The 144,179-nt window shown below is 43.1% G+C and overlaps 1 protein-coding gene across 1 annotated transcript; it reads right to left on the bottom strand.

Annotated features, from left to right (window-relative positions):
- Nucleotides 1–50,958: 50,958 nt before the first annotated feature.
- On the bottom strand, nucleotides 50,959–126,735 carry LOC141167399 (extracellular calcium-sensing receptor-like). Its single transcript, XM_073654806.1, has 8 exons — nucleotides 126,666–126,735; nucleotides 126,368–126,502; nucleotides 95,725–95,899; nucleotides 57,362–57,650; nucleotides 56,296–57,120; nucleotides 54,122–54,349; nucleotides 53,914–54,037; nucleotides 50,959–51,872 (listed from the first exon to the last, which is right to left on the bottom strand). Exons 1-8 carry the CDS (start codon nucleotides 126,733–126,735, stop codon nucleotides 50,959–50,961), a joined length of 2,760 nt encoding a protein of 919 aa, XP_073510907.1.
- Nucleotides 126,736–144,179: the final 17,444 nt, after the last annotated feature.

Genomic DNA, 144,179 nt, shown 5'->3' with positions numbered 1-144,179 from the left:
AAAATGGCGCGTTCATAGAAGCGCCATCTTCTGGCGCTGTACCCAACTCATCCAGGGCCCTGGTGCGGTGGCTCACTGGGTAATAAAGGGGTTAGGGCCAGCTTGGTATTATCATCTGGCCCTAAGCCCAAAATTCATGGGGTCACGCCAGTATTAGACATGACCGCCATGAATTTCTAGTAAAGTATTTAAAAAAAACACAACACCCAGAATAAAGTCGTTTAATTGAAATAAACGCACAATTCTTTATTGTTCTAAATTAAACCATACTTACCATCACGCCCATTCCAGCTGAAGCCAACGATCTCCTGCAATAAAAGAAAAATAATAAACCAACCTCATCCTTACCTTTCCATGGTTCCCACGACAGCTTCAGCTCTGCTACATCGAGATGACTGGCTGGACCGCAGCAGAACGCTGCCATCCAGCCTGTCATCCCGCGGACACTGAGAAGCGCAGGCATGCTTGCGCTCCTCACTGTCTCGCTGTGACGGCATCCAGATGAGCCGAGGTCATGTCCAATGAACTCGGCTCACCTCATGCACGTCACTGACAGCGTGGGAAAATTCTCACGCTGAAGTGCTGAGTGCAGGAGAATTCTCCCACGCTGTCAGTGACGTGCATGAGGTGAGCCGAGTTCATTGGACATGACCTCGGCTCATCTGGATGCCGTCACAGCGAGACAGTGAGGAGCGCAAGCATGCCTGCGCTTCTCAGTGTCCGCGGGATGACAGGCTGGATGGCAGCGTTCTGCTGCGGTCCAGCCAGTCATCTCGATGTAGCAGAGCTGGAGCTGTCCTGGGAACCATGGAAAGGTAAGGATGATGTTGCTTTATTATTTTTCTTTTATTACAGGAGATCGTTGGCTTCAGCTGGAATGGGCGTGACGGTAAGTATGGTTTAATTTAGAACAATAAAGAATTGTGTGTTTATTTCAATTCAAGGACTTTATTCTGGGTGTTTGTGTTTTTTTTAACTTTGACTATGGGGTTAGTAATGGAGGTGTCTTATAGACGCCTCTCCATTACTAACCTGGGCTTGATGTCAGCTGGCATTATAAGCTGACATCAACCCCAACCCTATTACCCCACTGCCACCGCTACAGGGCAGTGGGAAGAGCGAGGCTAAGTGCCAGAATTGGCGCATCCTATGGATGCGCCATTTCTGGGGCGGCTGACGGCTGGTGTTTCTAGCCTGGGAGGGGGCCAATATTCATGGCACCCTTCCTGAGCTATTAATATCAGCCCCCAGCTGTCTGCCTAGCCTTTGCTAGCTATTAAAATAGGGGGGACCCCACGTCATTTTTTTGGGGGGGTCCCCCATTTTAATAGCTAGTAAAGGCTAAGTATTCAGCTGGGGGCTGATATTAGTAGCCTGGGAAGCTCCGTGGGTATTACCCCCTTCCGAGGCTTCAAACATCTGCCCCAGCCGTCTGCTTAACCTCCGCTAGAGCCTAAAATTACGGGGGATCCCACGCCAATTTTTATTTTAATAAATCCTTTATTTTAACACTAAATGACAAATACAGTAACCAACACTGTCACTGTACTTATTATAAATGTGACTGATATGTTTCTATCTATCTAATCTATGTGTGATGCTCTATCTTTCTGTTCTAAATTGTCGGGTACCGCTGCTGAATTGCCGGCCGGCTTTTTTAAAGAGACAGTGCATGAAAACACTATTATTTTTTTAAATAAATCCTTTACACTAAATGACAAGTACAGAAAGCAACACTGTCACTGTACTTATTATATATGTGACTGACATGTTTCTATCTATCTAATCTATGTGTGAAGCTCTATTCTTTCTGTTCTAAATTGTCGGGTACAGATGCTGAATTGCCGGCCGGCTTTTTTAAAGAGACGGTGCACGAAAACACTAATATTTTTTTTAATAAATCCTTTACACTAAATGACAAGTGCAGTAACCAACACTGTCACTGTGCTTCTTATATGTGTGACTGACATGTTTCTATCTATCTAATCTATGTGTGATGCTCTATTCCTTCTTGTCTAAATTGTCGGGTACCGGTGTATGCCGCTGCTGAATTTGCCGGCCGGCTTTTTTAAAGAGAGTGTCTTCTGAGCAGTTTGTCAGCTTTTGGACACCTTTGCAGGTGTTTTCTATGTGTTTCTATGTGTTTTTGTTTGCCTGCCATTGGTTTTAACGGTGTTCGACGGTGTTCTAAGGTGTTCGACGAACAGTTCGACGAACAGTTCCTCGAACATCCCGGTGTTCGACGAACCGAACCGAACCCGAACACTACGGGCGTGGCTCAACACTACTCGGTGCCTCCCACCTCAATCCACCTAATATTGGGGTTATGGCGAATTGATGAGAGCAGGTGCTCCGTCACTAGGATGTATAAGAGAGGGGACAGAGGACATCCCGGCCTTGTCCCATTGGTGATTGTGAAAGGTGATGAAAATGTTCTGATGCACCCCCTGGGCCTTGGGACACCCGGAGCCGGACCCTTTTTGGTGGATGCTGGTGGTTGTAGTCTTCGTGGCGGCGACCCGGTTCCGTGGCTCAGGGTGGTCAAATCAGTGGCGGAACTATTTATGTGGTTTTGATGTTTAAATGTTCGACTACGCCACCCGTGGATTGCGGTCAGAGTGAACCGCCGCTACAGGGCAGACCTCTGAGGCTGGTGTTGTGGGTGCAGCAGAGCGTAGCATAACTCCCCACGGGAGGAGTATAGCCTCAGGGCAGTGTATGCAGAGGATGGGGGTGATGGTGCAGGGCAGCAGCAGTAACGACACGGAGTCAGTGATGCAGTCCAGGGCCTTTACTCACAGTTCTTATTATCCAGACCACGTCTGCAGGTAACGGCTGCCCACGTCGTACTGTGCTCACCAGGTGAGGGGCTCAGACAACTCCCAGATAACTTTAGAGCGCTTCACAGGACCCCCTTTGTGTGTCCTTTGTCTGGCCTTTCTTACCAACCCTTCTGTCCGGCTGCCTCGGGCCTCCTCTTGGTAAACTTGGTGCCAGTTTCCCTGACCCTATGTGCTGCCCTCCTAGCGGGTGTAGCGAGGGGCTGCGCCACATAAAATGTCACAGCCTCCGGTTTCTAGCTGAGGGTCGTTTCCTGCCTCCACTAGTTTCGGGGACCGGTCTCCCCCTTTGGCCTGACCCCTCCATGCAGGTGGATTCGGGCGTGCGGTGGCGACTTGCCCGTCCGCACCCCTGGGATCCCTTCGTTCCTCGTTCCTGGAGCTTTCTCTGCTCCTCTTCCTTCCTTCTCCCTCTTCCAGGCCTGGGCCTCTGTTACTAGCCCGCCTCCGGAGCAGAGCTCATGCAGAGCCCCTGCTCCCTGCCACTTCTGCTCAGACTTCTCTGCACTGAACTAAGATGGTGCCCACCTTTTATACTCCCTTCTCAATGCACCCAGGAACTGCTTCCTCCCTGCTCCTGCACTACAGGGTTCCCCTTCCTCAGTGTTCCCTCCCCCCACTCCAGCCAGGGACAGGGACTGTCGTGCCCATCTCAGGGGCATATTGGTCGCCCTGCCCCACGGCAATGTGGTGTAATGCATGCAGGTGTCGGGTCCTGATCCACACTCCATCCTTACCTGAGAGTGAGATATCACACCTCTGGGTGAGGTGCAATACCTCTGTAGCAACCGAGCCCTCAGGGTGCTACAGTTCCATTTATCTTCAGCCTAGGTGATGTATCGCGATACAGGGCCGTGATTTTGGCTATAAAAGGGTCCCCTAGACCCCCTACCCCAAGCTTTTTAAGAGAATCATATATGGCGTGCCAGGAGACTCTATGGAATGCTTTCTCAGCATCCAACGAGAGTATCTAATTACAAATTTTTAACTGCATCTAGCCCGGGAAATACTTTGTGCCTAGTAGCAGTGTCTGCTAGTCAGCGGATTATCCCGGCTGTTAAGCCAGCTACACCACCTGTAGTTTGGACACTTAATTTTTTCAAAGGAAATGCTTCGGGACCACGGGATACTCAGTGAAGAGCATCAGGAGGCACCCCAAGGCATAGGGGCTGGAACTGGCAGTAGGATGCCTTGCGGTGGACAGCCGAGATCGATCCTTATAAAAGCTTTTTAACTGCAGCAGCTTTAGTGGACGCTACTGGAGCTGGAATTACGTGGCTGCTGGCATGAGACTTGCCCTCCAATAGATCCTTGTAAATGGATTTAAAGTGTATTCATTCAAATTAGAGAGACAATTTAAATTAAAAAGCTTAGAGCTGCCTCCACCACAGGGGGGCTCGCTCGACCCACCAGCGAACAGGCACCAGTATTGGGAGAGGGGGGCTGGCCGTCAGGGTTCACCGCGGCTCTGGCACAAACCCGGCGACACGGAGGTGGCACGGGCAGGAGCGGACTGAACGTGTCGGCTTCTCACTTTTTGGATTTTAGAAGGGCATGACATGCCTATATCTGTGTCTCCCCCTCCTTTTACTCCTCCACCTCTTTTCTTTTCTCATGACTATATGTACTTGTCACTTTTCCATGTGTTAGTTGTGTCTTCTGAGCAGTTTGTCAGCTTTTGGACACCTTTGAAGGTGTTTTCTATGTGTTTCTATGTGTTTTTGTTTGCCTGCCATTGGTTTTATTGGTGTTCGAAGGTGTTCGACGAACAGTTCGACGAACAGTTCGGCGAACACATGGGTGTTCGACGAACCGAACCGAACTCGAACACTACGGGGGTGGCTCAACACTAGTGCCCAATCCCATAAGGTCAGGTTGGATAAGGACCTGATACATCCTGTCATATTGGTTTGCGATTTCCCATTGTTGGGACTTGTGGGGGAAAGGAACCGGACTGAGTCGCGTGTACAAAATCCAGGTCCCGAGGGAAATATTCCCGTCGACATCTGAAGGGGATGATTTCCCATTGCGTGTCCTTGCCAGCAACGAGTATGAGACTGTGACCGAGGAGACCGACCTCCCTGAGTTAGAGGTGACAGGCGAGAACTTTGGGTCTGCTCAAGTTCGGGACTTGACCTTGAAGGGGGCATGGGACAATGTTACTGTCTATAATGGGGTTGCTCAAAATCCGGGGGCAAACACCAGATACCCACACTTCGCAGTTTAGGGGGAGTTATTGTATCGGGTGACCAAATCAAGGGGTGATGAGATAGTGGAGCAGCTATTAGTTCCAGGGCCATACCGACAGAGGGTATTAGATATGGCCCATTCACATGTTCTGGGGGGACACCTGGGGGTCGAGAAGACTCAGGAGAGGATATTGAGAAGGTTTTATTGGCCAGGGTGTTACAGGGAGATCCTGAACTATTGTAGGTCCTGCCCCACCTGACAGATAACCGCCCTCTCTTCCCACTTCCGTAGTCCTTTAATCCCCCTACCTGTGATAGAAATCCCCTTTGAGAGGATTGTCATGGACCTAGTGGGGCCCTTAGTCAAATTGGCCCGGGGCCACCAATACATCCTGGTGGTCATGGACTATGCAACCCGGTACCCGGAAGCGGTACCACTGAGGAACAAATCGAGTAGGAGCATAGCCCGGATTGCCGAAGAAGATACTAACAAACCAAGGAACCCTGTTCATGAGCAAGATAATGAAGGAGATGTGTAAAGTCCTTCAGATTACCCAGCTGCGAACCTCCGTTTACCATCTGCAGACTGACGGCTTGGTGGAGCGCTTTAATGAAACCTTAAAAGCAATGTCCAAAAAGGTCGTAGAAAAGGATGGTCGCGACTGGGACTACCTGCTACCATTACTGCTTTTTTCAGTAAGAGAGGTCCCACAAGCCTCTACGGGTTTCTCCCTGTTTGAGCTACTGTATGGACGACATCCGTGAGGGCTCCTGGATATTGCCAAGGAAACCAGGGAAGCCAAGGTTACACCCCACCAGAGCATCATAGAACATGTCACCCTGATGCAGGAGAGAATGGCAAAAGTGATACCTATCATGAAGGTGCATCTCCTCCAGGCACAAGAGGCCCAGGCAAGGGTCTATAACCGGTCAACGAGGTTGAGACAGTTCCAGCCTGGGGATCGCATTCTGGTGCTTATTCCCACCATCGAGAGCAAGTTCCTGGCCAAGTGGCAAGGCCCATATGAGGTGGTGGAGAAACTCAGCGAAGTGATCTACAAAGTTCACAAGCCTGGCCGAAGAAAGCTGCACCAAGAGTACCATGTGAACTTGCTCAAGCCATGGTGAGATAGGGAAACGTTGAGGGCTTATTGTTTGGGAGCCAGTCCGAAAGCTTAATGAAGATGCCATTGACCCGAGATCTCGATCTGCACATGCACCGCCTCCGCCGCCATTTTATTGAAGACATGAAAACTGTCTGTGGAATCACACTAGTAATAATCTTTTTATTTACATAGCGCCAACATATTACGCAGCGCTTTACAATTCAGACAATTTACAGACATTAATCGGCACTGTCTCCATTGGGGCTCACAATCTAGATTTCCTATCAGTATGTCACACGTTGCCCACCCCAACGATGGTGGCAGCACAGAATTTCAAAATAGAGGCAGGTCACTGACTAATCAATGACCTGTAAAAGAATCACAGGAGGCTGGTAGAGGAGAGGAGCAGAGAAGACCTTACGCCTTATGCCCCGCTGATGCACAGAGATATTATTAGAAGAAAACTTTAGAGGTTAATTAAACAACAACCACTGATCGGATTCCTTCACCGCAGGTATCAATTTAATCAGCATAACAGCACCATTATGGCCATACCTTTACTTTACAGTGCTAAATCCTGATGACAGGTTCTCTTTAAGAATCCTTGCCATGTTGGCTGATATGGAAACGCAATAGAAAAACCAATGAGAGTAGCTATGGCGCACAAACTTTTGGACTTACAGTTCACCAGAGACATGAGTACAATATTTATTTCGCCACAAGGGAATAAACTGTCATAAAATCCCCTATCATTTTTCTTTTAATTGTAAATCCACTTCCTTACAGAGTATTATATAAAATTTATTTTTACCTTCAAAGTGTAGCGAGGTCCCATATGGGTCAGACCAGATGTAGCCAACTGGTAATATAGTTACTGTACAGCAGAACGTGATTCCATCTGAAGCTTTCACTCATCGGATTATGAGAGACTCAGTCCGGTTGTTATCAGGAGGCTTTACTATAGACATCCGGTCTTTATACTCATCTATAATATTCCCAGAACCGTCTGTGATGTGTTTCTTTATACTGAAGCAGTATAGACCATCACAATCCCCCCCATCTTACTATAATCTGTGACTTCTCTTTGCTGTTCTCAGGATAGGTGTATGAACACGGGACGGTGACTGAATCTCCTTCCTTTACAGAGAGAGATTTTGGTTGGTAAGCACAGTAATTGTTTGATCTCCAACAGGTTCCTTTAAAACACCACATGGAGAAATGAGAAAAGAAATTGTATGTCAATTATTCATTCTAAAGTTATATTATTGTTTGTTCCATTAGTTTTTCTTGTGCTCCACGTCGGGCTTTGCAAGTAGCCCGGCATGCTCCCAAGGATTATATTTCCAAGGCCTATATAAGGCCTCTGAAGACACACACCTTTGGGTTGGTACTGCTTTAAGACTTGCTAATAATTATTTTAGTTTTCTGTGTACAGTTCCAGTCTACAGTCATTAGGATGCCTCCTGGCTGGCTGTGGTTTCCAGTCCCTGAGTTACTCGTCTGGTTTTCAGTAACCTTGCTACCGGTCAGTGGTTTTCAGGACTTCACCTGCTTGTCTTCAGTTTCCAGTAACACTGCTACCTGCCAATGGTCTTCAGGACTTCACCTGCTTGTCTGTGTTTTCCAGTAACCTTGCAATCTGTCAGTGGAGGACCTCACCAACCTCTCTACAATTTCCAGTAACCCCTCTACCTATCGTTACCTACTAGCCTGCAGTTTAGAGCATTCCACCTACCTGTGGTTTTCAGTCCCTCAGCTGTCCATGTTTCTAGTGCTCCACCTAGCTGTTGCACTGACACCCGTGGCCCTTGTGCCCACCTAGACCTTGGGCTTAGAGGATCCATCTCACTGTGTGAGACCACTATGTGTAACAATTATATGAGTATACATTTAATTATTTAATCGATTTTACAACTGATCAATTGATATATTGTAGCTGATGACAAACCCAAGTAAAATTGATTCTCCTAGCCCCTCTACAGAACTCATTGCATAGCCAAGATGGGATTTGTCTGTCAGAGATCCAAAGGTGATGCAATAATAGACCTCCAATAAAAATTTGTAACACCTGCACATGGAACTGTCAGATCAGCTACTGGTATACTGGGACTTACAGACACTAAAAAGAGCTTTGCATCTGTTGTTAAACAGGGACCTACAGACATTAATCATTTTTCCCCTGAGCTGCAGTGGACTACAATTCCCAGGGACCCTTGTTTCAGTCAGATGACACAGCCTGGAAGGATAGAAGGAGAGAAAGTGGATTGGAGGAGGAGGGACTTGGGGGAGGGAGCTGGGCAGGAAGTGAAAGTGAAAGTTAAGAGGAGAAGGAGCGTGGCAGCTTGCTGTGAAAGACGGAGTGGTGTGGATCTGCATTCCTCTACGCTGCAGAGTGTGGTGGCCCCCTCTGAGATACCCGCGCTGCTGGAGAGAGAACGGTCCTGTCACCCTCTGAAGCAAGTTATATCAAGGACTCGGAGAGTTCTGCCGGCACTCAAACCGTATAAAGGCCTGAATCCTGCCGCCCCCAGCTGGTGTCCAGAGACCCATCCGACTGTTTGAGACACACAGTGAGTGCCCTTCTGAGACTTGTGGTTCTACCAGCGCTATTTACAGTGAGTACACTACAACCCAGACTATTGACATTAATATTCATCTAAGTGCACCAACGGTTCTAATTTGCGCGCCAACATCCGCGGCAACTGGGCCCCAACGTTTGGACTGAGTTAATACAAAAAGAGAAAACCTGCTGCGTTATATTTGCAAGGTCGGAAAAGAAGTAGATTGTGAAGTGTATATGACTTTTATAGAGCACCGTTACTTGTATTGTATGTTATTCCTTTACACCCACCTTAATTCTGCTGCATAGTAATAAACCTGTTAAACGGTTTTACTCCTGTTCCCTGTGTTTGTACTGAGCTGTGGTAGGGGCTTCCCGAATCAGCCCCTGGCAGAAGATAACAGTCCTTCTGCAGTCCCAGAGAGAGCTCCAATTAAGATTCGGGTGGAGGCACTGCGCCCTAGAGAGGTGAGCACCCCCCATAACACCCAGCGTACAGTGGTAGCCCTAAAGGGGTGTTACAAATTCTTCCTGGAAGCCTGGGTCTCCCAGATATTCACACATACTGTACTACAAAGTAGCACACTTACATAGATCGCTGAAACTTGCAAATTTCTCAAAATAAAATGAAAATTCAAACAAAGAATTCATTCTTCTTGGCAAAAACACCCATAGATACAGTACAGACCAAAAGTTTGGACACACCTTCTCATTTAAAGATTTTTCTGTATTTTCATGACTATGAAAATTGTACATTCACACTGAAGGCATCAAAACTATGAATTAACACATGTGGAATTATATACTTAACAAAAAAGTGTGAAACAACTGAAAATATGTCTTATATTGTAGGTTCTTCAAAGTAGCCACCTTTTGCTTTGATGACTGCTTTGCACACTCTTGGCATTCTCTTGATGAGCTTCAAGAGGTAGTCACCGGAAATGGTCTTCCAACAATCTTGAAGGAGTTCCCAGAGATGCTTAGCACTTGTTGGCACTTTTGCCTTCACTCTGCGGTCCAGCTCACCCCAAACCATCTCGATTGGGTTCATGTCTGGTGACTTTGGAGGCCCGGTCATCTGGCGTAGCACCCCATCACTCTCCTTCTTGGTTAATTAGCCCTTACACAGCCTGGAGGTGTGTTTGGGGTCATTGTCCTGTTGAAAAATAAATGATGGTCCAACTAAACGCAAACCGGATGGAATAGCATGCTGCTGCAAGATGCTGTGGTAGCCATGCTGGTTCAGTATGCCTTCAATTTTGAATAAATCCCCAGCAGTGTCACCAGCAAAGCATCCCCACACCATCACACCTCCTCCTCCATGCTTCACGGTGGGAACCAGGCATGTAGAGTCCATCCGTTCACCTTTTCGGTGTCGCACAAAGACAGTGGTTGGAACCAAAGATCTCAAATTTGGACTCATCAGACCAAAGCACAGATTTCCACTGGTCTAATGTCCATTCCTTGTGTTCTTTAGCCCAAACAAGTCTCTTCTGCTTGTTGCCTGTCCTTAGCAGTGGTTTCCTAGCAGCTATTTTACCATGAAGGCCTGCTGCACAAAGTCTCCTCTTAACAGTTGTTGTAGAGATGTGTTGCTGCTTGAACTCTGTGTGGCATTGACCTGGTCTCTAATCTGAGCTGCTGTTAACATGGGATTTCTGAGGCTGGTGACTCGGATAAACTTATCCTCAGAAGCAGAGGTGACTCTTGGTCTTCCTTTCCTGGGGCGGTCCTCATGTCAGCCAGTTTCTTTGTAGCGCTTGATGGTTTTTGCAACTGCACTTGGGGACAGTTTCAAAGATTGCCCAATTTTTCGCACTGACTGACCTTCATTTCTTAAAGTAATGATGGCCACTCGTTTTTCTTTACTTAGAATTTGTATTATGGCAAGAAAAAAGCAGCTAACAGTCTATTCAGTAGGACTATCAGCTGTGTATCCACCTGACTTCTGCACAACACAACTGACGGTCCCAACCCCATTTATAAGGCAAGAAATCCCACTTATTAAACCTGAAACGGCACACCTGTGAAGTGAAAACCATTTCCAGTGACTACCTCTTGAAGCTCATCAAGAGAATGCCAAGAGTGTGCAAAGCAGTCATCAAAGCAAAAGGTGGCTACTGTGGAGAACCTAGAATATAAGACATATTTTCAGTTGTTTCACACTTTTATGTTAAGTATATAATTCCACATGTGTTAATTCAAAGTTTTGATGCCTACAGTGTGAATGTACAATTTTCATAGACATAAAAATACAGAAAAATCTTTAAATGAGAAGGTGTGTCCAAACTTTTGGTCTGTACTGTATCTCCTGTGACTGTTCCTTCAAAAAATATTGGTCCTAAAACACCAAAACCTGAAATACCACCCCAAACATTGACACCAGGCTCATTTAGTTGTTGCTCTAATGTTAAATGCATGTTCTCATTATACCAGTAAATACAATTATGTATGTTAATATGGTCGGATAATTTGAAAGAAGCTTAATCACTCCACATAATGTTATCTAAAATTACTGGATTTTCTTCAATTTCGTTAAGCATAATCTCACTAAATTGCAGCCGCCTGTTTGAATCATCCTCCAATAGACCATGAATTAGACGTGGACGATAAGCTTTCCACCCAGTAGATTTCAGGATTCGCATGATAGAAGCTCGTGAAAATCCCAATTCCAGAGAGCCTCTTCTGTGGACTTTTTTGGACTCTGAACAAATGTTTCAGCAACACGTTGTTTATTATCTTAAGTTTACTGTCCTTGTCCACACAAACACTACATCCTCCCTCATAAGTCTCTGAATATACACTTGGCATTGCCTGTCTCTTAGCATCTCTGGGAACTCCTTCAAGGCTGTTGGAAGACCATTTCCGGTGACTACCTCTTGAAGCTCATCAAGAGAATGCCAAGAGTGTGCAAAGCAGTCATCAAAGCAAAAGGTGGCTACTTTGAAGAACCAAGAATATAAGACATATTTTCAGTTGTTTCACACTTTTTTTTAAGTATATAATTCCACATGTGTTAATTCATAGTTTTGATGCCTTCAGTGTGAATGTACAATTTTCATAGTCATGAAAATACAGAAAAATCTTTAAATGAGAAGGTGTGTCCAAACTTTTGGTCTGTACTGTACATATTGACAAACTCCTTCCCTCCACCAGACACATACCTTGACTGCATCACCTCCACTACACTAAGCATCAAAAAAAAAATTGAAAAAAATCTTAACCCCTTCAAATACCCCCTCGGTCTTAGCCCCCGTTAGAAACATCCCATACTTTTTAGACCCTAACTATGGAGTCGTATATAATTTATGGTCCTATCATCCAAATAATAACATCTCTCAGCTACTTTCCAACAAAATCCCTAGAGACGCATGGCCAGAAGAAGCCACAAATTGGCCTATTATTTTTTTGCAGCAAACCCATGTTGCTCTCACATTTAAACTTTTAAAAACAATATTTTCGACACCAACAGAATGATCCTGGCTTGACCTACATCTAAGACTATCCTTTCCTACATCTCAGAAATATCTAACTATTTGATTTCCCCTGCGAATCCTTATAAACCAACATTTCTGATCTCCTGGGAAAAATAATTAAACATTAATCTAACCGTCTCGGAAATTAAAATTATCCTCTCTAACTCACATGGATTCTCCAGATATACTCTTCTACAAGAAAATCCCTATAAAATATTATCCCATTGATACAGAATTCCCAAATTCAAACATCACCTAGGATTGGGGGGGGTCAAAAAAAATTCTGGCGATGCGATACCTACAAAGGTACACTCTCTCATATATTTTGGATCTGTCCCAAGAGAAAACCAGTTTGGACTGAAATAAAGTTGTCCATATGCGACTCAGACCTAGTCAAGCATTCCTTGAAACCTGAAGAAGTCTTGCTATTTCCCCCTTCCAAATATTTTAATTCACGAAAACAGAAAAATGCAGTTATGAATCCCCTCACCGCTCGAACTGTGCACTGCAAGGATTCGCTTGTTTATGAGCTAAGATGTATGCGATACATCGCTAATACCAGGCAAAACCTGTCTAGTGGGCGTGGTCTTGCTCCATACACTTGAATTGAGTGAGGCTGCGCCCACTACATGGCTGTGCCACTGGAAGACCGCGTGACAAGATGGGGTGTGACCTCACTCAATAAAAGTGCATTGAGCGAGGCCACAATCACTAGATGGGTTCTGCCAGGGAGGATACATATCGCATACATCCTAACTCATAGTGGTGCGGTGGGGGGATTCATAACTCTACAGTCACACAGAGCAGACAAAGCAAGGATAAAGGGATGGTTGGGGGAGTTTATTGTGAAAGAATATATGTCACGGGTGTGTCAGAAGTGACAGACAGTCGCCCTGCAGTTGGCTGCAGGAGATCTCTACGTTTGACATTGCAGACATCTCCTTAGAGACTGTCTCTAGGACCCAGCGGCTACCTTCCTCTGGCTAATTAACTCCCTGGTCTGGGTGTATAAATACCTGCTGTGTATCAGAGGGAGGTGCTGGCGATATTCATTTACTTCTTGTGAAGGCTTTAGCAAGAGCAGTACTGCTTCCTCTCTCGTGCCAGCAGTACCCTCTTCCTCTGATTCCTGATTTGTTAAGCCAGGTTGTGGGAGCTAAGGTATTCTCCAGGTTAGATTTATACAATCTGGTTAGAATCAGACAGGGGGACGAATAGAAAACAGAGTTCAATACCCTGGAAGGACATTTCAAGAGTCTGGTTATGCCTTTTGGTTTGACCAATGCACCTGCGCTATTCCAGCATTTTATATATTATATTTTCCATCATTTGGTGGGGAGGTTTGTGGTGGTCTATCTGGACGATATTTTGGTTTACTCACCTGATTTTGAGACACATCGGGGGCATGTTAAGCAGGTGCTCCAGATATTAAGGGATAACAAACTTTATACCAAACTGGAAAAATGTGTTTTCATTGTTCAGGAGGTGCAGTTTTTTGGGTACTTGTCATCTTCGAGTTTTCGGATGGATCTGGAAAAGATCCATGCAGTCCTTGATTGGAAACGTCCTGAGAACCTGAAGGCTCTACAACGTTTTCTGGGCTTTACTAATTTTTACCAGAAATTCATCCACAATTACTCTGTAATTGTGAGACCCCTTACTGACATAATTAAGAAGGGGTCTGATTTTCCCAAATGGTTTGATTCCTCCCTCCAGGCCTTTTCTTCCCTAAAGAATCATTTTGTCACTGCATCTATACTCAGTCAACCCAATGTTTCCCAACCCTTTATTGTGGAGGTTGATGCATTGGATGTCGGGGTTGGGGCTGTGTTGTCTCAGGGTCCATCCCCTGGTAAATGGCGTCCATGAGCCTTCATTTCTAAAAATTTGTCTTCGGCTGAGAGAAATTATGATGTGGATAATAGGGAACTTTTGGCGATCAATTTGGCGTTCGAAGAGTGGCGACCTTGGTTGGAGGGGGCTGTCCATCCTATTACTGTTATTACTGACCATAAGAACCTGTCATATCTCCTACCTGTCAGCTAAACATCTCAACCCTAGGCAAACCAGAAGGTCTCTGTTTTTTACTAGGTTCAATTTTGTTGTCACTTTTCGTCCAGGGGTCAAAAATGTCAAGGCTGATGCTTTGTCCCAGAGCTTCCCTGGTGGTGGTGACCATGAGAACCCGCCCCGATATTACAGAAGGGGGTAGTCATTTCGGCACTTTATCCTGAACTGGAGGGTGAGGTGTTGGAGGCACAGGGAGACGCCCCTGCCTCCTGCCCTTCAGGAGAGTTATTTGTACAATCTAATCTATGCCGCAAAGTAATTAAGGAACATCATAACTCTGTGCTTGCTGGGCATCCAGGTGGTAAGGCAACCGTGGACCTCCTCTCTCATCATTTTTTGTGGCTAGGGTTGCATCGGGATTGAATTGAACACATAGCTGCTTGTACTATTTGCTCGCGTTCTAAGATTTTGCATACCCGTCCGTCTGGTACTCTTCTTCCCCTACCTATCCCTAGTAGGCCATGGACACACTTGTCCATAGATTTTATTACTGACCTACCGGTTTCTGCAGGTAAATCGGTGGTTTTGGAGGTTGGAGATAGCTTCAGTACAATGGTTGACTTCGTCGTATTACCTGCACTTTCAAATGCCAAGACACTTGCTCAGTGGTTCATAAATGAGATCATGAAGCAACACGGGGTTCCCTCCAATGTGGTGTCAGAACGGGGGACCCAGTTTGTTTGCAAGTTCTGGAAGACATTCTGTTCTCGACTGGGGGTGCAGCTGTCCTTTGCCTCTGCCTTCCACCCTCAGTCGAATGGACAGACCGAGCGTGTCAATCAGAATTTAGAAACCTAACTCAGGTGTTTCGGCTCTGAAAATCCGGAGGATTGGGCATCCTACGTACTGCTGGCAGCATTTGCCATTAATAATCATCATCAATAATCCACTGGCACGTCACCGTTCTTCATTGCATACAGTTATCACACACAGTTTGGTACCCTTAGTGGGGGAGGAGCTTCAGGAGTTCCTGAGGAGGAACGATTTGCTTCATCGCTCTCCTCGGTATGGCAGGGTGTGCTCAGTAATGTAAAAATCATGGGAGACAGGTATAAACATATGGCTGACAGAATACGCTTGCCAGGTCCGGACCTGAATGTGAATGACTTTTTGTGGTTGTCTACCAGGAACATAAGGTTTATTGGTCCATATAAAATAACTGTCGTCATTAACTCGGCAGCGTTTCATCTGGAACTTCCTCAGGCCCTTAAGGTCCACAATGTGTTCCACAGGTCCTTACTCAAAAAGTATGTGGAACGTCTTCAACCCTCACCTCTACCACCTACCCCAGTAATGGTTGATGGTAATCTGAAGTTCCAGATTTTGAGGATTTTAGATTCTCATCTCCAACGTCGTTATCTACAATACTTGGTGCACTGGAAAGCCTATGGTCCTGAGGAAAGGACGTGGGTTTCAGCATTAGAGGTGAATGCTCCCAGGTTGGTTCGTTCATTCCACACCTCTTATTGTGAGAAACCTGGTCCTGAGTTTCCGGATGCCACTCGAATAGGGGGGTACTGTCACAGGTGTGTCAGAAGTGACAGAAAGTCGCACTGAAGTTGGCTGCAGAAGATTTCTACGTTTGGCATTACAGACATCTTCTTAAAGGCTGTCTCTAGGACCCAGCGGCTACCTTCCTCTGGCTAATTAAGTCCCTGGTCTGAGTATATAAAAACCTGCTGTATATCAGAGAGAGTTGCCGGTGATATTCATTTACTTCTTGTGAAGGCTTTAGCAAGAGCAGTACTGCTTGCTCTCTGGTGCCTGAGGAAGTGTGTACATTTGTCTGGAGTCGTCTAAAGCTAAGCATTTTCCTGTTTTTCGTCCCTTGTTGTCTTTAGTGTTCAGTAGGGATCGACTAGTGCTCATCTTCTCCCTTCCCTAGCCTGAGTCTAATGCCAGGGAAAGACATGGCGAGGTACGCGTGAGGCTTTTGTTGAAGAGCCAATATAGAGTTAATAGGGGAGACAGGGTGACACTAGACCAGACTAGGGGGTCTCCACTTCCCCCTTTCCCTAGAGTCTGGGCTCCCTTTCCCTCTTCTCTTTGTGTTGCAGTGAGTCTTTCCACACCGTGCGTGACAATATAACTTGCCACATAGAGACAGGACCTCAATCCCATCCAGCACCTTTGGGATGAACTATAATGAAGATTGCGAGGTCTTCTCCTCTAACAACATTGTGTCACCTCACAAATGCTCTTTTGGATTATTGGACAAAAATTCCTACAGACACCTGCAAAATTTTGTAGAAAGTCTTCCCAGAAGAGTGGAAGCTGTTGTACCTGCAATGGGGAGGCTAGCTCTATATTAAACATTTTAAACATGGCAACTGCCATAAATCAGGAGAAGCAAAATAAATCAATGTCCTTCCCGTCTGAGAGTTCAAAGGACACGCAGTAAGATGGGACGGGTGAATAACATCTGCTCAAGATATACATCAGCAATGTCCGCTCAGACATTCCTTTTTACAGTCAATCTGACAGGACACTGAGAAGAAGACAACAACTTTATTTAGCTGTCTGAGAGCGAACATCCATCTCAATCAGCCTGACAGTTTTAGTGCAGTGCAGGGAGTACCTCTGTCTTTTTGATGCTCTTCACACAGTTCATCCTAAGATCGGCTGCAATTTAAAATCCTGATATAGTGCACTAGGCAGTAGTGTTGAGCGAGCGTGCTTGTTAAACCATTTCACTGAGCATGCTCGGGTGCTTACCGAGTATCTTCGGCCTGCTCGTATATTATGCTTGAGTCCCTGCATCTGCATTATTTACACTTGTAAGACAGTCTCAACACATGTTAAGATCCCCTTACAAACAAGCAATCCCTGCATGTGTTCAGGCTGTCTTACAGCTGTAAATCATGCAGATGCAGGGACTCAAACATAATATACGAGCATGCCGAAGATAGTTGGTAAGCACCCGCGCATGCTCGGTGAAAGGGTTAAACGAGCACGCTCGCTCATCACTACTAGGCAGAGCATATTTTTTTTGCTAAATAATAGGTATTTAGAAAAATGTTTAATATCTAAGAGTATTTTATTTATTTTATCACCTTTTTTCAGAGAACTAATTCAATGTCTATGGACGTAGAATAGGATGTGGTAAAGGCTTCTGGAGGTGTGATGTGGAGGAGTCCCAATACTTCTGTCCATTTACTGTTTGAACTCTGCACATCCTGAAATGTTATTTTATGGTAGTGTTATATGTCTCAGAATCTGCATGCATCAAAGTTTTATCCACAAATAATCGTATGCTTTTTTCTTAATAAAAAGATAACCTATGTTGCAAAATTGCATGAAAGCATTGAATATGAAGTGCTAGGAAACATATACACAATGTGCCAGATGTCTGCTTCTGGGAAATAAATGAGTATGGGATATACTTCGTATTCTTAATTATATGTATACACCATAACCAAATACACTCACATATTGGCTGTCCAATAGGCGATGTCAATAGATCATTAAAGGCTTATCCAACAGAGAAGAGTGAATCAATTTGATGTGAATGGAATACAATATTGGGAATTTTATGAGCCCAGCAATTTACGATTTGCGATTGGGGGAGAAAGCCAGAAACCATGAAAAAACTGCACAGATAGTGTGTGACATAAGCCATGAGGCAGGGTAGTCAAACGTTCTGGTGTCAGATACTGAGAGAGCATGTAGTAAACAAAAGGGAAAAGATAAAGATGTAGTCAGGTCACAATTAGTGATGAGCGAGAACTAAAATGCTCGGGTACTCTTTATTCGAGTCGAGCAAATTGGAATACTTGGTGGCTCCCCCCGGCTGTCTGCAGAGGGCCCAAAAATTGCCCAAATCAATGGGAACAGTGCTCAAATGACATGGGGACAGCATGGGGAAGACTCCTGGAAGCATTTCTGACTCCCAGATCACTGCTGTCAAAAATGTTGTCAGAGGTATTACGCCACTTTTACGGACTCACAATAAAACATACAAAAACGAAACTAAAATGGATTTTCCTGGGAAATATGTTAAGGAACATCCTTTCCAGGGTAATGACTTGTATATAAGGCAAAATAAATATACAAAAACAAAAATACTCCTCCACACCTTGGGCTATGTTCACACGTAGCGTTTTTGATGAATTTTTGCACTTTTGCTTTGCTTTCAACAAAGACAAATGCATTCACTGGGAAATGTCATTTTAACATTTTACAACCTTTTCTGGCCATGTGCTGTGTGACACATCATCAGACACAAGCATACAGTGCTGAAAAGACATGGGAACAGCATGCGGAAGACCCCTGGAAGCATCTCTGACTCCCAGGTCACTGCCTAAAAGTGTGCCCATCATAAGTGATCCTAGGTGCATGCGAAGATGCCTCCCGCCATGCACCTGTCATTGCAGACTTGCAACAATCACCGTCCACGTCCTTGTCCCAGCACAACGTTCACTTGTCCCTACCCCATTCCTTGGAATGCAAGCGCAAGTATGCAGCCAGATACCCACCCACAGGCCGCAATAGTAAACTGCCAGATTTCTGGGGAGCTGATTGCACTTGAAATGTGGCCTCTTAGGCTCGTGGAGGCAGAAGCTGTCCACAACTTCATGGCCGCGGTGGCCGAGTGTCCATACTCGGTCCCCAGCCACCAATATTTCTCCCAGTGTTGTCTCCGCCTTCCACAAGCACAACACAAGAGGCCACAACATTACCTGTGCCCTACCCAGTGGACTTAAGTGGGAAGGACCCTAACCACAAACACGTGGACAGGTGAATGTTGCCAGGGACGGTACATCTCAGTAGAGTCAAATCCACAGTAAAAAAAAGCAGCCATAAAGTGTTCGGGAACCTTCCTCCACACTTTTCTTAGCCAGGGCTGCTTCTCGGCAGGTTTGGAGGGGCCCACCAGAGAACCGGAGGCTCCTCTGGTGGGCCCTGGCTTCTCCTTCAGGAGCATTCATAGTGCCGAGGTGAGGTCGTTATGATGATAGAGGCCACCATCTGCTTAGTTTTCTGTTACTTGGAATGAAAGCACAAGTATGCAGCCAGCCACCCATCCACCCACCCACAGGCCGCAATACTAAACTGCCAGATTTCTGGATTGCTTGCTTACTTGCACTTGAAATGTTGCCTTTTAGACTCGTGGAGGCGGAAGCTGTCCACAACCTCATGGCGGTGGTGGCCGGGTATCCATTCTCGGTCCCTAGCCGCCACTATTTCTCCCGGTGTCGTCCCCGCCTCCCACAAGCGCGGGTCCCTGAACATTACTGCTGGTACTTTTCTGTGCGAAACTGCTTGCCTCCTACCAGCCTGGAATATTTCCAGTAAACTATGGTGCGACGCCAAGGTATTAGCACTGCCCCCAGTACCAGTAGCGAAGCCATCCCCAATTTCCTTCTCAGGAATTTTATTTAGTAGACTGAGTGGCTGCCCAAATACATTAGTTTCTCACAAAGGAGCTGAAGATAGAGTGGCAGTAGGTGCTGGAAAAGGAAGAAAAAAAAAACTCTTTAAATCTCTTAGTTTGCGAGTGTGAACGAGCTGCGTGTGTCCGGAGCGTAAGTGCGAACGAAAGTTAGTGTGTGACTTGTTTTTCAGTGACTTTGGATTCAGGGAGTTTGGAAGGGAGGACTTAGGACTGAATTGCTGACTGTATTTCATTCTTTCTTTACTTTACTCTTTACTTAATTAATCCACCTGACCTACTTATCTGATTCCCCCGTCCATATTTGATACTTAACTGATCCCCCGCCGATATCTAATTGATACACTTGCACATCCCTAATTGATCCCCGTCCATACACCTATATATAAATAATTGTGTTTTGTACTTGTATATATATACTGACTGTATCCCCATATTTAGAATGACGTCCATTTTGGCCGGAGCCGTGCAGTGTACATCTTGCGCAATGTATGCATTCCGTGAGCAACCGCTTGAGGATCCATACTGCTGCGAGAGATGTGAGCATATCGTGCACTTGGAAGCCCAAATTCTGGATCTAAGTGCTCAGATAGCGGTACTGAGGAGCATCGACAACATGGAACGGAGTTTGCTGCTCACCGAGCAGACACTCAATGGGTCAATACTGGGGGTGGAGCATAGAGGGGAAGTGCAGGCTGAACAGGTAGGGAGCTGGATAACAGTTAGGAGGGATAGAGGGAAGAAGTATAGGAAGGCTGGTTCAGAACCGGCATTATTGGAGCACGACAGATCCTCTGACCGCTGGGGGAGTGTATGCTCCAGTAATGAGGGGGAGGGGGGAAGTGTAGGGCAGGCAAGACAGGTTCTGGTAGTGGGTGACTCTATTATTAGGGGGACAGACAGGGCAATCTGTCACAAAGACCGGGATCGCCGAACGGTGTGCTGCCTCCCTGGCGCTCGAGTCCGGCACATCGCGGATCGGGTTAACAGGTTACTGGGTGGGGCTGGCGAAGACCCAGCGGTCATGGTCCACATCGGCACCAATGACAAAGTGAGTGGTAGATGGAGGGTCCTTAAAAATGATTTCAGGGACCTAGGTAGGAAGCTTAGGGCAAGGACCTCCAAGGTAGTTTTCTCAGAAATACTACCAATCCCGCGAGCCACACAGGACCGCCAACGGGAAGTTAGGGAGGTGAATAAGTGGCTAAAGAGTTGGTGCAAGGCAGAAGGGTTTGGATTCATGGAGAACTGGGCCGACTTCGCGGTCGGCTACAGGCTCTACCGTAGGGACGAGCTGCACCTCAATGGGGAGGGTGCAGTGGTGCTGGGGAAGAAGATGGCTAATAGGTTGGAGGAGTTTTTAAACTAGAGACGGGGGGGGAAACCAAGGAAATAGGTGGGATGTGAGGCAAGCAAGGGGGAAGGGGAGAAGTGAATATAATGAGGGTGGAGAGGGGGGTGGGGATAGTACAGTTAGATCGTTAGAGAAGAATAGGATGCTAAATAACCCCAAAGTTTTATCTTGCATGCTGACCAACGCAAGAAGCCTGACCAATAAGGCGGATGAGCTGCAGGCGCTTATATCGGAGGAGAGGTATGACATCGTAGGTATAACAGAGACTTGGCTAGACGATAGCTACGACTGGGAGGTAAATTTATTAGATTATAGTTTATTTAGAAGGGACCGGAAACAGGGGAAAGGCAGAGGAGTCTGCTTATATGTAAAGTCATGTCTAAAACCCAGACTAAGGGAAGATATAGGAGAGGGAGAAGAGGGGGTCGAGTCCATGTGGGTAGAGATAGAGGAAACTAAAAATAATAATAAAATATTACTGGGGGTCTGCTATAAGCCAACAAATATAACAGAGGAGAATGAGAATCTGCTATTAGGACAAATAGACAAAGTAGCAAAACATAATGAAGTGATTGTAATGGGGGATTTCAACTACCAGGATATTGACTGGGAAACAGAAACCTGTAGATCTCAGAAAGGAAAAAGGTTCTTGACAAATATTAAGGATAATTATCTCTCCCAACTAGTGCAGGAACCAACGAGAGGGAAGGCCGTGTTGGACTTAATATTGACTAATAGGCCTGATAGAATAACTGAGGTACAGATAGGGGGGCACCTAGGTAATAGCGATCATAATATTATCGACTTCAAAATGCCCTTCAGTAGGGTTATCAATAAGGGAACAACAAAAACATTAAACTTTAGGAGGGCGAAGTTTGATCAGCTGAAAGAAAGCCTTCAACTTATTGACTGGAACAAAGTTCTTAATCAAAGGAATACGAATAGTAAATGGGAAACCTTCAAAAGAATTCTGAATACTCAGTGCGAGAGGTATATACCGTATGGGAATAAAAGGGCCAGAAATAAGAGGAAACCAATATGGTTGAATAAGAACGTAAAAGGGGCGTTAAATAGCAAAAAAGAGGCATTCAAGAGATTAAAACAGGAAAACAGTAAGGAGGCACTAATGTGTTACAAGGAAAAAACGAGAACCTGTAAAAAAAAAATAAAAATAGCGAAGGAGGAAACAGAGAGACGTATTGCTAGGGAAAGTAGATCAAATCCCAAACTGTTCTTTACGTATATAAATAGTAAAAGGATTAAATCGGATAATATTGGACCGATAAAAAATGAGGAAGGCAAAATCATAGAGAAAGATGAGGATAAAGCTAATCTATTAAATAATTTTTTTTCGACAACTTTCACAAAGGAAATCGAACTAACAGGAGAAATGAGAAGTGACAAACTTAATCCTCCACTAAGTATGACAAATCTAACCCAAGCTGGGGTACAGAAACGCCTCAGTAACATTAAAATAAACAAATCACCAGGACCTGATGGCATACACCCACGGGTACTAAGGGAACTAAGTAATGTGATAGACAGACCGTTATATCTTATATTTAAGGACTCTGTTGAGACTGGGTCTGTGCCACTGGATTGGCGACAGGCGAATGTAGTGCCAATATTCAAAAAGGGAGCGAAAAGTGACGCCGGAAACTATCGGCCGGTGAGTCTGACGTCCGTTGTGGGCAAAATTTTTGAAAGCTTCATTAAAGAGGCAATTACGGAGCATCTTGATGCTAATAATCTTTTAATCCCGAACCAACATGGATTCATGAGGAATCGCTCCTGCCAAACAAACCTGATTGACTTCTACGAGGAGGTTAGCTCTCGAGTAGATCAGGGGGAACCAGTGGATGTCGTGTATCTCGACTTCTCAAAAGCGTTCGATAGCGTGCCACATAATAGGTTGGTATACAAAATGAGAATGATGGGGCTGGGGGAAAATGTCTGCAAGTGGGTAGCTAACTGGCTAAAGGATAGAAGGCAGAGGGTGGTTATAAATGGAATATACTCAGATTGGGTAAGCGTCACTAGTGGGGTACCACAGGGGTCTGTACTAGGCCCAATGTTATTTAATATCTTTATTAACGACATAGTCAACGGGATAAATAGTAAAATATCAATATTTGCAGATGACACAAAGTTATGTAAAACAATTAATACAAAAGAGGACAGTGCAGACCTACAGAGGGATTTGGATAAGCTGGGTAGGTGGAGCATTAAATGGCAAATGAGGTTTAACGAGGAGAAATGTAAGGTCATACATATGGGAAGGAAAAATGGAAGTCACCAGCACTCACTGAATGGGAAATCATTGGGGAATTCAGAGATGGAGAAGGACTTGGGCATCTTGATTGATAGCAAACTAAATTGGAGTGCCCAAAGTCAGGCCGCTGCTGTAAGGGCGAACAGGGTAATGGGATGTATCAGAAGAGGTATAGCTGCAAAGGATGAGAACATTGTTCTTCCACTGTACAAAGCACTGGTCAGACCACACTTGGAATACTGTGCTCAGTTATGGGCCCCAATATATAGAAAGGATATAAATGAGCTTGAAAAGGTACAAAGGAGGGCAGCAAAATTAATAAAGGGAATGGAGGGACTGCAATACCCAGAGAGGTTGGCAAAACTAGAACTATTCAGCCTGGAAAAGAGAAGGTTGAGGGGGGACATAATAAATGTGTACAAATATGTTAGGGGACAGTATAGAGATCTTGCCCGGGATTTGTTCAAAAGGAGGGATATTACGGTAACAAGAGGGCACTAACTAAGACTGGAAGAGAAAAGGTTTCAGCACCAGCATAGGAAGGGGTTCTTTACGGTAAGAGCAGTGAGAATATGGAATTCACTGAGTGAGGAGACGGTAATGTCGGATTCACTACACCAGTTCAAGGGGGAATGGATGCATTTCTAGATACCAGGCAGATTTCAGCGTATACTTAAAAATAAAATAAAATAGTAGGTTGATACAGGGATTTATTCTGACTGCTGGTTTCAGAGTCGGGAGGGAATTTTTCCTCAGGTGAAGATTGGCCAAATCATTTGGGGTTTTTGCCCTCCTCTGGATCAACTTTAGCAATTACAGAACTAACAGGTCGAACTTGATGGACGCAAGTCTTTATTCGGCTTTACAAACTATGTTACTAATTTTCTCCAGCCTGTTAGATATGAGAGGGTAAACGGCAGCACAGTTGCTCAGTGGTTAGCAATGAAGCTTTGCAGCTCTGAGTTCAAATCCCAGCAAAGACAACATCTGCAAGGACTTTGTATGTTCTCCCCATGTTTGCATGGTTTTCCTCCTCAGTAAAAAAGCAGCCATAGAGTGTCCGGGAACCTTCCCACACACTTTTCTTAGCCAGGGCTGCTTCTCTGCAGTGTTGGACGGGCCCACCTGGCTTCTCCATGAGGATAGTTCATAGTTCATGATAGCGCAAACTTTGCAGCTGCTATAGGGCTCTTGAGAGGGGGAGAAAGGTGGGCCCTCAGAATCAAATCCACTGATGGGCCCAATGTTTTTCAGAATGACACTGCTTCTCAGTGAGAGTTGTATTTCACCACAGCCATATTCTTTAGCTCGGTGAAAGGACTGGCAAAGAGGGAAACCATATCTACTCGGGCTGTCATTTCTCCACCACCAGGTTTCACCCATTTTCACACACGACCATGAATGGCTGTATGTTCATTGGTGAGAGCCACAAATTATGCTGCTGTGTTACAGCTTTCAACAACTCTGCAGCGATGGGCGGTTTGTCACCTAAGCATTAAGCATGCTATCTTCAGCACAGCCTGTTGCCGCTAGGCCAAGGCAGTGCTTCAGCTTCTGACTGATGTGGTCATTTTGTAGATGGAGGCTGAACTGGAGGAGGAGGTGCAGGAGCTGAACAATGTGATTACATTGAGGTTACATTGGCGAGTCTGATTTTTATACTAAAGAAAGATCCTACTGTGTTTTTAATTTTTTTTAAAAAAAATGTATGTTATTTTTTTAAGACAAATGCATACACCGGGAAATGTCATTTTAATATTTTACAACCTTTTCTGGCCATATGGTGTGTGACACATCATCAGACACATCCTGTTTCATTTATGATGGAGGGACTCTGTAAGTCACAAAGCCTATTTCTATAGGGCCATCAGGTGGCAATTACCATTCTTAAAGGGCCAGCAGTCGGCCCTTTCTATTGTTAGAGAGCCGTCAGCTGGCTATGCTTTGTTGTTCCCATTATTAACAAGTGGGTCTCCTATACTGTTATTGCTTATGCAGTGACTGCAAGGGAGGCCAAAAATTTGGACGCAACCCAATACCCCTTTGAAGAGACATAGAGGAGGGTCTCAGTAAAAATAATGTTCCCATTATAAAAGAGTAGGTCTCCTATAGTGGTAATGTCTATGCTGTGACTGCAAGGGCTGCCAAAATTTGGGAAAAACACCACTAACAATTTAAAGTCACATAGAGCTGGGCCACAGTAATGAGTACGACATGTTCCCATTAAAAAGGAGAGAGTCTGCTATTCAATTTTAGGGTATGCAGTGAGTCCAAAGGCTGACAAAATTTAGGAAAAACCCCACTAACAATTTAAAGACACATAGAGCAGGCCACAGTAACGACATGTTCCCATTAGAAAGGAGTGGGTCTGCTATACAATTATAGGGTATGCAGTGAGTCTAATGGCTGCCAAAATTTGGGAAAAACCCCAATAACAATTTAAAGACACATAGAGGTGGGTCTCAGTAATGACATATTCCCAATAGAAAGGAGAGGACCTCCCATGCTGTTTGCCTATGCAGTGACTGCAATAGCTGTCAAAAATTTGGATGCACTACAATGCCCCTTGCAAGAAACGTAGAGGTCGGAGGGCCTCCTGAAAAAAATGTTCCTATTATTAGGAAGTGGGTCTCCAATACTGTTTGCCTATGCAGTGAAGCAATGGTTGCCAAAAATTCAGAGGAACTCCAGTGCTCCTTGCAAGAGACGTAGAGGTCGGACGGCCTCCTAAAAACAATGTTCCCATTATAAGCAAGTGGATCTCCCATACTGTTTGCCTATGCAGTGAAGCAACTGCTGCCAAAAATTTGGAGGAACTCCAATGCCCCTTGCAAGAAACATAGAGGTCACAGGGCCTCCTGCAAAAAATGTTCCCATTATCAGGAAGTGGGTCTCCCAGACTGTTTTCCTATGCAGTGAAGCAACAACTGCCAAACATTTAGAGAAACTCCAATGCCCCTTGCAAGAGACGTAGATATGTTGATATGGTACATGTTACGGAACTGGGTGGTGGAACCTCTGTGCTGTGATGCAAGGAGAGACCAGAGGGGCGTAACTAAGTGCCTACCCTGACCGACCCTGGCCACACAGCGGCTTAGTTGACTCCGTGAACCAAGGAGGGACCGGGAAGGTGAACCAGGTGGCACTCTGGGACCGACCTTGTGTGAGAGCAGACGACTCCCATGGGACTGATGGCTGAAGCTGACAGGCACAGAAGATGAGCACGGCTGGTAGACAGGCAGGTGATGTGGGTAGGCAAGCAGACGGGCAAGGCAGGTAGACAGGCAGGCGGGCACGATTGATAGACAGGCTGGTGGGCACGGCTGATAGACAGGCAGGTGGGCATGGCTGATAGACAGGCTGGTGGGCACGGCAGATAGACAGGCAGGTGGGCACGGCTGATAGACAGGCTGGCAGACACGGCTGATAGACAGGCTGGCGGGCACGGCTGATAGACAGGCTGGAGAGTACTGGAACCTGAGGGTTGAGGAGAGTGTTAGCACACAAACAACAACCTTGTACATGCACCTCCATTTTGGAGGAGGTGCTTTATATAGGAGCAGTCCTCCTGCCAATGGCCGGGGACTCTTTAGGATGGTGCGCGCGGCCCCTTTAAGAGGGAGGGAGCGCACACGCGCACGTACTAAGTGCAGTGCCCGGGGAACTGCGCGTGGTGAGCGCACCCTGGGCAGATGCAGCGGGGGAGCTGGAGAACGCAGGACCGGGACCGCGGCTGTGTGGGATCGACGTCTCTGCCCGGCAGGAGGCAGAGACGCCGACGCTACAGTGCATATGGTGGTGATATGGTGGTGGAGGATGAGGATGCGGAGAAGAAGGAGAACAAGAGCAAATAGACAAAATCAGGAAGCGTATACCCATGTCTGGGTGTGAAGACAGAGGTGCATGGGAATAGACTTAGACCTCCCAAAAAAAAACACTGTATTTGAGTTTATGTTATGCTGCTATCATTCAGTGGTGTTGAAAAGTCTGGCTCAATCCAACCCTTGTTAATTTTTATAAGAGTCAGCCTGTCAGCATTTTCAGTTGACAGGCAGATGCGCCTATCGGTTATAATTCCACCGGCGGCACTAAAAACCCACTCTGACAAAACACTAGTGGCAGGGCAGGCCAGGACCTCCAAGGCATAGAGAGCCAGTTCATGCCACATGTCCAGCTTGGATACCAATAATTATAAGGCACAGAGGAATCACGGAGGACGTTGGTACGGTCAGCAAGGTACTACCTCATCATCTTCAGAAACTTTTCCCTCCTTGGGATATTATCCCACGCCTCAGTGCCTGTGCGATGGGAGGGTCTGAGAAAACTGTTCCAGAACTTTGACAGTGTTCTCCTGCCTCTGTTGGATTGCAATTGTGTCTCTCTTGCCTTTATTCCTTGGTTGTCCAACGAACTGTGACCTCTGCCGCCAGCGTTTTCAGATGGGAATTTTTTAAAGAATTTCGCTACAAGGGCCTTCTCATACGCCACCATTTTATTAGGCCTGTCTTGCACGGGAATAAGAGACAGAAAGTTCTCATTGTAGTGTGGGTCTAGAAGTGTCACCAACCAGTAATGACTGTCACCCAAAATTTGAACAACGTGAGGGCCATAGGAAAGGCAGCGTAACATAAACTCAGCCATGTGTGCCAGACTGCAAAGAGGCAAGACTTCTATGTCCTCACCAAGAAGACAACTGACTATGCTCTCCTCCTCATCGTCCTCCTCTTTCTCTTACTCCCTATGCTCAGGCCATCCACGCTGAACAGACGGTATGACAGTTGTGCAGGTAGTACCGTCTATAGCGCAGGAAACTAGCTCCGGTTCTTCCTCCTCCTCTTCCTCATTGTCACCCAATCCACGTTGGGATGAGATGAGGCTGGGCTGTGTGGAATCACCCTCTATGGTTCCTTGCTCCATATCATTGTGCTCAGCCTGTATTGCGTCCTCTTTAATTGAGAGCAGAGAGCGTTTCAGAAGACAGAGAAGCGGGATGGTGATGCTAATTATGGCATCATCGCTGCTCACAATCTTGGTGGAATCCTCAAAGTTTTGGAGGATGGTACAGCTGTCTGACATCCATGTCCACTCCTGAGGTTTTATGTGTGGAGTCTGACCTGACTACCGACGGCCTTGTTGATGCTGGTAGTCAACAACTGCCCTCTTTTGCTCACAAATCCTTCCCAACATCTGCAATGTAGAGTTCCAATGCGTGGGGACATCGCAGATCAGTCGGTGAGCTGAAAGCTGCAAACACTGCTGAAGCATGGCAGGGCGGCGGAGCTGTAGGTGACTTTCTAAAATGGGCACACAGGTGGCGTATTTTGACAAGCAGAACCAGCAGATTCGTGCAGGCTTTGAGAAACTGCGTCCCAAGGTCTGACTTGGTCCCGGTTTCCACTATATTAACCCAGTGTGCAGTCAGCTAATTGTACCATCCCTGCCCACAAGAACTTGTTCACTTGTCTGTGGTTAGGTGGACTTTCCCAGTAACTGCATTGTTGAGGGCACGCCTAATATTATAGGACACGTGCTCGTGTAATTTGGGGACGGCACACCGGGAGAAATAGTGGTGGCTGGGGTCCGAGTACCAAGGGACGGCCGCAGCCATCTGGTTGCGGAAAGCTTTTGTCTCCATGAGCCTAAAAGGCAACATTTTGATCGCAAGCATTCACAAAATGTTTGAATTTAGTAGTGTGGCCTGTGGGCCATTGGCTGCGTATTTGCGCCTGCATTCCAAGGACTGGGGTAGGGACAACTGAGCACTGCGCTGGGCCAAAGACTTGGACTTGCTTGCTGATGGTGTTACTTGAGAGTGTACAATGACAGGTGCAGGGCGGGAGGCATCTTCGCATGCGCCATGGCATGGGATTGACGTGCACGCACAACAGCGGAAGAAGCAGTGGTGTCACCCGCAGACTCTGTTGCTGGACCCTGGGGTTCGGCCCACTTAGTTGGGTGCTTTGTTGCCATGTGCCTGATCATGCTTGTGGTGGTCAGGCTGCTAGTTTGGCTACCCCTGCTGAAGCTGGCCTGGCAGGTGGTGCAAATGGCATTTTTAGGGTTATCTGCAGAGTCTTTAAAAAATAACCAGACTCGGGAAGACCTAACAGTTGTACTGGCAACTTCCGTCGTGTTGGTGTTACTAGGAACGCTTTCCCGCCTTCTGTCTGTGGCCACCACACTGCTTCTTCCTGCCTGTTGTGGTACTATGACTCCCTCCCCCTGTGTGCTGCTGTCCTCGCTCTGTATGTCCCCCTGTCAGATTGGATCAGTTACTATACCATCCACCACCTCGTCTTCCACTTCCACACCCAGGACCTCCTACTGACTTTCTGGCAATTGTGTCTAATTATCATTATCCACCTCTTGCTACAATAATTGCACTTTACCACCGTTGCCTTTGTGTGACTGTGGCTGCTCCTATATTTGGGCATCGCTACATGCATTGTCCTCTTGACTCACATGAAGCTGGCCGGGCGAGAGGCACGAATCTACAAAAGGAAAAGTGAACAGCTCTTCTGAGTGTCCAAGTGTGAGATCAGTTGTCTCTAGGCACTCGGCATGGTGGGAGGAAGGAGGATCAGGGTGAGGAATATGCGGTCCAGACTCACGGCTACTGAGACTTGACAGTGTGGAAGACAGGGTGGAGGTGGTGGTGGCAAAGTTACTGGAAGCATTTTCTGCTATCCAACCAACAACCTTTTGACACTGCTTTGTGTTCAATAGTGATGTTCTGCGGTCCCTTAATAATTGGGACAGGAAGGTCGAGCGACAAGATGTGGGTGTTTGTTGTGGCACAATTTCAGCTTGCCCACGGCCACATCCTCGGCATCGGCCTCTGGATGCACCAACACCATCATGTCCACTTCCCTGTTCCTTGCCCCGCACCTTGCCCATTTTAAATGGAGGACAATATTTTCCATGTTTACAAGAAATGGCTGATTTTGGAACGCAGTTATATGTGATACGACTGACAGAGAAGCTTCACCGACACACTGAAATGAAATGAAAGTGGAAGAAACTTATGATTTTGGAAGAGTCTTATAGGTGATATGTCAGACAGAACCGTGGTTTTAAATAGCAGGCCTGTAATTTACTAATATTATTCTACACAGACACCTATTGTGAATAGCTTCACCGACACACTGCAACGTAATGGAAAAGGAGGCCAATATTTTCCACGTTCAGTTCAAATTTCTGGATTTTAATTGATGAAATATGGAACAGATCTGGCTTTATTCTGCAGTGAGAACAAGCAAATGGAGCAGAAAAATGGTCTACTGTGGATTGCTTTTTACGCAAATAACCAGGATTAGGATGAAAAAAAAAATTGCCCTAGCCCCTGATATCTGGGGCTATGTCTAGAAATATCTAGAATTATTACAGCAGCATCAGACAGGATGTTCAATGGACCCTCCCGTGCTGTATTATACACTGCAGTCTGCCACATACCCTGCCTGCCTGCCAAGCACTGATAATATGCATCTGGATTAGTCATCAGAGGGACTGTTAGTTCAGATGGATATATATATATAAAGTATATGTTGTGGAATACCTATACTAAAAGGACGTTCAATGGACCCTCTTATGCTGTATCATGCACTGCAGTCTGCCACATACCCAGCCTGCCTAACTCCTGCTATATCCTTCACCATTGAAAATATGCAGCTGGATTAGTCTTCAGAAGGACTGCTAGTTCAGTTGGATATATTATATATATATATATATATATATATATATATATATATATATATATATATATGTTGTGGAATACCTATACTAACTATAAACAAGCAAATCTTCCCCTGACTCAGTAGCAGCACCTCTCCCTACTCTGCCTGGTTCCGGAGTAGACTGTGATGAGCATAGCGGCGCCAGGTCTGATATAGACCTGATGATGCTGTGCGGCCAGCCAATCACTGCAAATGCCACAAAGAACATGGCTACAGCATTGCAGTGCGTGGCAGGCAATCCCTGCATGTTCATTGGCTCTCTAAAGAGAGCCAAACATGCAGGGAGGTGACCCGAGTTCCTGCCCGAGCAACCCGGAAATACTCGCCGAGCGCCGTCAAGCACAGTGATGCTCGGGCGAGTACCGAGCAGTGGCGAGCACATTCGCTCATCACTAGTCACAGTCCAAGGTTAAAATACCAGAAGCAAAGGGGCAAGGCAAACAGATGGTCAGAATGAGCTCCATGGTCAGGCAGCAATAGATCAATTAACTGAACACAGGAATACAAGACAAAGCACCACTGAGCAAATGCTATGACTGGCAAAGATCTGGGACTGACATTTTAGCTACAGTGCTGGCCAAAAGTATTGGCACCCCTGCAACTCTGTCAGATAATACTCAGTTTCTTCCTGAAAATGATTGCAATCACAAATTCTTTGGTATTATTATCTTCATTTAATTTGTCTTCAATGAAAAAAACATAAAAAGAATTGTCCTAAAGCCAAATTGGATATAATTCCACACCAAACCTAAAAAAGGGGGTGGACAAAAGTATTGGCACTGTTTGAAAAATCGTGTGATGCTTCTCTAATTCGTGTAATTAACAGCACCTGTAACTTACCTGTGGCACCTAATAGGTGTTGGCAATAACTAAATCACACTTGCAGCCAGTTAACATGGATTAAAGTTGACTCAACCTCTGTCCTGTGTCCTTGTGTGTACCACATTGAGCATGGAGAAAAGAAAGAAGACCAAAGAACTGTCTGAGGACTTGAGAAACCAAATTGCGAGGAAGCATGAGCAATCTCAAGGCTACAAGTCCATCTCCAAAGACCTGAATGTTCCTGTGTCTTCCGTGCGCAGTGTCATCAAGAAGTTTAAAGCCCATGGCACTGTGGCTAACCTCCCTAGATGTGGACGGAAAAGAAAAATTGACGAGAGATTTCAACGCAAGATTGTGTGGATGGTTGATAAAGAACCTTGACTAACATCCAAACAAGTTAAAGCTGCCCTGCAGTCCGAGGGTACAACAGTGTCAACCCGTACTATCCGTCGGCGTCTGAATGAAAAGGGACTGTATGGTAGGATACCCAGGAAGACCCCACTTCTTACCCCGAGACATAAAAAAGCCAGGCTGGAGTTTGCCAAAACTTAGCTGAGAAAACCTAAAACGTTTTGGAAGAATGTTCTCTGGTTAGATGAGACAAAAGTAGAGCTTTTTGGGAATCAACACGGTCCCTACAGTCAAACATGGCGGAGGTTCCCTGATGTTTTGGGGTTGCTTTGCTGCCTCTGGCACTGGACTGCTTGACCGTGTGCATGGCATTATGAAGTCTGAAGACTACCAACAAATTTTGCAGCATAATGTAGGGCCCAGTGTGAGAAAGCTGGGTCTCCCTCAGAGGTCATGGGTCTTCCAGCAGGACAATGACCCAAAACACACTTCCAAAAGCACTATAAAATGGTTTGAGAGAAAGCACTGGAGACTTCTAAGGTGGCCAGCAATGAGTCCAGACCTGAATCCCATAGAACACCTGTGGAGAGATCTCAAAATGACAGTTTGGAGAAGGCAACCTTCAAATATCAGGGACCTGGAGCAGTTTGCCAAAGAAGAATGGTCTACAATTCCAGCAGAGCATTGTAAGAAACTCATTGATGGTTACCGGAAGCGGTTGTTCCCAGTTATTTTGGCTAAAGGTTGTACAACCAAGTATTAGGCTGAGGGTGCCAATACTTTTGTCTGGCCCCTTTTTTGGAGTTTTGTGTGAAATGATCAATGATTTAATTTTTGCTTCATTCTCTTTTGTGTTTTTTCCTTGCAAGCAAATTAAATGAAGAGAATAAGACCAAAGAATTTGTGATTGCAAGAAACGGAGTATTATCTGACAGAATTGCAGGGGTGCCAATACTTTTGGCCAGCACTGTTATTAGCTGGGTAATCATTTAGAACAGTAAACACTTGAAGAAAGCTCAGCACCTCCCAGTCTCAGATTGGACGGCTGAGCTGTAAATCACTGCTTCCGAGACACACTGAGCGCAGGAATTGTGACAGAGGCAGTAAAGAACAGTTACCAGCCATTTATTTATCCATAACCATTTATGATGATGTCACTTTGTCATTACTAAGGCTGTGTTTGAATTAAAGAGCTGGAAAGTGGATGGATTAATTCTAAGAAGTCCTATGATTATCACACACAATTTTTCTGTGCTATTGGAAGCTTTGCAGTACTTGAAAATCACAGGGAATCGTTTCACCACAAATCAAATTATTTTGAAAAATTAGAATTTTAAAAGTTTCACTCATCTTTAATATGCAATATACTGTATGTATTCTTTTGTTCTGTTTTTAAGGAAAACTTTTAAAAATTCCCATCATATTCATTCCAAGACAAATTAACATGAAATGCAAATCTTATAACAAGGGATAATACAGTAATGTATCTAACATCCACATCTTCCAGTTCTCAGCAGAGATTCTTTTATGGTGAAGATTGGACATTACTGTTGTTCTCAGCTCCTACAACGCCCCCATCCATGTCTATTTCTCAGTGAAATAAAATGTAATGCCCCCTTATCTTACCATGAAAGAGGCAGAACAGCAGGATGAAAAGTCTCATTGTTGATGTGTGAAAGTTGGTGATAAATCATCAGGAAGCTTGTTTTATGTGTATCATTATTTACTTCTTAATTTTTTGAAGCAAGAGGAAGAGACAGAAGAAGAAGTCACATAAAGGCTAATGAAGAAGACTTCTTTAGGGGACTGGAGAGTGTTATGTGCAAAACAACTTGGGTGGAGATCATGATGAGACAAGTTTGTCAGTTAGTTTAATTTTTGTCTGCATTGTCATTATCTGTGGCAAATTCATCAAATTGTCGCAGAGCATGAAATTTGGTGCATCCTTGTATGTAACACTTATGTCTAGTGCTATTTTTCTACTTTTTACACCCCACTCTTAGACTGCGTTCACACAACCATATTTTCTCCATCCAAGAAATATGGTCCAATTATGTTCATCCTACTCTGATAAGAGTTTGATCAGTCTGTTCAGAGCGGGGTCAATCTCGGATGTGGAGTGGAAAATATTTTTTTCCACTCTCTCTATTCTGACAGTCCATAAAAATTGCAAAAAGAACTTCGGCACTCCATACATGAAAATATAAGAAATATTGTATCTAGACTAATGTCACTTTGAAAAATGAAGGTTTTTTTGCGCATAATTTGGCCAATTTATGTGTGCCCATCAACCACGACAAGGTCACCTTCGTATGATGGGAAACTACGCTACGCTACCACTGGATATGCCACTCTTGGGCTGTAAGTGGTAGCGTAGCGTAGTTTCCCATCATACGAAGGTGACCTTGTCATGGTTGATGGGCACACATAAATTGGCCAAATTATGCGCAAAAAACCTTCATTTTTCAAAGTGACATTAGTCTAGATACAATATTTCTTATATTTTCATGTATGGAGTGCCGAAGTTCTTTTTGCAATTGAGATTACTCTTTTCTTCAGAGCACCCGAATAGACCAGTGAGCGACCCCTCTCTTTTTTCTATTAATCATTTTTGGGATCCCGCTCCTGGAGCATTGCAGCGGGTACGTGTTCACACTATTAGAAGTTTGACAGCCTTTTTTCTGACCATGTGTCCCTCCCATTCAGTCACAGGTGGTTTTAACTAGCTCTACCAGCCCATACATTGTAGGTTAAAAGCCCAAGCAGAGACATATTGTCCATACAGGCTTACAGCCCAAGAGTGGCATATCCAGTAGTAGCGTAGCGTAGTTTCCCATCATACGAAGGTGACCTTGTCATGGTTGATGGGCACACATAAATTGGCCAAATTATGCGCAAAAAACCTTCATTTTTCAAAGTGACATTAGTCTAGATACAATATTTCTTATATTTTCATGTATGGAGTGCCGAAGTTCTTTTTGCAATAGTCCATAAAAATTGTCAGCACTTGGATGTCACCCGAGTGTGGTCTGATTTTTTTCACAGACCCTTAGACTTGCATGGCCGAGTGTGATCCGATTTTCAGTGGCAAAAATTGGACGTGTGCATTGCCTCATAGAATAATATTTGTTCAAGTTTGATACGATTTTTTAATAGATAGCACTCAGCCAAAAATACAGTCATATGCACAAGCCCTTACAGTGACTTTTCAACCTTTTGTGTGATCTTTTAAAAAGTCACAATTTGAGATGAGCAAATCAATTTGAGGCGAATTGAATTTTTCCTTAAATTTTACAAAAATTTGGGATTGTTCTGAATCCAACTTTTTGTAATTTGCTTGGTGAAAATTCAGTAAAATTGCCTGTCACCATTTTGCAAATTAGTAGAGGGCCATGAAAGTGGTGAAAAATAATTCTTACCTCTCCACTCACATGTCCCAATTGATGTCCTCTTCCTCCATCTTCACTGTGTTCCAGCACCAAGTTTCTTCTGTACATCATGGTATAATTTGGGTAGATTTGCTCATCACTAGTCGTAATACTTTGATTACAAAGCCAACCACACTCAAATAACACCCACTTTTCAAAAGTGTTGACAGTGGCATAAAATAGCTAAAAGTTTGGTGGTGGGGCAAAAATGTCACTCTTTTGGACTTTATTTCACAAAGCGCAAAAAGAAAAACTGTCTTTTCACAAATAAAAGCCACTTTTAAGCAATAAAAGATGAGCTCACATGATAATCAAATCTACCCAAATTATTAGTTGCTATGGTCAAGAAAGACAATCAATTTTCAAGACAGTTTGGATAAATCTGTCCCATTGGGGTAAATTTGGTAACACTTCCTTAACTTAAAACTAGACCAGGTAGGCAGAAGACTTGCCAAATTTACTACAATGGTGCATGCCATGTGATCGTTTTCTAAGATAAGTAAATCTTGCACATGGTTAGTTGGAGCAAATCGAGACAAAATGTTGGCGCAATTAGCCAGGAGAATCTTCTCTTTTGTTTTCACTGAAAGAAATAGAAATAAAATGGGTCATACGTCAGTCTTGAACCCAAAGACCATTGGAGTATCGTGTGCCAAATTTATTAAGCCACACATCCTATGACATCCCGGCACAGATTTCACTTACAATGCGTCAGTTATTTGGCAAGCCAAATAAGAGGACTTCTTGGTGAAGAGGGTAATTATCATCCCAAATGGAGAAGACAAGTATGGGTACGCATCTACAGTGTCTGTAAGTTATGCTATGTTCGCAGACTATTCTTACTTTTTCTATTTATTAACCAATGGGCACCATTTTAGTTCATGCTGAAATATAGAAATAATATACATAAAAAAAAACAAAATTAGATTTTTGTATGTCCTTTTCTTCACATCCTGGATTTTCATGTATTACACTTTAGTTCTTCACTTGTCCCTTTATGCTAGTTTGCACATCATTTCATTAATTTTTGGGTCTTTTGTAACAGAAGTCATTTTTTTTAAAAATTGGGTAACGTTAAAGAAATGTGGTAGCTGAGATTCACAATGCACTTACAGGAGGAAAGTAATCCAGGTCACCCTCATCAGAGGTCCTTGTAGTTTGGAACACAGGAGACATCTTTGACTGAACGCTGCAATGCCAATGCAGAAAATGGATACTCCGGCTTCATAGCTTGTTTATTTGCGGATAAATACAAAGTCCAAGATAGAAGGCAGATAAATAGCATGGATAGAACATTATGTATAACAGAGCTACGAGAACATTATGCATAACAGAGCTACGACACTTACTGGATTCAAGTGCATTGCACCCCTCCAGTCTTTACTAAGTTACTACCAAATGGTAATCGCTGTACTGATTCAGTAACGGTTTTGTAAATTATGTGGCAACACTAAGTTAGTGCAAAGTGTTAGGTCTTACACTACAATAGGTGCTGCAGAGGTTTGTAGGAGTCTGTTCTGCATGCCAGGATTCCATATGCCAGAAGTTTTTACCAAAAGCTGAGAACTTTCAGGGGGCAATAGGGTCACTTCCAACAATAAAAATCAACATTTGCTGCGCTTTTCTCGGTATTGACACCGAGCTGTCCACTCTTTCGATAAAAAGGGTTCTTCCACACATTAAAGACATTATATGAATTTCCAGAAACTGACTCATTTAAAAAAGGGAAAGCATGTCCGTCCAGTATTGCGGAAGGCTGCTCAGAGATTATTCCATCTTGGACAGCCTGAATGTTGATGAAGAAGATAATGGTTGGTGAAGAATCTGCCTAAATATGACCTAGGAACTTAAATTTTCATCTTTTTTTCCTCTGAGATGTCTCCAAACACCATAGTATAAAAAATGTAGGTTAAAAATTTCTACAAAAATATACTCATAGTGCCCTGGCCTTCATCTGTCCCTAGCCCTATCCCTTCATGAAGCCCTGTTTTAGTTTGATCTTCAGTCTGACGACGTCTTCTCTCATCCTCCAGCACTTCCACCAGTTTTGATAACACCTCACAAATTATAACGTCACAGGGTGATACACGTCATGACGTCATGTGAGGCCCAGTCATAAACTATGATTCACATGATGTTATAAAGTGCAGGCATATGTGGCGGTATGATTAGAGATGAGTGGATCTTTTGGAATTCAAATTCCCCAACGCAGAATTTTCCCCCCAAATTTGATTCCTGGCAAATAAATTTTTGCGAACCTCAATACTGGAAAGCTTATAATTTCTTGGAAAATAAACATGGGGAGAGGAAAGAGAGGGAGGACCCCATTGACCATAAGAGCTTGCATTCTACAGGAGAGAGAGACCCAATGACCCTGGAGATGAAAAAAGAGTCTGCTGCATAAACTGTGCTCCACTGGGGATCGCTAATCTCTGATGCCCTGTTATTGAACACAACTGTTCAAGATATGATAATTCGCTAGATGTCATAGCTGCATTATAGGGAAGCCCACTCGATAACTAAAAATTACATTAGCCCTCTCTCTGATGCTTCAACAGTTTGGAAAATGGTGATAGGTATGTTTTATTTTTTTATGACAACCTCAAACTGAATCTGAAAATGTTTGAATATGAGTGAAAGCTCATCTCTAAAGAAGATTAAAACCCCTTTCCTTCTTTCTCGTTAAGCTTTTGGCCAATGATCTCTCCTCCCTGCCCCCTCTTCCCCTCTTTTATCTTTTTCTCATTCCCTATTACAGTCTAGGGGTAATATTTCTCCTTGCAGAGAGTGACGTGTTCAGCAAGTCAGGTGAGGAGACTTTTAAAACCGCAATGCTCCTCTGGGAAATATGCAAATTGTCTCTTCAGAGAGGAAGAGGACTAGAACTCTAGTGCCACCTACAGGAAGTAGCATTCGCAAATTCTGGTTTAGCTTTTAATTATCCTAAGTCATGTGATAAGGCTCGTTAAAGGGTCACTATTAACTTTTAGGATTTCTACTTCCTGTAGGTGGCACTAGAGTACTCGTCCTCTTCGTCTCTGAAGTGACAATTTGCATATTTCCCAGGGGAGCATTGCGGATTTAAAAGTCTCCTCACTTGACATGCTGAATATGTCACTCTCTGCAAGGAGAAATGTTACCCCTAGATACCGGTCTGACGCCTCTCATCCAGCCAAACCAGAGCTCACACTCTGCACTGACGAGAGGCAGTACCCCGAATCACTGTGTCTGAAAATGTTTGGAAAGGAACTGTGGATTTAGAGCCTATATCAGCTCTGATCAGTTTATCCCTGAGATTGGGGGGGCCCTGTAACAGGGGAGAAAAGGTTCTTGGAATTTCTCAAGATTAGGGTAACTGTTACATAGGAAGGACCAGTGTTTCCGAATGACTTTATGAATGTGGTAAGAATACGGGTGAAAGGTGTGAACAAAGATGATCAAATTCCCCACTGGTAGTAAACATTTCATCAAAAAACCTAGACACATACAAACTATCTTTGTTGCAGAAAGGATTATTTTTTTGCCCATCATACAGGTATAATTTATTTTATTTAGACATGGACCTACAGAGGTTTTATCAGAATTTACGTCTGAGAGCACATTTCGCTAATCCAGTAATGACATCACTCCAATTGACCTCAAGAACCATGGTCTATGATCCCCAAGCACTTAAATGCCCCCCAAAGAAAACAACCCTGTTGAAACCTTCATTTCCATCATAGATAGGGACATACACACAATTGGGAGGGATTTCAACCTAGGCATGCTACATCAAACGGCTAACTTATCCAGACAGGAAAGAAAAGCTATTGAGATCTGGTCTAAGGTACAGATACACTGCAGAGCCAGCTGTCAAAGTGCCTGACCACAATTACAGCCGCCAGTCACAGTATAGTGAGTGGTTGTCACGCAAGGTGTGGGAAAGACTTAGTGCAACACAAAGGGAAGAGGGAAAGGAAGCCCAGACTCTAGGGAAAGGGGGAGTGGAGACCTCCTAGGTTGATCTAGCGTCACCCTGTCTCCCCTAACGTCCCTGTATTGGCTCTTCACCAATCGCCACACACGTACCTCGCCCTGTCTTTCCCTGGTGTATGGCTAGGGAAGGGAGGAGATGAGCACTAGTCGATCTCCACTGAACACTATAGACAACAAGGGTAGACAAACAGCAGGAAATTGCTTAGCTTTAGATGAACTCCAGACAAATGCGCATACGTCCTCAAGCTCCAGAGAGGACAAAGTACTGCTCTTGCTAAAGCTTTCACAAGTAGTAATGAATATTGCCGTCACCTCCCTCTGAAACACAGCAGGTATTTATACACCTAGGCAGGGTGTTAATTAGCCAGAGGGAGGTAGCCGCTGGGTCCTAGAATGAGACAGCTAAGAAGGTATCTGTAATGCCAAACAAAGACATCTTCTGCAACCAACTGCAGGGAGACTGTCTGTCACTTCTGACACACCCATGACAGTAACACCATTATTCTCAGCAGTGATCTGGGAGTCAGAGATTAAACTTCATCCTTACTCCTCCGGAAATGAGGAGCAATGGGTTGGAATTGTAATCTCTCTACTGATGGGAGTTCCTCAATCGTGGGCGTTATCTTTACCGCAGGATTCAGTTTGTCTCCAGTCTGTAGAGGGGTTTTTCAGGGCTCAGGCCCTCATCTATGATGACCCTGACCGAGTCGCCTTGGCTGAGTCTAGGCTACGTTGCCTTCAACAGGGGAATTGTTCAGTGGAGACATACAGTTCTGAATTCCGTAGATGGGCAACAGATTCTAAATTGAATGACTCAGCCCTTAGAAGTCAATTTTGTGAGGGGCTTACTGAAAGGTTTAAAGATGCCTTGGCAGTGTATGAAACCCCTCAGTCCTTGGAGGTTGCCATGTCATTCAACATACGTCTTGATAGACAGGTGAGAACACCTTCTCCAGGGCCTTCTGGTCAAGGTTATGTACCTCTGCTGGGGGAGTGGTCTGGTGGTAAACCAATACTGGGGGAGGAAGAGGAACCCATGCAGTTAGGGGGTGCCTTTACATCATATGTTTCCCCGGAGATTAGCAAGAAAAAGGCATATATTTTTTTTGTGGGAAAAAGGGACATTTTATTGGGACCTGTCCTTTAATTCCTAAACAAAAGGAGACTCGATTAAGTCTTGGTAGTCTGGAGTTGAATAAGCAAGGGGTGCATTTGTTGCAAACTTGCAGTTCCCGGTTTGTCTTGACAGCAGAGGTGGTGCTAGAAAAGAGCAAAATCTAGAAAATTTCTGTGTTTGTTGACAGTGGACCCGGAGTCAGCATGGTTGATGCTGAGTTTGTGAAAACTCAAGGTCTTGCTTGCGGTACTTTAGCTGAACCTATTTCCATCTTTGCCATCGAATTTGTGCCACTTGCACAGAAAGCATTTACTCAGATTGTACATAATGTAAAACTGAGAGTGGGGTCGGTTAATTGTGAAATAATCCCTTGCTATGTCCAGGACAGTCTTCCCACCCCAATTGTTTTGGGTCTTCCCTGGCTTGTAAAACATAATCCGTTGGTGGATTGGCAAGCTGAGGAGATTATTGAATGGGGAGATTACTGCCATGAGAACTGTTTAGATATTTCCCTTGCTACTGTTTCTAAGGAAATATTACCTGCTTTTCTGTCTGGTTTTGAGAGCGTTTCTCTGAGAGGGGGTGTCAGGATTTTCCTCCTCATCGTGCATATGACTGTCCTATTAACCTGACCCTTGAAGCTAAACTACCGAAGTCCAGACTGCATAATCTTTCTGGCCCTGAGAGACAAGCCATGAAGGATTTCATTGCAGAAAGTCTGGAGAAGGGACACAATAGGCCCTCATCTTCGCCTGTGGTGGCAGGGTTCTTCTTTATGAAGAAAAATGATGGTAGTCTACGTCCCTGTTTAGATTTCTTGGAATTAAATCAAATTACCATTCGAGATCCATACCTTCTTCCTCTGGTTCCTGATTTGTTCAGCCAGGTTGTAGAAGCTAAGGTATTCTCCAAGTTAGATTTAAGTGGAGCCTACAATCTGGTAAGAATTAGAGAAGGGGACGAATGGAAAACAACGTTCAATACCCCTGAAGGGCATTTCGAGAGTCTGGCTATGCCTTTCGGTTTAACCAATGTATCTGCGGTATTCCAGCATTTCATAAATATTTTCCATCATTTGGTGGGGAGGTTTGTGGTTGTCTATCTGGACGATATTTTGGTTTACTCACCTGATTTTGAGACTCGTCAGGGGCATGTTAAACAGGTGTCCCAGATATTAAGGGGTAACAAACTTTATGCCAAGCTGGAAAAATGTTTTCGTCATCCAGGAGGTGCAGTTTTTGGGATACTTGTCGTCATCTTTGGATTTTAGGATGGATCCGGAGAAGATCCGTGCAGTCCTTGATTGGGACCGTCCTGAGAACCTGAAGGCTCTACAACATTTTCTGGACTTTACTAATTTTTACTGGAAATTCATCAAAAATTACTCAGTAATTGTGAAACCCTTTACTGACATGACTAAGAAGGGGAGAGAGGGGTCTGATTTTTCCAAATGGTCGGATGCTTCCTTCGAGACTTTTTCTTCCCTAAAGAATTATTTTGCCACTGCACCTATACTCAGTCAACCCAATGTTTCTCAACCCTTTATTGTGGAAGTTGATGCATCGGATGTGGGGGTTGGGGCTGTGTTCTCTCAGGGTCCGTCCCCTGGTAAATGGCGTCCATGCGCCTTCTTTTCTAAAAAATTGTTCTCTGCTGAGATAAATTATGACATGGGTAATAGCAAACTTTTGGCAATCAAATTGGCGTTCGAAGAATGGGTACATTGGTTGGAGGGGGCTGTCCATCCTATTACTGTTGCTACTGACCATAAGAACTTGTCATATCTCTAGTCAGCTAAACATCTCAACCCTAGGCAAGCCTGATGGTCCCTGTTTTTTACTAGGTTCAATTTTGTTGTCACTTTCCATCCGGGGGTCAAAAATATCAAGGCTGATGCTTTGTCCTGGAGCTTCTCTGGTGGCAGTGACCATGAGAACCCTGTCCCGATAGTATAGAAGGGGGTAGTCATTTTGGCATTATATCCTGAACTCGAGGTTGAAGTTTTGGAGGCTCAGGGGGACGCCCCTGCCTCCTGCCCTTCAGGAAGGTTATTTGTACCTATTTTGTATCTAATCTGTGTCGCAAAGTAATTAAGGAACATCATAACTCTGTGCTTACTGGTCAGTCAGGTGGTAAGGCAACCGAGGACCTCCTCTCTCATCGTTTTTTGTGGCCGGGGTTGCATCGGGATGTGATTGAACACGCATCTGCTTGTACTATTTGCGTGTGCTCTAAGGTTTCGCATACCCGTCCGTCTGGTACTCTTCTTCCGCTACCTATCCCTAATAGGCCATGGACACACTTGTCCATGGATTTTATTGCTGACCTACCGGTTTCTGCAGGCAAAACGGTGGTTTTGGTGGTTGAAGATAGGTTCAGTAAAATAGTTCACTTTGTCTCATTACCTGCACTTCCAAATGGCAAGAAACTTGCTCAGGTGTTCATGAATGAGATCGTGAAGCTTCACAGGGTTCCCGGCAATGTGGTGTCAGATCGGGGGACCCAGCTTGTTTCCAAGTTCGGGAAGACATTCTGTTCTCGACTGGGGGTGCAGCTGTCCTTTTCCTCTGTCTTCCACTTGACCGAGCGTGTCAATCAGAATTTGAAGACCTACCTCAGGTGTTTCGTCTCCGAAAATCCGGAAGATTGGCCATCCTACTTACCGCTGGCAGAATTTGCCATTAATATTCATCGTCAAGAATCCACTGGCACATCACCTTTCTTCGGTGCATACGGTTACCACCCACAATTTTATACCTTTAGTGGGGGAGGAGCTTCGGGAGTTCCTGAGGAGGAATGTTTTACTTTGTCGCTCTCCTCAGTGTGGCAAGGGATCCTGAGTAATTTAAAGATCATGGGAGACAAGTATAAATGTATGACTGACAGAAAACACTTGCCTGGTCCAGACCTGAATGTGAATGACTTTGTGTGGTTTTCTACCAGGAATATTAAGTTGAAAGTCACTTCCTGGAAGCTGTGACCTAGGTTTATTGGTCCCTATAAAATAATCGCCGTGATTAACAAAGCAACATTTCATCTTGAGCTTCCTCAGGCCCTTAAGTTCCACAATGTTTTCCACAGGTCCTTACTCAAGAAATATGTGGAACCTCTTGAGCCCTCACCCCTACCGCAGACCACAGTAATGGTTGATGGTAATCTTGAGTTTCAGATTTCGAGGATTGTAGATTCTCGTCTCCAATGTCGTTCCCTACAATATTTGGTGCACTGGAAGGGTTATGGTCCAGAAGAGAGGATGTGGGTTTCAGCATCAGAGGTGAATGCTCCCAGGTTGGTTCGCTCATTCCACATCTCTTATCCTTAGAAACATGGTCCTGAGTGTCTGGAGGCCACTCGTAGAGGGGGGGATACTGTCACGGGTGTGTCAGAAGTGACAGACAGTCTCCCTGCAGTTGGTTGCAGAAGATCTCTTCATTTGGCATTACAGACACCTTCTTAGTTGTCTCACTCTAAGACCCAGCGGCTACCTTCCTCTGGCTAATTGACACCCAGGCTGGTAGTTTAAATACTGGCTGTTGCTAGAGGGAGATGCCGGTGATATTCTCATTACCCTTTGTGAAGGCTTGGAGCAAGTGAAGTTCTTACTTCCTCTCTGGTGCTAAGAAGACGTGTGTGCCATCTTTCTGAATCGACTCAAGCTAAGCTACTTTCCCCTTGTCTGTCTCCCCTTGCTGTCTTTAGTTGTCAGTGGGAATCAACTAGCGCTCATCCCCTCCCCTTCCCAATCCAGGGCCAAGTGCTAGGGAAATACAGGGATAGGTTTCTGTGTGGCGATTGGTGAGGAACCAATATAGGGATGGTAGGGGAGCCAGGGTGATTGCATATCAGCCTAGGAGGTCTCCACTTCCCCCTTTCCCTAGTGTCTGGGCTCTCTTCCCCCCATCCCTTCATGTCGCACTTTGTCTTTCCTATACTGTGCGTGACAGTCACACTTTTACTCCACTTTAAGGACTGACAATAAAACATTCAAAATCGATGAAGAATTGGAGAACATAAAAAATATTAAGAAACATTCTTTCATGTATAATGACATGCATATAAAGCAAAATTTAAAAAGAACATTTTTATTACAAAATTGCAAATTTCAGTGTAATTTGTGAAGGAAGAAAGAACTGCCAAAACTTAGATGGAAGAAGGACTCAGATACACCCTGTATTAGACATAAAGGAGGGCCTCATACACATTCTGTTCAGATTGTCATGTAGTGTTACTTCTAGACTCATAAACGCTATGCATTAAGTGCAAAGCCTGCCAAAAATTAGAAGCAGGGTCATCCATACACCCTTGAAGGCACCAACTGTAGTGCCTCATTCAAATATTGTGAACAAAGTGTAATTGTGGTATTCCTACACTCATAAAAGCTCTGTGCACAGTGCAAAGCCCGACAAAAATTACAAGCATGGCCCATACACTCTAGAAGGCACCAACTGGAGTGCCTCATAAAAAAAGAAGAAAGTGTAGTTGTGTACACAAATTTGCAAAGCCAGACAAAAATTATAAGGGGGGTCATCCATACAACCTTGAAGACATCAACACGAGTACCTAATAAAAAAAACATTAAGAAAGTGTAATTGTGGTACTTCTACACTTAAAGGCTCTGCACACAGTGAAAAAAAATATAAAGAGGGTCATCCATACACACTTGAAGGCAACAACTGGAGTGCTTCATTCAAATATTGAAAATTAAAAACACTTTATCTGCTGCCGTCATCTGGTGGTGTGAAAAAGTCAGAGCTAATCCAGGCATTGTTCATTTTTATTAGAGTGAGCCTGTCAGCATTTTCTGTTGAAATAATTGAAGGTCGCAAAGGAATAAGGGAGTACGCCTTGTTCATTTTTATTAGATTGAGCCTGTCAGCATTTTCTGTTGAAATAATTGAAGGTCGCAAAGGAATAAGGGAGTACGCCAGGTATTGCTTGACTGTCTTTAAAAACTTTTCCCTCCATGTAAATAATACCCTGACACCAGGGCCTGTACAGTCATGGCCAAAAGTATTGAGAATGACACCAAAATGATATTTTCACATGATCCGCTGGCCTCTGGTTTTTATTAGTGTTTGTCTGATGTTTATATCACATACAGAAATATAATTGCAATCATATTATGAGGACCAATAGGTTATATTGACAGTTAGAATGAGTTAATGCAGCAAGTCAATATTTGCAGTGTTGCCCCTTCTTCTTCAAGACCTCTGTAATTCTCCCTGGCATGCTCTCAATCAACTTTTGGACCAAATCCTGACTGATAGCAGTCCATTCTTGCATAATCAATGCTTGCATTTTGCCAGAATTTGTTGCTTTTTGTTTGTCCACCCGTCTCTTGATGATTGACCACAAGTTCTCAATGGGATTAAGATCTGGGGAGTTTCCAGGCCATGGACCCCAAATCTCTATGTTTTGTTCCTTGAGCCATTTAGTTATCACCTTTGCTTTATGGCAAGGTGCTCCATCATGCTGGAAAAGGCATTGTTGGGCGCCAAAATGCTCTTGGACGGTTGGGAGAAGTTGCTCTTGGAGGACATTCTGGTACCATTCTTTATTCATGGCTGTGTTTTTAGGCAAGACTGTGAGTGAGCCGATTCCCTTGGCTGAGAAGCAACCCCACACATGAATGGTTTCAGGATGCTTTACAGTTGGCATGAGACAAGACTGGTGGTAGCGCTCACCTCTTCTTCTCCGAATAAGCTGTTTTCCAGATGTCCCAAACAATCCAAAAGGCGATTCATCAGAGAAAATGACTTTGCCCCAGTCCTCAGCAGTCCACTCCCTGTACCTTTGGTAGAATATCAGTCGGTCCCTGATGTTTTTTATGGAGAGAAGTGGCTTCTTTGCTGCCCTCCTTGAAACCAGCCCTTGCTCAAAGAGTCTCCGCCTCACAGTGCGTGCAGAAGCACTCACACCAGCCTGCTGCCATTCCAGAGCAAGCTCAGCACTGCTGGTAGTCCGATCCCGCAGCTGAAACAGTTTTAAGATACGGTCCTGGCGCTTGCTGGTCTTTCTTGGGCGCCCTGGAGCCTTTTTGACAACAATGGAAGCTCTCTCCTTGAAGTTCTTGATGATGCGATAGATTGTTGACTGAGGTGCAATCTTTGTAGCTGCGATACTCTTCCCTGTTAGGCCATTTTTGTGCAGTGCAATGATGGCTGCACGTGTTTCTTTAGAGATAACCATGGTTAACTGAAGAGAAACAATGATACCAAGAACCAGCCTCCTTTTAAAGTGTCCAGTGATGTCATTCTTACTTAATCATGACTGATTGATCGCCAGCCCTGTCCTCATCAACACCCACACCTGTGTTAATGGATCAATCACTAAAACGATGTTAGCTGCTCCTTTTAAGGCAGGACTGCAATGATGTTGAAATGTGTTTTGGGGGTTAAAGTTCATTTTCTGGGCAAATATTGACTTTGCAAGTACAGTAATTGCTGTTAAGCTGATCACTCTTTGACATTCAGGAGTATATGCAAATTGCCATTACAAAAAATGAAGCAGTAAACTTTGGAACAATTACTATTTGTCTCATTCTCAATACTTTTGGCCATGACTGTACTCTGGGAGAGTGTCATGAAATTGTACAGGCCTTTGACAGTGTACCTGCCTTGCCTCTCCTCCTTGGTTGTGCAAGGAAACTTGCCCTTTTATGCTATAATTGTCTGAAGAGAATTTTATCAACATATTTTCCACAATGGCCTTCTGATATAGCACCATTTTGGTAGACCTCTTTGCCTCAGGAAAGAGAGATGCAAGGTTCTCCTTGTAATGTGGGTCTAGCATAATGAACAACAACAAGCATACCTTGACTAGGAGCTCTGGCAAATCTGGGTAGGTTTTCAGAAACCGCTGAACTACTAACTTGAGCACGTGGGCCAAGCATGGTCCGTGTGTGAGCTTGTCAAGCTTCACAGCCACCACCAAGTAATGCCCATTATCACTCACGACCATGCCTCGTTGGAGATTCAGCAGCGAGAGCCACAGATCTGTCCAGTCTGTTATTTTTTTCAATAACTGGTAAGGGCACGGGTGATGTTTCTGGACACGTGCTGGTAAAAGGCGGGGAAGCCACAATGGAAGAAATAGAGGCGGCTGGAGACCCAGTACAGAGGAACGGCTGCCGCAATGAGTCGGCAAAATACTCCATGTCAAAAAGCCTAAACAGCAACATTTCCATGGCAAGCAGCCTGGAAATGTGCCTATTTAGCATTTGGGCCTGTGGGTGGGTGGCTGGGAACTTTTAATTTCATTCCAAGGCCTGGGGTAGGTACAGCTGAACACTGTGCTGGACAAGCTTTTGGAAGTGCTGATGATGGTGGCTCAAAATATGCAAGGACGGGTACAGTGCAGGAGGCATCTTAACCAGTGTCATGGACATGGGATTGGCAAGCACCTAGCACAGGGTAAGAGGCAGTGGTGTCACCCGCTAGCACTTAAAAAAGTCCCAGACTGGGGAACATCTAACTGTTTGAGAAATTCACGAGTGTCGGTGCTCTGCATAGTTGCCTGCATTCTCCCTCTGGTCACCCCACTGCCTCTTCCTGCCTGTTTCAGTGCTACTGATACCTCCCCCTCACTCTGCATGCCAGCTTCACAGGTTGGATCAGTAACTTCATCATCCACCACCTCGTCTTCCACTGCCACACCTTGGTCCTCCTGACTTGGTGACTTAACGACAATCTGACTTATCGGCAACTGTGTCTCATCATCATCTTCCTCCTTAGACAAAATTTTCCACTCCTCACCAACATCTTCTTGTGACCATGGCTGCTCTAAGTTATCACTAAACAGCATGTCTTCCTGTCCCTCTTGGAACATGCAGGTTATTAGGCCACAATCAAGAAATGATGATGTAAAGAGCTTCTTGGAGTGTCCTAGTATGGGATCACTGGTCTCCTGGAACTTGACATGGTGGGAGGAAGGAGGATCAGGGTAAGGATTAAGTGATCCAGACTCTTGGGTGATGTGTAAGACTGGGTGGTGCTGGCAAGAATGCTGGAAGCATTATCTGCTATCCAACCGACCACCTGTTCGCACTGGTGTGGCTTCAGAAGTGGTGTCCCATGCCCCCCTGCAAAGTGGGACAGCAAGCTATGTGTCGTGAATGGGCGTGTTTCTTGTGCTCCAGCAACAGGTGCAGTTGCACCCGTCCCACTTCTTCGCCGTCTGCGTGCACCATCAGCACCTCCACATTTTCAGCTCTTATCGCACATCTTATGCATTTTGTAATTGCTAGGTCTCTGGAAACCAAGTTTCTTTCAAAAACTGAAACTAAATTTTTTTAATAAAAAAAAAATGTGGTCATCTGTAGCAGGGTAATCTGTTTTTAAAAACTTTAGACCATCGTAATTTCACACAAAGCACGTTAAACTGTATGGATGACAATAGTCAATTTTTGGAACAAAAAAATTTGGTCTACTGTAGCACGCCAAGTGGTTTTTAAATATTTTAAACCACCGTAATTTTAAACAGAGCAAATTAAACTGTATGGATGACAATAATTTTAGAACAAAAAAATGTGGTTACCTTTAGCAGTCCAAGCAGTTTTTAAAAATTTCAAACCACCATAATTTGACACAAAGCATATTAAACTGTATGGATGACAATACAGTCAATCCCCCCCCCCCAAAAAAAATGTGATCAACTGCAGCAGCTATGTATTTAGCAACGGACTTCATAGCTCTAAGCCCTGCCTAGAGGCTGTATTTTGCCCTTAGAAGGACTGTTAGTATGATGGTTCAGCATCAGCATCAGTATCACCACTAAAGGACTCTTATTAATGAAACTGTGCACACACATGCCTGGAGAACTACTTTCTCCACCCAATCACAACTGTCCCTGAGATGTGCAATGGCGTCACTGTGCCGGGTGTGGCTGTGATGGTCCTTTTATAACCCCTGATGAGGTAATGTGGCCAGCCAATCACAATAGCCACTACCAAGATGGCTACAGCATTACAGTGACTGGCAGGCAATCCCCGCATGATTATTGTTTGTGTAACAGGTGCCAAACATGTGAAGCAGGGATTCGAGCATTCAATCCAAGCACCAACCAATGCTCAACTACTGCCGAGCATATCCGAGCACCCAGAAACTCGAGTGATATTCGTGCTTGTTCGCACATCACTATTGGTGGGTTTTGCTTATGTGAATAAGATATATAATCACTTGGCAGTAAGCGATGACTGATGGGCTTCTGGTTACCTTTGTCTTACGATATTATATGTTCTTTATTTCCAATAGTTGTAATACATGGGAAAACAAGAAAATGTGAACACCATACAGTGAATATAATCATAATCTAGCAAATCTTTTCCACTATATACAGAAACTGACAAAAATATAGATGCTAGAATAGTGATGCCTGTTGGCCAAGAGAGGTACGGTATGTCATATAATGTGCCCAAAATGCAACATCAATGCATCAAATCTATTACTTAATTTTTTTTTACGCATTTTTCCCATCAAGTGACTATAAAGTTAACCTTTCAATACACATATAGACAAATATAAAAGAGACTAGATGGTGGCCCGATTCTAACGTATCGGGTATTCTAGAATATGTATGCGGCCGACCGGGCGCAATCAGCAGAGCGGTGTTTAAATTTGGCGCCAAAATAGCTGGCGAATCGTATTAGTGAGGACCGGGGAGTGGCGCTGCCTGTGCGGGTTCTTCCGCTGCGAGCAGCCGGGAGATAACTTGCTGCTCACAGCAGAAGTATCCCGACCGGCGGCGCCGCTCCCCGGTCCTCCCTTCACACTTGCCGTCGGGAGATCAGCGGCTCTAGCCGCTGATCTGCCAACTGTAGCCGCATGGAGGTCAGCGGCGCCGCCCGTCAAGGTACTTCTGCTGTGAGCAAGTGTTAGGTATTTTTTATTTTTATAGTAGTCTGAGACATTTTAAATATATTTTTTATCCCCTGGATAATCTCTTTAAATGTAGTTGCCAAGAATATTTACTGATCAAGCTCTAAATAGAGGTATGTGGCTCCTTTTGGTGGTTAGAATTACATGAATAAATTTATCTTTAGGTTAAAATGTGGTAATTTATTTCACAGCCTCTTCTGTGTTTGAAGATAACTTTTTATTCCAATCAAATTAATTGGACTTTGCATTGTATATATTGCTTCACATAAAGCATTAACCATGTGCCCCTCAATTTTTTTACAGGTGTCCATCCAGAAACTTATTCTACTCTTCTTCTGATATCTTAAAATGCATTAGAAAAAGTACCATGGTCTAATAAGTAAATGAGAAGGTCAGCTCTATGTCTTCTTGGTTGTGCCTTTACCCATTAAGTTCTGTCGGGTGTTCAGCTCCGGTCTTAATAATATAATATAACACTTGGGGATAAATATACAACCTACAATCCCTGCACTGGAGGATACAATTCCAAAAACTTCAACAGCCACCATGAACTTCCCTTGAGTGCTGAGATAGGCTGGGACAAAAGAGATCCAGACACTCAAGAAGATCAACATAGAAAACGTGATCCACTTGGCCTCATTAAAGCTGTCTGGTAATTTTCTGGCCAGGAATGCCATAAGAAAGCTGACACAAGCCAAAAATGCCATATATCCCAGCATGCACCATAGAAGGGTATCCAAACATTCATTGCATTGGAAGATGATGACTCCAGTTTTGACCTTCATATTTCTTTCTGGAAAGGGAGGACATTGGAGAATCCAGTAAATACAGATAAAAAATTGGATGGAGGTGCATAGAGAAATGGCTGAGGCTGGAACTTTAGGTCCCATCCATGTTCGCATGTTGCTTCCTGGTTTGGTAGCTCTAAATGCGATGACCACCATCATGGTCTTGGCCAAGACACATGAAATACTAAGAACAAAGATGACACCAAAGGCTCCTTGACGAAAGCGGCAAGTGAGTTTTTGAGGCTCCCCAATAAAAAGTAGCGAGCATAAGAAACTCAAAGACAGGCTAGTGAGTAGAAGGTAGGTAAGGTCTCGATTGTTGGCTTTGACTATGGCCGTTTCTTTGTATTTGATTAACATGCATAATATGCTGACAGTGATGAGTGAGCAGAAGACAGCGGTTGCAGTCAGAGTAATTCCAAGTGGTTCCCAGTAGGATAAAAACTCAACAACTTTTGGTATGCATTTGGTTTTATTTGTGTTTGGCCACATTTCCTCTTGACAAGAATAACAGTTTCTGGAATCTGGAAAACAAATGAAATCAGGTAAGTAAATAAAAGCAAAACTTATATTGTAATCTGTGAGAACCTGACAAGAAGTGTCCCTTTTCCTGCAGCTCCACCAAAGGAGAAATTAAACTCTCATTCAGTCAATTAGCTATTCGTTTTGAGTTCCTAAGAGTTAGAAATATTTTTGTAGCCAACTTATGCTCTAGCTAAAAAATAGTCTTCCTCTCTATTAAATCAGAATTTTCTATTAGATTTTTAAATGAGAGGAGATAAGAAGCCGGGCTGATCCTCCGCGCTGGTCCAGAGACAAACAAGGATTAATGATGAACCAAAACTTTCTTTATTCCATGGCCTACGCATTTCATGGCTACACTGCCACTTCCTCAGGGCTACCAAGTCAATCACAATCCACCTTTATATAACATATAACTACAAGTGTCACACATGATGTAATTTCCTGTGAAAACGCCCATATCATAGCATCAGACCACGAAGCCAAACAGCTATCTGAAGTCATCAGATGCAGCCCTGTGTAAAACCACTATAGGGAGTACAAATTAATAAATAAAAAAATAAAATAAAAAAAAATAAAAAATAAAAAATAATAATAGTAAAAAAATATATAAAAATAAAAAAAAATCTATAAAAAAAAAAACGAAAAAAAAAATTAAATAAAATAAAAAAAAATATATATAATAAAAAAAAAGGGGGGGGGAAATATTAGCTAAAAAATTGTTGTAATAATTTATATTAGCAGGAATAATACTAGAATCGTTTTCTCTGCAACACACTTCATCTTCTAAAAATATTAAAATGACCAATTAAAATAGTGGTACTCACTTGAATCCAACCCATGAGGCGCACTGCTTCAAAAGGATATAAACCAATTCACAGTATTAGCCCACTAGGCCATATCTCCATCTAGGGAATTTAGGTGTAGCTGCATATAAGACTCATGCAAGAAGTCTTATTATATTAAAGAAGTAAAACTAAAAAAGAAAAATTACTAAATCCGAGTGTGACAGTTAAAAATATTATCAGTACCAACGACTTTACATCTCCAATTCATACCGCCCATTCCATCTGTATAGAACCATCAGGGGACACTAGACATTATGAATCCTAAAATAAATCACTAATCTCATTCAAGCCATGGGGATGAAGAGAATTGAGCTTATAAATCCAATACGTCTCGCGTTTTTTCAGACTCTCCCACCTATTTATAGCATTTTCAGGAATATGATCACTAGGTGTGACTTTCAAGCGTACATTACCATTATGTGTTTGTGTACAATGACGTGACAATCCATGGTTATCATACCCTTTTCTGATATTGTACCTGTGTGAATTTATTCTTTGGTGGAGAGGTTGGGATGTCCTCCCCACATACTGCTTGCCGCACTCACATTGAATCAAGTATATCACATAGCTAGTAGCACACGTCATCCTATGCTTAATGCAGTATTCTTTATTGGGATTATCTGATGAATGAAATTTGTCCACTCCGTTGGTAATAGAAGCGCAACACAGACATCCTCTCCTATTATAACGGAAAGAGCCAAAAAGCTCATTCCTATCTTACCTTATCTTTTGCTATTAGATTTTTAGCAGATGGGTTCTCAAAATTATATAGTAAGTAGTTTGGGTGATAAGTAAAGGTTATGTGCACAATGAGTCTTGAGTTATGAGATTTTGGAGGTGATTTGAAGAGCTTCCACTCAGTTTCTGTTTAAAAAAACCTCCTAGAAAAATTCTGTCTGCACATACCCCAAGTCCTCCTCAAAAGCTCAAAACTCCTCAAAAGCTTACAGGCTATGCTCAGTTTCTGCTCCGAAAACTAATGTTTGGAACCGATGGAGACCAAATATAAGCCTTTTATAAATATATCTGGAAGTTGAACATTTGGTATACACATCTAACGTGGTGGGGTCTTATGGGCACAAATTGTGTATCGTGTAATTCTCCTCAGCCAACCAGCAGCTCTTAAACAGATGATGTGATTTATAGTAGTTTGTGACACAAAGAACCTCAGTCTGACATGATATATTACACCTACCTATCTGATCAGATAATTCTCCATCTGAACATGGAATACAGTCAAAGCAGCATATTGGTTGTCCGATTTGCGCGGCCTTTCGAAATCCAGGAGAGCAGCTTTCAGAGCAAACAGAGCGGGGGATCTATAGGTAGAAATAGTTATTTTACCAGACCAGAATTTGAGTCATATCCTATCTTTTCAGGTCTATGTGTACTAGGTATTGTACCTCTTGTTCTCCAGAGATCCACCTAATGGCAGTGATATTGACGATGAGCTCCTTCTCTTGAGAGTTGCGTATATTGTAGCGCCCAACTGTCACAAAGTTAACTGACCCATCAGGGTTCCTCTGCCAATTGACCACATCATAGTCTGTGGGTGAGTTTCCGCTAGAATCAAAATACATTTCTTCCCCCATCGGATTTCTAAAATGTACATTTTTTAAGGAATAGACAATCTACAATGTAAATGGAGAAAAAATAATAGCGCCCTGTAGTTATTAGTTTATGAAAGCTTTAGTTCACCTGAATACTTCATTTTTCTAGGTGTACACATGATAAAAGTTGTGTAGCTTTGCAAAATCTCACTTAAATTGGGCTCTACAATGTGTTATGTGATAAAGGTTAAAAAGTATCCCCCCATGAGTGACATAAAATTACTCTAAAGCTCACAGCACTCAATATTATAGTAATCTAAGTCCATCAGTTCATAATGTTTTGTGTTATTTGGTCTAAAACTGCCAAAAATAATACAGGTTCTTGAAAAAACATGTCAAACAAAAATTTTCAACCCTCTATTTACGAGATTATAACTTTATGACTATTTTGAGATGTTGGCATTGAATAATTTTTTCAAGCATCATTTTTATTTATTCAGTTTAATTCAAACCAAAAAAAATTGCTGTCAAAAATGAAATGTGAGTTTGAAACTTTACATATAGGATTGAATTGAAATAGGCAACATTATAGCTTTATTGATCCTAGTATATGGATATGCCTAGCTAAAATATGCATTAAACTTGTCAAAACTCTCAATCGAGATCAGACTCCCTCACCAGATAAGCAATGGGTACTCCAGAAGAGCAAATGACCTACCACCAAAGATGAGTGCATTTATTCTATCAGAATTGAAATCTCAACATAATTTTCCAAAAATTGAGATGCTACAAAATGTGATTTCTTTGCAATTCGTTCTGCATAAGTTTAGTAAAATGGCGGCTACCTGACCTCACCTTTCACCTATTCTGCTGCTCCGCGGTGCGTGTCACATTGACTCATAGTGTAGTGACATCAGAGGCTTACTTGGCATAGAGTGCATTAGGTCGAAGAGCATGTGCATGATGGGGGAAAGGAAAAAAGAGTCGTGGAGTATTTGACTATGGGGGTGGCAGGACAGGTGAGTGGTGAGGTGAGTGTTAACTTATTTTTTCACAAACTGTGTTTACTATGCTCTGAAGTCTGTAGAAACACCAAGAAGATCATGTGGAACACTAATGTAGTCCTTTTAAATTCACGTAATTTGCCAAATTTGAATTTTTGATTTAATCTTTACCTGCCACTAGGGTCTTTTTCTTATAAGGTGATTTACAAATACTGTGTCCTATGTGTGCCATGATTCAACAAAGATTATAGTGTAATTAAAAATGGATAGGTACAAATGCTGTAGATATGGAGAATAAGCCTTAGAATTGTGAAATATTCTCCGGGACCTGCTCCCATGACGTCTGCTTCTGTCACCAAGCACTGCCGCATTCATTCTGCGGGCAGAGTTAGTGATGAAGAAGACATCGGAACCAGAAGCTCGAGGTGGCACAGATTCTTTCTACCACTAACATTAGGTTAACTGGGACTTGGGACCTGTAATACTGTTCAGTCTGGCAGTATGGGTCTGTGTGCTGTCCAGCTGAAGTAATCAGCTCCCTGCTTCAGCCAATTGGCAGTCCCTGCACCCTGCTAAAGCTCCCAGCATATTGTTGGAAGATTCCAGATATAGCTTTGTTCTCTTCTGGTCCAGTTCTGTATGCTCAGCTCCTGTATTTGTTTCCTGTTTTGACCCAGGCCTGCACACTGACTACTCTTGCGTCTGCTGATTTTACATCTTCTCTGCCCTCCACCTGATGACGCCGACCAGCCAGTATCACCATCCAGCTGCTGACTCCAAGACACCAGTCCACGAGCCCATGTGTAAGTCCAGATCTCTGTACAGGGAACAAAGGCCAGGACACCCCCTGGAATCTGGTAAACAGACTGGCATCCACTAAGACTGTCCATGGAAGCCATTTTGGAGCTGCAATATGACCACTGACAGAGACACATTGCAAGAATCATCTCCTTTGATGAGCTCAAACTAAATGTCTTTCAATGTGTCTTAAAGCATTTAGTAGAGAAACAATGTAGTATGTACCTGCCAAGGCACTAATGCTTTTTTAATTCCGCATTTTCCATTTTGATCTTGACTAGATGAGCAGAAGATTAGTTCATGTAGAGCATAGGCCACAGCATAGACAGCATTATACACCAAATAGTGAGTCCTAAAGTCGAATTCATTGAACTCATATTCCATGCCCGTAAATCTGGTCAATTTCTCTTCTCCTGTGCACCACACTGTTCCATTCTCTGAACCACTGTTCTTATTTGGCCAACGACAACCGTGGGCGATCTCCCAGAAAATTTCAATGAAGATATCCTGAGGAAGTGAAGATGAAGGCCGAAGGGCAAGTAAATATTCTTTCAACCCTGGAATCCCCATCTCATGCAAACACAATGCAAGAGTCCCCATCATTATTTTACTAAATTTCTTGGAAGTAAGATAGGGTGAAGTTGACCAAGATTCGGTGCCAAGCCAAATGCGCTCAGTGTTGTCTTTCTCTAAAAGAAGAGCCATCAAAGGATGGATGAAAGGATCTCTAGAAAATATTATAACAACCTTAGCTGATGACTGAACAACCAAATCTGCAATGTTGTTCAATTTGTTAAGGGATGTTGTAAAACCGAATGATTCATGATATGCAAGGCACACTCCCAATTTTTGGAGCTCCTCTTTGAGAACTTGAGAACCTACAATTCCATAGTCTTCATTCAGTGACAATAAGCCAACCCAATTCCATCCCATATAGGCAACAAGAGCAGCCAAGGCCCTGGCTTGTTTGTTGTCACTAGCAATGGTTCGGAAAAATGATGGATACAGTAGACGGTTACTCAGAGAAGGGACAGTTGCTGTATAGCTGATCTTTAGAGAAAAAAAGAAAATGAAAAACTGGGTGTTTCTGAAGAAAGAATAATAAAAACAAACAACATACTATAACTATCTTTTATATAGTGGAATTAAAAATTAATGAATTTTTTTTCTTGAGAAGTAAAGTTTTGGCACAAAATTTTCTTCTCCAGAAAAAGAAAGTTGGTAAAATTAATGTTCAATCTCTTGTACAGGCCAAAAACTATGTAGGACCAAGTCCTAAGACTTAATTTACCTGAGGGTACATGTATGTTCCCAACACAGTAGCCATTGCTATAGAGGATTTTGATGTGGCATCTCCAATGACAGAAAGAGGAACCTTCTGGTTGCACTGGTAGTTCAAAACTGGATACTCCTCTCCAGACAGAGTCCAGAAAGTTCCCCAGAGAGCTTCCGAAGTTTCTAAGCATGTGTCAAACATTTGAAAGCCAAGAGAAATATTAGGGAGTAAAGACTCCATGGCATTTATCTCTTTTGTTGCATAAATCATGGTGTGCATCCAGCTGTAAGTAATAGTGCTGTACCTAAGTCATGAAAGTAGAAATGGAAAAAATCAAATTGTCAAAAATAGGCTAGTGTACAGATACATTATTTATAGATGTCAATAGTACTTCTAGTCAAAATGGTCTTCACAAAGGTCATAGATACAAGTGAAAGAATACCATTGGTGGAGTCTGTGATCTGGGACAACCATCGATTTCAAAGAGTGATCAAACTCTGGAAATGTGACTCAATATTCTAAGCACATCCTTAAAGTGTTCTTTGCTTAAACAGTAACAAAAATGATGGGCAGTGACAAAGAAGTATGTTATTTTTATAGACCTCTTTCATTGTGGAAATCATTGGTGGTCTAAAGCTACAAACTTCACTTATAGGATCTTCTTATTTGCATCTATGACATAGTCAAAATGATTTTAAGTAGGTTTCACCACAGAACTTCCCAATGGCCAACAATTGTTTATGAGTTTTTAAGATAATTGAAATATCAGTCCTATCTGGTTCTAAATCTGTCTGAAGGTCTGACACATTCATGAAAAGTTGGACTGCGGTGCTATACCAGACATAGCTATAAATTATTGTGTGGCATCGCAATGAAAGTGGTAAATGCATGGTAAACAATGAAGTTTATGGAGCTCAAATTACTTAATATTTGTCTATCTCAAGGATAGGCCAAGAATACCAAATTTCCAGGATTGTCCTTTAACGCCTTCCTGACATAGGCTATGTCTGTGCTATGTCAGTTGCTGAGCCTGCACCTTACCTGGTAGGTGCCTACTGTGTTATACAGTCAACATCTGCCTGTAACAGCAGCAATCGGAGCTAAACTTTGATCGCTGCTAACCCATGCTGAGGTTGCTATTGCTGCCATGTCAGTACTCCTGAGAAGCTCAGCCACTTCATCGGAAATTGTGATTTTAGTACTGAAGAGCGAGCACTAAAATGCTTGGGTGCTCATTGCTCGGGTCGAGCTAATTTTACTGCTCGGACGCTTGACGAGACCAATGAGCCCAATGTAAGTCTATGGGAAACTCAATCATTTTTCCGGCGGGCCCTCCCTGAGGTCTGCAGGGGGCCTAAAAATTTCTCAAATCGATGGGAACAGTGTTGAAATGACATGGGAACAGCATGGGGAAGACCCCTGGAAGCATCTCTGACTGCCAGGTCACTGCTGTGAACAATGTTGTCAGAGTATTATGGACTCACAATAATACATACAAAAACGAAACCAAAATGGATTTTCCTGGGAAAAACGTTAAGGAACATTCTTTCCAGGGTAATGACTTGCATATAAGGCAAAATAAATAACCTCCCAAAAAATGCTCCTCCACACCTTAGCCCATGTTCACACGTAGTCTTTTTGATGCGTTTTTGCACTTTGGCATTGCTTTCAAAGGTAAAAAAAACCTTCATGGGTAAATGTCATTTTACCATTTTACTACCTTATCTGGCCATGTGGTATGTGAGACATGATCAGACATATCCTGTTTCATTTATGAAAGAGGGACTCTGAAAGTCACAAAGCCAATTTTTATACAGCCATTAGGCGGCCCTTACTATTGTTAAAGGGCCAGCAGTCGTCTCCTCACTATTGTTAGAGGGCCATCAGCTGGCTATGCTTTGTTGTTTCCATTATTAAGGAGCGGGTTCCCTATATTGTTATTGCAAATGCAGTAACTGTAAGGCCTGCCCAAATTTTAGAAAAACCACAATACACCTTTGAAGACACATAGAGGGCTTAATTTTAAAAAATAATTTCCCATTATTAAGAAGCAGGTCTCGTATTCTGTTATATTGTATGCAGTAACTGTAAGGCCTGGCCAAAATTTTTAAAAATCCCAATACACCTTTGAAGACACATAGAGAACCTGATTAAGCAAAAATATTTCCCATTATTTAGGAGTGAGTCTTCTATAGTGGTAATGCCCATGCAGTGACTGTAAGGCCTTCCCAAAATTTAGAAAAAAACAATACACCTTTGAAGATACATAGAGGGCCTGATTTAAAAAAAAATAATTTCCCATTATTAAGGAGCTGGTCTTCTATAGTGATAATGCCCATGAAGTTACTATAAGGCCTGTCCAAAATTTAGAAAAAAAACAATTCACCTTTGAAGAAACATAGAGGGCCTGATTTTTTTAAAAAAATCCCATTATTAAGGAGCGGATCTCCTATACTGTTATAGGGTATGCAGTAACTGTAAGGGCTGCCAAAAATTAGGATGCACTCCAATACCCCTTTGAAGAGACATAGAGGAGGGCCTCAGTAAAAAAAATGTCCCCATTATAAAGGAGTAGGTCTCCTATACTGGTAATGCCCATGCAGTGTTGCAAGGGATGGCAAAAAATTGGACACACTCCAATACCCCTTTGAAGCGACATAGAGGAGGTCCTCATTAAAAAAAATGTTCCCATTATTAAGCAGTGGGACTCCTATACTGGTAATGCCCATGCACTAAGTGCGTGGGCTGAAAAACATTTACCCCTGGGGAATATACATGAACATACTGTATAACATACAGAATGTTAAAGGTAGGCCTCTAAAACAATTTCCTACAGGCATCATAAATCCCCTTACAAAAAATTATGTGGGTGTTGCAGCATGGTCACCCTGGTGATATGGTGGTGGAGGATGAAGAGAAGGAGGAGGACAAGAGAAAACAGAAAAAATAAGGAAACGTATACCCATGTCTGGGTGTGAAGAGATGCATGGGAATAGACCCCCCCCCCCCCAAAAAAAAAGAGACACTGGATTTGACTTTATGTTCCGCTTTTATCATCCGGTGGTGTTGAGAAGTCTGGCCCAATCCAACCCAGACTTAGCATGTCAGCATTTTCAGTTGACGGGTGGATGCACCTACCAGTTATAATGCCCCCAGTGGCACTAAAAACCCACTCTGACAAAACGCTAGCAGCAACGCAGGCCAGAACCTCCAAGGCATTTTGAGACAGTTCTTGCCATGTGTCCAGGTTGAATACCCAATAAGGCACAGAGGAATCACGGAGAATGTTGGTATGGTTGGCAAGGTACTCCTTCAGCATCTTCCAAAACTTTTCCTTCCTTTTCAAAATACCCCACGCATCAGGGCCGGGTGCTGGCAGGGTCTGAGAAAACTGTCCCACACCTCTGTCAGTGTTTCCCTGCCTCTGCTGTGTTGTATTTGTGTCTCGCTCACCTGTACTGCTTGGTTGTCCAAGGAACTGTGACCTCTGCCACCAGCATTTTCAGATGGGAATTTTTTTAATAATTCAGGGCACTCTGGTGCTGCAACATTTTGCTAGACCTCTCAGCCACAGGAAGGAGAGATAGAAAGTTCTACTTGTAGCGTGGTTATAGAAATGTGACTAACCAGTAATTACTGTCAGGAAAAATGCATACAACGCGAGGGTCACGGGAAAGGCAGAGGAACATAAAGTCAGCCATGTGTGCCAGACTGCTCCAGTGAAGTCTTCCCTGTCCTGACCAAGAGGACGACTGTCCATGCTTTCCTCCTCATCCTCCTCCTTCTCGTTCTCCCTTTCCTCAGGCTATCCACGCTGAACAGACGGTATGAATGTGGAGTGGAGAGTACCATCTGTAGCGCAGGAAACCAACTTCTATCCGGGTTGGAATGAGATGTGTCTGGGCTGTGGGGCATCACCATGTACGATTCCTTGCTCCATCTCATCGTGCTGCGCCTGCAATGCCTCCTCTTTCATTATAAGCAGCGAACATTTCAGAAGATAGAGAAGCGGGATGGTGACGCTAATTATGGCGTAATCGCCGCTCACCATCTTGGTGGAGTCCTCAAAGTTTTGGAGGATGACACAGATGTCAGACATCCATGCCCACTCCTCAGTTCTTCTGTGCGGCAGCTGAGCAGAATGCCAATGGGTGTGTTGAAGCTGGTACTCAACAACTGCCTTCTGCTGCTCACAAATCCTTCCCAACATCTGCAAGGTTGAGTTCCAATGCGTGGTGACATCACACACCAGTCAGTGAGCTGGAAGCTGCAAACGCTGCTGAAGCACGGTGAGGGCGGCAGAAGCTGTAGGTGACTTTCTAAAATGGGCACACACGTGGCATACTTTGAAAAGGAGCTCAGGCAGATCCGGGTAGGTTTTGAGAAACCGCTGAACTACTATGTTGAGCACATGGGCCAGGCATGGTAAGTGTGTGAGGTTGCCTAGCTTCAGAGCCGGCACCAGGTTCCTACCATTGTTATACACAACCATGCTTGGCTGTAGGTTCAGTGGTGAAAGCCACAGATCTTCCTGCTTTGTTAAAGCTGTCAACAACTCTTCAGAGGTGTGCGGTTTGTCCCCTAAGCATATAAGCTTCAGCAGTGCCTGTTGCTGCTTGGCCAAGGCAATGCTGCAGTGCTTCCAGCTTTTAGCTGAAGTGGTAAGAGATGGAAGCTGAGGAGGCTGAGAAGGAGGAGGTGCAGGAGCTGTAAAATTTGGGGACAACACTGATTGACCCAAGACCCGCAATCCTCGGTATTGGGAGGACGTGTTCCATGCCAGGGTTCGACTGAGTCCCGACTTCCACTATATTAACCCAGTGTGCCATCAGCGAGATGTACCATCCCTGGCTACAAACATTTGTCCACATGTTCGTGGGTAGGTGGACCTTCCAAATAACAGCGTTGTTGAAGGCACGGCTAATGTTCTGGGACACGTGCTTGTGTAATGCGGGGACGACACACCGGGAGAAATAGTGGCGTCTGAGGACCAAGTACCGAGGGACGACTGCCACCATCAAGTTGCAGAAAGATTCCGTCTCCGATAGCCTAAAAAGCAACAATTCAAGCGCAAGCATTCGAGAAATGTGTGAGTTTAGTAGTGTGGCTTGTGGGGCGTTGGCTGCGTATTTGCGCTTGCGTTTCAAGGGCTGTGGTAGGGACAACTGAACGCTACACTGGGACAAGGATGTAGACATCGTTGCTAATGTGGTAGTTGAGAATGTGCAATGACAGGTGCAAGGCGGGAGGTATCATCATCTGCGCCATGGACAGGGGATTGGCGTGCATGCACAACATTATTTAGCCATCCTAACTCCCCAAAAATTGCAATAACAAATGATTAAATTGTTGTAATTATTAATATACGACAAAATTCTACAAATAAAAATTTCTCACCTCTCAGAAAATTCAATAGAAACTCACTGTTTTTTTTTTTTTAATATCTAAAAATGTAGCACTTAACCACTTCGCGCCAGAGCCTGTTTTTGCCTTCGTGACCTGGCCAATTTTTACAATTCTGACCACTGTCACTTTATGAGGTAATTACTCTGGAACGCTTCAGCGGATCCCCCTGATTCTGAGAATGTTTTTTCGTGACATATTGTACTTCATGATAGTGGTAAAATTTCTTCGATATCACTTGCGTTTATTTGTGAAAAAATCAGAAATTTGGCGAAAATTTTGAAAATTTTGCAATTTTCAAACTTTGAATTTTCATGCCCTTAAATCAGAGAGATATGTCACACAAAATAGTTAATAAGTAACCTTTCCCACATGTCTACTTTACATCAGAACAATTTTGGAACCAAAATTTTTTTTTGTTAGGAAGCTATAAGGGTTAAAAGTTGACCAGCGATTTCTCATTTTTCCAACAAAATTTACAAAAACTTTTTTTTAGGGACTGCATCTTATTTCAAGTGACTTTGAGGGGCCCTTATGACATAAAATACCCAAAAGTGACACCATTCTAAAAACTGCACCCCTCATGGTGCTCAAAACCACATTCAAGAAGTTTATTAACCCTTCAGGTGTTTCACGGGAATTTTTGGAATGTGGAAGAAAGCAATGAACATTTAACTTTTTTTCACAAAAATGTTACTTTTATTTTAACAAGGGTAACAGGAAAAAATGGAATACACAATTTGTATTGCAATTTCTCCTGAGCGCGCTGATACCCCATAAGTTAAGGAAAACCACTGTTTGGGCGCACTGCAGGGTTCGGAAGGGAAGGAGCGCCATTAGACTTTTTGAATGTAAAATTTGTTTGAATAGTTAGCAGACGCCATGTTGCGTTTGGAGAGCTCCTGATGTGCCTAAACAGTGGAAACCCCCCACAAGTGACACCATTTTGGAAACTAGACCCCTTATGGAACTTATCTAGATGTGTGGTGAGCACCTTGATCCCCAAGGTGCTTCACAGAAGTTTATAATATTGAGCAGTAAAAATAAAATTTTCACATTTTTCCCACAAAAACGTTTTTCATCCCTTAATTTTGCATTATCATAAGGGTAATAGGATAAATTGCACCATGAAATTTGTTGTGCAATTTCTCCTGAACACGCTGATACACCATATGTGGAGGCAAACCACTGTTTGGGCACAAGGCAGGGTTCGGAAGGGAAGGAGCGCCATTTGACTTTTTGAATGTAAAATTTGTTTGAATAATTAGCGGACGCCATGTCGCAATTGGGGAGCCCCTAATGTGCCTAAACAGTGGAAAACCCCCACAAGTGACACCATTTTGGAAACTAGACCCCTTAGGGAACTTATCTAGATGTGTGGTGAGCACCTTGCACCCCCAGGTGCTTCACAGAAGTTGATAATAATGAGCCGTAAAAATAACATTTTCACATTTTTCCCACAAAAAATGTTTTTCATTCCATAATTTTGCATTATCATAAGGATAACAGGAGAAATTGCACCATGAAATTTGTTGTGCAATTTCTCCTGAGTACGCCGATACCCCATATGTGGGGGAAAACCACTGCTTTGGTGTACGGCAGGGTTCGGAAGAGAAAGGAGCGCTATGTTGGCTGGGATAGGTTGCAGACACCATGTCACATTTGAAGAGTCGCTGACATGCCGAAACAGCAGAAACCCCCACAAGTGACCCTATTTTGTAAACTACACCTCTCAAGGGAATAATCTAGGGAAGTAGTGAGTATTTTTTAATTTTTCAATTTATACCATTGGGCAATGAAAAAAACATAATTACATTTTTACCACAAAAAAATGTTTTACCCTCATATTTTACATTTTCACACAGGGCAATGGGTAAAAATGGTGCAGAAATGTGTCACACAATTTCTTCTAAAAGTGTCAATACCCCATATGTGGCTGTATCGTACCGCTCAGCCATACGTCGAGATCTGGGAGGGACGGAGCGCTATTTGACAATTGGAGAACAAATTATTGTAGAATAGGCATTTGGATTTGGGAGCACAAAATTTTCTGAATTTCTTTTCGGGGGCAAGGGCCATTTCGCTTTTCCAGAGCCTTTCTGCTACCAGTAACTTGGAATATTTTTAACAGATGACGGACCTGAGTGGGGACTAGCTTTTTTTGAGGACTGAGTTGAAGCTTTTATTGGGAACATTTTACGTAACAATTATTCGGCGCTTGAGGCTGAGCACTTACATCGGGGTTTCCATCTAAATTTCCAAGTGATGTAATTCAGATGAAACCCCTGCGGGATCCATTCACTGTAATGAGGCAGCAGAGTTATTCTGGACTCCGTCTGGCCTCTGTTTAGCGGTGTCCTTTTTTTCAGAAGTGCACAAAACTGTGGCCAACCGCACTTTTATGCACGCCTAAAAAAACTGACACTGTGGGATCACAGGCCAGATGGCATCCACAGTGGCCTATATCTGCCTCATTACAGGGAATCTTCCGTCATGGGTTCCGGCTGAATCACGTATTTCAGAGATTTACACGGAAACTCTGGTGTAAGTGCACAGTGCAGAGCGCAGGATAAATGTGAGCAGAGCCTTACTGTGATCTTTGGGAGACATAATAAACAAATCAGTAGCAGGTGAAAAATTGGTTTTATTTATTTTTTACGCCGTTCCTCGTGCGGTATAAGTGATGAGATTAATTTATTCTTTGGGTCGGTGTGATTACAGAGATACCAGATGTATATCGGGTTTTTATGATTGACAGCTGTCACACACTAAGAGACGCTTTTTTTTGCAAAATCTAGTTTTTGCATCGCCATATTTTGAGAGCTATAATTTTTCCATATTTCGGCCGACAGAGTCATGTAATGGCTTGTTTTTTGCGGGACGAGTTGACATTTTTCTTGGTACCATTTTTGGGTACGTGACATTTTTTGATTGCTTTCTATTCCATTTTTTGGGAGGTAAAATTAACATTGCTAACAATTAACATAGTTTTTTGAGGGTTTTTTTTATGCAGTTCTGCGTGTGGTAAAAGTAATAAGGCAGCATTATTCTTTGGGTCAGTACTAGTGTTGAGCCACCCCCATAGTGTTCGAGTTCGGCTCGGTTCGTCGGACACCCGTATGTTCGCCGAACTGTTCGTCGAACTGTTCGTCGAACACCTTCGAACACCGTTAAAACCAATGGCAGTCAAACAAAAACACGTAGAAACACATAGAAAACACATAGAAAACACTTCAAAGGTGTCCAAAAGCTGACAAACTCCTCAGAAGACCGAACTAACACATGGAAAAGTGACAAGTACATATAGTCATGCGAAAAGAAAAGAGGTGGAGGAGTAAAAGGAGAGGGAGACACAGATAAAGGCATGTCATGCCCTTCTAAAACCAAAAAAGTGCGAAGCCGACACGGCCAGTCCGTACCTGCCCGTGCGACCCCCGTGTCGCCGGGTTTGCGCCAGAGCCGCGGTGGACCCTGACGGCCAGCCCCCCTCTCCCAATACTGGTGCCTGTCCGCTGGTGGGTCGAGCGAGCCCCCCTGCGGTGGAGGCAGGTCTAATCTTTTTAATTTAAATTGTCTCTCTAATTTGAATGAGTACACTTTAAATCCTTTTACAAGGATCTATTGGAGGGCAAGTCTCATGCCAGCAGCCACGGTAATTCAAGCTCCAGTAGCGTCCACTAAAGCTGCTGCAGTTGAAAAGCTTTTATAAAGATCAAGCTTGGCGGTCCACGCAAGGCGTCCTACCGCCAGTCCCAGCCCCTGCGCCTAGGAGTGCCTCCCCGATGCTCTTCACTGAGTGTCCCGGGAGCCCGAACCATTTCCTTTGAAAAAATTAGGTGTCCAAACTACAGCTGGTGTAGCTTGCTTAACAGCTGGGATAATCTGCTGACTAGCAGACACTGCTACTAGGCACAAAGTATTTCCTGGGCTAGATGCAGTTAAAAATTTGTAATTAGATACTCTCGTTGGATGCTGAGAAAGCATTCCATAGAGTCTCCTGGCACACCATATATTATTCTCTTAAAAAGCTTGGGGTAGGGGTCTAGGGGACCCTTTTATAGGCAAAATCACGGCCCTGTATCGCAATACGTCACCTAGGCTGAAGATAAATGAAACATTTTCATCATCTTTCATAATCACCAATGGGACAAGGCAGGGATGTCCTTTGTCCCCTCTCTTATACATCCTAGTGATGGAGCACCTGCTCTCATCAATTTGCCAAAACCCCAATATTAGGTGGATTGAGGTGGGAGGCACCGAGTACAAGTGCTCTGCATTTGCTGATCATGTTCTAGTATATATCACTCAATCACATATATCCATCCCTGCTGTTATGGCTGAAATAGATCACTTTGTTACATGGTCAAATTTTAAAATCAATGCAGCGAAGTCTGAGGCCCTCGATGTCTCCCTCCCCAAATCCATACAGGATTCCATCCAGTCCAACTTTCCCTTTGCCTGGCCCTCACAGGGTATCAAATACTTAGGAATTCGTATTCATAGAGACCTGTCCCGTCTATGTTATCTTAATTTTTGGCCCTTTATTGAACAACTTCATACAGACCACGGTTGGCAAGTTAGAACTGTAAGATTCACTACGTGAACCACTGGTGTTTTGGGGAAAAATCACATGTACACTGTGTTCCAAATTATTATGCAAAAAGTGTTTAGGAGTGATAAGATAAGAATTTTTTTGTTTGTCAGTTAAACTCATTGATGGTGATGTGTGTCAGGGCTCTTTATATCACTGTAAGCAATTGCAGACACCTGTGCTAATTAGTTTGGCAGGTGTGTCCAATGAAAGGCAAGACTACTTAAGAAGGCTGTCCCACATTATTAAGCAGCCTACATTTTCTGCCAAAATGGGAAAGAAAAAGGATGTGTCGGCTGCTGAGAAGCAACAAATTGTGGAGTGTTTAGGTCAAGGCATGACTACAATCAACATTGCCAAGACACTTCATCCTGATCATCGCACAATCAAGAAGTATGTAGCTGATTCTCAGTACACATGTGTGCGTGCTGATAAGGGAAAATTGAGGACTCTTTCCTACAGGCAATTACATCAGGTTAAAAGAGCAGCGGCAAAAAAGCCTTATCATAGCAGCAGACAAGTTTTTGAAGCTGCTGGTGCCTCCAACGTCCCCCGAACAACAAGATGCAGGGTCCTTCAGAAGTTTGCAGCTGTGCGTAAGCCATCCTGTCGACCTCCTCTATCCACTGTACACAAGCAGAAATGGCTCCAGTGGGCCAAACAATACATGAATACTGACTTCAAAACTGTTTTGTTCACCGATGAGTGCCGTGCAACGCTCGATGGTCCAGATGGATGGAGTGGAGGATGGCTGGTTGATGGACACCCCATGCAAACACGGCTACAGCGCCAACAAGGAGGAGGTGGAGTAATGTTTTGGGCTGGAATCATGGGGAGAGAGATTGTCGGCCCCTTTAGGATCCCTGAAGGGGTAAAGATGAACTCCATAATGTATGTGGAGTTTCTCAAACAGCACTTCCTGCCATGGTTCAAGAAGAAGAACCGTGTATTTCGCAGCAAGATCATTTTCATGCATGATAATGCACCGTCTCATGCTGCACATAACACATCTGCATCTCTGGCTGATATGGGCATAAAAGGGGTGACCCCCATGCTCCCCTGACCTCAACCCCATTGAGAACCTCTGGAGCATCATCAAAAGGAGTGTCTATGATGGCGGGAGGCAGTTCACATCTAAGCAACAGCTCTGGGAGGGTATTCTATCCTCATGCAAAACAATTGAAGCAGAAACCATCCAAAACCTGACAAATTCAATGGACGAGAGAGTTCAGAAGCTCCTTTCGAACAAGGGGTCCTATGTGCAAATGTAACATCACCTAGAATAAAGTTTTGAGTTGAAAACTGTTTGATTTCAGTTTCTAATAACCTGCTAATGCTTATAATTTAAAAAATGACCATTTTTTTGTTCTTTATTAAAATGAAAAGGTTGATCGAAGAGTGTGGGAGATCTAAGAGTGTGGCAACCCAGTAGTCAGGATTATTTTGAATTCTGACAATCTGAGGGTCATGTTGCAGGTAGTGCAGCAAGAAGGTACTCATGTGTCTTGCACATCTAGGAGCCCCAAAATTATTTTCCGGACTAGATGCAGCTAAAAATTATTATTAATTTGAAAGCTGGTGGAGCTTAGTATAGATGGCCTAATAGAATCAGTACTGCAAACTGCTACAAGGCCCAAATTATTTTCCAGCCAAGATACAGATAAACATGATTAGTAATTTTAAATCTGGTGGAGTTTAGTATAGATGGCCTAACAGAATCAGTACTGCACACTGCTACAAGGCCCAAATTATTTTCCAGCCAAGATACAGTTAAACATGATTAGTAATTTTAAATCTGGTGGAGTTTAGTATAGATGGCCTAATAGAATCAGTACTGCAAACTGCTACAAGGCCCAAATTATTTTCCTGCCAAGATACAGATAAACATTGTTAGGCGGGCGGTTGCAGACAACTTTATTTTAATGGAACGCAACCGACCCCGGGTCCGCGATGCAGCCTGGAGGACTGCTGCCGAACACTATCCGGGTGGAAAGGCAAGCGACAACTTAAATGTTAAATCCTTCCGTGTTTCTTCACACAGGAACAGGTAAAGCGGTACGCTATATCTCCGTTAACTGCACGAAGGGAGAGCGACTGGCGACGCACCTATCAACTATCTTAGCCCTTCGTGTTAAAGCACACGGAAGGGTAAGACAGTTCGCACAATCTCCAAGAACCACAGGGAGACGTGCGACCGTGGGAGAATCAATAGCCCTGTCTTTGATACAGGCGCTACGCTATGGGGTTTGGCGCTAGTATAACAGTTCACACAATCTCCAAGAACCGCAGGGAGACGTGTTACCGTGGGAGAATCAATAGCCCTGTCTTCGATACAGGCGCTGTGCTATAGGAGTTGGCGCTAGCGTGCGGGTGTGATTCCCGCCGGGTATTCGAGCACTCAGCTGGCGTGCTACTGGACTAAGCAAATCCGCTCTATAAGCTCACAGGCGGAACAGACTTTTTCTGATCTGCCTAACTGAAGCTATGGCTCTACGAGGAGCCCAAGAGTGAGCGTGCACACCACAAACAGCCAGCTCAAATGATCTGAGCGCGTCGCCATCTTTGTGGGCGGGCCTTTTAAAGACTAAGCCAAGCCCACCGACGCACCATTGGTGACGCTACCCGTGGACCAATCAGGCGGTGCCAGGTCACCGGGTCAGGTAGGTGCCAACCCACCAATCATGAACTGCCAGGTCACGGACTTGCTCAGTGCGGCAAAGCCTGGACTTAGATTCCACAAGCCCTGTCGCCCTCTGCAACCCAGGCTTAACATTGCTAGGCACAACTATCTGGGAGATGAACAGTACTCGTGGGCCAGCTAGGCGTGGGGGCTGATGGTGATGCTGAACAGCATCAACCCTGGCTGGACTGAAATGGGAGACCACAGAAGGTCCTGGGCCCATTTTGAATCCAGCACCAGACCGACGCCTAACAAACGTGATTAGCAATTTTAAATCTGGTGGAGTTTAGTATAGATGGCCTAATAGAATCAGTACTGCACACTGCTACAAGGCCCAAATTATTTTCCAGCCAAGATACAGATAAACATGATTAGTAATTTGAAAGCTTAAAACGGTTGGTGAGGTGATTTTAACAAATCATCAAGCTTTTACTCTCCCAAGGATGACACAGGGGTAGAAAAGTCCTTTCGGATGCATGATTTGTTCATCTTTATGAACGTGAGTCTGTCTACATTATCAGTGGAGAGCCGCGTGCGCTTATCTGTCAGCACACCACCAGCAGCACTGAACACACGTTCAGACAGAATGCTGGCTGCGGGGCATGACAAGATCTCCAATGAGTAAGTGGCGAGCTCCGGCCATTTATCCAGATTGGAAGCCCAAAAAGAGCAAGGGTCCAGTGACACAGTCATGGCTTCAATGTTTACTTGGAGATACTCCTGTACCATCGTCTCTAGGCGTTGACTATGTGTCAGACTTCTTGTCTCCTGTGGCCTTGCAAAGGATGGGCTAAAAAAGTGGTGAAATGATTCACCACTAGTGTTTTGTGGAAAAGCACATGTAAGATTCTGCAACAGTCTCTGCTGATACTCCTGCATGCGTGCATCCCTTTCTATGGCAGGAATAATTTCTGCAAATGTACTTTTGTACCGGGGATCTAACAGTGTGGCAACCCAGTAGTCAGGATTATTTCTACTTTTCACAATTCGAGGGTCATGTTTCAGGTAGTGCAGCAAGATGGCACTCATGTGTCTTGCGCATCCAGGAGCACCAAGTACCTGTTGTGTTGGTGGCGAGGTAACAATCATGCTTCCATCCTCTGCCCTCTCCCCCCAACCTCGCACAACAGAAATGTGATCAAGGTCTCCCTCATCTGATGAGTCTTCCATCAATTTGTCCTCCACTTCTTCCTAGGCTCCTGCACCTTCCTCACTAGTTTGGCTGCTACCATGCGCCCTGGTAAAACCATCTCCCCCACCCTCACATGCCTGCCGCCTTGGTGCTGCCGACCGTCTGGACCTTGCAGATGTTAGCCCTTCCGCATACAACTCCTCCTCCTCTACTTCCTCCACCTCCTCTTGTGCCACCACTTGACTCCGAATTCTGTTTAACATGTGCTCCAGCATGTAAATCAACGGAATAGTCATGCTGATAATGGCATCGTCCGCACTAAACATCTTCGTCGCCATTTCAAAACTGTGCAGAAGGGTGCATAGGTCCCTGATCTGAGACCACTCCTCCAGCGTGATTTGCCCCACCTCTGGATCTCGTTGGCCCAGGCTATACGTCAAAACGTATTGCACCAGGGCTTGTCAGTGCTGCCACAGTCACTGCAACATGTGCAGAGTTGAATTCCACCGGGTAGGCACATCGCATTTTAGCCGGTGAAGCGGCAGGCCCAACGATTTCTGTAGAGATGTAAGTCACTGAGCTGCGGGATGCGAACGGCGGAAGTGAGCACACAGAGACCGTGCCCTCTGCAGAAGGCCATCAAGTCAGGGATAGTGGGCTAAAAATTGCTGGACAACCAGGTTCAACACGTGAGCCATACAAGGCACATGTGTGACATTGCCCCGGCGCAGGGCCGCACCCAGGTTTGCAGCATTGTCGCACATGGCCTTCCCTGGTTTCAGGTCCAGTGGAGACAACTATTCATGAAACTGGTTCTCCAGAGCTGACCACAACTCCTCAGCTGTGTGACTCACATTTCCCAGACATTTCAAAGTAAAAACCGCCTGATGACGTTGAGCCCTGCTGCCAGCATAGTAAGGAGGTGTTCAGGATCCCTTCTGCACCGTTAGTAAGCTTGTGGCATAACCAGACAGGCTTTGGGTGCAGGTGGAGGACCGAGAGGAGGTTGAGGAGGCAGAAGCAGTGGAGGAACTTCGAGATTAAGAGGATTGACGCACAACTCGTGGGGACGGCAAAACTTGGACAGCAGCCCCTTGTCCTGCTGTCACCATAGTTACCCAGTGCCCAGTCAGCGGCATGTAACGCCCCTGTCCTTGCCTACTCGTCCAAGTGTCTGTGGTGAAATGCACCCTGTCACACACAGAGTTTCTCAAAGAAGCGGTGATGTTGTGTGCGACATGCTGGTGTAGCGCAAGCACACCTTTCTTTGAGAAGTAGTGCCGACTGGGCATCTGGTACTGGGGCACTGCGATGGACATAAGGTCTCGAAAATCCTCTGTGTCCACCAGGCGGAAAGGCAGCATTTCTGTAGCCAAGAGCTTGCAGATGGTGAAATTCAACCTCTTAGCTTTCTCATGGCTAGGAGGAAATGGTCTTTTACTTGTCCACATCTGAGGGACCGAGGGCTGACTGTTGTGCTTAGACGGGGTTGAGAAGGGTGTCCCCGGCAAACTGCCGGTCTGTGAGGAATATGCAGGCGGACATGTTAGGTTGCCTTGATCCAAAGTTGGTGCTATCGATGTCGGACAGCGCTCAACACCAGCTGGTGTTTCCACCTCCAAAGAAAATGATGACCTGCCAATCACGCTGGCTGTTGTGGGTAAAGAGGTGGCAGGTCTGTGTCCCAAACAGGTGTGACTGCTGTCCCCCTAGTCACAGAGGATGAAGAGGCTGCGGATTCACAAGATGTGGCAGACGGTGGTTGGCCCGGCCCACTAGGCCGCATTGTAGCACAGTGAGCTAACCACTGCAACTTATGCTTCATGTCCATGTGCCGGTTCATGCATGAAGTACTCAAACTATGTATTTTTTGGCCTCTACTTAGCTTTTGCTGAAAAATGTTACAGATAACACGAGTTGGGTCATCCTTATCGATCTGAAAAAATGCCCAGGCTATGCAAGGCTTAGCACCCATGTGACCTGAAGAGCCACCACGACTTGTGGTCAAAGGCAGAGTTGTGTTTGAGGATGCAGTTGTTGACTTGCTTCCAGTACTATGTCTCTGTCCAGGAAGGCGAAACCTGACCTCGTCATCACTAGCATCCTCCTCCACCTCCTCTGCTGACCTCACCGACTGGCTGACTGTGGGTTGACAGTAAGTGGGATCTCCAACCTCGTCATCATCACCCTGTGTGCTATCACACCCGTTGTCCTCAGAGCCAAGCTCTTCTTGCCCTGACAAAAAGCTCAAGTTGTCGCTTCAATCAGGTATTTGAGTCTCATCATCGTCTTCCTCATTGTCTCCACCAACAGGAGTTACAGTTTGGGAACGAGGGTCTACATTATGGTCAGAACCTTCTGCGTCTGGTCCTGGACCCGACTCATAAAGATTCTGGGCATCAGTGCAGATCATTTCCTCGTCTGGATTCACAGAAGCTCTGGAGCCAACCTCTGATTCCCAGGCTATAGTATGAGTAAACAGCTCTGCAGACTCAACCATCTGTTCTACCCCATACTCAGACGGGCAGCTGGAGACTTGGGAGCTGTGAGGAAGCAAGTGCGAATGGGGTGACACCTCTGAGGACTGGAGTATTTGTGATGTTGAAGTTGAGGTGGAGGAGAGCCCACTTAAAGGAGCACTTGATATCCATTGAAGCACCTGCTGTTTTTGTGCCTCATCTGGAATTTGTAGTGATTGGCGTGGCCGTAAGAAGGGGATCTTATCACATTGTCTGCTAAAAGAAGTAGACATCTTAGTTTGGCTGGAAGATGGTCTTTCTTCTGCAGATGTTACTGTTGCTTTAACACCTACCCCATGGAGACAACCTTTTTTTCCCTTCCCAACACTCCTATTCCCCTTTCCACCAGCAGCAGGCCTTTTTCCACTCATTTTGGTGGTTAACTAATTGACAACTCTGGAGTTGTTTGCACAAAAACCAATGGATGGGAACCGAGCAGAGCTGAGTGGCCAAACTGTGGTATTAGCCCAAAAGTATTGGCTGGGTTAGATGCAGTAAAACAATTTTATTACATACACAGGTGGTGGAGGTTAGTATAGATGGACTAATAGAAAAAGTCCCACACACTGCTACAATCCCCAGCCCAAATATTTTTTCAGAGCTAGATGCAGATAAAAATTATTTTGAATTTGAAACCTGGTGGAGGTTAGTATAGATGGACTAATAGAACAAGTCCCACACACTGCTACAAGCCCAAGCCCAAATATTTTTTCAGAGCTAGATGCATATAAAAATTATTTTGAATTTGTAACCTGGTGGAGGTTAGTATAGATGGACTAATAGAACAAGTCCCACACACTGCTACAAGCCCAAGCCCAAATATTTTTTCAGAGCTAGATGCAGATAAAAATTATTTTGAATTTGCAACCTGGTGGAGGTTAGTATAGATGGACTAATAGAACAAGTCCAACACTCTGCTACAAGCCCAAGCCCAAATATTTTTTCAGAGCTAGATGCAGATAAAAATTATTTTGAATTTGCAACCTGCTGGAGGTTAGTATAGATGGATTAATAGAACAAGTCCCACACACTGCTACAAGCCCAAGCCCAAATATTTTTTCAGAGCTAGATGCAGATAAAAATTATTTTGAATTTGCAACCTGGTGGAGGTTAGTATAGATGGACTAATAGAACAAGTCCCACACACTGCTACAAGCCCAAGCCCAAATATTTTTTCAGAGCTAGATGCAGATAAAAATGATTTTGAATTTGCAACCTGGTGGAGGTTAGTATAGATGGACTAATAGAACAAGTCCCACACACTGCTACAAGCCCAAGCCCAAATATTTTTTCAGAGCTAGATGCAGATAAAAATTATTTTGAATTTGCAACCTGGTGGAGGTTAGTATAGATGGACTAATAGAAGAAGTCCCACACACTGCTACAAGCCCAAGCCCAAATATTTTTTCAGAGCTAGATGCAGATAAGAATTATTTTGAATTTGAAACCGGGTGGAGGTTAGTATAGATAGACTAATAGAATGATGCTATGCCCAAAAGGTTTTACTTGGCTAGGTGCAGTAAAAAAAAATTGTATTCTATACACAGGTGGTGTAGCTTGCAACACAGATAGGCTACTCCACTGACTAACACACTCTGCAATAGGCCAAAAAGGATTAGCTTTGCTAGATTCAGCCAAATGCTGTGAAAAAAACTTGCACAGCACTGGCACAGACCTGTCTGGCAAAAAGTGATAGGAACTGATGTAACCTAGCCCTCAAAAGGACTGCAATTACAATTAGTCTTTACTCCCAACCTATCTATTTAAGAGCACAGACCTGCCTGATAAAAGTAATAGGAACTGATGTAAACTAGCCCTCAAAAGGACTGCAATTACAATTAGTCTTTACTCCCAACCTATCTATTTAAGAGCACAGACCTGCCTGATAAAAGTGATAGGAACTGATGTAACCTAGCCCTCAAAAGGACTGCAATTACAATTAGTCTTTACTCCCAACCTATCTATTTAAGAGCACAGACCTGCCTGATGGAAGTCGTTGGAAATGATGTAACCTAGTCCTCAAAAGGACTGCAATCACAACTATTCCCTATTCCCAAGCTATCTGTAGATTTTTGCGAAAATTGGCTTGAAATTAACTCTCAAAGTATAGCGCACACAGCAACAGCAGTGCCGTCTAACACGCAGCTGCAGCAGTGAGAAAATGGTGGCTACTTGGAAATTGGCTGGGTCTTATGGGGCAAGGACATGTCACATACACTACCAATGACACATGCCCTTGCTTGTGTGAAAAAAAGCAGTTCGCTCCGTGTGTGAGCTGCTGATAGGCTGACAGACTGCACTTCCCCACTGTAAATGCAGGAAAGAGAAAAAAAAATGGAGATCTTCATTATTCCTGCAGAGATCCATCCACTGCCCCTCCCCCCGCCCCGCTGTACACTCAAACTGCGTATTAACATTAATTTTCAGCATTACTGAGAAAAATCCAGTTATGATTTTGGTGCACGAACAGTTATTGAACATAACCTCGAACAGCCGAATTTTTTCCAAATTGTTCGTGTTCGCCGAACGGCTCGAACACCGCCCAAAACAGCTCGAATTTGAGATTGGCAAACAGTTTGAGTCGAACACCGCTCATCTCTAGTCAGTACGTTTACAGCGATACTACACTTACTGTATATTTTTTTATGTTTTGGCGCTTTTACACAATAAAACAATTTTATAGAAAAAATATTTTTCTGCATCGCTTTATTCTGAGAGCTATAACTTTTTTATTTTTCGGCTGATGGAGCTGTATGGCGGCTTTTTTTTTTGCGGAAAAAGATGATGTTTTCAGCGGTACCATTTTTATTTCCATTTTGCTTTTTGATCGCATTTTTTTCCATTTTTTGTTTGGCGATATGATGAAAAAGCATAGTTTTTTGCTCCGTTTTTTATTTATTTTTATTACGGTGTGCACAGAAGGAGTTAATTAGTGTGACAGTTTTATAGATCGGGTTGTTTCGGACGCGGCGATACCAAATATGTGTACTTTTTTTGTTTTTGCATAAATATATGGATTTATTGGTTTAATATTTTATTTATTTATTTTTATTTATTTTGTGATTTTTTTTTAACAGTTTGAAAACATTTTTTAGACTTTTTTTTACATTTTTACTTAGTCCCTGTATGGGACATTAATTTTTATTTTTCTAATCACTGATCTCATGCAATGTAATAGACATGTATTGCATTGCATGACATCTTTGCTGACTGTTTCACAGTCAGTGTCTCCTGCCAGGCTTCAGCTGCAGGCTGAGCCTAGCAGGACACCATATTTGGCAGATCTGGAGGCGGTCATGTGACCTCCAGCTGCCATAACAACGGCAGGTCCTGGAAGATATCAGGGGGTCGTCGGAGAGGTAATTGGCCAACCCCTCTCCTCTCACTATCTTCTATATGCCGCGATCACTATAGATCGTGGCATATAGAAGATAGTAAAGGGTTAACATCATTGGGACCTGATCCAATCAGGTCCCGATGATGTCCCCTGTCAGAGCTATCGCTCTGCACCGGAACCGCAGCACTTGCAGGACCCTGGGGGTCCTGAGCGCTGCGGGACCACCCACCGTTTTTAAATGTCGGCGCTGCACAGAGCCCAGGCAGCGCCAACGTTTATGTACAGTGGGCGGTCCTGAACCGGTTAAATAAGTAAAAATACAACCCTCCTTCGCCTTCCCCCCCAAAAAAAAAACAATGGTAGAATTGCTTTTCCATCTCACCACATTTCATTTTTTTTTTTGCATTTTTAAGTACAATTATGATAAAATGAATTGTGTTATACAAAACTGCAAATCGTCTAAAGAAATAAATCCCTTGATGTTAATGGAAAACTATATGAACTGTGACTCTTGGAAAAAGGGAAGAAAAAAGTGTTAAAGAAAAAAAAATGGAATGTTGACTGGTCATGAAATGGTTAAGTGATCAAATCACAAAAAATATAACCAAACTTGCCAAAAGCAGTACTGAAAATAAAGTTCCAAAATAGTATGACATTATAAATAGGAAATGTAATTATGTGATGAAAGTCCAATGGAAAATATTCAGGTTTATAAATGAGAATAAAACGTAAAATGCGATGATGGTAACATGATTGAGCACTCACAAATTGCAGCTGAGAGGTTCCACCCTTTCAGTGAATGAATATTTTTGTTCTTCATATGATGTGTGAATAGGGAAAAGTCCCCCTATTATGATGTCCCCATCCTGAAAATACCCTTCCTCTGCAGGGCTATAGAGACTACAAGCTGGAGAAAGACTGAAGCAAACATGAAAATGCGTTATGGAGATGTAGATGATGATGCCCAGGACCATGCTGAGGAAAAAAACATGGAACGAGATAAAGGCTAGTCAATAAATATGAATTTGTAAAAAATATTATGTAGATCAAAAAGCCAAGTGTTATGCTTTGTGTACATATTCATCTTAAGGTTTAATATATATGGAGTTTTATACATGATACCCTACGAATATTTCTGTAACACGTGTGCCCCATATACTGTATACAGTGACGAGCAAAGGAGTAACAATGTTTTGAACTTTTGACTTTCAGGCTCCATATTTCACCATCCACTACAGCTTCAAACGTGAGACTTCCATCATTTTAAAGACAATCATCTTGACTTGCAACTATTTAGCATATGATTAGTTATGCATATTCTTGTCATATCATTGCATTGTTATGGTTTTGCGCCTGGTGGTGGAAAAATCGATTTCTTCCTGTATACTGCAAAATACAACCTGTTCTGACATTCCCTAATAGCTCAGTGTGTTGTTAGGTTGATTCCCAAGTGAAAGGTCACTGGTTTGAATCGAGAAGTAGCCATGTAAAAGATTTCCCAAGAAAACAGAAACAGCATCATCCAGCTCATCAATAGTGGTCTCTAAGCCAAGAAAATTGCCAACCTGCATCATGTGGGCACTATGACAGTTGGAAGAATACGAAATAAAGTCCATCCATCCATTCAAAGGTCAAGAAGTGAACGTCCAGGCAAAACATTGGAGTCAACAAGCCAGCTCATCACAAGGAATATCAGTTCTGGCACAACAAACATGGCAGTGAAGGTGGCTCATATGCTTTGTAACAGTAAGATCACAAACATCCATCTAAGCACCATGCGACACACATTACGTAAGTATGGAATGGTGGCCCAAAAAAAGGAGAAGCAAGGAGCCTCGACTTCAATATGGTCATATGGTCATAAAAAGAGTTGACTCAAGTTTGCAAAAAATTATGAAAGGTGAACAGTAAAATATAGGAAATGGGCGATTTGGAGTGATGACACAATACTATGGGTGTGAAAAGGATGACACAGTGTTCCAGCAGGACATCGACCCGAAGCTTACTTCGAAATTGGTGAAGAAAAGGTTCTTTATACATACAGAAGTGAGTCGACCAGTATGCACCAACTTTGGGAACGTGTAGAAGAGATCTGGTATCATATTTCATTTGAGGTATGTTTGATTTGATTGAGAGCATGCCCAAAAGGATTCAGGCAGTGTTGAAAGCCAAAGATGTGCAACACCCCGAGCGCAGGGGCACCCAGTACACCGGGCATGGGTTGGATCCTTCCTTACTGTCACATGGGGTTTTGGGTGGCCGTGCTCGCTGCCTTGTTCTCTGGTGCACAGTAAAAAAATAAATAATGGAAACACACGGCTAAGCGGGTGCGGGGAATTAACACTGTGCTTACTGTTCCCTCTTCGTTGTGTGGTGGCAATGGTAGCGCTTCTCGTGATGTTGGTGCGGAGGGTAATAGGAGAGTCAGGAGGCACATGTGCTTTTAAAACAGATTAAACTTTTACTGTAAATGTTCAGCCTTAGAAAGGATCACAGCCAGAAAGATGGATTACAGACATAGGATGCTACAACATAACACGTGCAGATGACAAAGTTCCTCAGATGGGCGTTTAGTGACAGATGCAGGAAATGGCATATATGAGGCGTGATAAACAGCAAGTGTAAACAGAGCCTATCCTGTTATCCAAGCGATAGAGTCTTCTTCTATCCCACTGGAGGGACTTTTCCCAGTGGACCCCCATATCCCTGTTTCCTCTGACCTTCATTATTTTGTAGGACTCCTCTTACCCATCTTCATCATGGGGGACTACCCTTCAGGCCCGTACTTATCACTATCTGGGCCAATGCAATAAGTGTCGAAATACAGTGTCACTTAGACCAATTCTTACATGAAATACTAAACTCCAATATCATGAGTAACAATACATAAAATGATAGTGTTACCCATCTCTGGAGTATTACAGATGGATTTACAAAATACTAACAAAATACTAAAAATTTAAATGTAGATTTTTAGAAGCAAAACAATAATAATGCACTGACATGACAAGGATATGCATAACTAATCTTATGCTAAATAGTTGCAAGTCAAATTTATGTATGAGATAGCCAAGATGATTGTCTATAAAATGATGGTAGTCTCACATTCGAAGCAGTAGTGGATGGAGAGATATGGAGCCAGAAAGTCAAAAGTTCAAAACATTATTATTACCCTTTTGCTTGTCATTGTACAACTGTGCTGCACATAAACTATAAATGTCTGGGCAGTCCACTCTTATCTCTGGTTTGACATTCTGAAACCTTCCTCCAGTCTAAGCAGTTTTCACAAGATTGTGAACCTGTTGGGGAGGGAAGTCGGCTGTTGGACACAGCCAGACTTTCCAGAGAGAAGATAAGCATGTGCATTACCACATTCACCTTCTCTATCTCTGTATACACAGTGCTGAACCAGAACTGTGTATATAGATTAGGAAGCACTTACACTGCTTCCTTCTCCGGACCCAGTGTAATCACTTGGGTATAGGCAGGGAACAGGAGTTGTTGGGTCCTAGGAAACCCAGACTGATCTGTTATGCAGCCTGCAGGCTGAAATTCCCTTGTAAATGGTTTTAGCATACCATTCTTTTAGACCTTATTGGGGCGGGCGCAGTGTATAAGATAAATGAAAAAATAATCACATAAAGATAGCAAAAATAAAATAGAAAAAAATCAAAAAAGGACCAAAAATTGACAATACCAGTGTAAATATCTGTTCCTTTGTCTGCATTGAAACAATATACCCAATATATAACAATAACTTTTGCAGAAAGGGGAACACAATTTGAAATGTTTTTAGTGGTATTTGTGGTTGAAAAAAAAAAATTAAAAGAAAAGTAAAAAATTGACACGTGTCTTATACTTTTCTTTACATTTTCGCCCGATGTCAGCCTAAAAAAAAGCCCCATTCGTCCCTTCAAAAGGGCAAAAATTATTTGAATATCCGAACGACAAAAAATTTACGCATTAACAGCCTACAGTCATGGCCAAAAGTATTGAGAATGAGACAAATTGTAATTTTTCCAAAGTTTACTGCTTCATTTTTTGTAATGGCAATTTGCATATACTCCTGAATGTCAAGGAGTGATCAGCTTAACAGCAATTACTGTACTTGCAAAGTTAATATTTGCCCAGAAAATGAACTTTAACCCCCAAAACACATTTCAACATCATTGCAGTCCTGCTTTAAAAGGAGCAGCTAACATCGTTTTAGTGATTGATCCATTAACACAGGTGTGGGTGTTGATGAGGACAGGGCTGGCGATCAATCAGTCATGATTAAGTAAGAATGACATCACTGGACACTTTAAAAGGAGGCTAGTTCTTGGTATCATTGTTTCTCTTCAGTTAACCATGGTTATCTCTAAAGAAACACGTGCAGCCATCTTTGCACTGCACAAAAATGGCCTAACAGGGATGAGTATCGCAGCTACAAAGATTGCACCTCAGTCAACAATCTATCGCATCATCAAGAACTTCAAGGAGAGAGCTTCCATTGTTGTCAAAAAGGCTCCAGGGCGCCCAAGAAAGACCAGCAAGCGCCAGGACCGTATCTAAAACTGTTTCAGCTGTGGGATCGGACTACCAGCAGTGCCGAGCTTGCTCAGTAGTGGCAGCAGGCTGGTGTGAGTGCTTCTGCACGCACTGTGAGGCGGAGACTCTTTGAGCAAGGGCTGGTTTCAAGGAGGGCAGCAAAGAAGCCACTTCTCTCCAGAAAAAACATCAGGGACCGACTGATATTCTGCAAAAGGTACAGGGAGTGGACTGCTGAGGACTGGGACAAAGTCATTTTCTCTGATGAATCCCCTTTGATTGTTTGGGACATCTGGAAAACAGCTTATTCGGAGAAGAAGAGGTGAGCGCTACCACCAGTCTTGTCTCATGCCAACTGTAAAGCACCCTGAAACCATTCATGTGTGGGGTTGCTTCTCAGCCAAGGGAATCGGCTCACTCACAGTCTTGCCTAAAAACACAGCCATGAATAAAGAATGGTACCAGAATGTCCTCCAAGAGCAACTTCTCCCAACCGTCCAAGAGCAGTTTGGCGCCCAACAATGCCTTTTCCAGCATGATGGAGCACCTTGCCATAAAGCAAAGGTGATAGCTAAATGGCTCATGGAACAAAACAGAGATTTTGGGTCCATGGCCTGGAAACTCCCCAGATCTTAATCCCATTGAGAACTTGTGGTCCATCATCAAGAGACGGGTGGACAAACAAAAACCAACAAATTCTGGCAAAATGCAAGCATTGATTATGCAAGAATGGACTGCTATCAGTCAGGATTTGGTCCAAAAGTTGATTGAAAGCATTCCAGGGAGAATTACAGAGGTCTTGAAGAAGAAGGGGCAACACTGAAAATATTGACTTGCTGCATTAACTCATTCTAACTGTCAATATAACCTATTGGTACTCATAATATGATTGCAATTATATTTCTGTATGTGATATAAACATCAAACAAACACTAATAAAAACCAGAGGCCAGCAGATCATGTGAAAATATATTTTTGGTGTCTTTCTCAAAACTTTTGGCCATGACTGTATATGCGATAAAGCTCAAAATGTCCCTTGTCTGGAAAGGGAAATAAAGGTCATGAATTGGTTAAAGGAGACTTGTCACTTGTTCAAAAAAAAGTTTAATACCTTGTAAAAATCCCTGAGCTCCCCTTTTTCTACTGCTCTTTTCCTTTCTGCACTACCTCACTCTATTGCAGAGATATTCACATTTGTTTTTTATGGAGTGCAGTATGTGAAATATCTGTGTTGCAGTCCAACTGGTTGTTTCTTCAGAGTGTTCTCTCAGATGGTGCCCATCACAGCTCAGCAGCATCTGACACTGATAGATTAATAAACCAGCTGCTGTACTGTGATTGGCAGCAGTTGGGAGAGATGGGGTACAAGTGTACACCCTCAAAGAAGGCTGTAAAGAACTGCCCAGTTGGACTGCAAAGCAGAGATTTCACATACAGCACTCCAGAAGAAACAAATGTGAATAACTCTGCGATTGAGTGTGGTAGAGCAAAATTGAAAAGAGCAGCAGAATCAGGGATTTTTATAACATGACCTTTTACCAAATTTTTCATGTTGACCCGGACACAAGATGTAAAAGTAGCTGCATGACAGAATAAAACTGTTTTTTTTTTAAATTTCTCCCTCTGTTGTCGAGATATAAGCAAAGTATTTGGCACCTAATGAATTAACTTATTTAATTCCAAATAGGTGTTATTAGATCATTTTCAGTGGGGACATGGACTTCTTCTGCCTATGTGAGTTGCGATCTGATAACACCTATTTAAACTTAACAAAACTTTACTCATTGTGTACCAAATACTTTGATTGTTAATAACTCCACAAGAGAGGCAAAATTTATAAAAAAAACACAAAAAATGTTATTCCTCTCTGCAGCCACTATTACATCATGTGTCCAGTGAAACATGAAAAATTTGGTGTAAGGTCCTCTTTAACTCAATATTTTTAAGCAAGTAACAGGTCCTCTTTAAGCTGGAAAAATAAAACATTTCTAATCTTTTTAACCTAAAACATTAACCTTAAGCAGAGATACCAATTATAAATTATAAAAAAGGAGTAATATTAAATATGTAAATTGGAAGTTATCTGTGGGTGGGACTGGATGACATTTCTAAAGTGTTTTCCCATTTTTTTTGCCACGACCTTCTTATTATGCAAAGTTTCTAATAAAAGTCAGCATTCAGAGTTGATTGAATTCATTAAATCTTTTTGGCCCATTCTCTAGTTGTGTGTAATTTATACCATTTTTTGCCAGACAAAAAAGCATGATAACTTATGCATAACGGTATAATGTGGAAAGGTTCATAAGAAGCTGAGCTACATAAAGAGAAGATGATGAGGAAAATATGGAAAAACACGGAGATAAAAACAGGAAGACATGTAGATACCTGAAGGACTTAAAGAGAAAACAATCTTTTGTAAAAAGCTTGAAAGGTGGTTAAGACGCTGTTGAGGTATACGATACGATGGCGATAAGACATGGAAATACACAGAGGACAATCGTGAAGACATCAAGATATTTTGAGAGAAATCTGAGGACATGATACATAGAAAGGAAAGTTTTGAGGGACGTAAGGAGAAGATGATCAAGATGACATGGAGTAATTCAAGCAGGAAAACAGGACAACATAAAGATGCACAGAAAAGGGACAACCTTGAAGATGCACTGAAAAAATTAGAATAGAGAATTATAAAGATGGTGAGGAGAAGCAAAAAAAGGCCAGGACGTAGAGAGAGGGAAACAGGAAGACAGAGACTTATGGATTGAAGACAATCTTGAGAACATTAAAAGGGATTGTCCCATCCCACAAGAAAGATGTGAGTTCTAGTGCTGACCTACACATCAATCGGAAGAACGAAACCTTCACATGCACTACCTGGAATGGAGAGGTGGCCATGGTCATGTGTGGTGTCTCTCTTCTCATGTGTGGTGTCTCTCTTCTCATGTGTGGTGTCTCTCTTCATTCATTGCTTTAGGGGCCCGGAAAATTACAGCACAAACTTGCAGGTACTCATTGGGAGTTGCATATATTGGACTTTTGTGGCCTATCTTGCAGGGAATGGAGAACAGGTCACGTATGCCAGCTCTCTACATTCATTCTATGGGGACTCTCAAAATTGGAGAGAAAACATGTAGAAAATTGGTGAGACCCGCATCTAACGGACTTTTAAGGCATGCCTTGTCAAAAGGTCATATATGTACCAGGTAAGACAATACTTTTCAGATATATTGAAAGGAATCTATGGGAAGAGGATAAAATTAAACGAGGTACATAAGAGAAATATAGTCAGGATGAAGAGGCGCTATAAAGATGGGTTCAAAGTGGAAGACATGGAGATACACAGAAATAACTTAGTCTATGTGGCGTGGACATAAATAGGATGAATATGGTTTGGAAATAAGTATTTTGAGTTTATTATCTGAGAAACACTGTGTCATAAATGTATCTTATTTATTTTTTAAGGCTCCAAAGAGTCGGAAAACTTGACAAAGTGACCCTCATACCAGAAAAGATCGTGCTTGTTTGATTTAGAAGATGTAATAATACTTAACCAATGTGTCCATCAGAAAAACCTAGTGAGATGATAGATGGTTACATAAGAAGCTAAGGACATGTGGAGAGAAGTTCAGCAGAAAGTTATTGAGATACATAAGGTAGAGATAGTAGTAACACATGCGGGGGAATGTAGAGACATTATCAGAAATATGGAGATACATTGAATCATAGTAATCATGAAAATATCATGAAAATATGAAGTTAGTGGAAAGAAGTACAGTATGTATTATGGAAGTACACCAAGAGCAAAAAAGAATAAGAGGATGTAAATGAGGTAGACAATCATTCATGACGAGAAAGGAAAATCAAGGCATTGAGATCTTTCCATCAAGATATTGAGATAGCACCTCCTTACCTTTTATTGCTGAGCTCAAGGTGCTGGAGTGACAGTACGTGGCTGGTTGACTGTCACGCTTCATCCCACCAGCATTCTTACCTGGTATTATATATGGAGAGATTTTCTCCCCATGGAATGATTGGATATTCTCCAGGGCTTTATCCAATTTTGAATTGTTTTATTACTCATTATATTACTCTGAGGAATATTCTGGTCATTAAATGGAAATATTAATTGTTTCCTCCTCTGAAAGTCTCAAAATTCATTATTTCTATAAATTATCTCCACCAAAAACCAAACAACAGGGCATATAAATCAATATAAATGTGGCCGGAATTCTGGAGTAATTTTGATTAATAAAAAAAACTGTGTTTAATGACTTTCACCATATTTATGATGTGTTGTAGACACTTTTCATGACTTGTCTGACTAAAGGGTGCAGCCTCACTGGAAATGGGCATCTTATTGAAAAAGTGATGTGGCTTTATGGCACAAAAAAAATGTGCCAAAATTGTGGCACATAAAATACAGTGTAAAAGTTTTAGGCGGGTGTGGAAAAATGCTTTCTCATTAATATTTTCAAAAATAAAAGTGTCAATAGTTTATTTTTATGAACAAAACAGCAATCTAGATCAAATGAATATTTGGTTTGACCGCCCTTTGCCATCAGAACAGCATTAATTATTCTAATTACTTGCACGTGCACACAGTTTTTGAAGGAACTCGGTAGGGAGCTTCTTCCATACATCTTGGAGAACTAACTGCAGTTCCAAAGGTCAACAACATTCTTGTTGGCTGATGTTGTTGGCTCTTGGATCTATAAATCAGATGGGCTAAGTTATTGACTATAGACCAAAATGTTTTTAGAACAATATGTTGAACCCTAGCTGTATGTTTTGGGCAGAATTCAGCATTAGCATGATGGTATGGTTCGGGATCATGACAAATATAAGGGCCGTCAAAGATTTGGGTCTCCAGCCCCAAACTTCTCGGCCAGAGCCCCGAATCTCCTGCAACTCCCACATTGAATTGTGTCTGTGACAATATGATGCTGATACAGTTCAATCCCAGGATAGAGCCCAGGAGCCAAAGCTCCCTTCTCTATCAATATCCATCTCGTAAGCCGCAGATCTCCATAGGCCTGTGGTTTATGAGACGTCAGCATACCCTCTGCAGGCCAGCCATAGAGTACATAAGAGGAGACGTAGGCTGCTGTACCAGATATCAAGATTATGTGAGCATCTTCTTTACTGTTTTTTATATTATCGGAAAATAACATATATATGGGACAGTAGGGCCATCATGCTATATAAATGAGGAAATGGGGACATCATACTATATATGTGAGACCATAATACTATATATAAGGTGCTGTGGGGGACATAATACCATAAATAGTGAGCTGTGGGAGCAATGATACTATATATAGGGTGCTGTGGGGGACATAATACCATAAATAGTGAGCTGTGGGAGAAAGCATACTATATATAGGGTGCTGTGGGGGACATAATACCACAAATAGTGAGCTGTGGTAGCAATCATACTATATATCGGGGGTTGAGGAGACATCATAGTATATGTAGGGAGATGTGGGCACCATCATACTATATATAGGAAACTGTAGGGCCTCATGCTATACTGCATATAAAGGGGCTGTGGGGAGCTCATACTATATATATATAGAGTTGTGGGGACTTCCTATTGCATATAAGGGAGCTCTGTAGCCATTATAATATATACAGGTAGCTCTAAGGCCCTCAATGTATATTAACCCCTTTCTAGCCTATGCCATATTAGTACGGCACAGGCTAGCACCCTCGGTTCAGCACGGGCTCCGGCGCTGAGCCAGCACTGAACCGAGCACATGTCAGCTGATAAATACAGCTGACATGTGCCGCAACAGCTGCGGGTGGATCGTATTAGTACGGCAAATGCTAGCACCCACAGTTCAGCACGGGCTCCAGCGCTGAGCCCACACTGAACCGGGCACATGTCAGCGGGTGGCTGTTAACTAGTTAAATGCCGCTGTCAATCTCTGACAGGGGCATTTAACTCGCACTTCCGGGAAGAGCATTGTTAGCCCCGTCCATCGGTGACCCCGTCACGTGATCACGGGATCACCAATGGGTTGGCATGAAACTTGGGGTCTGCAGCAGACCCCTGTGGTTGTCATGTCCTGATTGCTATGAGCGCCGCCCAGTGGTCGGCGCTCATAGTAAGTGAGCATTTTAGCTGCATACAAGGGATCTGCTCATCCCCTGTATGCAGCAGAGCCGATCAGGCAAGTGCTGCTTCTAGTCTGCCATGGAGACTATAGAAGCATGCAAAAAAAGTAAAAAGAAAATGTTTTTAAAAATATTAAAAAAATAAAAAATATATAAGAGTTTAAATCACCCCCCTTTTGCCCCATTCAAAATAAAATAAAAAAAAAACCTACATACACATATTTTGTATCGCCGAGTTCATAATTGCCCAATCTATCAATGTAAAAAAAAATTAATCCAATCAGTAAACGGCGTAACGAGAAAAAAATTCTAAACGCCAGTGTTACGTTTTTTTGGTTGCAGCAACAATGCAATAAAATAACGGGAGATCAAAACATTTTATCTACTCCAAAATGGCATCAAGAAAAACGTCTGCTCGGCGCCCAAAAAATAAGTCCTCACCCGGGCCCCAAATCCCGAAAAATGGAGACGGGTCTCGTAAAATGGCGCCATTTTTTTTTTTTTTAGCAAACTTTGTATTTTATTTTCACCACTTAAATAAAAAAGAACCTTTACATGTCTACGAACTCGTAATGGCCTGGAGAATAATAATGGCAGGTCAGTTTTAGCATTCAGTGAACGTGGTAAAAAATAAAAAAAAACTGTGGAATTGCATTATTTTTTGCAATTTCACCACACTTGGAATTTTTTTCCCATTTTCCAGTACACGATATGGTAAAACCAGTGATGGCGTTCAAAAGTACAACTTGTCCCGTAAAAAATAAGCCCTCACATGGCCATATTGACCAAAAAATAAAAACGCTATGGCTCTGGGAACAAGGAGAGCAAAAAACGAAAACGCAAAAACGGAAAATCCCAAGGTTGTTAAAAGGTTAAAAGGCTTTGGGGGCCATCTTTTTGTGTATAGGGGCAGTAGGGCCATCATACTGCAAATACAGAGGTGTGTGAGCACTCAGAGGCCATTGATGTAAACGAGGGCATTATTAGTTTTGATTGAGGCCCTTAGGTGGCATTATTTTTTTGAGGGGAGGGGCATTGTTACTTTTAGATGACACACAAGGGATCATTTGGGATATTATAACCTTCAAAGGACCATATGGGACCTTATAACTTTCTGGGTAGCACAGTAGGGCCATTAATACTTTCTATGGGACACTATTTATATTTAGGGACGAGGAAGCAGTCCCAGCAGTGTGAGGATGAGGGCCCTGGGCTTTCATAAAATGTCGATGCTGAGCGGAGTCCCCTTCGCATTGATTTCCTGCAGTGGGCTTAGGGAAAATGGCCGCTAGAGGCTGCGCATGCGCAGATTGAGATCTTGGGATCTGCATGCGCATTTTTCCAAAGCAAAAGTAGGAAAATCAATGGAAAGAGGACTCACCCCCAACATTTTATGAAAGCCCAGGGCCCACAGCCTTGCACGACCGAGACACCCCCTCCTCCTGGCCCCACAGCATCACCTCACTCCTGCCACCGCCGCCTACTACAGCAGCGACCCTGCCTCCTTTGACCCTAGTCGACCCAGTCACCCTCCCACCTCACCCCCGGTAAGCTACCATAAAATCAAACTATAAGACACACCACTATTTTATTTTTAAAAAAATTCCTATTTTCCTCTCCAAAATTTGGGGTGCGTCTTATGGTCCAGTACGTCTTATAGTCGGCAAAATAGGGTATGTATAAACTAAATTTATGGAATCAAGTAACTAAAAATTGGCATGTGCATATGTATTCACCCCTTTTGTTATGAAGCCCCTAGAAATTTCTAGTGGAAGCATTTCCCTTCATAAGTCACCTGCCTAGAGACAGGAAGTCCACGTCTGTGCAATCTAAGTGTCACATGGCCAGTTACTATTATTATTATTTATTATTATAGCGTCATTTATTCCATGGCGCTTTACATGTGAATATGGGGTATACATAGCACAAACAATTACAATAAATTTTGAACAATACAAGTTGGCGACTGGTGCAGGAGCGAGGACCCTGCCCACGTGGGCTCACAGTCTACAAGAGATGGGTGAGGATACAGTAGGTGAGGGTAGAGCTGGTCGTGCAGCGGTATGGTGGAGCGAGGGCTACTGCAGGTTGTAGGCTTGTCAGAAGAGGTGGGTCTTCAGGTTCCTTTTGAAAGTTTCTACATTAGGCAAGAGTCTGATATGTTGGGGTAGAGAGTTCCAGAGTAGGGGGATGTACGGGAAAAAACTTGTATGCAATTGTGGGAAGAGGAGATAAGAGGGGAGTAGAGAAGGAGATCTTGTGAAGATTGGAGGTTGCGTGTAGGTATGTACCAGGAGACTAGGTCACTGATGTAAGGAAGAGACAGGTTATGGATGGCTTTGTATGCCATGGTTAGGGTTTTGAACTGGAGTCTCTGGGCAATGGGGAGCCAGTGAAGGGATTGACAGAGAGGTGAGGCTGGGAAATAGCAAAGGGACAGGTGCATTAGTCGGGCAGCAGAGTGTAGGATAGATTGGAGGGGTGTTAGAGTGGTACAAGGGAGGCCACAGAGCTGCACTAGAGTTTTTGTGGATTAGTATATACACTTTACCTTTTCTGAAAGGCCACAGAGGCTGCAACACCATTAAACAAGAGGCAACGCTAACCAAACAACACCATGAAGACCAAGGAGATCTCCAAACAAGTCAGGGACAATGAAACCTCTTTGACATGGCTCTACAAAATTGCACGTCTTCTAAAGAGCTGGTCTTCTCTAAGAAAATAATCAAGTTCTCGATATATGAAGAAACTAAAAACAGAGTCTGGGATAATCAGCTCAAAAAGGTGGTCTTTTGGGAAGGATTAACTGTACATTGGGGTTTCGCTGGATGTATGAATGTGTAAAGAAGCTTTATTGTGGAAACAGAATAGAAAAGTAAGTTCAACCCATGATATTTATTACTTTATTAACTTGTTTGGTCAGCCATGTTCTCCCCAACTTTTGCATACGTTTTACAACAAACATGTTAATTTTAAGTAGCTATACACAGCATTGGACTGGCCCACTGGGGGACCAGAGAATCCTCCGGTGGGCCCAGGCACTGACATCTGCTAGCACAGTGAACAGACTTCACATGTGCCAGCGATGCGCTTAATGACCGCAGTGACATAAAAAGTTATCAGGGCCCAACAGCGCTGACTTACAACTAGTGCGCCGCAGTCTGCGGCAGGGAAGCGGGTCCTCAGTGTGATCAGTGATGCTTGCTTGCTCTCCCGGGTTACTCTGGGAGGAGCCAGGAGCAGTACTTCACTACTCCTCGCAGCTCCTTCCAGAGTTAAACAAACCGTGAGAGCACAGCTCTTCCTTGCATTGAACAAGCAGAGAGAGTGGTGCAGCTCTTGATAAGCCCTTGTCCAGCCAGCTTTATTTAGGTCCTCGCTGGCTGGACAGCACAGCTCCAGTAATGAGCTGTACTCTAATTCGCAAAACGCTCACTCCTCCCCCACAGTATAAACACTGGCAGCAGAGGGAGATAGACATCTCCCTGTTACAGCTGCAATGATTGAAGGAGGCGCCCCTGCCAGCCTAACAGTGAGTAAATGCAAATGGGAGGCCTTTAGTCAGGGATGATATAGGGGTAAGGGGTTAAGTTACTTAGGGATGAATGACGGCCCTATTCCCTCATCGCCGTTTCACCCCTGACTGACTACACGGTGCACCCCATCCACCTTATCCCCTCTGACTGAGGTTTCCCCCTCTATATCACCCCTGTCAGCAACTCCTCTCCCATATCACCCCTGGCTGCACCCCCTAACTGATCCCCATTGCCCTATATTACCCCTAACTGCACCCCTTCCCCGTATCACCCCATAACAGCAACCCCTCTCCCATATCACCCCTGGCTGCACCCCCTCCCTGTATCACAACTGACTTCACCCCCCTAACTGATCCCCATCCCCTGTATCACCCCTGACTTCACCCCCTCCTCCGGATCACCCATAACTGCACCCCCTCCACTATATCACCCCTGACTGCACCCTCTCCCCCTATATCACCTGACTGTACCCCCTCTCCCTATATCAACCCTGACTGCACCCCCTTCCCCTGTATCACCCCTGACTGCACCCTTTCTCCCTGTATCACCCCTGACTGTGCCCCCTCTCCCTGTATCACCCTTGATTGTGCCCCCTCTCCCTGTATCATCCGTGACTGAGCCTTCTCCCTGTATCACCCCTGACTTACTAAAAGTTTTTTTTTTCCCCACTTCTAACAAAATGAGGCCCTTTATAAAAAGTTATGGCCTTAAATGTGGAAGAGAGATTTAAGCTAAGGGAAAGCTCTTTTTTTGATATCATTAATAATGCCATACATAAGTGATTTAGGGCCCCCACCACTATTAGTGGATACATTCACATAATGCATTTGCTGCAGAATTTCTACAATGGAAATCCCACAGCAAATTAACAGCGGTAATATCCACACAGATATTGTGCCGATATTGCTGTGGTTACTGATGGTGCACCTTTACCACTGAGGCCATGTTCCCACGTTCAGGATTCTCTGCGGTTTTGACGATGCGTGTTTTTGCAGCGTGAAAACCGCAGTGGCCAGATGTTACAGCATAGTGGATGGGATTTCTAGAAATCCCATGTCCACTATGCTTGCATCTGAGGGTGCGGATCACCCGTGGACACTGACATGCGGCGCATCATTCAGACCCGCAGAATGTCAAATTCTCTTGCAGGTCTGCATGTGGACTTTCCCCATAGACTAACATCTATGAGGAATGTCCGCAAGAGAAAAAAAAAATGTCGCCGCTCATTAGCATAATGAGGGCGGAAGTGCTGCGGCTCTACTGCAGCGTCGTGGCCGCAGCGGCTTCACTCCCTTGGAACGTAGCCTGATTTGATCCTTTTGTATCGCAAAGGATGAAATCGGCGGTGAATATCTGCAGCGTATATTGACACATTGTTCATGTGAAATCTTCAATGCTGTTAATTCACGCTCTGGATTTTCTCAGAGTATGGATGAGATGTCCTAAAATACCATCCACTAGGCTGGTGCTATAAAACATTGGTTTAGTGGTTATTACTAGGGTTGAGCGAGTATGTTCTGTCCGAGTATGCTCGGGCCGAGCTCCGAGTATTTACAGCTGCTCGGTGATATGTTTGAATCGCCCCCGTGTGCATGATTTGCAACTGTTTGACAGCTTTATTACATGTGAGCAATGTGTAAGAAATAGACATTCCTCACATGTATTAAAACTGTCAAACAGTTGCAAATGATGCACACGGGAGAGATTCAAACATATCACCGAGCAGCCGTAAATACTCGGAGCTCGGCCCGAGCATACTCGGAACAGAACATACTCGCTCAACCCTAGTGGTTATTACATATCATGGAACTTTTATCATTGAGTCTGCACCAAAATGTGGGCACCAGCTCTTTCTATAACATTAAGAAGTGTACTATCTTATATTATACCCTGATATCAGAGTGTTACCACACAATTGGTGGTCTTGTATTTATTTCTATGTAGCTACGTAGTGGGCGCCAAGAAAGATCTTCTCTGGTGGGCCCAATGTACTCCAGCCCGAAGCTGGCTATAGATGTTAGCTTTGGGTTCCCTCATTCTATAGGAATTTAACCCTTTGAAAGCACATTTTTCAGGAGATCGTATTTAGCTTTCCCATACAATTGCTACTGCTGAAGCTCTTTATATACTGTAGGTAGAACTCACCCAGGCGATAAGATTCGTTGATAAGATAGTAGCAAGAGTCGATAAGACATTTCGATCATGGGAGTCTACTGGTAATAATAATTAAAAGGAATCTCCACCTAAGACTATAGCCCACATTTCTTATATATATGTACTGTTTTTTTTTGTGCAAGCTAAATCTGATATGTTACAAGAATCACAATTAAAGATGAGCAATTTAATTAGTTCTGCCCTGGTCCGGTGTCCAGTCTGCTCCTCTGTTGTAGCTAGTCGTTACTTCTGCAACCGGCATCCTCAGCCCGGCTTCCCGGGCGTCTTTGGCACTGATTAGGTCCCATGATGTCATGGCATTATGTGAGATCTGGTCTATAGATCTCATGGGATATCATGGCGTAAGAATAACACAATGACATGACATTGCTTGGCCTAGTAAGTGCCAGAAGCACCCTAGATACCAGGCTAAGGATTCCAAGTGCAGAAAGAAGACAAGCTACAACCAAAGACCGGACTGGCCACCGGACCATGGCAGCAGGAATCAAATTACTCATCTCTATTCACAATATAAACTTTCTACACTATTAAAATGTATCTCTTAAACCTGATGAGGCTGGTATACTCACTTTGAAACTCCTTATCACAACAGCTGTATAATCCTGATACCATGATTTGCATTTTATGAGTGTAACTAGAACTGGACAGTCAGGAAAACCAAAATAGGAGTATAGAGTCATTTTATTATGGATTTTTCGAAATAAGTACACTAGCGTCATAAGGTCCAGGAAATATTTAAAAAAATGTATGCAGTGTGCATAGTAAGCTCTGGTGACAGATTTTCTTTAATTAAAAATAGTATTATCTCATCAGGGAGCAGATCGGGGTGACTGTGCAGGCTCAAGAGCTGAGCCCGTTACACAATAGACAAATTCCGGCTGTATAACACACCTGCCTCTCACAGCAGTTATGAAATCTTTTCCAATGGCCATTGTTAACCACTTAGATGTCACTGTCAATCAACAACAGCGGCAGTTAACCTGCGTAATCCTGTTCATGCATCCTTCGGCCCCCCCACCTGATCGTTATGGCATGGTGTTTATGGCTTGCCATGTCAGCTAGGGGCCTACTGAAGTTCCACTATCTGCGATTTTGGCCCTCTTCTGAAGCCTAAAGCTAGGTCAAAAGCTAGGATTACATGAGACAGTGATTAGGACTATACAATTAAATACTAAAGTATCGAAGTAAATAGCACAAACAATGACATTTTCATTAACTTATGGGTTCTAAAAAGTGAAAAAAAAGGGATTAAAAAAATAAAAAATTCCAAGTCATTTGTTCTACAAGTTTGTGAATACAGCAGAGACCAAGGAGCTGTAAGTGCATCGCCACGCCCCAATGCACTTCCAGCCTGAAATTCACAATGCAATTTCTCACTGCTATAGCAAAACTCTGTAGTCCTAAATGGATGTAATTTTAGAGGGCTATACTGTCATATAACTAGTTGGGGGGGGGGGGTAAAAGGGTTTGATAGGTTTCCTTTAAGAACAGTTGTGTCAGAAACCGTTCCAGCGTCAGAGGTAAAACTGGAAATATCTCCTGAATCATGAATATCTAATCTTCTATGGCCAAAGAATAAAATATACATCGTATGTTTGTTTTTACACATTTCATGAAATCTATGTCTTCTGGGCAGTGCCTTTAACCAGGAGGTTCTCACGAGTGTTTAAATCCGGTCGCAATAATATAATATAACATTTGGGGAAAAAGAAACAACCTAGGATCCCAGCACTGGAGGACGCTATGCCAAACACTTCAACAGCCACCATGAATTTTCCCTGCGTGCTGAGATAGGCTGGGACAAAAGAGATCCAGACACTTAAGAATATCAGCATGGAAAAAGTAATCCACTTGGCTTCGTTGAAACTGTCCGGTAAGTTTCTGGCCAGAAATGCAACTATAAAACTGACACAAGCAAGAAATGCCATGTACCCGAGCATGGACCACAATAAGACATCAGAACATTCATGACATTGAAAGATGATAACTCCAGTTTTTAGCTTAACGTTCTTCTCAAGGAATGGTGGGCAACACAGACTCTGGGACACACAGATAAAAACTTGTATGAAGGTGCAGATTACAATGACGACAGCAGGAACTTTTGGTCCTGGCCACTTCCTCATATTGCTTCCAGGTTTCGTTGCCCGAAAAGCTATAATAACCATCAAAGTTTTGGCAAATATGCATGAAACACAAACAACAAAGATATTTCCAAAAGCTGCTTGACGCAAGAGACATGTTCATCTTTTGGGTTCTCCTATAAAGAGCAGAGAGCAGAGGAAACTCAAGAACAGTGAGAAGAGGAGACAGTAGGTAAGGTCACTGTTATTGGCCTTCACAATGGCGGTGTCTTTGTACTTGATGAATATACACAAGACACTAAGGGTGGTGAAAGAGCAGAAGATGACCGTAGAAGTTAAGGTGACTCCTAGTGGTTCAGAGTATGAAAGAAACTCCATGTCTTTAGGAAGGCACATCGTTTTATTAGCATTGGGCCACGTCTCCGAAGAACATAAGAAACAGTTGCTGGAATCTAAGAGATAAAATAAGATAAAAGACTTTATGACTTAAATGTTATGGACAGTCACCTTTGAGCTATTTTTTTAAAATTTCCTATATCTAAACTGGCAAATAAATAGTTTTCATTGAAAAAAAAATAAAAAATCACCCGATCAATGAGGAAAATGTTTTCTTAAGGTGCAAAGGTATTTATTTCAAAATCATTGTTCTCTGCAGCACATGGTTCTTTGTGAATGGGACATGTGCTGCCGATAACATTATATTTTATGCGCATAAAATGATTGTAATAAATTCTATTTGGTAGCTGATTGGCAGTCCTTTATAGGCCACGATTGGCTGAAGTAAATGGGTCCTCCTTAGAGATTAAAGAAAGGGAAAAGAAGGAGGATTAACCCAGCAGAAAAGATTGAGAAATCACTCAAGGAATGAAGGTGTGCTAAGATCCGAAGCATCCTGGATTCAAAAAAGGTCACATCCAGCATGTATTACTGGGAGTGATACTCCCAAAATAGAAAAGGCTGAAACTAAGAGCAAGCTGCAAATGGTTTGTCAGGGGCTCTGAAAATGAATGAAGGAAAGAAAATTGCAGCCTGAGATTTAGAACAACTTTTCTAAGTAGAGGTTAGAAAATTTTTTTCTTTTTCTAACCTCAGTACAGTACAAAGAAGTAGAACAAGTAAAAACCAATGTATCATCTACTGCATATAGACTTTAAAGAAAAGTCTATAAACAACGTGTACCCCTAGAAAAAGAGGTACAACAGTAAATGATTAAAAAAGGGGGCAAGAAAGAAAATGCGTCCAAATACTGTTGTGGGTCAGTGGTCACCCCATCGCCATTATAGGATGGCTGTATTGCCAATTACTTATTGATGATAGCACCTAGTATATTTTCATTGAGTATGGTTATTCCTTATAAACAGTATACTGTTATATATATACTTGTGTATAGAGAATTCTTTGATCTTTTTTACTACCATATTAGGGGTGATTGTTCCCCAATATTGGTTCTTATAGTGTATACTGTATTTAGTGCATATACCTGGGTGCCCCTCATTAAGAATGGAGTACGAAACTCCAATCTTAATGAATCAGGGAATCAGTCTAATATGTTTGACTCATTTGTCTGATTTGGTTTTCTTAACTTACTTTTAGGACTTGTGTGGAAATCTGATGTAGTTTTTGGTCAAATTAACCCCTTTGCACCCCAACCCTGTTTGCACCTTTCATGACAATGCCAAATTTTACAATTCTGACCAGTGTTACTTTATGAGTTAATAACTCTGGAACACTTCAACGGATCCACCTGATTCTGAGATTGTTTATTCGTGACTTCATGATAGTGGTAAAATTTCTTCGATATGATTTGCATTTATTTGTGGAAAAAAATGGAAATTTGGCAAAAAAAAAGTGAACATTTTGCAATTTTCAAACTTTTAATTTTTTATGACCTTAAATCAGAGATATATGTCGCACAAAATGGTTAATAAATAACATTTCCCACATGTCTACTTTACATCAGCACAATTGTTGAAACATTTTTTTTTTGTTAGGAAGTTATAAGGGTTAAAAGCTGAGAAGCGATTTCTAATTTTTCTAACAAAATTTACAAACCATTATTTTTTTAGGTACCACATCACATTTGAAGTGACTTTGTGGGGTCTAAATGACAGAAAATGCCCAAAAGTGACACCATTCTAAAACCACATTCAAGACGTTTATTAACTCTTCACGTGCTTCACAGGAATTTTTGGAATGTGAGGAAAAAAAATGAACATTTAACTTTTTTTCAAAATTTTTTTACTTTAGACCAAAGGTAAAATGAAAAAATTGATCCCTAAATTTGTTGTGCAATTTCTCCTGAGTAATCCAATACCCCATATGTGGGGGAAAATCACTGTTTGGGCACATGGCAGAGCTCAGAAGGGAAGGAGCGCCATTTGACTTTTTGAATGCAAAACTTGCTGGAATAATTAGCAGATACCATGTCGAGTTTGGAGAGCTCCTGATGTGCCTAAACAGTGGAAACCCCCCCACAAGTGACCCCATTTTGGAAACTAGACCCGTCAGTGAACTTATCTAGATGTGTGGTGAGCACCTTGAACCACAAGGTGCTTCACAGAAGTTTATAATGTTGAGCCGTGAAAATAAAAAAAATCACATTTTTCCCACAAAAGTGTTTTTTACCACCAAATTTTGCATTTTCACAAGGGTAGCAGGAAAAACTGCACCATGCAATTTGTTGTTCATTTTCTCCTGAGTACGCAAATACCCCATATGAAGGGGAAAACTACTGGTTGGGTGCAAGGCATGGCTCAGAAGGCAAGTAGCACCATTTGACTTTTTGAATGTAAAATTTGCTGGAATAATTAGTGGATGCCATGTCCCCATTTGGAGAGATCCTGATGTGCCTAAACAGTGGAAATCCACCATAAGTGACCCCATTTTGGAAACTAGACCCCTCAAGGAATGTACCTAAATGTTTGGTGAGCACCTTGAACTCCAGGTGCCTCATGAAAGTGTATAATTTTGAGCTGTGAAAATAAAAACATCTCATTTTTTCCCACAAAAATGTTATTTTAGCCCCAATTTTTTATTTTCCCAGGGCTAACAAGAGAAATTGCACCATAAAATTTGTTGTGCAATGTCTCCTGAGTACGCCGATATCCCATATGTGGGGGAAAACTACTGTTTAAGTGCATGGAAGGCTCAGAAAGGAAGGAGTGACATTTTGGAACACAGACTTTGATGGAATGGTCTGTGGGTGTCATGTCATATTTGGAGAGCCCCTGATGTACCTCAAAAGTGGAAATTACAGACAAGTTTCTGGGATTTACACTTAATTGTAAAGTGCTGCGGAATATGTTGGCGCTATATAAATAAAAATTATTATTATTATTATTATTATAAGTGTCACCATTTTGGAAACTAGATCCCACAATGAATTTATCTAGACATGTGGTGAGCACCTTGAACACCTAGGTGCTTCACAGAATTTTAACATTTTGATCGGTGAAAATGAAAAAATATATATTTTTCCCACAAAAATTTTGTTTTAGCCCCAAATGTTTTCATTTTCACAAGGATAGTAGGAGAAAATTGACTCCAAAATTTTTTGTGCAATTTCTCCTGAGTACACCGATACACCATATGTGGTCATAAAACAATTTTTGAGGCACAATGCAAAGCTCAGAAGGGAAGAAGCTCCATATTGGAGTTCAGATTTTGCTGGAATGGTTTGAGGGTGCCATGTAACATTGGCAGAGCCCCTGAGGTGCCAGAACTACAGAAGCCCCATATGTGACCTCATGTTACAAACTACACCCCCAATGAATTCATCTAGGGGTGCAGTGATCGTATTGACAAAACATGTGCCTCATAGAATTTTATACCATTGGGCAGTGAAGAAAGAATAAATTACATTTTTACCACAAAAATATGTTTTAGCCTCAAGTTTTTAATTTTTCTAACGGCTAATAGGAGAATTTTTTACAACAAACTGAGGTCCATTTTTTCCTGAGTATGCCAATACCCTACATGTAATCGTAAAATAGTTCTCAGGCACAGTGCAAAGCTTAGAAGTTAAGGAGCGCCATATTATAGTGCAAATTTTACTGTTCTGGTTTGCGGGTGCCATGTCTCACTTGGAGAGCCCCTGAGGTGTCAGAACAGCAGAACTCCCCTTAAGTGACACCAATTTACAAACTTCACCTCTCAATGAATTCATCTAGGGGTGCAGCGATCATATTGACATCACCGGTGGGTCATAGAATTTGATACCGTTGGGCAGTGAAGAAAAAATAATTAAATTTTTACCACCAAAATTTTGTTTTAGCCGCAGGTTTTACATTTTTACACGGGGAAGTGGGTGAAAATGGCACCAACATTTTTCCACAATTTCTGCTGCATGTAGCAATACCCCATATGTGGCTGTACAGTACTGCTTAGCCACACAACAAGACTCGGGAGAGACGGAGCGATATTTGCCTCCTGGAGCACAGATTTTCCTAGAATAGTTGGCAGGCCTAAGTGCTAGAAGAACAGAATCCCCCCTCAAGTGACCGCATTTTGGAAATTATACTCCTTTAGGAATTAATCTACAAATGTAGTGACGATTTTGTCTCCATAGATGTTTTCCAGAATCAAGTAGCAATGGATGTTGCTTAGTGAAAATTGCAAACTGCCGTTGTAGTGACTAGTACATTGTAGTGACCAGTATGTGGAGACCAGGACATTGTGCCCGGCTCATGCTTCTGGAGACATGCACCTGTAAATTAGGTGGGCTCTCATTGCTACAGAAATGCCAAACATGTGGATGCTAAATGTGGTTTAGGCACACTGGGGTTCAGAAGGGAGGGATGGCATTTGGATTTGGGAGCATAGAATTTGCTGGATTTTTGGGGGGGGCGAGGAGCCATAGTGCTTTTCCAGAGCCTTTGAACTACCAGTAACGTGGAAGCTTCCTATATTTCCATTAACACATGACGGACCTGAGTGGGGGATTTTTTTGTGGATTGAGTTGAAACTTTTGTTGGGAACATTTTACATAACATTTTGGATCACATTTATCGTGCGCTCTAGGCTAAGCACTTACATCGAGGTTTCCATCTAAATCTCCAAGTGACATGATTCAGATTAAATCCCAGAGGGATCCATTCCCCATAATGAGGCAGCAGAGTTACTCTGGACTCTGATTGGCCTTTGTTCAGCTGTGTTCTTCTTTTCAGAAGTGCACAAAACTGTGGTCAATGGCATGTTTCTGTACACCTAAAAAGATGGACCCTACAGGATCATAGGCCAGACTGCGTTCACAGTGCTTCCATCTGCCTCATCATAGGGAATCTTCCGCTGGTGGTTCCGTCTGCATCACGTATTTCAGAAATTTACTCGGAAACGCCGATGTAAGAGCTCAGCGCAGGATAAATGTGCGCCGAGCCTTACTGCGATCTTTGTGAGGCAGAATGAACAAATCAACAGCAGGTGAAGAATTGGTTTTATTTATTTATTTAATTTTTACGACATTCCTTGTGCAGTATAAGTGATTAGACAATTTTATTCTTCTGGTCGGTGCGATTACAGCAATATCAGATTTGTATTGGTTTTTATGTTTGGCTGCTGTCACACACTAAAGACGCAATTTTTGCAAAAACTAGTTTTTTGCATCACTGTACTTTGAGAGCTATAATTTTTCCACATTTTGGCCGACAGAGTTATATGTTTTTTGCAGGATGAGTTGACATTTTTATTGGTACCATTTTCGGGCACTTGACATTTTTTGATCGCCTTCTATTCGGATTTTTGAGAGGCAAAATGAAGAAAACCCATTAATTCAGGAATTTTTTTTTATGCCGTTCAACGTGTGGTAAAATTTATAAGGCAGTTTTATCCTTGGAGTCAGTATGATTACAGCGATACTACATCTATATCTTTTTTTAATGTTTTGGCACTTTTACACAATAAAAACTATTTTAGAGAAAAAATAATTATTTTTGCATTGCTTTATTCAAAGATCTATAACTTTTTTAGCCGCTGTGTGGCAACTTGTTTTTTGTGAGACAAGATGATGCTTTCAGAGATACATTTATTTACATTCTTCTTTTTGATTGCATTTTATTCCACTTTTTGTTTGGCGGTATGATGATAAAGCATCATTTTTTGCTACGTTTTTCTCTTTTTTTTATGGTGTTCACTGAAGGGGTCAAGTAGTGTGACATTTTTATGGGGAAGGTCATTCCGGATGAGGCGATACCAAATATGTGTAATTTTTTTTTTTTACAAAAAAATGACACATTTATCAGTATATTTTTAGTTTTTTTATTACTTTTTGATTTTTTAAAAAATTCTTTTTACATTTTTTTTACACTCTTTTACTTAGTCCCACAATGGGACTTTCACGTGTACAGTTTGATTGCGATTATAAGGCATAGCAATGCAAGATCATTGCTATGCTTTGTAACTGTCAGTTCTGCACTGACACAAGCTAGTTAGATTATGCGCTGCGCATGATCTAAATAACTTACCGTATTTTTCGGACTATAAGGCGCACTTTTTTCCTTCAAAATTTTGGAGGAAAGTGGGGGGCGCATCTCATAGTCCGAATACTATGTTATTGTATGGCCGCATGGTGGTGGGTGTGGGAGAGCGGCAGCGGGGTCAGCGGGGCACAGGAGGCAGCAGCCGCCTGCTGCAGCCTACCCTGTGCACGCTACTAAAGAAAATGAATATTCCCTGCTCCCCTCGCCCTTGGGCGTGGAGAGCAATGAATATTAATTCCTCTCAATATCCGGCACTCTGGAGCCACAGAGTCTATTACATTACATGAGATCAGTGATCAGAAAAATAAAAATTAATGTCCCACACAGGGACTAAGTAAAAATGTAAAAAAAAAATAAAAAAAAACTGTTTTTAAACTGTTAAAAAAAAATCACAAAATAATTAAAAATAAATAAATAAAATATTAAACCGATAAATCCATATATTTATGCAAAAACAAAAAAAAGTACACATATTTGGTATCGCCGCGTCTGAAACAACCCGAGCTATAAAACTGTCACACTAATTAACTCCTTCTGTGCACACCGTAATAAAAAATATTAAAAAACGGAGCAAAAAAATGTGCTTTTTCCTCATATCGCCAAACAAAAAGTGGAAAAAAATGCGATCAAAAAGCAAAATGGAAATAAAAATGGTACCGCTGAAAACATCATCTTGTTCCGCAAAAAAAAAGCAGCCATACAGCTCCATAAGCCAAAAAATAAAAAAGTTATAGCGCTCAGAATAAAGAAATGCAAAAAAAATATTTTTTCTAGAAAATTGTTTTATTGTGTAAAAGCGCCAAAACATAAAAGAAATATACAGTAAGTGTAGTATCGCTGTAAACGTACTGACCCGAAGAATAATGCTGCCTGATCACTTTTACCACACGCAGAACGGCATAAAAAAAAAACTCAAAAAACAATTCCTGAATTGTTGGTTTTTGTTAATTTTACCTCCCAAAAAATGGAATAGAAAGCGATCAAAAAATGTCACGTACCCAAAAATGGTACCAATAAAAATGTCAACTCGTCCCGCAAAAAACAAGCCATCACATGACTCTATCGGCCGAAATATGGAAAAATTATAGCTCTCAAAATATGGCGATGCAAAAACTAGATTTTGCAAAAAAAAGCGTCTCTTAGTGTGTGACAGCTGTAAGTCATAAAAACCCGATATAAATCTGGTATCTCGGTAATCGCACCGACTCGAAGAATAAAGTAATTTAATCAGTTATATCACACAAGGAACGGCGTAAAAAATAAATAAAACCAATTCTTCACCTGCTACTGATTTATTTATTATGTCTCCCAAAGATCGCAGTAAGGCTCTGCTCACATTTATCCTGCGCTCTGCACTGAGCACTTACACCAGAGTTTCCGTGTAAATCTCTGAAATACGTGATTCAGCCGGAACCCATGATGGAAGATTCCCTGTAATGAGGCAGATATAGGCCACTGTGGATGCCGTCTGGCCTGGGATCCCACGGTGTCATTTGTTTTAGGCGTGCATAAAAGTGCAGTTGGCCACAGTTTTGTGCATTTCTGAAAAAAAGGACACCGCTAAACAGAGGCCAGACGGAGTCCAGAGTAACTGCTGCCTCATTACAGTGAATGGATCCCGCAGGGGTTTCATCTGAATTACATCACTTGGAAATTTAGATGGAAACCCCGATGTAAGTGCTCAGCCTAGAGCGCCGGATAAATGTTACGTAAAATGTTCCCAATAAAAGCTTCTACTCAGTCCTCAAAAAAAGCTAGTCCCCACTCAGGTCCGTCATCTGTTAAAAATATATGGGACTTCCCAGTTACTGGTAGCAGAAAGGCTATGGAAAAGCAAAATGGCCCTTGCCCCCCAAAAGAAATTCAGAAAATGTTGTGCTCCCAAATCCAAACGCCTATTCTACAATAATTTGTTCTCCAATTGTCAAATAGCGCTCCATCCCTCCCAGATCTCGCCGTATAGCTACGCGGTACGATACAGCCACATATGGGGTATTGCCACTTTTAGAAGTAATTGTGTGACACAATTCGGCACCATTTTTACCCATTCCCCTGTGTGAAAATGTAAAATCTGAGGGTAAAACATTTTTTTGTGGTAAAAATATGATTATGCTTTTTTCACTGCCCAATAGTATAAATTTAAAAATTAAAAAATACTCACTACTTCCCTTGATGAATTCCTTGAGAGGTGTAGTTTACAAAATGGGGTCACTAGTGGGGATTTCTGCTGTTTCGGCAAGTCAGCGACTCTTCAAATGTGACATGGTGTCTGCAACCTATCCAAGCCAACATAGCGCTCCTTTCTCTTCCGAACCCTGTCGTACACCAAAGCAGTGGTTTTCCCCCACATATGGGGTATCGGCATACTCAGGAGAAATTGCACAACAAATTTCATGGTGCAATTTATCCTGTTACCCTTATGATAATGCAAAATTATGGGATGAAAAACGTTTTTGTGGGAAAAATGTGAAAATTTTATTTTTACAGCTCATTATTATAAACTTCTGTGAAGCACCTTGGGGTTCAAGGAGCTCACCACACATCTAGATAAGTTCCCTAAGGGGTCTAGTTTCCAAAATGGTGTCACTTGTGGGGGGTTTCCACTGTTTAGGCACATTAGGGGCTCCCCAAATGCAACATGGCGTCCGCTAATTATTCAAACAAATTTTACATTCAAAAAGTCAAATGGCGCTCCTTCCCTTCCGAACCCTGCCGTGCGCCCAAACAGTAATTTGCCTCCACATATGGGGTATCAGCATGTTCAGGAGAAATTGCAAAACAAATTTCATGGTGCAATTTATCCTATTACCCTTATGATAATGCAAAATTAAGGGATGAAAAACGTTTTTGTGGGAAAAATGTGAAAATTTTATTTTTACAGCTCAATATTATAAACTTCTGTGAAGCACCTTGGGGTTCAAGGTGCTCACCACACATCTAGATAAGTTCCCTAAGGGGTCTAGTTTCCAAAATGGTGTCACTTGTGGGGGGTTTCCACTGTTTAGGCACATCAGGGGCTCTCCAAACGCAACATGGCGTCTGCTAATTATTCAGACAAATTTTACATTCAAAAAGTCTAATGGCGCTCCTTCACTTCCGAACCCTGCAGTGCGCCCAAACAGTGGTTTTCCCTCACATATGGGGTATCAGCGCACTCAAGAGAAATTGCACAAAAAATTTTGGGGTCCATTTTTTCCTGTTACCCCTGTGAAAATAAAAAAAAATTTGGTCTAAAGTATTATTTTTGTGAAAAAAGTTAAATGTTAATTTTTTTCTTCCACATTCCAAAAATTACTGTGAAGCACCTGAAGGGTTAATAAAGTTCTTGAATGTGGTTTTGAGCACCTTGAGGGGTGTAGTTTTTAGAATGGTGTCACTTTTGGGTATTTTCTGTCATAAAGACCCCTCAAAGTCACTTCAAATATGATGTGGTCCCTAAAAAAATGTTTTTGTAAATTTTGTTGGAAAAATGAGAAATCGCTGGTCAAATTTTAACCCTTATAGCTCCCTAACAAAAAAAAATGTTGGTTCTAAAATTGTGCTGATGTAAAGTAGACATGAGGGAAATGTTATTTATTAACTATTTTGTGTGACATATCTCTCTGATTTAAGGGCATGAAAATTCAAAGTTTGAAAATTGCAAAATTTTCAAAATTTTCGTCAAATTTCCGATTTTTTCACAAATAAACGCAAGTGATATCGAAGAAATTTTACCACTATTCTGAAGTACAATATGTCATGAAAAAACATTCTCAGAATCAGGGGGATCCGTTGAAGCGTTCCAGAGTAATTACTTCATAAAGTGACAGTGGTCAGAATTGAAAAAATTGGCCCTGTCACGAAGGCAAAAACAGGCTCTGGTGCGAAGTGGTTAAAGAAATATTTTTATCGCTGTAACCATACTGAATTGTAGAACAAGTCAATTTCACTGTACAATGAATGCCATTAACACCATATATCTACCTCCCCTCCCCCCCAAAAAAAATGGCAGAACTGTGTTTATTTCACTTGCTAACACATTAAAACAGCTAAAAAGTGCTTAAGGGTTATTATTGATCTAGCATGAGGTCCATACCTGGGGATACCGGTAAACACCCAATAACGCGGCCATTGCTTTGGAGAGAAGCGATATTGGGTCACCAATAATGGCGAGAGGCACCTTCTTGTTACATTGATAATTTGGAATGGCATTGTCTTCTCCTGTCAAGGCAATAAATGTCTCCCACAGAGCACGGGACATGTGTATACAGTTATCAAACAACTGGAAGCCCAAAGTGATGTTAGGGAGCAGGAAGTCATTGGCGTTTATCTCCTCAATGGCATAAACCATAGCTTGAAGCAAAGTGTAGGAAATAGTGCTGTATCTGAAAAACAAGAGGAAAATGTGTTCTATACAATATCAAGCTAAGAAACATATATGCAGTGGAGAAGATAAGTATTTGATACACTGACGATTTGGCAAGTTTTCCCACCTACAAAGAATGGAGAGGTCTGCAATTTTTATCTGTACACTTCAACTGTGAGACAGAATCTAAAAATAAAAAAACAGAAAATCGCATTGTATGATTTTTAAATAATTAAACTGCATTTTATTGCAGGAAATAAATATTTGATCACCTACCAACCCGCAAGACTTCTGGTTCTCACAGACCGGTTAGTTTTTCTTTAAGAAGCTTCCCAACTCTGCGCTCATTACCTGTATTAGTTGCACCTGTTTGAACTCATTACCTGTATAAAAGACACCTGTTCACACACTCAATCAATCACACTCCAACCTCTCCACCATGGCCAAAACCAAAGAGCTGTCTAAGGACACCAGGGACAAAATTGTAGACCTGCACAAGGCTGGGATGGGCTACATGACAATAGGCAAGCAGCTTGGTGAGTTGGCACAATTATTAGAAAATGGAAGAAACACAAGATGACTGTCAGTCTTCCTCAGTCTGGGACTACACGCAAGATCTCGCCTCGTAGGGTAAGGATGATTCTGAAAAAGGTCAGGAATCAGCCCTGAACTACATGGGAGGACCTGGTCAATGACCTGAAGAGAGCTGGCACCACAGTCTCGAACATTACCGTTAGTAACACACTACACCATCATGGATTAAAATCCTACAGAGCACGCAATGTCTCCCTGCTCAAGCAAGCACATGTCCAGGTTCATTTGAAGTTCACCAATGACCATCTGGATGATCCAGAGGAGGCATAGGAGATGGTCATGTGGTCATCTGAGACCAAATTAGAACTTTTTGATATCAACTCCTCTTGTCATGTTTGGAGGAAGAAGAAGGATGAGTACAATGATCACCATCCCAACCCTGAAGCATGGTGGGGGAAACATCATACTTTGGGGTGCTTTTCTGCAAAGGGGACAGGGCGACTGTACCATATTGAAGGGAGGATAGATGGGGTCATGAATCGAGAAATTTTGGACTCCTTCCCCCAGTAAGAGCATTGAAGATGGATCATGGCTGGGTCTTTCAGCATGACAATGAACCGAAACACACAGCCATGGCAACTGAGGAGTGGCTCCCTAAGAAGCATTTCAAGGTCTGGGAGTGGCCAGACCTGAACCCAATAGAAATCTTTGGAGGGAGCTGAAACTCAATGTTGCCTAGCAACAGTGGCCACTGCTACCATGACTTTTTGTCAATAAATCACAGTTTATTTATAAAGATTAGAGCGCTGCTTTTGTCTACACGGACTATTATTGAGCTTTGGTTGTGCCTGTTGGGCTTTGCACCCATTTGAATCTACAGCTTGCCTGTGCTGCACTGTTATTTTGTATATATCTATACATATAAAGAGATTGTAATTTATATATATATATATATATATATATATATATATATACAGTACAGACCAAAAGTTTGGACACACCTTCTCATTTAAAGATTTTTCTGTATTTTCATGACTTTGAAAATTGTACATTCACACTGAAGGCATCAAAACTATGAATTAACACACATGGAATTATATACTTACCAAAAAAAGTGTGAAACAACTGAAAATATGTCTTATATTCTAGGTTCTTCAAAGTAGCCACCTTTTGCTTTGATGACTGCTTTGCACTCAGTCACATGCTGTCCATTTCCTTGTGATCCTCCTTGAGATGGTTCTACTCCTTCATTGGAGTCCAGCTGTGTTTAATAAAACTGATAGGACTTGATTTGGAAAGGCACACACCTGTCTATATAAGACCTCACAGCTAACAGTGTATGTCAGACCAAATGAGAATCATGAGCTCAAAGGAACTGCCCAAGGAGCTCAGAGACAGGATTGTGGCAAGACACAGATCTGGCCAAGGTTACAAAAGAATTTCTGCATTACTCAAGGTCCCTAAGAGCACAGTGGCCTCCATAATCCTTAAATGGAAGAAATTTGGGACCATCAGAAGTCTTCCTAGACCTGGCCGTCCAGCCACACTAAGCAATCGTGGGAGAAGAGCCTTGGTGAGAGAGGTAAAGAAGAACCCCAAGATCACTGTGACTGAGCTCCAGAGATGCATAGGGAGAAGGGAGAAAGTTCCACAAAGTCAACTATCACTGCAGCCCTTCACCAGTCGGGCCTTTATGGCAGAGTGGCCCGACGGAAGCCTCTCCTCAGTGCAAGACATATGAAAGCCCGCATAGAGTTTGCTCAAAAACACAGGAAGGCCCCCCAGACTATGAGAAATAAGATTCTCTGGTCTGATGAGACGAAGATAAAACTTTTTGGTGATAATTCTAAGCAGTATGTGTGGAGAAAACCAGGCACTGCTCATCACCTGCCCAATAAAATCCCAATAGTGAAACATGGTGGTGGCAGCATCATGCTATGGGGGTGTTTTTCAGCTGCAGGGACAGGACGACTGGTTGCAATTGAAGGAAACATGAATGCAGCCATGTATAGAGATTAGAGATGAGCGTTGTTCTACTCGAACTGTTCGCCAATCTCAAATTCGAGCTGTTTTGGGCGGTGTTCGAGACGGTCGGCGAACACGAACAATTTGAGAAAAATTCGGCTGTTCGAGGTTATGTTCGATAACTGTTCGTGCACCAAAATCATAACTGGATTTTTTCTCAGTAATGATGAAAATTAATGTTAATACACAGTTTGAGTGTACAGCGGGGCGGGGGGAGGGGCAGGGGATGGATCTCTGCAGGAACAATGAAGATCTCCATTTTTTTTTCTCTTTCCCGCATTTGCAGTGGGGAGGTGCAATCTGTCAGCCTATCAGCAGCGCACACACGGAGCGAAGTGCTTTTTTTCACACAAGCAAGGGCATGTGTGATTGGCAGTGTATGTCACATGTCCTTGCCCTATAAGACCAAGCCATTTTCCCCGTCGCCACCATTTTCTCACTGCTGCAGCTGCGTGTTAGACGGCACCGCTGTTGCTGTGTGCGCTATACCTTGTTAATTTCAAGCCAATTTTCGCACAAATATACAGATAGCTTGGGAGTAGGGAATAGTTGTGATTGCAGTCCTTTTAAGGACTAGGTTACAGCATTTCCTACGACTTTTATCAGGCAGGTCTGTGCTCTTAAATAGATAGATTGTGGGAGTAAAGACTAATTGTAATTGGAGTCCTTTTCAGGACTAGGTTACATCAGTTCCTATCAGTTTTTGCCAGGCAGGTCTGTGCCAGTGCTGTGCAAGTTTTTTTCACAGCATTTGGCTGAATCTAGCAAAGCTAATCCTTTTTGGCCTATTGCAGAGTGTGTTAGTCAGTGGAGTAGCCTATCTGTGTTGCAAGATATACCACCTGTGTGTAGAATACCAATTTTTTTACTGCACCTAGTGAAGTAAAATCTTTTGGGCATAGCATCATTCTATTAGTCCATCTATACTGACCTCCATCAGGTTGCAAACTGAATATAATTTTTTTCTGCATCTAGCTCTGAAAAAATATTTGGGCTTCTAGCAGTGTGTGGGACTTGGTCTATTAGTCCATCTATACTGACCTCCATCAGGTTGCAAATTAAAAATAATTTTTTTCTTCATTTAGCTCTGAAAAAATATTTGGGCTTCTAGCAGTGTGTGGGACTTGTTCTATTAGTCCTTCTATACTGACCTCCAGCAGGTTGCAAATTGAATATAATTTTTTTCTGCATCTAGCTCTGAAAAAATATTTGGGCTTCTAGCGGTGTGTGGGACTTGGTCTATTAGTCCATCTATACTGACCTCCATCAGGTTGCAAATTAAAAATAATTTTTTTCTGCATCTAGCTCTGAAAAAATATTTGGGCTTCTAGCAGTGTGTGGGACTTGGTCTATTAGTCCATCTATACTGACCTTCATCAGGTTGCAAATTAAAAATAATTTTTTTCTTCATTTATCTCTGAAAAAATATTTGGGCTTCTAGCAGCGTGTGGGACTTGTTCTATTAGTCCATCTATACTGACCTCCATCAGGTTGCAAATTAAAAATAATTTTTTTCTGCATCTAGCTCTGAAAAAATATTTGGGCTTCTAGCAGTGTGTGGGACTTGGTCTATTAGTCCATCTATACTGACCTCCATCAGGTTGCAAATTAAAAATAATTTTTTTCTGCATCTAGCTCTGAAAAAATATTTGGGCTTCTAGCAGTGTGTGGGACTTGGTCTATTAGTCCATCTATACTGACCTCCATCAGGTTGCAAATTGAATAAAAAAAATTTCTGCATCTAGCTCTGAAAAAATATTTGGGCTTCTAGCGGTGTGTGGGACTTGGTCTATTAGTCCATCTATACTGACCTCCATCAGGTTGCAAATTAAAAATAATTTTTTTCTGCATCTAGCTCTGAAAAAATATTTGGGCTTCTAGCAGTGTGTGGGACTTGGTCTATTAGTCCATCTATACTGACCTCCATCAGGTTGCAAATTAAAAATAATTTTTTTCTTCATTTAGCTCTGAAAAAATATTTGGGCTTCTAGCAGTGTGTGGGACTTGTTCTATTAGTCCTTCTATACTGACGTCCAGCAGGTTGCAAATTGAATATAATTTTTTTCTGCATCTAGCTCTGAAAAAATATTTGGGCTTCTAGCGGTGTGTGGGACTTGGTCTATTAGTCCATCTATACTGACCTCCATCAGGTTGCAAATTAAAAATAATTTTTTTCTGCATCTAGCTCTGAAAAAATATTTGGGCTTCTAGCAGTGTGTGGGACTTGGTCTATTAGTCCATCTATACTGACCTCCATCAGGTTGCAAATTAAAAATAATTTTTTTCTGCATCTAGCTCTGAAAAAATATTTGGGCTTCTAGCAGTGTGTGGGACTTGGTCTATTAGTCCATCTATACTGACCTCCATCAGGTTGCAAATTGAATAAAAAAATTTTCTGCATCTAGCTCTGAAAAAATATTTGGGCTTCTAGCGGTGTGTGGGACTTGGTCTATTAGTCCATCTATACTGACCTCCATCAGGTTGCAAATTAAAAATAATTTTTTTCTGCATCTAACCCAGCCAATAGTTTTGGCCTAATACCACAGTTTGGCCACTCAGCTCTGCTCGGTTACCATCCATTGTTTTTTTGTGCAAACAACTCCAGAGTTGTGAATTAGTTAACCACCAAAATGAGTGGAAAAAGGCCTGCTGCTGGTGGAAAGGGGAATAGGCGTGTTGGGAAGGGGAAAAAAGGTTGTGTCCGTGGGGTAGGTGCAGAAGAAAGACCATCTTCCAGCCAAACTAAAATGTCTACTTCTTTTAGCGGACAATGTGATAAGATCCCTTTCTTACGGCCACGCCAATCGCTACAAATTCCAGATGAGGCACAAAAACAGCAGGTGCTTCAACGGATATCAAGTGCTCCTTTAAGTGGGCTCTCCTCCACATCAACTTCAACATCACAAATACTCCAGTCCTCAAAGGTGTCACCCAAATCGCACTTGCTTCCTCACAGCTCCCAAATCTCCAGCTGCCCGTCTGAGTATGAGGTAGAACAGATGGTTGAGTCTGCAGAGCTGTTTACTCATACTATAGCCTGGGAATCAGAGGTCGACTCCAGCGCTTCTGTGAATCCAGATGAGGAAATGATCTGCACTGATGCCCAGAATCTTTATGAGTCGGATCCAGGACCAGACGCAGAAGGTTCTGACCATAATGTAGACCCTCATTCCCAAACTGTAACTCCTGTTGGTGGAGACAATGAGGAAGACGATGATAAGACTCAAATACCTGATTGGAGCGACAACTTTAGTTTTTTGTCAGGGCAGGAACAGGTTGGCTCTGAGGACGACGGGTGTGATAACGCACAGGGTGATGATGATGAGGTCGGAGATCCCACTTACTGTCAACCCACAGTCAGCCAAGAGATGAGGTCAGCAGAGGAGGTGGAGGAAGATGCTAGTGACGACGAGGTCAGGTTGCGCCTTCCTGGACAGAGACGTAGTACTGGAAGCACGTCAACAACTGCATCCTCAAACACAACTCTGCCTCTCACCACAAGTCGTGGTGGCTCTTCAGGTCGCATGGGTGCTAAGCCTTGCATAGCCTGGGCATTTTTTCAGATCGATAAAGATGACCCAACTCGTGTTATCTGTAACATTTGTCAGCAAAAGCTAAGTAGAGGCCAAAAAATACATAGTTTGAGTACTTCATGCATGAACCGGCACATGGACATGAAGCATAAGTTGCAGTGGGAAGCTCAGTGTGCTACAATGCGGTCTAGCCGGCCGGGCCAACCACCGTCTGCCATATCTTGTGCATCCGCGGCCTCTTCATCCTCTGTGACTGGGGGGACAGCAGTCACACCTGTTTTGGGGCGCAGACCTGCCACCTCTTTACCCGCAACAGCCAGCGTGATTGGCAGGTCATCATTTTCTTTGGAGGTGGTAACACCAGCTGGTCTTGAGCGCTGTCCGACATCGATAGCACCACCTTTGGATCAAGGCAACCTAACATGTCCGCCTGCATCTTCCTCACAGACCGGCAGTTTGCCGGGGACACCCTTATCAACCCCGTCTAAGCACAATAGCCAGCCCTCGGTCCCTCAGATGTGGACAAGTAAAAGACCATTTCCTCCTAGCCATGAGAAAGCTAAGAGGTTGAATTTCACCATCTGCAAGCTCTTGGCTACAGAAATGCTGCCTTTCCGCCTGGTGGACACAGAGGATTTTCGAGACCTTATGTCCGTCGCAGTGCCCCAGTACCAGATGCCCAGTCGGCACTACTGCTCAAAGAAAGGTGTGCCTGCGCTCCACCAGCATGTCACACACAACATCAACGCTTCTTTGAGAAACTCTGTGTGTGACAGGGTGCATTTCACCACAGACACTTGGACGAGTAGGCATGGACAGGGGCGTTACATGTCGCTGACTGGGCACTGGGTAACTATGGTGACAGCAGGACAAGGGGCTGCTGTCCAAGTCTTGCCGTCCCCACGAGTTGTGCGTCAATCCTCTTTATGTCATTTTTCCTCCACTGCTTCTGCCTCCTCAACCTCCTCTCGGTCTTCCACCTGCACCCAAAGCCTGTCTGGTCATGCCACAAGCTTTCTAACTGCGCAGAAGGGATCCTGCACACCTCCTTACTATGCTGGCAGTAGGGCTCAACGTCATCAGGCGGTTTTTACATTGAAATGTCTGGGAAATGTGAGTCACACAGCTGAGGAGTTGTGGTCAGCTCTGGAGAACCAATTTCATGAATGGTTGTCTCCACTGGACCTGAAACCAGGGAAGGCCGTGTGCGACAATGCTGCAAACCTGGGTGCGGCCCTTCGCCGGGGCAATGTCACACACGTGCCTTGTATGGCTCACGTGTTGAACCTGGTTGTCCAGCAATTTTTAGCCCACTATCCCAGACTAGATGGCCTTCTGCAGAGGGCACGGTCGCTGTGTGCTCACTTCCGCCGTTCGCATCCCGCAGCTCAGCGACTTACATCTCTACAGAAGTCGTTGGGCCTGCCACTTCACCGGCTAAAATGCGATGTGCCTACCCGGTGGAATTCAACTCTGCACATGTTGCAGCGACTGTGGCAGCACCGACAAGCCCTGGTGCAATACGTTCTGACGTATAGCCTGGGCCAACGAGATTCAGAGGTGGGGCAAATCACGCTGGAGGAGTGGTCTCAGATCAGGGACCTATGCACCCTTCTGCACAGTTTTGAAATGGCGACGAAGATGTTTAGTGCTGACGATGCCATTATCAGTATGACTATTCCGGTGATTTACATGCTGGAGCACATGTTAAACAGAATTCGGAGTCAGGTGGTGGCACAAGAGGAGGTGGAGGAAGTAGAGGAGGAGGAGTTGTATGCGGAAGGGCTAACATCTGCAAGGTCCAGACGGTCGGCAGCACCAAGGCGGCAGGCATGTGAGGGTGGGGGAGATGATTTTACCAGGGCGCATGGTAGCAGCCAAACTAGTGAGGAAGGTGCAGGAGCCCAGGAAGAAGTGGAGGACGAACTGATGGAAGACTCATCAGATGAGGGAGACCTTGATCACATTTCTGTTGTGCGAGGTTGGGGGGAGAGGACAGAGGAAGGAAGCATGATTGCTACCTCGCCACCAACACAACAGGGACTTGGTGCTCCTGGAAGCGCAACACACATGAGTGCCTTCTTGCTGCACTACCTGCAACATGACCCTCGAATTGTGAGAATTAGAAATAATCCTGACTACTGGGTTGCCACACTGTTAGATCCCCGGTACAAAAGTAAATTTGCAGAAATTATTCCTGCCATAGAAAGGGATGCACGCATGCAGGAGTATCAGCAGAGACTGTTGCAGAATCTTACATGTGCTTTTCCACAAAATACCAGTGGTGCACGTAGTGAATCTCACAGTTCCAACTTGCCAACCGTGGGACCGTCAAGTGTTCAGCACTCAAACCGTAACAGAACCACAGTATCTGCTGGTAACATCAATTTTGCGGAATCATTTCACCACTTTTTTAGCCCATCCTTTGCAAGGCCACAGGAGACAAGAAGTCTGACACATAGTCAACGCCTAGAGACGATGGTACAGGAGTATCTCCAAGTAAACATTGAAGCCACGACTGTGTCACTGGACCCTTGCTCTTTTTGGGCTTCCAATCTGGATAAATGGCCGGAGCTAGCCACTTACGCCTTGGAGATCTTGTCATGCCCCGCAGCCAGCGTTCTGTCTGAACGTGTGTTCAGCGCTGCTGGTGGTGTGCTGACAGATAAGCGCACGCGGCTCTCCACTGATAATGTAGACAGACTCACGTTCATAAAGATGAACAAATCATGGATCCGAAACGACTTTTCTACCCCTGTGTCATCCTGGGGAGAGTAAAAGCTTGATGATTGGTTAAAATCACCCTACCAACCGTTTTAAGCTTTCAAATTACTAATCATGTATATCTGTATCTTGACTGGAAAATAATTTGGGCTTTGTAGCAGTGTGCAGCACTGATCCTATTAGGCCATCTATAATAAGCTTCACCAGATTTAAAATTAAAAATAATTTTTAGCTGCATCTAGCCCGGAAAATAATTTTGGGGCTCCGAGATGCGCAAGACACATAAGTGCCTTCTTGCTGCACTACCTGCAGCATGACCCTCATATTGTCAGAATTCGAAGTAATCATGACTACTGGGTTGCCACACTCTTAGATCCCCCAAACTTTTCGATCAACCTTTTCATTTTAATAAAGACCAAAAAAATGGTCATTTTTGAAATTATAAGCATTAGCAGGTTGTTAGAAACTGAAATCAAACAGTTTTCAACTCAAAACTTTATTCTAGGTGATGTTACATTTTCACATAGGACCCCTTGTTCGAAAGGAGCTTCTGAACTCTCTCGTCCATTGAATTTGTCAGGTTTTGGATGGTTTCTGCTTCAATTGTTTTGTATGAGGACAGAATACCCTCCCAGAGCTGTTGCTTAGATGTGAACTGCCTCCCGCCATCATAGACACTCCTTTTAATGATGCTCCAAAGGTTCTGAATGGGGTAGAGGTCAGGGGAGCATGGGGGTCACACCATAAGTTTGTCCCCTTTTATGCCCATATCAGCCAGAGATGCAGATGTTTTATGTGCAGCATGAGATGGTGCATTATCATGCAGAAAAATGATCTTGCTGTGAAATACACGGTTCTTCTTCTTGAACCATGGCAGGAAGTGCTGTTTGAGAAAATCCACATACATTATGGAGTTCATCTTTAGCGCCTTCAGGGATCCTAAAGGGGCCGACAATCTCTCTCCCCATGATTCCAGCCCAAAACATTACTCCACCTCCTCCTTGTTGGCGCTGTAGCCGTGTTTGCGTGGGGTGTCCATCAACCAGCCATCCTCCACTCCATTCATCTGGACCATCGAGCGCTGCACGGCACTCATCCGTGAACAAAACAGTTTTGAAATCAGTCTTCATGTAATGTTTGGCCCACTGGAGCCGTTTCTGCTTGTGTGAAGTGGATAGAGGAGGTCGACAGGATGGCATATGCACAGCTGCAAACCTCTGAAGGACCCTGCATCTTGTTGTTCGGGGGACGTTGGAGGCACAAGCAGCTTCAAAAACTTGTCTGCTGCTATGACAAGGCTTTTTTGCCGCTGCTGTTTCAACCTGACGTAATTGCCTGTAGGAAAGAGTCCTCAATTTGCCCTTATCAGCACGCACACATGTGTACTGTGAATCAGCTACATACTTCTTGATTGCCAAGACACTTCATCCTGATCATCGCACAATGTTGATTGTAGTCATGCCTTGACCTAAACACTCCACAATTTGTTGCTTCTCAGCAGCCGACACATCCTTTTTCTTTCCCATTTTGGCAGAAAATGTAGGCTGCTTAATAATGTGAGAGAGCCTTCTTAAGTAGTCTTGCCTTTCATTGGACACACCTGCCAAACTAATTAGCACAGGTGTCTGCAATTGCTTACAGTGATATAAAGAGCCCTGACACACATCACCATCAATGAGTTTAACTGACAAACAAACAAATTCTTCCCTTATCACTCCTAAACACTTTTTGCATAATAATTTGGAACGCGGTGTACATGTGCTTTTCCACAAAACACCAGTGGTTCACGTAGTGAATCTTACAGTTCTAACTTGCCAACCGTGGTCTGTATGGAATTGTTCAATAAAGGGCCCAAAATTAAGATAACATAGATGGGAGAGGTCTCTATGAATAGGAATTCCTAAGTATTTGATACCCTGTGAGGGCCAGGCAAAGGGAAAGTTGGACTGGATGGAATCCTATATGGATTTAGGGAGGGAGACATCGAGGGCCTCAGACTTCACTGCATTGATTTTAAAATTTTACCATGTAACAAAGTGATCTATTTCAGCCATAACAGCAGGGATGGATATATGTGATTGAGTGATATATACTAGGACATCATCAGCAAATAGAGAGCACTTGTACTCAGTGCCTCCCACCTCAATCCACCTAATATTGGGGTTATGGCGAATTGATGAGAGCAGGTGCTCCGTCACTAGGATGTATAAGAGAGGGGACAGAGGACATCCCTGCCTTGTCCCATTGGTGATTGTGAAAGGTGATGAAAATGTTCTGACGCACCCCCTGGGCCTTGGGACACCCGGAGCCGGACCCTTTTTGGTGGATGCTGGTGGTTGTAGTCTTCGTGGCGGCGATCCGGTTCCGTGGCTCAGGGCGGTCAAACCAGTGGCGGAACTATTTATGTGGTTTTGATGTTTAAATGTCCGACTACGCCACCCGTGGATTGTGGTCAGAGTGAACCGCCGCTACAGGGCAGACCGCTAAGGCTGGTGTTGTGGGTGCAGCAGAGCGTAGCATAACTCCCCACGGGAGGAGTATAGCCTCAGGGCAGTGTATGCGGAGGATGGGGGTGATGGTGCAGGGCAGCAGCAGTAACGACACGGAGTCAGTGATGCAGTTCAGGGCCTTTACTCACAGTTCTTATTATCCAGACCACGTCTGCAGGTAACGGCTGCCCACGTCGTACTGTGCTCACCAGGTGAGGGGCTCAGACAACTCCCAGATAACTTTGGAGCGCTTCACAGGACCCCCTTTGTGTGTCCTTTGTCTGGCCTTTCTTACCAACACTTCTGTCCGGCTGCCTCGGGCCTCCTCTTGGTAAACTTGGCGCCAGTTTCCCTGACCCTATGTGGTGCCTTCCTAGCGGGTGGAGCAAGGGGCTGCGCCACATAAAATGTCAGAGCCTCCGGTTTCTAGCTGAGGGTCGTTTCCTGCCTCCACTAGTTCGGGGACCGGTCTCCCCCTTTGGCCTGACCCCTCCACGCAGGTGGATTCAGGCGTGCGGTGGCGACTCGCCCGTCCGCACCCCTGGGATCCCTTCATTCCTCGTTCCTGGAGCCTTCTCCGCTCCTCTTCCTTCCTTCTCCCTCTTGCAGGCCTGGGCCTCTGTTACTAGGCCCGCCTCCGGAGCAGAGCTCATGCAGAGCCCCTGCTCCCTGCCACTTCTGCTCAGACTTCTCTGCACTGAACTAAGATGGTGCCCACCTTTTATACTCCCTTCTTAATGCACCCAGGAACTGCTTCCTCCCTGCTCCTGCACTGCAGGGTTCCCCTTCCTCAGTGTTCCCTCCCCCCACTCCAGCCAGGGACAGGGACTGTCGTGCCCATCTCAGGGGCATATTGGTCGCCCTGCCCCACGGCAATGTGGTGTAATGCATGCAGGTGTCGGGTCCTGATCCACACTCTATCCTTATCTGAGAGTGAGATATCACACCTCTGGGTGAGGTGCAATACGTCTGTAGCAACCGAGCCCTCGGTGCTACAGTTCCATTTATCTTCAGCCTAGGTGACGTATTGTGATACAGGGCCGTGATTTTGGCTATAAAAGGGTCCCCTAGACCCCTACCCCAAGCTTTTTAAGAGAATCATATATGGCGTGCCAGGAGACTCTATGGAATGCTTTCTCAGCATCCAACGAGAGTATCTACTTACAAATTTTTAACTGCATCTAGCCCAGGAAATACTTTGTGCCTAGTAGCAGTGTCTGCTAGTCAGCGGATTATCCCGGCTGTTAAGCAAGCTACACCACCTGTAGTTTGGACACTTAATTTTTTCAAAGGAAATGCTTCGGGACCACGGGATACTTAGTGAAGAGCATCAGGAGGCACCCCAAGGTATAGGGGCTGGGACTGGCACTAGGATGCCTTGCGGTGGACAGCCGAGCTCGATCCTTATAAAAGCTTTTTAACTGCAGCAGCTTTAGTGGACGCTACTGGAGCTGGAATTACGCGGCTGCTGGCATGAGACTTGCCCTCCAATAGATCCTTGTAAATGGATTTAAAGTGTATTCATTCAAATTAGAGGGACAATTTAAATTAAAAAGCTTAGAGCTGCCTCCACCACAGGGGGGCTCTCTCGACCCACCAGCGGACAGGCACCAGTATTGGGAGAGGGGGGCTGGCCGTCAGGGTTCACCGCGGCTCTGGCACAAACCCGGCGACACGGAGGTGGCACGGGCAGGAGCGGACTGGCCGTCTCGGCTTCTCACTTTTTGGATTTTAGAAGGGCATGACATGCCTATATCTGTGTCTCCCCCTCCTTTTACTCCTCCACCTCTTTTCTTTTCGCATGACTATATGTACTTGTCACTTTTCCATGTGTTAGTTGTGTCTTCTGAGCAGTTTGTCAGCTTTTGGACACCTTTGAAGGTGTTTTCTATGTGTTTCTATGTGTTTTTGTTTGCCTGCCATTGGTTTTAACGGTGTTCGAAGGTGTTCGACGAACAGTTCGACGAACAGTTCGGCGAACACACGGGTGTTCGACGAACCGAACCGAACTCGAACACTACGGGGGTGGCTCAACACTAATAGAGATATCCTGGATGAAAATCTTTTCCAGAGTGCTCTGGACCTCAGACTTGGCCGAAGGTTCACCTCTCAACAAGACAATGACCCTAAGCACATAGCTAAAATAACAAAGGAGTGGCTTCAGAACAACTCTGTGACTATTCTTGACTGGCCCAGCCAGAGCCCTGACCTAAACCCAATTGAGCATCTTTGGAGAGACCTGAAAATGGCTGTCCACCAGCGTTCACCATCTAACCTGACAGAACTGGAGAGGATCTGCAAGGAAGAATGGCAGAGGATCCCCAAATCCAGGTGTGAAAACTTATTGCATCATTCCCAACAAGACTCATGGCTGTACTAGCTCAAAAGGGGGCTTCTACTCAATACTGAGCAAAGGGTCTGAATACTTATGACCATGTGATATTTCAGTTTTTCTTTTTTAATAAATTGGCAAAAAAAATCTACATTTCTGTTTTTTTCAGTCAAGATGGGGTGCAGAGTGTACTTTAATGAGAAAAAAAAATTAACTTTTTAGAATTTAGCAAATGCCTGCAATGAAACAAAGCGTGAAAAATTTAAAGGAGTCTGAATACTTTCCGTATCCACTGTATATATAAGTGTATATATATATATTTAAATATAGATATAGATAGCTAGATAGCTAGATAGATAGATAGATAGATAGATAGATAGATAGACAAATAGTAGAGACTGTCAAATCTTTTCAGATTTGCTAGATTTGACAATTTTTTTCCCAAAATTTGATTCTCATAAAGTCACAATACTACCAAGACTGCAATTTCTCTGAAAATACATATATAATGATCTGAGGTATTGTAGGACTGTATTCCAGCCATTTCAAGCTCCTTAATACAAACAAAGCTTGTCAGAATAACCTCACAATAGAAATGGATAATAACCCAGTAGTAAATAATATCTCACTTAGTAACACAGTGCACTGACCAATTTTTCATGTTAATTAAAATTAAAAAACGGTCCAAAAATTATCCCTCTTAGTCAGCTGTGATCAAGGAGACCATTCTGTTTAGAAAACTGACTAAGGGCTTGCTCACACTAATGTATAAATCGGATGAGTGCAATCCGATAAAAAATCGGATTGCACTCGGACCACTGTTATTCAATAAGGCAGTGCAGATCTGCTCATTTTTTATCAGTTGTATTTGGCATACCAGGGTCAGCGTAACCACCCGGCGTACCCGAACAAGTGCCAGGGATCTGAGCAAGCGGGGGGGCCCATTCACCGTCGGGAACACTGGTGCGCTATGGAGCCCGTGAGTTTGGGGAGCTCGGTGCCAGCACCCACGAGTGGGTCTCCCTGCTTGCTCAGGGATCCGGCACTTGCAATACTTACCACTACCTGTTCCACCGCAGCTCCAGTGTCTTCCGATTCTTTTGGTTTTGTGACGTCTTGGGACAGAGGGCGTGGTGACATCACTACAGCGCACCCTCTGCTCTGAGCAGTCACAGTGCAAAGAGCCGGAACACGTCAATGCTGAGGAGTCAAGAGCTCCAGCCGGCGAGGAGAGGTGAGTATATAATTTTTTTTTCTGTATGGAGCATTATATGGGGGCCATTGTGTATGGAGCATTATATGGGGCCTATTATATATGGAGCATTAAATGGGACCCATTATGTATGGAGCATTATATGGGGCCCATTTTTCTGTATAGAGCAATGCTTAGGGTACATTATCCTGTATGAAGCAATTTATTGGGTTCATTATACTGTATGGAGAAATATATGGGGTCCATTATTCTGTATGGAGCAATATATGGGGTCCATTTTTCTGTATGGAGCATCATATGAGGCCCATTATTCTGTATGGAGAATTATATGAGACCCATTATTCTGTATGGAGCATTATATGGGGACCATGATTCTTTATGAAGTAATATATGGAGTCCATTATTGTGTATGGAGCAATATATGGTGCCCATTATTGTGTATGGAGCAATATATGGGGCCCATAATACTGTATGGAGGACTATACTGTCCGGTCTGCACTGTGCACTGCGAGGATTCGCCGGTTTCTAAGCTATTGCAGAATTTACAATAGATATCACTCATGTAATGGAAGAAGTAAGTGAAATCTTTGGCCTTGTACTATACCTATATTTCTCTACCGTATCTGTGCATCATGAATTGCGGTATGTGTTTAACCCCTTCATGACCGAAGCATATTTCCTTTTTGCGTTTTCGCTCTTTGTTCCCCTTGTTCCCAGAGCCATAACTTTTTTATTTTTCAGTCAATATGGCCGTATGAGGGCTTATTTTTTGCGGGATGAGTTGTACTTTTGAATGACACCACTGGTTTTACCATATCATGTACTGGAAAATAGGAAAAAAAATCCAAGTGCGTTGAAATTGAATAAAAAGTGCAATTGCACTGTTGTTTTTTGTTTGTTTTTTTACCACGTTCACGGAATGCTAAAACTGACCTGCCATTATTCTTCTCCAGGTTATTATGAGTTTGTATACACCAAACATGTATAGGTTATTTTTTATTTAAGTGGTGAAAAAAATCCAAAGTTTGATAATAAAACAAACAGCGCCATTTTCTGAAACTCGTAGCGTGTCCATTTTTCGGGATCTGGGACTGGGTGAGGGTGTATTTTTTTGCACGCTGAGCTGACTTTTTATAGATACCATTTTGGGGTAGATCCAATGTTTTAATCGCCCGCTATTGCATTTTATTGCAATGTTGCGGCATCCAAACAAACTTAATTCTGGAGTTTAGAATTTTTTTCTCGTTACGTCGTTTACCGATCATATTAATTTTTCTTCTATATTGATAGATCGGGCGATTTTGAACGCGGCGATACCAAATATGTGTATATGTTTTTTTTTTTGTTGCTTTATTTTGAATAGGGTGAAAGGGGGGTGATTTGAACTTTTATATATATATATATATTTTTTAATAGTTTTAAAAACTTTTTTTTTTACTTTTTGCATGCTTCTATAGTCTCCATAGGAGACTAGAAGCAGCAACTGTCCGATCGCCTCTGCTACATACAGGCGATGAGCAGGCTATGAGCGCCGTTGTCATGACAACCCATCAGTGACCCGCAATCACGTGAAGGGGTCACCGATGGGCAGGGTAAGTGACGTGCTTCAGGCGCGGCGATGTTAAATGCCTCTGTCAGAGATTGACAGCGGCATTTAACTAGTTAACAGCAGTGGGTGGATCGCGATTGCACCTGCGGCAGTTGCGGGCACATGTCAGCTGTATAGATCAGCTGACATGTGCCCGGTTTAGTGCAGGCTCAGCGCCGGAGCCCGCGCTGAACAGGGGGTGATGACGTGGTGTGCACTATTACGTATCCTGTCATAAAGGGGTTAAGGGGCCACTGAGACTCTTTCGCCTGGGGCCCACGAAAACCTGGAGCCGGCCCTACGGCATACGGTGATTTCACTTCAAAATCGCTACAGCACGAGAAAAAAATTTCATGCCATACAGATCATCAGCATGGCATCCAATTTTTACAGATACATTATAATTCTGTAGCATAGGAAAAAAACAAATTGCATATGGACAGCACACGGACGGTGTACGAATGACAAGCGACAAAAAATCGTCTCAATCTCCTGGATGAGAATGAGCCTGATTTTTTATACGCTAGAATAAACGAACCCTAAAACTGACAGTGTAGCTCTCTGAGGTAACATTATCCTTCTGTGACTGAGATGACTGATATGTAGAGATGAGCGAGCATGCTCGTTACTTGAGATTTACGAGCATGCTCGGGTGTTTCCTGAGTATCTTTAGCGTGCTCGGATGTTATGTTTGAGTTGCGCTGTGTCCATGATTTGCGACTGTTTGACAGCTTTAATACAAGTAATGAATGCCTTTCAAAAAGTCAGCACCTGAAAAAGACCACTGTAATAATGTGGATTGTTCTGATGTAAAATTTGACTAGTTAAACATTTCCAACACACACTTTGTGAGGCAGACAGTCGCAACTCAATTGGATTTTTCAGAAAGTTATTTTGTATTAAAAACTAAAACAATTTTTCCCCCTTCACAAAAATGTTTTCACAAGAAATACAAAACAATCGCTTGTGACAAGCAAGTACCACCATCTCTGACACCGATTTCATATTATTTTTTTTCTCTAAAAAAATATTGTGCTAGCTTGCTGCTTTTTAGTGCATTAAATGAAATGTACCCTTTCGGAACACTTTTCCCTGTTTGCATAATTCACTGTGAAAAAATAAATAAACAGAACATTCCTTATACTCCAGGGGTTCAACGCAGCGTCTCTGCCATTGGCTTGGTCTCTGTTGTTTGTCTGTAATGGTAGCGCAACATCGACATAGTTGGAGTCAATCAATGAGCGGCTGTACCCATGTAGTCGGCTTAAGCCTCTCAGAGCCGCTGAGCTCAGTGATGTTAACGTGACAACAGATGCCAGCATATCACTGATCAGTCACACTAAGGGTTCGTGCACATGACTGTATTTTCGGTCCGAGTGCGATTCAACAAAATATAGCAAAAGGACCAATGTTATTCTATGGGGCCGTGCACAAGTCCGATTTTGCAGCATAAAAACTTGCAGCATGTCCGGGTTGGATCAATATTTGGATTGCCCTCAGCCATGCTAATGAGTCCGTGGAATTTTTTTTTTCCATTTTCTCCTCATCGGAGAGAATTGGATCACACTGTGATCACTCTCTGATAAGAGTTTGATTAGAGTGTGATTAGCCCGATTCTCTCAGATAAGAGAATATATGCTGGTGTGACCCTAGCCTAAGTGTGGCACTGCTGCTATCACCTCTCCTATCTCTCTCTTACCCTTTATCAATTGAATTTCTTTATTATTCGCAGACAACTACACTCATTTTCTGCAGTGCTGCAGTTGAAGAACACATTACTGCTTGTTGTATTTGTCCAATATTTTAGAGTTTTCTTTTCCTACCTCTACCGCTAAGATTTGATGTCCACTCACTTCCGAAATCACTCTTGCATGGCTACTGCATTCCCTGCTTAGGCTTTTATGCAGGCTATGATAGTCTCTCCGGATTGATATGTCATATGATACTTGCGAGGTATTATTGAGAAGCTCACACATTTATGCTTCTGCAATGTGTAAAATGTTATTGGCCAGTTTTAGCCATTCATGCAAATCTAATCACAAATTGTTAGAATTCATCGGGTGCAGCAAATTACCAAAATTACTACACAAATTCAAGTCATGAATAAAACTTAACTTTTATTAGTATCATATAAAATGAGCTCTGTTCACACAAACACAAATAACCACTAAAACAAGTAATAGTAAAATGGGACACTTTCATAGAGTGCCCAAGAGAACCAGTGCAAAATAATAAAGATGGATTTCACCCATTTTTCGACAGGAGACAGGAGCTTGGGTTAGGGGAAGAAGATAAAACAACTAGTATCTCCTGCCGCGCCCCTTGTGTTGACTCCCGCTCTTACAAGGCATTTCAATCACAATGAAGAGGCATAATCAAGCGAGTGTACTCGTAAGAAGGGGACAGTGTAAATAGAGTCTAGTATATATGGGCAAAAGGTTCTCCAGTGGCAAAGACCCTACAGGAATAGGTGCACAGGGTGCTGCAATCTAGAGCATGGTAATTCTTTGTGCAGACTTTCCCCTCTGCAACTGCATTGGATGAAATTTTCAACAAAAACCACATCAAAATCTGCATGTATCATATGTGGACTATGATGTGGAAATGCAGCTAAAATGCTATGGAAATGCTGGAGACGTGCGGATTGGAAGCATGCAATCCACATTAATTTGGCAATATGTGTATTTACCATAAAAAGGCCTTCAATTCAGTGTGGCTCCCGGGTCCTATTCCTGAAACTGATGGAGAGCAGAATAGGAAGAGAAATTTATGTTGTTATCAGAAGCTCCTACACCAAGAACTGCTGCAATGTGGTGGTGAACAGGAGAAGAACAGCTTATTTCCTGCAGAGCCGTGGAGTCAGACAGGGATGTAGCCTAAGTCCAACGCTCTTCAACTAAATAACCATCCACCACCCTCAAATTCTCTGTGGCATCAGAAATTACCCTCTGTGATGTCCAGGTGAAATTTCTGCTGTATTCAGATGATCTACTTCTGCTGGCACCAACCGAGAAAGGCCTCCAAGACAACCTAGAAATCCTGGAGAAATTTAGCTCCACATGGGCACTACCGATCCACCCAAAGAAAACCAACATCATGGTGTTCCAGATCGGACCAGCACCTTTCATTTGTGCTAAACAATTGCCCACCTACAAGAATAGACAAAAACATTGACCTGGCCCTTGAAATCATCACTGCCAACCTACTGAAATGACCTCAAACAAACTGTAGTAAATCTGAGCTTAATAAAATGAACACACCTTTCATATTGCCAGTACCGTAATGGAGCCATCCCTAGTACTGACATATATCAAAGCGCAATAAACTATAGACTTGCATTAGCGAATTTCATCAAAATTAGACATGCCACCACGATTAGGTGTAGACAACTTGGTCCACAAAAAAACACAGATATGTGAGCAGCCCCATAGATTATAATAGATGTGAGTTTTATAACCATGAAAAACATGGAGATAGATGGATAGATGGATAGATGGATAGATGGATAGATAGAGAGATAGATAGATAGATAGATAGATAGATAGATAGATAGATAGATAGATAGATAGATAGATAGATAGATAGATATTAGATTTTCCTTGTGATAGACCAGACAGGATTTGGTACATTTTTAGTTCAGAAAGAATTCATGTAAAAGACTCACGAGTCACAGGAAATCTGGTGTTCCTTCTCTTTGAATGAGTAAACGGGATGTTTGTAGGACGTGTGCACTGGAAAATGTCCTCCGAAAATAATATCGCCATCCCGTACAAATGCCGGCTCTTGTCTGCCGTGAAGACTGCATGGAATAGATTGTCCAATTGAAGCCGAAAGCAAGAGGTTTAAAATGTATAACCCTAGTAACATGCTGAGAGGAAGGAATATTAAGGTTCTAGTTCAGACTTCATATATTTTGTGTATTAGTTTTTTAATAATTAGTATGATGAAGCCATCCATCTTACCTTTAAGGAGTAAGTTGAGGTCTGGTCTTTGCAGGTCATGGATTGTCACATGCCCTGTGTGAGGAGCCATTTATACTTATTCAAGAGTCACCTTTAATTGGCTGCTCGAGTCTCTGGGGCAGAGGTTTTTAATTGTACAAAATCTCACAATCCTCATTAAATGGAAGATGCAATAATAGTTTGAAAGATAATTTGATCCTATATTTCTGAATATTGTTTTGTTTGTTTCCTGTCATTTAGATTTTGTAGTCAGAGTTTATATAAAAAAATACCCAGAAAAAAATAATATGACCAATAAAGTCATAAAAGTTTAATCAATATCAATGTTTTTGACTATTGTCACCAGGACCTTTTACAAAAAAGAGGGGCATCTTGAAAAAAATCAAAGTGGACCACCATCATAGCACTGCTGCAAATCCTATACTAGGACACAATGGTTTGGTCATTGTTTCCCACCACTTTCCAAAAACTTACCAGACTGGACTCCTAACAATTGTTTCCCATCACTTTCCAAAAAGCTTATCGTACTGGGCTCCAAGAAAGCCTACCTTAACTCCAGCGAGTACAACGTTCATGACAGAGGCTTTGTCATAATCTCACCCCTTTGGACTCCATTATCTCCACCTCAAGGATTATGGCCATTTCAGTCATTTTTGGAGCAAGTTGGAATGCCACAAAATAGCTTGTGGTGGCCATGGCTGGTCCATCCTATTTAAAGAAGCTCCATATGTGCGGCCAATTTACTTTTTTTAGACTTTAAATTGACCTGTTGTGAAATATAGCTTTTCTGACTACTCTTCAGATTCTTCACAGTGCCTGAAGATCTTCATTAGCTGACCCTTTCACATCTGACTATGCAGATGTTAGGTTCATGGTACAGCATCCTGATACTGTCTTACCTCCATTACTTGGCCCCTAACTTGTTGGACAGATCTCATGTTTCCTTGATTTTACCGCAGTGGGTGTTTCTTGACCATTGTTACCTGAACTATTGCTCGTTTAACTACAGGCTAAAATTCCCTGCTCGTTTCTCCAACCCATCCTATTCTATTCTGGTTTTAGCATCTGTAGTCACTTATCCATGGAATAAAAATTACTGAACACCTAACTTATGGCACTTAAGTCCAGGAAGCTTTCTAAGTACCATGACCCAAAACCACAGTAGTGGTGATGGTGGTTACCATGGAGGAATTGCACATTGGGAACCAAATTAATACAGCTATGTAAAAAACTTGATCTGGCCTCTGTCAGACAAGTTATAGTGATGAGTACTGTGTTCGATACTACTCATAATTTACTTTGATTGTTCAACTACACTATGTGTTGCTACTCTGCCCTATACCTCATGTGGATTTTTGACCTTTTCCCTTAACCGCTTCACGACGCCCCACTGTAGATAAACGTCGGCGCTTGCTGGGCTCTGTGCAGCACCGACGTTTAAAAACGGTGGGTGGTCCCGCAGCGCTCAGGACCCCCAGGGTCCTGCAAGCGCTGCGGTACCAGTTCAGAGCGATAGCTCTGACATGTGGCATCATGGGGACCTGATTGGATCAGGTCCCCATGATGTTAACCTGTTCCTATCTTCTAGATGCCGCGATCCATAGCGATCGCGGCATTTAAAAGATAGTGACAGCCGGTGGTCGGCGATCGGGACCTCCCACATACCTTAGTAGCGGCGGGGATCCCAGTGCTGTGACCTCTGACATCATCGGGACCTGATTGGCTCAGGTCTCGATGATGTCAGCGTCACACCAGCCAATCAGAGAGATCACTAGGGAAGTTTGTTTTAGCAACAAACTTTCCCGGGCGATCTGGCTGATAAATACACTGTTTCTCCTCCGATCTCAGTGAGAGAGCAGAGGAGAAACAGTGTGACAAGAGCTGTCAGCCTTGCCACAGTAAAAGTGAAAAAAAAAAAAAAAAAAAAGAAAGTAAGAGTTAGGGTTAGTCAGTCCTGTCAGATCAGTCAGTCCTGTCAGTCAGTCAGTCCTATCAGATCAGTCAGTCCTGTCAGATCAGTCAGTCAGTCAGTCCTGTCAGATCAGTCAGTCCTGACAGTCAGTCAGTCCTGTCAGATCTCTCAGTCAGTCAGTAAGGTCAGATCAGTCAGTCAGTCAGTCCTGTCAGTCAGTCTGTCCTGTCAGATCAGTCAGTCCTGTCAGTCAGTCAGTCCTGTCAGATCAGTCAGTCCTTTCAGTCCTGTCAGTCAGTCAGTCCTGTCAGATCAGTCCAGTCAGTCCTGTCAGTCAGTCAGTCCTGTCAGATCAGTCCAGTCAGTCCTGTCAGTCAGTCAGTCCTGTCAGATCAGTCAGTCAGTCCTGTCAGATCAGTCAGTCAGTCCTGTCAGTCAGTCCTGTCAGTCAGTCCTGTCAGTCAGTCAGTCCTGTCAGATCAGTCCTGTCAGTCAGTCAGTCCTGTCAGATCAGTCCAGTTCGGTCAGTTCAGTCCGGTCAGTCCAGTCCAGTCCCGTCCGTTCAGTCCGGTCCGTTCAGTCCAGTAAAAAAATATAAAAATAAAATGGCCCGTCAGACTTATACCACAGAGGAGGTGTATGCTCTGCTATGTTCTGACACTGATGACAGTGCAATCTCAGATGGAGATGTGGATTTTGAGGGCTCTAGTAGCGGCGACACTGAGAGCTCAGAAATGAGCAGTGATTCTGGTCCATCCTCAAGCCCAAGGACCAGTACAGCAATAAGGGCAAATAGCGCTACTGGAGAAAAGTCTCCAAATCAGGGAACACTGCCCAGTACAAGCGCTGTCCCTGCTACCAGTGAATTGGCGCACGCCAGTGTACAAGGGGCTTTGCCACATGATCTAGCATTTCCCAGATGGGAGGCTTCGGATTCGGCTGCTCCATTCAGCCCTGATTTCAACGCCACTCCTGGTATAAATGTGGAGGTGGAAGATTTTGGACCAATTCATTTTTTTAATTTGTTTTTTTACAGACAGCTTGCTAGAGCATATTGTCGTGCAAACAAATTTATATGCGTCCCAATTCATAAGCCAGAATCCCCGATCTTACTATGCTAGGGCAAATTTATGGACACCAACTAATGTCCTGGAAATAAAAAAATTTTTAGGACTTACATTTGCCATGGGGCTTGTTAAAAAACCGAGCATTCGATCTTACTGGTCCAACCACCCTGTTCAAGCCACCCCTATGTTTTCAGTTGTTCTTACTAGGACCCGTTATGAAATGCTCATGCGGTTTTGGCATTTTAACGACAATAGTCAATGCCTGCCCAGAAATGCCCCAGAACATGACAGGTTATATAAAATTAGACCCATAATTGAAAATTTGTCAGAAAAATTCTTAAGGCTCTACACCCCAACACAAAATATTTCTATAGATGAGTCCCTTTTAAAATTCAAAGGAAGACTGCACCTCAAGCAATTTATCCCATCTAAAAGGGCAAGGTTTGGAATAAAGATCTATAAAATGTGCGAAAGTTCAACCAGATACACATCCGCTTTCCGCATATATGAGGGGAAAGATAGCCAACTAAACCCATCAAGATGCCCTACTTATCTGGGGACATCTGGAAAATTGTTTGGGAGCTGATTAGTCCATTTTTTCAAAAAGGCTACAATCTGTACGTGGACAATTATTACACCAGTATACCCCTATTTAAAAGTCTGGCTGAACACAACATCGGGGCTTGTGGGACCATCCGTAAAAACCATCAGGGGTTTCCACAACCATTGGTCAACCAAAAGTTTCAAAAGGGGCAGTCAGGGGCTGTACGCAACGGAGAGCTGCTTGCCCTGAAATATAGGGATAAGAGGGATATTTTTGTCCTCAGCTCGATCCACACAGATGCCACAAGGGCCACTGTAGAACTAGGATCCACCACTCCGAAGCAAAAACCTGTGTCAGTCATTGACTACAACAAACACATGGGGGGTGTGGACCTTGCAGACCAGGTTCTACAGCCATACCAGGTATCAAGAAAGTCCTATACCTGGTATAAAAAGTTGGTTATTTATTTGTTTCAGGTGGCCACATACAATTCTTTTGTGTTGTACAAAAAAGCAGGAAATTCAGATCCTTTTCTTGACTATCAAGAAAAGGTAATTGAAAATCTTGTTTCTCAAAGTGTTAGCCCCGCTCATCCATTAGAATCTGAGGATGTGAAAAGACTCACTGAGCGACATTTTATTGCACTTATTCCAGCAACGGAAACAAGAAGGAACCCCCAGAAAAGATGTCGTGTATGTACTAAGAGAGGAATGAGGAGTGATACCCGCTACTATTGCCCACAATGCCCATCATTGCCAGCCTTATGCGTCACTGACTGCTTTAAAATCTTCCACACAGAACCACGTTTTTAAACTGTAAAAATGTATCCTAATTTGTCATTCAAACATTTGGTTCATTTAGTGAATGACACATTCAAGTAGAGCTCACTTAATTTCCAGGGGGGGTTCTCCAGAATCTAAACCTTTCATTGCGTGCTTGTTTCTGGAAATCATCCATTGAGTTAAAATGGTCACTAAACCCATAGATGAATTCCCAGAGGGGTGTCATTTCCAAAATGGGGTCACTTCAGGGGGGATTCTTTAATTCTGGTACTTAGCGCCTCTGAAAAGTGCCAGAACAGCAGAATCCCCCCTGAAGTGACCCCATTTTGGAAATGACACCTCTCTGGGAATTCATCTATGGGTTTAGTGACCATTTACCTATCTACTTATTTTCCCACCACTAGATTAATTTATACAGAGGAGTAGATTGTAAAATTCTGTCACTTGTTTGGGGTTTCCTCTGTTTAGGCACCCCAGGGGCTCTCCAAATGCAACATGGCGTCCGCTATCGATCCCAGCCAAATTTCCATTCCAAAAGTCAAATGGCGCTCCTTACCTTCCGAGCCATGCCGTGCGCCCAAACAGTGGCTTTGCACCACATATGGGGTATCAGCGTGCTCAGGAGAAATTGCACAACACATTTTGGGGTCCATTTTTTCTGGCTGCCCTTGTGAAAATTAAAAATTTGAGGCTAAAGTAGCAGTTTTGTGTTAACAATGTGTTTTTTTATTTTCACACTTCAACATTATAAAATTCTGTGAAGCCCCTGGGGGTTCAATGTGCTCACCACACATCTAGATAAGTTCCTTGAGGGGTCTAGTTTCCAAAATGGGGTCACTTGTTGGGAGTTTCCTCTGTTTAGGCACCTCAGGGGCTCTCCAAATGCAACATGGAGTCCACTATCGATTCCAGTCAAATTTCCATTCCAAAAGTCAAATGGCGCTCCTTACCTTCCGAGCCATGCCGTGCGTGCAAACAGTGGCTTTGCACCACATATGGGGTATCAGCGTGCTCAGGAGAAATTGCACAACACATTTTGGGGTCCATTTTTTCTGGCTGCCCTTGTGAAAATTAAAAATTTGAGGCTAAAGTAGCAGTTTTGTATTAAAAATGTGTTTTTTTTATTTTCACACTTCAACATTATAAAATTCTGCGAAGCCCCTGGGGGTTCAATGTGCTCACAACACATCTAGATAAGTTCCTCGAGGGGTCTAGTTTCCAAAATGGGGTCACTTGTTGGGGGTTTCCTCTGTTTAGGCACCTCAGGGGCTCTCCAAATGCAACATGGAGTCCGCTATCGATTCCAGTCAAGAGTGTGCAAAGCAGTCATCAAAGCAAAAGGTGGCTACTTTGAAGAACCTAGAATATAAGACATATTTTCAGTTGTTTCACACTTTTTGTTAAGTATATAATTACACATGTGGTAATTCATAGTTTTGATGCCTTCAGTGTGAATGTACAATTTTCATAGTCATGAAAATACAGAAAAATCTTTAAATGAGAAGGTGTGTCCAAACTTTTGGTCTGTACTGTATATTTGGCCACGGCAGAATTCCAAGAACCAAACCAAAATCACAGAAAAAGGAAGTTCTGTTGGTGAAACATTCTTCTGGTTTGCTTCATCCATTAATCATCAATCAATGGTGTGATTGTCCTGACAATTGGTGGCAGCGATGGGATATCTTTGTGATCTCCGATGTGTTGTTTCTGACAAGATAGAAGTTGTGTTAAAGTCTCAAATCATTTTCCAACTTAGATTAAATATTAAAGAAATTGAAGTGGCATTTTAACAGGATTGGGGAATATAGTGGCCCATTGGAGAATTATAGAATTTCAACAACTGGATTTAAGCAAACAAGGGACTTGAATTCTTATATAGCAGAGGGAAGACAAGATGGAAGACATTTTGAAGGAAGACTCCATGTTAAGCCAAATAATTAAGGCCTTTGCAAATTGGTTAATGAGTGCAAGATACTTTAAAACATCTTGATCTCAATGAATTGAATGGATTATCTTCTCATCATGACAACTTAGCAAAGCTTTTTTTAATATGATTATGGGCATGATTTGCTCACAACCATCTAATAATTGTTAGCCATAGTAAAGATCTCTTCAATTGGGTTTATAATTTTGCTTGAACTCTACTTTTCTTGGTTTGGTGACTTATCCTTTTTTACGTAGCCAAGCATCAGGACAAGGTACTGTGTTTCTCTAGGCAGACAAATGGCGCACCACGTTTAGTCTTCCACAAAGTGGGCTTCCATAATGTAATTCGTTTAATTTTGAATATGCTTTGAGTCATTATATTCACTTAATAAAAGTGTATTTTTAAAAGGGTTGGTCCGAAACTAACATTGATTTAATACTAAATATCTATTTAATGTAATAATCAAATTTCTTTTCTAATATACTTTAATTAAAAATTCCCTACTGTTCCCTCTCTATTTTCACTCTAACTGCTTTTTTTTTTTTTTTTTACTAACTTCCTATTTGATGATACCTCATTTGAAAATCCCCTGTGGATGCTGGGATACTCAAATGAGATGACATCAGGGAGCAGAGGCTGCGGTCCCTCCCTGAAACAAAGCTTCATCACGGACCTCCACTTCAAAGTCTGGGCTGGTCCCTGCTCAACTGAGCATGTGTCAATTGTTAATTCTGACATATGCTCAGTATGAGCTCCCTGGTCACTGTACAATATTCTTTTCAATGCACAGTGACCGTGCGCTTCTTCGCCTGCTCTAATGAGAAGTGACGAGCTAGCAAGAGAGCGCACTGTCAGTGCACATTGTAAGGAGAAAACCTGACAAGCAGGAAAAGCAGAAACCAGAGCCACCCTAAAAGTGACGTCGTGGGGCTGGTCTCTGCTTTTCCTGCTCGCCAGATTATTTCCTTGCAATGCACACTGAGAGTGCATTTTCTTGCCAGCGCATCACAAGAAAAAGAAAAAAATATTTGAATATTTGAAAGAGAAAACTTTTTACAGATTTTTAAACCACATGTATAAAAAAACTGACTCTAGACATCCTTTTATTAAATATGTTGTCATAATGTTGGGTCAGATGCCCCTCTTGGTAATTTTGTATGTTTGGAGTATTGCCTCTGTATTATATAATATATTGTATAATACTTTTAAAGCATTATTATGGTAGTTTGTGTGGAGTATTGATGGACATACATAGAATCCCCAGGTAAGTCAGAGCTTTGTTCTTACAGGCCAAAGACTTCTTTAATCTAATTAAGCAGAACACAAGTTTAAGGGAGTTATCCAGGATTTTGCTTAGTTTTTCATATGGAGCTAAGAACTTACTGGCAGGTAGTTGTTAACTACTCTCTGATCTGTCAATGTCATGCTGATTGACGGACATCTCCCTGCTGTCTATCACCATGCTGCAGTGTTGATCTCACTCAGCTCTTTTTATAGACATTAGTAATGAGCAAGCACTAAAATGTGTTACGCACATGACCGGACTCACTGGCGTGAGTGTGGTTAGTGATCCCACAGGACCATGAACCGAGGAGTGCATGGAGGGGCGTGACTAAGTATCAACTCGGTCCGACCAAGGTCGCACGGGCGGCTCAGTTAACTTCGTGAACCAGGGAGGAACCGAGCAGAGGGACTAGGTGCCACTCCAGGTCAGACCCCGGTCACAGCTGTTGACCCACAACGAGGAATGCAGGAACAGGCAAGTTAGGCTGGCATACTGACAGGTGGGTACTGGCAGGCACGGTTGGTATGCAGACAGGTGGGTACTGGCAGGCTCGGCTGGTATGCAGACAGGTGGGTACAGGCAGGCACGGCTGGTATGCAGACAGGTGGGTACTGGCAGGTAGGAATGCAGGCAGGATAGGGACCAGTACAGACTGGAATACAGGAACAGAGCCGCAGGTATGGCAGACAAGCAAAGCAGAGCAAAACCCGTGGGTGCGGTAAACGAGGAGAGCAGAGCAAAACCTGCAGGTGCGGTAGACAAGCAGAGCAGAGCAAAACCCGCAGATGCGGTAGACAAGCAGAGCAGAACAAAACCCGCAGATGCGGTAGACAAGCAGAGCAGAACAAAACCCGCAGGTGCGGTAGACAAGCAGAGCAGAGCAAAACCCGCAGGTGCGGTAGACAAGCAGAGCAGAGCAAAACTAGCAGGTGCGGTAGACAAGCAAAGCAGAGCAAAACCCGCAGGTGCGGTAGACAAGCAGAGCAGAGCAAAACCCGCAGGTGCGGTAGAGAAGCAGAGCAGAGCAAAACCTGCAGGTGTGGTAGACAAGCAGAGCAATGCAAAATCCGCAGGTGCGGTAGACAAGCAGAGCAGATACACACTAGGTACTTACGATGAAGTAGCGAGTGAACACTAAACTCACAAACAGAAGTACAGAGACAGCGAATTGGAGTTAGGTTCATGTTCAGACACTGCAGGAAAAGGGAAGATACGCACATAAAGACAAACAAGTAATGGGCTAGGACACTGTTCAGACAGGAACTGAACCAGAAACAAGATACAGGAACGAGTCTGGGAACTCAGCACCCAGGGTGGTGGAAACAGACTAGAAGTCACAGATACAGGTAACGGGCCAGGGTATACAGCCCCCAGGGTGGCGGAACAAACTAGAAGTCACAGATACAGGTAACAAGCCTGGGTACTCAGCCCCCAGGGTGGCGGAAACAGACAAGATACAGGGCAGGACCTGGCAACTCAGTTGCACAAACACACTGAAATAAAGTGTTGCTCAGGCCCCTCCTACTTGGTGGAGGGGGTTTAAGTATCCAGTGACTCACAACAATAGGCTGGGGACGCATTAGGAGTGCGCACACAGTAGCTATAAGAATTAGACAGTAACCGCACTGCCGCCCTAAGCAATCAGACAAGAGACATGCACACAGCAGATACTGGAGCAAAGTGTGCAGCCAGGACTGATAGGTAATATGGCGGTCTTGCATGGTGGGAGGTGGTAAGCCATGCCAGCACGCCACCAGGGATGTTACAAAATGCTCAGGTGCTTGTTGCTTGTGTGGAATAAATCATAATGCTTGGGTGCTTGACCCAAACAATGAGCCCAAGGTAAGTCAATGGGAAACTTGAGCATTTTTCCGCCCCCCACTCCTCCTGAAGTGTGCAGGAGGCATAAAAATTGCCCAAATCGATGGAAACAGTGTTCAAATGATATGGGAACAGCATGGGGAAAGGTTGAACTTGATGGACCTAGGTCTTTATTCAACCTACATTACTATGTTATGGGGAAGACCCCTGGAAGCATCTCAGACTCCCAGGTCACTGCTGTGAACAATGTTGTCAGAGTATTACGCCATTTTTATGGACTCACAATAAAACATACAAAAACGAAGCCAAAATGGATTTTCCTGGAAAATTTTTTAAAAGAAACAGTCTTTCTTAGGGTAATGACTGAGTTGTATATAATGCAAAATAAATAACCAAAAACAAAAATGCTCCTCCACACCTTGGACTATGTTCACACGTAGCGTTTTGGTGCATTTTTACACTTTTGCATTGCTTTCAACGGTGAAAAATACATTCACCAGTAAATGTATTTTTAACATTTTACAACCTTATCTGGCCATGTGGTATGTGAGACATGATCAGACACATTCTGTTTCATTTATGAAGGAGGAACTGTGGAAGTCACAAAACCTATTTTTACCAGGCCATCAGGCGGCCCTTACTAATGTTAGAGGACCAGCAGTCATCCCTCACTATTGTTAGAGGGCAATCAGCCGGCTATGCTTTGTTGTTCCCATTATTAAGGAGTGGGTCTCCTATACTGTTATTGCTTATGTAGTGACTGCAAGGGCTTCCAAAAATTAGAACGCATTCCAATATCCCTTTGAAGAGACATAGAGGAGGGCCTCTGAAAAAAAAATGTTCCCATTATAAAGGAGTGGGTCTCCTATACTATTATTGCGTATGCAGTGAGTGGCAAAGCTGTAAAAAATTTGGACGCACTCCAATACCCCTTTGAAGAGACATAGAGGAGGGCCTCATTAAAAAAAAAGTGTTCCTATTGTAAAGGAGTGGGTCTCCTATACTGTTATTGCGTATGCCGTGACTGCAAAGGCTGCCAAAAATTTGGACGCACTCCAATACCCCTTTGAAGAGACGTAGAGGAGGTCCTCATTAAAAAAAATTGTCCCCATTATTAAGGAGTGGGTCTCCTATAGTGATAATGCCCATGCAGCAAGTGCATGGGTTGAAAAACATTTACCCGTGGGGGCTATACATGAAAATACTGTATAACATACAGAATGTTAGACGTAGGCCTCTAAAAAAATTTCCTACAACACCCTTAAATAAATTATGTGGGTGTTTCATGATCGTCACCCTGTTGATATGGTGGTGGAGGATGAGGAGGGTGACATAAAATAGACTAAATCAGGAAGCGTATACCCATGTCTGGGTGTGAAGAGGTGCATGGGAATAGACCCCTTCAAAAAAAACACTAGATTTGACTTTATGTTCCGCTGCTATCATCCGGTGGTGTTGCGAAGTCTGGCCCAAACCAGCCCTTGTTCATTTTGATAAGAGTCAGCCTGTCAGCATTTTCAGTTGACAGGCAGATGCGCCTATCAGTTATAACACTAAAAACCCACTCTAACAAAACACCAGAAGCAGCTCAGGACTTCCGAGGCGTAGAGAGCCAGTTTATGCCATGTGTCCAGCTAGGATATGCAATAGTTATAAGGCACAGAGGAATCAAGGAGGACTTTGGTACAGTCGGCAAGGTACTCATTCAGCATCTTCAAAAACTTTTCCCTCCTTGTCAGAGTACCCCGTGCATCAGGGCCTGGGCACTGGGAGGGTCTGAGAAAACTGTCCCACACCTTTGACAGTGTTCCTTGTCTCTGCTGCATCGTATTTGGGTCTCCCTCGCCTGTACTCCTTGGTTATCCAACAAACTGTGACCTCGGCCTTCAGCGTATTCAGATGGGAATTTTTTTTAATAATGGTACTGCAACATTTTATTAGACCTCTCCGCCATGGGAAGGAGAAATAGAAAGTTCTCCTTGTAGCATGTATCTAGAAGTGTGATCAACCAGTAATTACTGTTGCCCAAAATGCGAACAACGGGAGGGTCACGGAAAAGGCAGCAGAACATAAAGTCAGCCATGTGTGCCAGACTGCCAACAGTCAAAACTTCCCTGTCCTGACCAAGAGGACGACTGTCAATACTCTCCTCTTCCTTCTCATCCTCCTCCTGGTCCTCTTCCTCATTCTCCCTCTCCTCAGGCCATCCACGCTGAACAAACGGTATGACTGTTGTATGGGTAGGACGGTCTGTAGAGCAGGAAAACAGCTCCTGTTCTTCCTCCTCCTCTTTCTCCTCCTCCTCATTATCATCTAATCCATGTCGAGATGAGATGAGGCTTGCTGTGTGGCATCATCCTGTATTGTTTCTTGCTCCATCTCATCGTGCTCTGCCTGCAATGCCTCCTCTTTAATTGTGAGCAGCGAGCTTTTCAGTAAACAGAGAAGCGGGATGGTGACGCTAATTATGGCCTCATTGCCGATCATCTTGGTAGAGTCCTCAAAATTTTGGAGGACAGCACAGATGTCAGACATCTATGCCCACTCATCAGCTCTTATGTGTGCAGGCTGACCTGAATACCGATGGGCGCGTTGAAGCTGGTACTCAACAACTGCCCTCTGCTGCTTACAAATCCTCACTTACTTCCCTCGTGTTGGTGTTCTGGGGAACAGTTGCCTGCCTTGTGTCTGTGGCCACCCCACTGCTTGTTCCTGCCTGTTGTGGTGCTACACCTCCCTCCCCCTGTGTGCTGCTGTCCTCACTATGCATGTCACCTTGCCAGGATGGATCAGTGACTTCATCGTCCACCACTTCATCTTCCATGTACGCACACTGGGCCTCCTACTGACTTGCTGGCAATTGTGTCTCATCATCATCATCCACCTCTTGTGACAGTAATTGCACTTTCTCACTTTCGCCTTCGTGTGACCGTGGCTGCTCAAATATTTGGGAATCGCTACATGCGATCTCCTCTTGCCCCGCTTGAAGCGGGCCGGGCGAGAGGCCCGAATCTATAAATGGAAAAGTGAACAGCTCTTCAGAGTGTCCAAGTGTGGGATCAGTAGTCTCCAGGCACTTGGCATGGTGGGTGGAAGGAGGATCAGGGGGAGGAATATGTGGTCCAGACTCACGGGTACTGAGACTGGACCATGTGGAAGACAGGGTGGTGGTGGTGGCTAAGTGACTGGAAGCATTATCTGCTATCCAACCAGCAACCATTTCACACTGCTCCGGCTTCAATAGTGATGTTCCACGGCCCCCCTACAAAGTGGGACAGGAAGGTAGGGCGTCATGATGTGTGTGTTTGTTGTGCTCCCTCAGCAGGCACAACTTCAGCTTGCCCAGCCTCAGCCTCTGCATGTAGCATCACGATCACGTCCACTTCTCCGTCCCTTGCTACGCACCTTGCCCATTTTAAATAGGAGTATAATGTTTGTCACGCTCCACAAAATGTCATGATTATTACCGTAGTAATATTGGATCACATCTGATGACCACGGTTTTAGGCAGTGGCCTTGTAGTATGGCATAGGTCAGTGACCAAGTGTGAATAGGTTGAACAACACACAACTGGCAGACTTTAAATGGAGTGTAATATTTGGCACGCTGCACAAAATGTCAGGATTATTACGGCAGTAATATCGGATCACGTCTGATGATGAACAAGTTTCTAATAAGATCAAACAAATCAGGCTGTATGCTGTTTACAAGCAAATGGAGCAGTAAAAATGGGGTATTATATTGCTTTTCAAGCAAATAATCAGGATCAAGAGCAAAAAGAATATTAGCCCTGATATCTAGGGCTATGGATATCAGCAACAGCAGCAGACAGAACGTGCAATGGACCCTATTCTACTCTATACACTCTCCACAAACTCTGCCTGCCTAACTCCTTCTATCACCAGGATTGATATGCATCTGGATTAGTCCTTAGAAGGACTGTTAGTTGAGATGTACTGTATATATATATTGCTCTGGAATACCTATTACCTAACTAAATAAACCGCCAAATCCCTAGCAGCCCCTCTCCCTACTCTGCATGTATGAAGGGTAGACTGCGATGAGTATAGGGTCCTAGGTCTGATAAAGACCTGATGACGCTGTGCGGCCAGCCAATTACTGTAATGCCACAACCAACATGGCTGCGGCATTTCAGTGAGTGGCAGGCAATCCCCGCATGTTTATTCGCTGTCTAAACAGCGGCAAACATGCGGGGCAGAGGCTAAAGCTCCCACCCAGCACACTCGCACATCACTAATAGACACACAGCATACACAATATTCAGTAATGAAAAGAGACATATCAAATTATAAACAAGTTCATTAAAGGGATTATCCGGGACTTTGGTTATTTTTTCATACTTACCACGAGTCGTTACTAACTATCTATCTGTTCCACCCAGCGACGAACTAAGGCAGTGACTCTCCTGCTTCCCTTGACCACATGTCAGAGCAGCTCTATCTCTTCTGGACTGCATGTTGATGGGGCATCACTGGCGACATCTTGCTGATTAATTAATATCTGGCCAGCCCTGTGGCAACCCATTTAGCTAGGGGTTAAGTATTTTGGTCACTGATGTCAGTGTGGGCGGCGTGTGAGGATAAATTATTTAAATCAGGTTTCTATGCACCTAGTCTCAATTGTAGCGTGCATGTAGAGTGATCAGGAGTTACTGATGTCTAATAAATGAGAAGTGAGAATATCTGGCATAACTAGGTTACAGTGAGGAGATTGGCTCTATAACTGCCCCAGGCGAAAGGGACTATTCTCTTTTCTTCAAAAAAATCTTCACTAATGTGTTGTCACACTATTTCTACAATTTGTTCAGTGTTTTATGGCTCTCTCTATATCTGTGAGCTGTGACGTCCTCTCATTATCCAGATTCACCATAGAATGGCTGCTGCGTTCCCTGCCTCTGCTTTTATACTGGCTCTGATACGACCTTCTGATTAATTAATTATACTATCTGATGTGACAGCTTCAAGTGATCATTCTTTGGGTGATGCAACCTTCTGTAAAGAGTTAGGCTATGTTCCCATGATGAGCTTTTGGTAAGTTTTTGATGTTGTGGAATTTCTGCACCATTTCTGCACCTATTATGTAAATTAGGTTACCTGTGTTTTTTTTCATTACATTTTTGAGTGCGTTTTTTACATCCTTTTTTATTGCGTGTTTGACACTGAGGATTTTCTCTCTTGTTGGTATGTCATATTTTAAACAAAGCTGCATTGTTTTTGAATGCTTCCAGATAATTGGATATTTGGCTTTGACAAAACTTTACTGATACAGTCATGGGCGAATTACATGCCTTTTTGGTGTGTTTCCAAAGCGGAAATAATGTGGAAATGCGCTAAAAATGTAGGCGCGTTTTTTTACCTGTTTATTTTCCGCATCTAATGTAAATCTATGAGGAAAATGTACACGGAAAACTCGGTGCAACCGCGAGAGAAATTGACCTGTTGTGGATTTGAAACGTGCACCGCTTAAAAAAAAAGAAGAGCACAGTGGGCATGAATTATTCTATAAATTCCATCCACTATTCTACAACTATAAGAAGCTGCGTATTTGATGCAGTGAAAATAATCGGCCGAAAAAATTAACCAGAAACTCATCGTGGGCTCACAGCCTAAACTGCAGGTGAACAAGTTAGATGAGACGCTTGAAGCAAATCACAAATTTTTCAAAATTTTTCAAAAATGCCGAGTTTGGTGGATTCCTAAAAATTCTACATGAATTTGCACTGAATCGATTCAGTCATTTCTACTCCTAAATCATCCCCTTCTGGCCAAGGTGCAACAAGTGGAAACTGGAAGGCAAACTCACACTGATAATTACATATATCTATACAGTACAACATGACAGACGTACAGTGCAATGCGGTTGTCATTACTAAACTCATCTGAGCGCCGCCCAGTGGCCGGCGCTCATAGCAGATAACCATTTTTGTTAGATATAGCAGGACTGAAGCCCAGCTATGTGTAGCACAGGAGATCGAATGATCGCAGCTTCAAGTCTCTTATGGAGACTATTGAAGCAGGTAAAAAGTTAAAAAAAAAAAAAACATTTTTAAAACTATTTTTTTCACCACTTAATTAAAAAAGAACCTATATATGTTTGATATCTGCGAACTCGTAATGGCCTGGAGAATCATAATGTCAGGTGAGTTTTAGCATTTAGTGAACGTGCTAAAAAAAAAACAATTGTAGAATTGCACTTTTTTTTGCAATTTCACCGCACTTGGAATCTTTTTCCCATTTTCCAGTACACTATATGGTAAAATCAATGGTTTCTTTCAAAAGTACAACTCATCCCGCAAAAAAAAAAAGCCTTCATCTGACTGCTGTTATTAACTTGTTAAATGCCGTTGATAATCTCTGACAGCAGCATTTACAGCGTGCCAATTAAAATCCCCTAAAAGGACTAAAAAATAATCAAAAAAATGTAAAAAGTTCTAAAAAAATCAAATCGACCCCTTTCCTCCCATTACAAATAAAAATAATAAAAAATAAACATTTGTTGTCGCTGCATTCATAAAAATTTCTAAAAAAGTACTAAAAAAATCAAATCACCCCCTTTCCTTTCCTTAAAATAAAGATAAATAAATGATAAAAATATTTGGTGTCGCCGCGTTCATAAATGTCGAATCTATCAAAATAAAAAATTAATTAACCCGTTTAGTAAAAATCATACAGAAAAAATTAAAAACACCAGAATTTAGTTTTTTGCAATTCCCCCAAAAATGCAACGTTCCAAAACGTCGAATGTACCCTAAAATAGTATAAATTAAAATGTCAGCTCGCCCCGTAAAAAATGAGCCCCGACACATTTTCATCGACTGATGAATGAAAACATTATAGGTTTCAGAAAATTATGACATAAGCAAAATATTACGTTTTTTTTAACGAATCTACAATTTTTTTTCACCATTTAAATAAAAAATAATATTTACAAGTTAGGACATTGCCGTAATCATACTTGCCTGGAAAATCGTATTGCGGGGTCTGTTTTACCAACCAATGATTGCCATAAGCACAAAATCCCCAAATAATTGTGGAGTTGTGTTTTTGTTTGTTTTTTTACAATTTGACTGCATTTTACATTTTTTTTCTATTTTCCAGAACGTTGAATGGCAAAATGGATGGTTTTCATGAACACTACAACTCATCTTGGAAAAAACAAGCTCTCGTAGGGCTTTGTCGGGTGACAAATTAAAAAGTTATGTCTTTTGTAAAAAGGTGAGAAAAGAACAAAGATGGAAAAAAATCGTCCGGTCTTTTAAGGATTATTGGGGGCTGTGAGTGTTCTCTGGACATGGACTCTGACCCAGTGCCTGACTAGTGTGTCCTCTTCAGAAAATAATGAATTTTTGGAAATACCAGGAGTTCAGGTTGATTTCATAGGGAGATAGCGCCATCTAGTGGTATTACAACATCATGCAGTTACTAAGTTGTGTTTCTTCATTGGCTTTTGTCCTCATTTACGTCAAGTTTTTGCTCTTTTATAGAGTTGTAGTTTCTAATATTCTGCAAATTCTGTAAATGCTAAAAAAAAAATGTAACAATTTTTACTTTTTTGATGCTTAGAAGTTTTTCCGGCAGCGATGATTGTGGGATTCACGCTGAGAAATCAGTAAGCCGAGGCCGCTGTGTGGGAAGAAGCAGCTGCTCTTGTATAATTATAGGCTTGGCTACAACTTGTGATCATTGATGATAAAAACAGGTGAATATTTACCGTTCATTACGTGATACAAAACCTTCCTCATCAGTTATAATTATATACACAGGACAAGGAGTCGTAGAATGCAGAATCATTACACACTAGATCACCATCGGAGACATTCAGCTTACAGGTCACAGAGGTCACTGAGGTGGACATTAGATTTGGGGGAATTTAATTCTACTCAAAATTGACAAAATTCTGTATTTTCCTAAATGCGGATATTTTTGTAACTCAATCCTCGCAAATTCAGCAAAATGGCGGGCCGACTTGCATGTGACGCGCCCCCTGGGCCGTGGGGCACCTGGAGCCGGGCCTTGTAGATGCTGGGGGTTGTAGTCACCGTGGAGGCGACCCGGTCCGTGACCCAGGGCGGTAAAACCAGGGTAGTCTATGTGTATGGGTTATATACTGTATAGTCCGACTACGCCACCTGTGTAATGCGGTTATTGGGAACCAC

The sequence above is a fragment of the Phyllobates terribilis genome, unplaced genomic scaffold (assembly GCF_046119375.1).
Source record: "Phyllobates terribilis strain yellow unplaced genomic scaffold, ASM4611937v1 Scaffold_11__3_contigs__length_659146591, whole genome shotgun sequence".
Lineage (NCBI taxonomy): Eukaryota > Metazoa > Chordata > Amphibia > Anura > Dendrobatidae > Phyllobates > Phyllobates terribilis.
Note: the sequence above shows the minus strand (reverse complement) of the source record. Positions and strands in the feature narration are given on the sequence as shown.

What these genes read in the sequence shown, in the direction of transcription:
- LOC141167399 (XM_073654806.1), bottom strand. Translation starts at nt 126,735, where the DNA reads ATGGCTCCTCACACAGGGCATGTGACAATCCATGACCTGCAAAGACCA. An exon ending in CCTCAACTTACTCCTTAAAG is followed by an intron (nt 126,503 to 126,665) that starts GTAAGATGGATG and finishes TATTCCATGCAG; the next exon opens with TCTTCACGGCAGACAAGAGC. An exon ending in AGAATTATCTGATCAGATAG is followed by an intron (nt 51,873 to 53,913) that starts GTAGGTGTAATA and finishes TTTGTTTTCCAG; the next exon opens with ATTCCAGAAACTGTTATTCT.